This window comes from Haemaphysalis longicornis, unplaced genomic scaffold (genome assembly GCF_048455015.1).
Source record: "Haemaphysalis longicornis isolate Haplotype H1 unplaced genomic scaffold, Haemaphysalis longicornis Haplotype H1 scaffold_2, whole genome shotgun sequence".
In the NCBI taxonomy this organism is placed as follows: domain Eukaryota; kingdom Metazoa; phylum Arthropoda; class Arachnida; order Ixodida; family Ixodidae; genus Haemaphysalis; species Haemaphysalis longicornis.
The window spans coordinates 36,534,294-36,678,472 of NW_027526295.1; the positions used below are offsets into that span (position 1 = coordinate 36,534,294).

The 144,179-nt window shown below is 47.2% G+C and overlaps 1 protein-coding gene, 1 long non-coding RNA gene and 1 pseudogene across 3 annotated transcripts in view; 2 read left to right on the forward strand and 1 right to left on the reverse strand.

Moving 5' to 3' along the window:
- LOC144168832 (cytochrome P450 3A41-like) overlaps nucleotides 1-429 on the forward strand; it is a 63,011-nt gene extending 62,582 nt beyond the window's left edge. The window contains exon 14 of the mRNA XM_077697817.1: nucleotides 128-429. Coding sequence (XP_077553943.1) covers nucleotides 128-205 — 78 coding nt within the window. The 3' untranslated portion in view covers nucleotides 206-429. The remainder of the gene's footprint in view (nucleotides 1-127) is intronic.
- Nucleotides 430-33,594: 33,165 nt separating this feature from the next.
- LOC144168833 (cytochrome P450 3A14-like) lies at nucleotides 33,595-98,731 on the forward strand (annotated as a pseudogene). Its single transcript, XR_013322253.1, has 14 exons — nucleotides 33,595-33,889; nucleotides 42,096-42,192; nucleotides 42,327-42,379; nucleotides 42,978-43,074; nucleotides 46,191-46,316; nucleotides 50,945-51,186; nucleotides 74,641-74,771; nucleotides 78,074-78,161; nucleotides 84,673-84,742; nucleotides 85,141-85,249; nucleotides 86,713-86,801; nucleotides 93,616-93,756; nucleotides 97,151-97,313; nucleotides 98,368-98,731. The product of XR_013322253.1 is annotated as a cytochrome P450 3A14-like (transcript).
- Nucleotides 53,954-59,889, reverse strand: LOC144168834 (uncharacterized). Its single transcript, XR_013322255.1, has 2 exons — nucleotides 59,435-59,889; nucleotides 53,954-54,043 (listed from the first exon to the last, which is right to left on the reverse strand). It is a non-coding gene; the product is annotated as an uncharacterized LOC144168834 (long non-coding RNA).
- Nucleotides 98,732-144,179: the final 45,448 nt, after the last annotated feature.

Genomic DNA, 144,179 nt, shown 5'->3' on the forward strand with positions numbered 1-144,179 from the left:
AGTGCAGCCGTAAATTTATGAGCCTCTTGTTTGTCTCCCATGGAAATTGAAACTGTCTCCCATGGAAATTGAAAGAAGTGATTCATATTGCAAGGTGCGTAACATATTCTCTGCTTTACGTTTCTAGGATACTATGGAAATGGATTCATATGCATTTGTATCTCATCCGCGGAACGGTCCCTGGATTGTCCTTCGCCCTCATTAAAGAAGAAAAAATCAGTTATTGCAAGATTTGTACTTTCAGGAATATTATTCGGCAAAACAAACTTCCGAAATAAATCTGAATGCCCTGCAAAAAGGCATCTCTCTTTCGTGGTTCTCGTGAATATTGAACAAAGTTTTCCCATTCAAGTTTATTCATTTGTTAGAATTGGTGAGGAAACAGTGCATATGCATGAGATCTCACTGTACAGTAAAAAATTTTGTGTAATAAAAGTTTTTATTTGTGTGGTTTTATTCTGAGTTTCCCTATATTAGCGCGTGAAAATGTGATGCCTATGATTTTGGTTGCACGATCGTATTATTTTTATCTCTCAATACACATCACTGGGATCTCGTACCGTTCCGAGACTCAAAGCAGTCAGAGATTAAAGATCCCCAGGTGGTCAAGACTGATCCGGAGCCCTCTACTACGCCACGCCTTTTCGCCGGTGTAGCATCGGCACGTTAAGCAACACAATCAATAAAGAAAACAGATAGGGTGTTGTATCAGATGGAATTGATTCTTGCTGGACCTATGTGGTACAGTACCCGACCGTTCTTTTGGACTCAGAAAATTCGTACTTGCTGGATATTCCGGACATCCCCCAGGAACCACCAGTGGTGCTGTCGGAGCTATGTATATGAACAACAAATATTTCGGATCAAATAAATCCAGAAGTTCAATTTTCTGGAGAAAAATTTTTGCGTTCGAGACATTGTGCGACTTTCGGGACGACGAAATTTGGATTCCTAAACCACCCGGCGAACTTCGGCTTAGATGAGAGTTGGCTTCACTCCCTCCGCGGAAACAAAATTTGATGATGTTGCCGCTGTGCACAGCAACCATGGAGGAAAAAAAAAACTTACGAGAGGTCCCGCTGGCCACCGACGCACTGAGAGAAGTGCTGAAGAAGTGTAGTAATTCCATCGTAGGAACGCTCGCCACCGCGTCCTACCAACGGCGCTGAAGGCCGGATCACCGAGGCGCTACGTCACTGGGCGGCTCAGCCGGTAGCCAATGGTCGGCAAGCGGAGACGAAGCAGACGACAGGGCGGCGAGCGAAAGCGGAGTAAATGAAGTATGCAAGCCAATACAAGCAACACAGGGAACCTACCAAAATGGCGTTTCCGGCATCAGTATAAGTGACGTCAGTGTCTCTCCTAAGCCTGTTTTTCCTCCAAGACAGAAACGTATTCTTGTGAGCGGAGCTAACTGACTATGACATCAGGTGCCAAATGACCGCGCTGCCGCAAAGCGACTTTTACTCCGATGAAGACACTCCTGACCACCCGCAACCATCAATGCAAGATGTTACCAACGCTTTGGCGTTGTTTTCCAATGTTTCCGAAGAAAACATGTCGCTTGCCGGGATGCAAGCAAATGTTCTCATACCAAGGAGTAATTTAGGGCATGGAACCATTCTGACTTATTCAGTCCTACTCAATGAAATAAAGTTCGTTTTCGTGACTCGCGGATTTTTCGGATTACTCTTTTATTCGGACTATTTTTCGTTCCATTTCAGGTACGAAATATCGGTCGGATACTGTGTTTAAACAATACCGGCCACCGTAGCGCTAGACATCAGGCAAAATATCTCGAAACCTGTGGCACAAAACCTTGTTACTAAGAGAGATTCGATTGGGTCTAAAATGGCCGGAAATTTAGATTTATAGACTAAAGGTTCGCCACACAATTCTTTTTATTCGTTGCTAACATCTCCCGTAAAGCTATAAGAAAGAAACCGATGTTCATGCCTTTATCCAAAAGTCTGAACAGCCGTAAAGGAACGTTACTTGAAATTCACGCCTACGTTACGTTTTTCGCACCGAAAGAAGTAAAATACGTTGTGGTAAGTTCACAATACCATGCGTTAGCATGCTAAGCACTATTCTGGATACAGAAGAGCGCTGTGAGGACTAAACAAATTATAGGCGGTCGTTGTGGACTAAGCACGACTAGGGGCGGTGGTATTATTCACCATCTGGTATATCTTGTGTGGCGTCGTCCTCGGCGTCAAGTGTACAGCCATTACTTTGTAGACGCCCTCAACGAATAATGTTTTTATCATTTCCACCAAGCATTAGGCCCCAGGAGCAGTGTCTTTTGTGTTGTCAATACCCAAGGGCGTTTCGTCAACGCTGGCAGCATGACTGCGACGGTAAAACCTGTGCCCTTAAATCTCCGTTCACGGTAACTGCTTTCGCACTATCAGGCGGACTTCCGCAATTACGGTAAATGATAACGTAAGCACAATAATGACATGCGACAACTACCTGTTCTGCGGAAGAATACCGTTGGAACCTGATGAAGTTTAGCACACACATAAAAGTGTCATGGTCGCTTGTTGGCTAGTATAAATAACTTGTAATAAGGAAACGGAAATATGTTTTTGAAAATCTCTCACGTGAAGGAACGAAGTATATTTTTTTTATATTCTCTACTAAGCTCAAAATCTTAACACTCACATTGAAGTTCACTTTTGGCTGCTTGCTAACCTGGTTTGAAAGCTCTCGCTTGTGCGATATTTATGCTGTCAACTTTAGTTGCCATTTCAACATTGTAGCAGCTGGCTCAATGAATTACTTTGAGCGGACTTGGTTTTCGCAGGTAATACCGGAAAGCGTGAAAACCAATGACGGGAAGAAACGGATAAGACACGTCGGGCCCTATGAGCAAATAAAGTTTATTCGAAACAAAGTTCGAATTATATAGACACATGGTCTACAAATAACTAGAAAAAAAAGCACGTAGACCCGAATGGTAAATCTTCCCCATGCACCTCGAAGGCCTATAAAACATCACCAATACCTTTGTCATTTGTAAAAGCAGATGGCTTTTTTAAAAAGAACAAAGAAGTCATAAACGTATCCAAAAACTCTGGCAACAACATCGGTGAGGAGCACGTCAGGCAGAGCACGGACAACATCGGATAAGAATATCCTGCATAAAACGGGTGCGACACGCGACCCTATGCGAATGCCCTGTTTTTTTAGGTAATTTTCTTTCTCGTAGCTAATAAAGGTAGCGTTTAGATAAAATTCCAGCTGGGTTTAGAAGCTACCCACTGTCACTCCTCTGGCATTTTGGAATGCTACTTCACCGTTAAACGCAATACATTTGCGAACTGCTTTTAACAATTGCGCATGAGGGACCGAGTAAAACACACCTTCAACATCGATTGAAAAGGCGCTCCTAATAGAGTCGTCTGCTAGTAAGAATTCTATCTCCACTTCTGATTTTTTTGTGGCAAAAAGGATCGTTTACCTCCAGAGGCCTCAGATGTTTGGGCAGAAACAGACTAAGTTCATTTCTCAGGTTCCCGTTTCACTAACAATCGTTCTGAGTGGCACCTCGGGTTTATGCATTGTTGCTGAGGAAAATATATTCAGCTTGTCTCCACGACACCGTACGCGACACCCATGTTCTAGCCAAAGTTTTTAGATAGGTTGTTGACGTTCGTCGTCTTTTAAGAAAGCGACCTGGTTTTACAAATGACAAATTCATTCCTGATGTTTTAAAGGCCTTTGAGGCGCATAAGGAAGATGTAACATCCACCCATGGACTAGTATCAAAAACCTAAAAGGTGATTTTAAACATCGCGATCACCTTTTTAGATAGTCATGTATGTTAAATCTACCACCTTAAAAAGACCGTGAAAAGAAGACTAAAAATAGCGATAGCCACTTAGTTGATCAGGTCATCACTTATGAAATCCTGCCCTCATTATGCTCATAAACGTTTCGCTGACCAGCTGTCTCGCCTTAAGGCCGTCGGTTTCGCGGAGTCGGTTATAAGAGCTGTAGCGGAGACCCTACGAAAGAAGCTTAATTTCAGTGAAAGAGCGATATGGCAAAGGAGCTGCCGAGAGCCAGCAACCCCAGGACTTTTTTTATGTCCACAGAAACTTTCATAACCATAAAAAGGTCGCCAACAAGTACGCGATTAAAATGGTATTTTCGGCCGAGGTGAAACTTGCAGGCATGCTCTCACGCATCGCAAAAGAAAACAAGCAGCGTAAAGGGTGCGGGAAGAAGTACGCCAACCCCTCGCTGGACTGCACAGTGGGTGTGGTGTATCAAACACTATTGAAGTGTGGAACAGCTTAGGTAGGGCAGAACGGACGCTGCATCAATTACCGTATGCGTGAGCGTGACATCTCTGTCAAAAACAAAACTGATGCCCACTTGCCCGCTCACTGGCTAGCCTGCACGAGTGGCGAGTGTGTACTGCGGTTAAAAAAAGTCAAGGTTCTGCGCAGATGCAGCGACACGAAGGCACAGAAAATTTTAGAGGCCTAGCATATAATAAAGAAGGTAGGAGACTGTGTGAGTGACGCATCGGTGTCCCTTCATAAAAAAGACGTTGTATATCTTGACACGTGTCGGCAGAGAAGTGAATGGAGCTGCTTTTAAATACTTCTATGGTTATAGGGAATGCGCATGAGTGACCTGATAAGAAGTGTACTTATAGTTGCGTAATCCGTCTAATACAATTTAGTTGAGAGCTTGCGCTCGTCCCGTCCTTTCTGATGTGTTTTTTTGCGCGAAGCCCGTTTTTATTCACGAACACGTGACTCCGGCAGTTAGGTTTCGCAATGCATGCTGCTGCTTTTAAGCTATTTATACACGTCTAGCTTTATGTTTAGAGTTGTATTTCCTAAAAAAAACTTGTGTTTTAGACAAAACTATGAACATTAGTCCCATAGCATTCCTCGCACCACCCACCTCACCTTTCCCACGGCTCCTCGTTTCCCTTAAACTAATCCAGTGATTTCTGACGCAACCGTTTCAAGGCATTCGTGAAGAGACGCTCGTATTTTTCACCGCGAATCTTTGTCCTCACTATCGTTGGTGTAGCTCACAGGAAAGTTTTGTTGCTGCTTTCCTCACTGTTCAGATATGTAGAGTTCACATGTCTCGCATGCCACCCTAGTTTACATAAGCGCGTCGGGATCACCTCATTCCCCATTCCACGGTTTGAAGAAATCCGGAACAGCTCAGTGTCCTCTGACGGCACTATACCGACGCAGATTAGTTCCCGTACACGTGGCGAAGTGTAATACCACCAGGCGTGTCGTGAGGACGGCGGAGTATTCAACTTGCAAATATTGTTCCCAAAGCAGGCTCTATATATAAAGTGGGGGCAACTGAAAGAGCAAGATGAATGTTTAAGCTGAGTATTAAACAAGGTTTCATGCGATCGCAAGACAGTGATGACAACTATTTTTCTAGGCTTTCTTCCTAACGTGCTTCACGACTCAACTTTTGGGAAAAAGTTTCAGAAGTTTTCTGCAAGGAGATTAGGCAAATCATTCCGGTATTTCAGGTGCCCAGAACATCATCGCATCTTGTCTTCATGCTCTAGCTCAAATATTTCTGTACTATCGACCTAGGCAATTCTCACGACGACAAGGTTACTAGTGTTACGAATCGGCCAGCGCCGCCGTATTTTCCCGCATCACTCCCCGGCTTTGCGGCGAATCCACTGCGTGCGCTTTTGAAAACAGGCGCCACCATGTCGGTGACAAGTTTCGACAAGCCCGGCTCAGACGCTTCGCTTTCGGCGCATTTCAAATCTTCGGCGGCTGCCGCCGAGGCTCGTCTCCACGCTCTTCAAGGACACACAGGCCCCGCGAACTCAGCGGAGTCCTCCTCTCTCCCCTCTCTCGGACTCAACGTGCGCCGAGGCTACGAACTCTGGAAAGAGCGTTGTGTGTGTCCGTGACGTTCGTGGCGTATTCCAGCTTGTTGGCGTTTGACCGTTACCGCTTTTGGTTATAAATAGACCCCCGCAAGCGCTGTAAATTATTCCTGTTTGAGCAGCGAATCCATGCTGTCGCTCTGATCGAGTCCTGTATTGTAACCTCGCCCGTCAGGGCATTGTTCTTTGGCTTCGGCTCACCTCCCGCTATGAAGTAAACAGTTACGTTGGCCTATCAGCTCTGGACCTCTTCCCGGCTGCACTCGGCCTTCCCGGTCTCAACAACTGGTTGGCAGCGGTTGGATGGCAACTTCGTAACACCTGAAGCCAGCGGTACGAGACCCAACACCGCGGACGTCAAGGCGGCTTCGGACTTCGCAGAATTCACGGCGGTCAAGGGTGAGTGCGGGACTTTTCTTCACTGAGTTTTACCAGGCTTCTGAGGATAGCTGGTAGGACGTGTGTTTTTGTCACATGGGTTATTCGCGCAAAACATTTTGGAGTAGTGGGAAAGCAGTACTCTGACCGGCCATGAATTTCAAGGCTTTGAAAAAGCCGCAGTTGTTGGAGCTTGCAAAAGAGTTGCGCTTGGATGTTACGGATGCGCTGAGAAAGCCAGAGCTGATACAGGCTATACTCGCTGTCTGGGCTGACGATGAGGAGCTGTCGGAATGCATTGAGCTGATCAATGGCATGGAGACCGCGAAACGTCAGGCCGCTGAGGTAGAGGCTAAACGTCTGGCTGAAGAGGAGGAACGCGAGGAAAGAAAACGAGAGCAGGAACACGAGGAAAAGATGCGATGGTACGACATCGAGCTCGAGCGCCTCGATCTGGAAAGAAAGGAGCTCGAGGGAGAGAGACTCCAACGGGAGAACAAGAACCTAGAGCACGAAATTAAACTCGAGCAGGAAGAAGTGAAGCCCGAGGTAGAATTGTTGCTCGAGAAAGACCTCTTTGTCGAGGAAAGCACCGTGCCAGCGCTGCCAGTAGCAGACGCTCGGGAGCGCGAGTCGGAGGCGACGGTAGCGGCCCAGCAGCGCGGCAAGGTTCCTGAGAGAGATAACGACGGCGCATTAGCTCAGACTGTCGGCAGAGGCGGCAGAGGGCAGTGCGTGTCCACTGTGCCGGCGTTTCTTCTGGAGATCTCCGCAGAGTGTTCGGACGGTTCAAATTCGCGGGAGGCCTTGGGAACGGCTACCGATCTGAACATGAACACTTCGCGAGATAGCGAGGTTTCGCTGGAATGCGTAAACCACGAGGCTACCGAAAGGCAACACGAGTCCGCTGAAACGGAGGTTGTTCTTTCGGACGGTAGTGCAGAAAAGAGCGACTTGGTGGGAAAGCCTGCAGTCGAGGCAGCAAACGGTTTGCACGGTTCAGTTGGGAATCATGACGATCTCGCCACTGAGCAAGCCGATTCCGTCCTGCCACCAGCTCTGGTAATTGACCTCGAGCAACGGTCAGCGGAGCTCGCAGAGATTCAGGTATCGAGGGCGGCTGAGCCGTCTTTTGAGACAGGGCAGCTTGGATCTAGTGTAGCCTTGACAGCAGCAAAACAGAACGAAAACACCCTTCGGTGTTCGCTTACTGAGGGTGTTGCCGAAAAAGCGAGGGACGCCGAGATAGGGTCTGTTGGGAACAACAAGGTGTCTAAGGAGCTCGCCGTGCCTGCTTCACTCCCAGCTGATGCTCCCGATGATAGGCCAACATCGGCTGAGCTAGTTGAGGTTCCGGTGTCGCCTGTGGCTGAGCCGAAGTCGGGAACCGACCAGTCTAGAGAAGAGAACGTAAACGCGTTCCGATGTTCGCTTGCCGAACGCTTTCGCGAAAAGGCGAGCAACAAGGAAAGAGAAAAAACTTCCGCGCATAATTGTGGCGCGCGTTTCAGTGCGGGCACGATAAGGGGCAAAGCCATGAGCTCGCATCGCGCCAAGGGAACGCCACCTCCAAGAAGGAGTGCGCGCCTCTCATTTGAACGATGGAAAATCCCTCTCGCTCCTCCGCGCGCTCGACCTTTGTCGGAAAAAACGGCCGGTGTCCTTTCACGCGGTCGCAGCAGTCGCTTTCAGTGAACGGGCGCACCTAAAGTGCGGTACAAATTGGGGAAAGCTCGGAGCAATGTCGAGAGCTTAAATCGCGGCTCTCAGAGCGAGACGTGGCCTGTAGACGCCTGACTTTCTCCATTTTATTGTTTTTCCTGGAGCAGGTTTCGCCCTTTAGGATTACGTTTCTTTTTTGTGTGGGGCATTTCCAATCGCGCAAAATGTCACCTTTCAAGTTTGTGCACTTGTCTGAAGTACTGCTGGGCAAAAATATAACTAGATTATTTAGTTATGCGCGTACTTTTTCGCAACTAAAAGCCTGGTAAAGCTTCAGTGTGGATTTGTCTTCGCACTTGCCGGCGATGCGGTTGTGTCTTCCTGTGTTCTGTTGCTTGCCTGATCAAGCCAGAGGTGTTCTTGGGGAGCCACTATTCGTCCCGTGACCGGCCCGGTGAAGCTCCAGCACGGTGTCGTACAGCCCAGGCCTGGAGTCGAGCGTCTGCCGAGCACTTCACTTCGACAGCATCCCTCCGGACAACGGCTGAAGACACTTATCCATCGGGATTTCGGACCCCCGGCGGTGAAGCTTTTACGAATCAGCCAGCGTCGCCGTACTTTCCCGCATCACTCCCCGACTGTGCGGCGAATCCACTGCGTGCGCGTTTGAAAACAGGCGCCACCATGTCGGCGACAAGTTTCGACAAGCCCGGCTCAGACGCTTCGCTTTCGGCGCATTTCAAAACTTCGGCGGCTGCCGGCGAGGCTCGTCTCCACGCTCTTCAAGGACACAGAGGCTCCGCAAACTCAGCGGTGTCCTCCTCTCTCCCCTCTCTCGGACTCAACGTGCGCCGAGGCTACGAACTCTGGAAAGAGCGTTGTGTGTGTCGGTGACGTTCGTGGCGTGTTCCAGCTTGTTGGCGTTTGACCGTTACCGCTTTTGGGTATAAATAGACCCCCGCAAGCGCTGTAAATCATTCCTGTTTGAGCAGCGAATCCATGCTGTCGCTCTGCTCGAGTCCTGTATTGTAACCTTGCCCGTCGGGTCATTGTTCTTTGGCTTCGGCTCACCTCCCGCTATGAAGTAAACAGTTACGTTAGCCTTCGGCTTCTGGACTTCTTCAAGGCTGTAACAGCGACTGGCCGCTCGCATCATACACGCTACCACTCGTATGTCGGAGGCCACAGAGATCGGATCGGCTGCCCCCGTCCGGTCGCAACACTAGCTTTAACTGGGTTTCTTGTTTCCCTAAGGTCTCGCTTCTAGCTTTCCGCAAAGTACTGTAGTGGAAGCGGCCAAAACTGCGGGATTATTAATATTCTGAAGGGAAGTGGAAATAACAAAGAGCAAATGACACGTTGCGGCTTTATGCAAACGTTTGCATTATAAGCACTGAAAATGTATAAGCATTATAAGCATTATAAGCACTGAATATACCGTATTGAAAATTTAAGGGACACTGAAGTGATTTGTAAACATTGCGGGGTTACTAGCGCAAATTGTAGTCCGGAGTCCATAGGCCAAGTTTAGACCACTCTGAGCGGGTTTACGCGAAGTTATTTAGTAGAAAAATCAATTCGAAAATGCTGTCCTCCTCTCAGCACCCTCGCCCATTTTCTGTTGCGTTTTTGTGTGACTTCAGGAGGAGGTGACTTGGCAATTGGCTGTGGCACGGTTTGCCGACCTTCCAACAGAGTCAGTCGGCCAGTGTTTAGCCTTCCGGCCACCGAGAAATCGTCGCAATTCGTTCGCTCAGTAGAAACTAGGCCACGACACTTTCGTGATTGGAAGAATGTGCGTTTCTTTACTTTTCTAGTTTGTACACTATCAAGCTCCAAGTCCAGGTCGCTCCACACAAGCGCTGCACAAGCGCACATGCGACGTTTCGCTGACTGGTACGCTAGTAGAAAATTCAAGGCCACTTGAAGGCAGGAGAAGAGTCAACGAGGTCAATATAGGTACTAAGGAAATCAAATCCACTGAACCTTTTACCGTACAGCGTAAAAGTAGGGAGCAGGAAGCACTTTTTTCGCCGCGTGAATAAGCACAGCGGTCAGCAGAACGACCACACATCTGCGAACTCTTTTCCGCCTAAGAAATACAATTGCTAGACGTGACATATTGTGGAAATTTGGGGGGCGCTTACTGAACGAGGGAAATACAACAAATAGTCACCCAATCTGATTGAAATGCTAAAAATAAATAAAAGTGTCAACTTGGCATACATTATATACCGTATATTTCCAAAGTCATCAGCTTTATGAAACAATTTTAGCCGTTACTCTGTTAGTCAAGTGCTGGCAAGCGTTTCTAAGAGTGTAGTGTTTTGTTTGTGGTGTGTCAAAGTATGGCAATAAAGAAAAATTAATTCGCCCGTGGCCGAGTGGTCTGGAGCGCCAGGTATGTTATTTTATGTGTTGTGCATGCCACCTGTTCGACTCCCCGAGGCTACAATCTTTGTTATTTTTATAAGTTGTCTTTTTCAATTTCGGCCAATGTTTTCTATACTGAGTTCACCATTTTTGGGCCGTAACGTAAACTGCTCTGTGAACTGGTTCACAGAACGCGCGCAAGCTGACAGTGACACGCTAGCGCGTTCTCATTGGCGTGCTGTTGCCATAAGCACCGACTGCTTGTGGGCAATGGGCACAGGCAAGAATCAACAGACCCTTGGCCTGGTGCGAACACGCTTTTTACGCTACAGGCATGAGTGAGGCAATGTCCAAATATGGGGGAAAAGCGCATGGCATTTCAGCGTCTGCGGGTAAGCGGAGGGCGTTCATCCACTGCACAGGCCTCGGCTAGTGATTGCTACGATTCCAAGCCGTCCTGGGAGGCTTATCGTATGCCTTTTACAGCCGACAACATGGCAGAAGCGTGGTACGACGATTACTGAGATATCGAGAATTCCCATCCAACGGTGCCGTCGGCTGCCAAGCATGTTGTTTTACAGAATCGAAACCAAAAATTGTTTGAATGCTAACCTTGGACATCGTCCAATCACCGTGCGTCTCCTCCCGTCGTCACAGCCTTTAGTAGGTGCGGCCGCCGCAAACCGCGCATGATATTGTTTCTTTTTCGAGCTATGTAAAATAATTACCAACTTATCAACCGGATAAACTATGAAAAGTGTGTTTTTTTGAGCCAGTCTACGCAGTGCAAGCAAAAACGCGAGCTTGACAAATTCACTTCAGTGTCCCTTTAGGTCCTTCCATGCGTATACCCACATTGTACGAGCAGGTTTCCTTGTAATCTCGCCTACCTTTTTACGCGTCACGCTCCTACTGGACTGAGCGGAGGTCTTCACGCATCCTTTCTACCAGATTCTGCAGATCCTTCCAGTTTTGTAATGCCAAACGTAAGAGGTGGAGGATTAGCACAAAACTGGCAGAAATCCTTTTCCAGAAAAGCTAACCTTATAGGCGCAAACTTTTCATAAGCTAGCAACTTTGATGGTGGCGATAATATCAATTATGTGGATACCGGGACGTGTATAGGAAGGTGAGCAATATATTCTTTACCGGTGTATTTTTTTTGTAGCTTTGTGGTCAACGCGGAAACATAACTGCGCTGCGATTTTACTTTATTTCAAATTCAATACCAGTCCAAACCACGCTCCCTCGTCATCCCATACACTGAGGTTGAAGTGAAAAGACCGAGACCTCCCTCCCTCAGCTTTTTGCAGGCTTAGAGTGAGGACGAGGCCAATGCAAGTGTGAGGCCGACCTCATGAGGCCGAAGCCTCATTAGGTTGCCCACCCCTATTTATTAGCATAGTCAAGACGACTCACGAAAATCCGGCAACAATGAACCAATATAATGCATGCTCGGGACGTCTTTGGGGTTCTTTAAACGTTTGCCAGTCAGGGTCCTCCAAAAAATATAAAGGACCCATTTGTTTTTTCTCATAGTGCAATGAAGGTTTCAGCATATTTTCCCCCAGTTTATTTTTCGATTTTTTACTTTTGCGAACCAAGCTTCTCTACATGGTGGGCTACCTAAAGAATGTTACTATTTGGGCATATTTAACATCTGCCGAAGCCGTTACACACGAGCATTTTTGTTTTGTGCCTCAGGTAAATATTCTGCAGGAACTCAGATAGGCTACTTATCCACTAATGCGTTGCACTGTGGCACCAGTTGCTTACATTGTTCCTTTGTCAAGAATTAGCTATTAGCTGGCAAATACGTTCGGTTCGTTACTGTTTAATTGTTTTCTTTAGTTCTCTTCCGCCAGTGACGTTCACTTGCACCATTATGGCGATTAGGGACATTAACTTCGCCAAATATGTATATTTTAGAGCTGCATGATTGCTTTTTGTCAGAATTTTTTTATTTGTGTTTTGGTCGTTTGTTTGAGAAATTTTTTTTCTCTTCGTTTTATGAAGGATATGTTTAAGATAGATATTTTTTATTTCCTAAACACATTCATATCCTCGTTTGCTATTTTGTTTTTTTTTTTAAATTGATTAATCCCATTTTGAGGTTTAAAGCGCTAAGTTGCACCTGGGCTATGAGGAGCGCCGTAGTTGAAGGCTCCAGGTTAATTTGGCTACCTCGTGGTCTTCAACGAGCGTTGAAATTTTGGTTTTTGAAAATTCCAATTGAGCAATCATTTTCGCTTTCGTTATTGATACTTGTCAAACCCGCCAATTGGGTATTTTCTGTGAGTACAGGGCGCTGAACGATGGCTCAGTTTGAGGGAGGTATTTTGCTTCTCTGTCGTTATTTTTGAGCCTTCGCTTTGTGTGGGGAGTGTAGATGACGCCAATGTTTTATTTCCTAAAGTTCATTGTAAAAAACAATAAAGTTCATTGTCTGCCTAAGGTAAATTTAAATTCTTAAATGTTTATGAATTTTTATTTTTGGAAACTTCATTCGACCAGTTTTAGTTTGCGCTATGATAGCGATCACACACGGCCACTCCGCTAATTACACATTTGCTTGCGAAAGCATGGCGCTCGACCATAGGGTCATTTCCATGATTTTTAAGTGCAGAGTACATTAGGCGCTCGCCTTGTCGTCCAGGCTCACTCGGACGACCCAAGTATATAGAGCACCAAGTCGGCGTGCGGGGTAACGCTGTTGTTCGCGGCATATTGTTGCATCAGATCAACCTCCTCAGGCAATAATTACACCAACTAAGCCACATGATCCGGAGAGTTACGACTAGACATCGCGGAATCAGGGAAGCAGACACCCTCCGCCTGGTACAAGCTTTCGCCATTTCCAGAGTAGTCTACGTGACTCCCGACATGAATCTTTTAAAAGCTGAGCAAGCCCACTGGAAGCTATTCTCCGGAAAGTTTCAAAAACAGCCCTGCATCTCGCAGGCGCATCTTCCACACAGGTACTTATGGAGATGGGCGCCCACAACACCGTTGCAGAATTGGTTGAGGCTCACCACGTTAACCGACTACTTAGACTTGGTAAAAAAACAGCAGGAAAGACCGTCCTTACTCAACTGAACCTTAAGCCCATCCACGTTGGTACACGCCGGAAAATACCACATGCCTGCAGGTCCTTTATCGACTACCCCTAATACCAAACAACATGCACCCAACGAAGCACAAGGGCAGGCGAAGAGCACGCGTCAAAGCACTTAGGAAGATGTTTCAGTACATGTCCCCTCACAGGGTAGCCTACACAGACGCAGCCCTGGTCTGTAAAGGTGAAGTGGTAGCCGTGGCGTGTACTGGGGACGACAACTGGAAAGTAGCTTCTCTTCGCACCCCTGTCAGTGAAGAAATTCCGATCGGTGAGCCGGTGGCCATCGCTCTAGCCATAATACAGCATCCCCGCTACATCTACACCGACTCCCAAGACGCCTGCCGTGCCTACCTTCGTGGTCGTACTTGCCCTAATGCTCATCACATCCTCGACACCCACCAACCACCTGAAAGAAAGCGGACCATAAGCATCATCTGGACTCCGTCCCATACTGAGACCGAAGCCTTTCACTTGGCACGCGAAGAAGCTAGCGCTCGTGCCATGATTTCGAGGAACGAAGATCCGGAAGGGCGGCTGGACACACCTACCCCCCTCTGCACCTTTAGGAGCATCACAAAACGCTATCGGGAGCAGCAGCGCACTCTACCAGCACCTCATAATTTGCTTGACAAGGGGGAGCAAGTCAAGTGGCGTCTGCTCCAGAGCAAGGCCTACCCGAAACCATTCAGAATGAACATACTCTACCCCCCCCCCCCTCTTCCCCTTACCCGCATGTCCCGACTGTAAACAGGCCCGCGGCACCATCTACCACATGGTCCATGCCTGCCCCAACCATCCGGCCCCACAAGACACTGCACGATTGCGAGACCACCCCAACCCCTGTGCCTCGGGCGTGGAGGGTGAGCGCCAGCTGATATCCCTAGTGGATGAGGCCTGCAGGACCAATGGGACGTTGGACGCAGGGACCAGCCCAGGTGGATCACCCGAAGTCCTTTATGCCTTTAACAAATTTTGTTCCTCTTCCTACCGCAGAGGTTTCGAAAGCCAAGCGGTTTATGTAGTCATAAGCATTCGAAACTCGTGAAACGCTGTGCTTGTCTTACATCTTCCCGTTGTTTAGTGCAAACAAAACTATTGGTACATTTGAGGAAAAATATACGTAATTAACCAGCAGCGCCAACATTCCTACAGTTAAGGACGCTCGTTAGGTTGGTTTTTACGATAGTAAACGGAAAATATGGCAGCGCAATGACGGCACGTGCGGGGAGGAAAGCACAAAGAGAACCTAACTCCCGCTGGCGCAGTTTCAGGCACTGGGCCCGTGAGAGCTACTAAGGCAGGAAATTTCAATTGCGTAGGGTGGTAGCAGTAAGCGGGTAACGGCGCTGCAGCTCATTATGGCAAATCACTGCTCTGCACTTCCGACAGTTCACATTGAGAGGAACGGTATTAATTTTTTTATTGTTTTTTTTTGTTGGCGGGTGTATACGATTCACATTTTCTAATTTATGTATTTATTTATTTATTTATTTAAATACCTTAAGATCCAAGGAAGCATTACATAAGGGGGATAGATACAGGAGGTTAATACAGCATCAGTAAAATAACACGTCAGGGAGTAATAATAGTAACCAAAGTGGCCAATAGCACCAGCAACATTACAAATCACACAGTAAGTAATTAGCACAGTAAGAAGTGGGCCTCAACAGGAAACATATTTCAAGAAATAGCAATAATCATTCCTTACGCATACGTTACACATTAAATGTCAAAAGTGGTTACAAATTATTTTCGACTCTTAAGTAAGTTAGTAACGAAGAATAGAAAGGGACGGTCTGTAAAAGTGATGATGTTTGAGGGTAGTGCGTTCTACTCGTTTATGGATAACAGAAGAGGGGAAAATCTATATTTTTTTAGTTGCTGAGCGAATGCGATCGACCATCATAGGGTAAGTTTTGAAATTTCTCTCCGTATGGGAACATCTGATCTCTTTAAATTATTGGTCAAATTATCTGCGTTAGCGCTGTTTTAACGAATAGATGTGTTAATTCCCCCAATAATGCATTTTGTTCCAATGAGAGCGTTACATGACTGGCCCGTCTTAGTAATTGTGATTGCTGTTTCTGGTTGGTTTATTACTGCCTTATTATTTTTGTGCTCTTTTTTGGGGAGATGTAAAAATGCGTAATTTTTATGTTGACAGATTCTTTTATTTTTTTTTTCTGATGTTTTTTTGTATTTAAACTTGGTTCTATCAATGTTCTATGTTTACGCTATCATAACAATTAAATTTGCTAACTGCGGCAATTATGTCTTTTTGTGGAAATGCAGGGCTTTGCACGGTTTGTCCATTTTTATGTTTTTATTCGTGTTTCGTAGTTTTATCAGTCTCTTCACTTTTCTTTATGTTTTTTATGGTGAGGTACCAAATGCATGTTGCTTACTTGGTAAGATGACTTTTTGTTTTTCTATTTTTTGTACGTGTTTAACTTTTAATGAGACGAATAATAAACGCAATAAACCTTGGCGAACCACATCGCCTCCGTGTTTCTGTGCAGAGAATACATACTTTATTGCAGATAAGGCATGATCAGAAGGTCCTCCTCTGTTGAGTCGTAAAAAACAGATAAAATGCAGGGATAATCATTCTACAACTAGAACAATAAATTAAATATTTTTCAAATAGTGCGTAGATCAAATAGCGTGGTTTCTAAAATATCAGCTGAACGTAACAATAAGCTGTTCAAGAATTGTTGGAACCGGCCAGATGGTTACAGGCTAAGTGTTCTGTCTGCTACAAAGTGCTAAGCAGGTGTGTGTAGTCTGCTTGGTACTCGCAGACGCGGTGAGCTCACAAGATGAGGACGTTTCAATATAAACGGAATGTAGTTGAAAAGCACATTCAGTTCACGTATGGGGTGCACGGTAGCTGACTCATCCAGACTCTGAAGTTTGATAGGCTCGCCGTACTCACGTTAGCTGAGTGCGGAGTAGCGACCAAATCTGGTTCTTGTGAACCGCTTCTCAATCGTTTCTAGCCGATGAGACGACGAAGGGCGCCGGAAATGCCGCATAGCACCGCGAAGTAGAGCCTAGGTAAACTTAGGGCCTGGTAGAGTGTGCTGACGCATGATTGCTCTCTGAATTTCTATATTAACGCGAGGAATCACAGCAAGCCTGCAAAGACAACTGTTGGCCACGCAGTTCACGAGAGATAAAATGTAGTTTTTCAGTCAGAATTATGCCTAGCTCACGCACTATAACTCGTGGTAGCGCATTCGCAGTGTAGAGAGTGCGGAAAAGAAAGCCGGGGACCACTGCGAGTATATCCTTTAGCGATAGTTTTCGAGAGATTCAGGTGTAAATAGCTGCTAGCGACCAGACTGATTCAAGTTGAGTTAAAGATGATGCACTCGAATAAAATAAAATGCGTTAGGTTCACTAGGAATAGTTACGGCATTTGAATGAATATACTTCAAAGCAACAGCTAGTGATATAGCGTTGCTCATTTTTTGTAGTCATGCTCACAAACTACTACCAGTAAATTTTGTTTTATTGCTTTGCAATGTTCTCAAACCAGACATGTGCTTGTTTTTTTGTTGGTGTTTCTGAATGCATTTGTAGGACAGAGAAACTGTTACTATGTTGGCACTGCTATTGTGAAATAAAAAGATGCGGTTTTGTACTGTCTGCCCGATTTGTATTACCGGATGGCTGCACACCTCTGCTTTACCTTTTCTTTCACCGATCTTGGCTGACATCTCTTGCTCTGTGACCCAATGCGAAGTCCTGGCATCGCTCTTTCCTTGACTTTTTGGCCCTCACTCAGCAGGGGGAGGGACGCTGAAAACGGAATATATGCCCTCTTCCCTTTGTTCACTTTTAGGGCTGCGGATTGTGCTTCTTATAGGTAATATTTTGCTTTATTCAGTGACTGCAAAGTGCAAAGTTTTGAAGGTGGAAACATCCGCCTAGTTCACGTGCGTTTCAAACGAAGGCCTCTTTCTTTGACGTTATTGGTTGCCATGGCATCGCGAAATGTCTGCTGAAACCCTCACTCCAAAGGTATATTTCAATCTTGCCCACCTTCGTGTTTTTTTTTCTATGGTTTATTTTCTCGTTGAACATCTCTATCTAAGAATCATTACTTTAGGCCATGTTAGTATTTTTGTGGAAGAACAAACATCGCACGCTGCATGAAAAAGCAATAAAAAGACGTAAGAACGTCAATTGCAAATGATAGGATAACTGCGTGGCCACTAGCACATTTCTAGGACATTCTTTCTTAAAAACGACGCGAAGCAAGAAGCTTGAAACCCGAACCCGCGAAACTAATCACTTCTGCGGAAACTTCGTTTAAGATCCTGGTTTCTTGTTGTTTGCTTCACTTTTTGTTTGCGCTGCGCAAACCTGAAGGCTTATTGGCATCCTCGGCATTATGACCCACTAAACGTTAATTTCATTGTTTGCGCACATCGCGGAAGGAAATATATTTCTTGTGCACTTTCTGCGAAACAATTATACGCCATTTATTTGTGTTCAATGCCCAGATATCAATTTCAGATTTTGTAATCACGTCAAGCAAGTACATAGCTGTGATGAGGAATCTAGGAATCTCAGGATAAGTTTTTCTTTACGAACTTTTACTCCGCTATTACAGCTTTATGGAAAATGATATGGGCAACTGAAACTTGAACTACTAAAGACAACAGAAAAGTTACTCAGCATTGGACAAGAAACAAACGTTCAAAACTAGGTTTAATTGGCCTTTGGTGAATTTATTCCGAAACTGCACAACGTACGAACGTGCGCGTTAGGTGTTGTTTAGTCCGCCGAAATAGAAGCATAACTCGCATTAATTTGCTGCGATATCGAAGAAGGTGGGTGGTGACTGAAAGCTATAAAAACTGACAACGAATGCACACCAACCACTTCAGCCCGGCATTACGGAGTAAACCATCACCGCCTCAGTGAGCGCTGTTAAAATTGGGATATAGAGAGTTTGCTACGAATCATTCTCTATCAAAACCACTGGTGACTACAAAACTTCCAAAACAAGTCGAGAAAAACTTCGATACTGCAAAGCCGTTGACTTCTACCGAATTACCTATTCAGTGGCTTCTCTAGAACAAAATATTTATGCTGTTCGTGTATAAAAAAAAACAGCTTCAAATTAGACATAAGGCATGGCGCTTTTCCTTATTTCTACCCAATCTGACCTGTTTTTACTATACTAAGCAATCGGAAACACGGTGAACTACCGGGGGAAACGGAAAGGTTTCGTAAAATTGTTTCACGGACCTAACCTGCTTTTTTCTCTGCAGTTATTTCTTCGTAGTGTAATCGTAAGCCTTCCCATTTTTGAGCCCTCTTAGCAATTTTTCACTACATACGCCTACTGTAGCTTACTACAAAATATTTTTAGAAACTATTGAGCAAGATGAATTCAAGGTTTGTTATATTGATTGATTGTGTGGTTTACCGCGCCGACGGTACACAGTCGATGAGACGCGCCGTGCTGGAGATCTCCGCATTAAATTTGACCCCATGGGGATTTTTAACTTGCTCCAAAATTTCCAACACACAGGCGTTTTCACTTTTCGTCTCCATCAGAAAAGCGTCCTCCGCGTCCGCGGGCTCAGAAGCACAGCGCCGCAGCGACAAGATTTGTTATAGGTGCATCAGCAAGCAGTATTGCGTGTTCGATAAGCAAGTTCCGGGATAGCCCAAAACCAGAACGATCCAAATTACTCCATGTTGGTGCCCACAGCACAGATGGTTTATCAAGGACACACTGAGCGCTACATCCGAAGCGCCATCTCCTCGGCTGGCAGAGCAACTCGTATACGCACGTTGGCAAATGAAAATAAGTTGTATAATATGACACAGTGCCACTTCAAACTGATGCTTATTTGAAGCCAGTCACCCTATGTACACACAACCTACTTTTTCACACATTTGTCACATCGTATTGCCACGTGGTATTGCAGCGCGTTAATGCAGTTATACGTGTTCCGCCCGTCCGCTACCCCGTAGCATCTCAGCCCTTTATGCTGTAAGCACTCCAGTGACTGTAGGGGACAGTTACATTACACAAAACGAATGTATGGATGGATGGATGGATGGAGAAATTTTGTTGAGTAATATTTATTGAGTAAGATATTGAGTAAGTTTGGGAGAAAGGGATGCAGGGATGGCTGACCTCATGCTTTGAAGCAGAATTTCAGGGCCCCAGATTCAGCTATCGCTAATGTTGAGAGTACAAGCTACTCAGGGCAGCCTGCCCTGTCCCGATATAAATTGTATATGTAATGTTTGAGTTGTTCACCCCTGAGCATATCCTTAGATATGGCCAGGTTTTGCCGAAGAGGATGGGTGCTTGCTTGTATTAAAAACAATTTTAAGTTAAGTCGGACATTTCGTACCAGATACCTTCGCCCATCTATATTTGTGGATATATGTGTTGGTTTCTATCCTGAGCAGAGTTTGCGATTCCTAAGAGATGAGATCGCCGTGCCACACGGGGATCTCATCTCGTAAGAATGGTTCATCTCTTAAGAAGGAAGGTGTTCCTAGGCGTACGATGAGAAGACACTTCCCATATTTTTGGGAGAGCGGAGTGTGATGGTTCTGTTCAACAAGGAGCACGGTGTGCTAGTTCGATTGAATGTTGGTCTGCTGCGTCGCTCCCTTCCAGACCGTTGTGTCCGTGTGTTAACGTATTCTAGGATCATTCAAGAACCACTTCTCTTCCGCATATATGTCTGCGGTCTTCCAAACGCCTTCTGCCACCCCAAAACCTTTTCTTTTCTGTTACGCAAATTATTCCTTCCGCCGCCTCATAAAACTGCAGTCCTCATTATATGTTTTGACTGAACTCTATAGGCGAAACTGATGGCCGCATTCTCGGTATGTTTTCCATTAGATGTTTTTCCTTGACTCAACTGAGGGGAGGATAGCGCAATTCTTTGAAAAACATTCGAATATCGCCTTAAAGGATCTCCTCCACCGGAGGCTCGAGGGGAGGAGGTATTCAGAATACCGGGTTGAGTATAATGAACGTGCACAACCATAGAAGTGGTGTCGGCTTGACCATGCAGTGCAAGGCGGGAAACACGAAATGCGTAGATAGGGGTCTACTAGTGCGAGAAGTGCTCGACTTTGTGGTGCATGTAGCTGGTGCAGTTGCATGGACAGCTTCATCTTTTGCGGAGGAGTCATTTGAACCTACTTAAGCGGTACTGCGCCTTCATGTGGCGTTTGGAGTCTTTTGAATTATTAATGCAGCACGAACGGTCACGCGTGCTCCCACAATGGCGCTAGGAAGGGGTCACTTCGACGGAACAATGTCGAAATGGAGCAATCGGATGGACGCCGGCTTCACAACGCAAGGCACCCAGGTTCGATTGCGGCTGCGGGAAGAGTTTCTTGCACATCGCTCACCATCATCATCATCATAACCAGAGAAAGTTGGCTTTTCTGCAGCGCGTATTGGCCAACAACGGCATCCTTGAGGACAATAAAGCTTCTCTTTAAAAGACAAATCCCACACGTCGATGGGAAACGACGTAAACAGGAGCTTTATTCATAGCGTACCTCGGTTTAAACGCACTTGCGCGGGCCAGTTCTAGGAGTGTTATTTTGCTCAGAGTAGTTTCTGATTTTTTAATGCGGTGAGCAGTGGCGAGTGCATAGACAGACACTACACGTCCCGAGATACTTAAATGGGCCATCAAGACAAAATACAACATTGTTTAATTTGAAAGATATTGGGTACAGTACCTCAGGCAGCTATGTTCCAGCTAACGAAGCCGTTTTTTACCGGAAAAAACCGCATGAAATGTTGAAAACATCCAAAAGTCATATGGGCGAGTACTAGAATGTAATTTTCAGCCAGTTACGGCACGTTAGATATCAAGTGATGGGATCAAACGTAACTAAAGGCCACCACAATCGCCCAGAGGCCCACTAGAATCGCCCATTACAATCCGCAGCCGTAACCACAAATAAGAATTTGTGACGTCATAAAAAATGGCTTGAATGTGGCTTGGGGTCGCCACTGCTTCACAAGTTTTAATAGCAGAAGTGTTTAGGATGAGCTTCGTCCGTCCATCGCACCAAGAAACCTCGAACCCTCAAGAAAAAAAAATGCGGTTAGGGAAGTTCCGGGAATGGAACCCGGAACATGTACGCCATGAAACCGACAACGTAACCACTGGGCTACCCCAAAGGCCCGAGGGGTATGGAGAACAACAAGACGTAGGGCCAGTTCAGTTGGAAAGGAAGAAATCCCGGGCCATCTCCCCCAACGTGACACCTGGGGAAGGGTGAAGTATGCAGTGTATAGGTGTATTCTTGGCGCCTTGGCGTTTTTGCCAACGGAGATGAAGCCGTTGTGGGGTAGAGGCATACAGCTTTGCTGTAAAAGTCCCTTATCTTTGAAGCACGATGCTCTCTAGCGCGAGGTGCAAACGAGTGCCCCGGTGCTTTTTAGTACGCGTTCCATTCTAGCGCCAAGCGTATACGAGTTTTTCCGTGTTTTAGTACCGTGACGACATGAGACGACGATTACGACGACCACAGGAGACGCCAACAGCCCCAGCCTCTAAGGGCCTTCGGCACTAAAAAACGCTTCCCGTAGTCGACATCGAACGTGGGTCCCTCGCCGTATGAAACCGGCTTCTATCCGATTGAGCTATCATGGCAGTACGGGCGCACGGCATTTCCTCTGCGTTCGTAGCGCAGGCGTTGGTTTTGGATTTGGACGCGGGCTCTAGCGCGAGCTTACGCGGTCCACTTTGGGAGAGATGTGAAAGTCTGCGGACCTAGCCATCCGGGCCTGCCAGTCATGGATAACTTTCGGCAGCTAGTGTTCGCAAATAAATGTGATGTTCAGCACCCCGGTCTCCGGCGAAGGGAGAAGGGTCACCAGCTCTTCTGTTTCTCCAGCAATGCACCACTAGTGCAAGCTGAGCATTTTTTAAATACCTAGATTGCCTGTTTTATTGAGCCCTGTGCAGGCTTTCGTATCAATTTTTTCCGCCCACTTATCTTTCTCTGTTACACACGTTTTTTTCTAGCCCTACTTGTGCACCTCTAACTGTGGGTCATGACCTTGTCGTGAAAGAGCCGCGGTCGACTTGCCCGTTGTGCAGTTGTTCGCATCATTGCGAAGACATCTTCGAAATTATAAAAACTGCCGACAGGACCCACAATGGCCGCCGGTGGCAACTCGGTGTGCGGTACCCACCCAACATCACATGGCTGGTGGTTGTGCGTCTTTGAAACGAAGTCACAAGGAAGTAAAATACAGAAGTCTCGGCACTCTTCGGTCACCCATTTTAGCATTTTTTTTCGCATGCCCTTACTTTATTCCGTGTGCACACGCTATAAGGGCCAGGGATTTTTGCCGCGCCATAGCGCGTCACCGTAAGTGCAATAAATGACGTTAAAATCGCAAGACGTTGAATCAGTACCAAGACGAACTGGAATGGCAGCCGGCCGCCCTCTTTGTGGTTTTGTTTGAAAAGTGAATAACAATGGGTCGGGAAAAATTTCACCCACGGGAACTGGTATTTGCGTCCTGCAAATTGAAAGGTTAGGGTAGCATTAGTGTTTCTGAAAATTTTCCTGCAAGCTTTATGAAAGGTTGCTGTTATTCTGTGTTTATGAAAAGAATTTGTAAGCGGTTCACTTTCTAGGCGCCTATAAGCACAGGAATACTTCAAAAACACGACTTTTGCGTTCTGAATTTCCTGATACAAACCTAGCGCTGATATCTTTTTACCTGAACAGTTATGTCTCTTCTGATGCTACCTGTCACGCGTAGCTTGAAGTAGGCATTCAATCCGTGTTTCCTTGCTTAATAGATTTAACTGGTATGCAAAGGTCAAGCTGTCGTGCGTTGACGACTACCTCGTGCGTCTGCCGCGTCTTGGTCACACGGTGGACCTGCTGATGCCACGGGAACAGCCGTTTTTTTTTTAGTGCGCACCGATGGCGTAAGTCAGCTATTCCGCTCAACGGCCAATTTAAATCTCACGAGTTAATAATTTAACGCAATGATAACACACAACAAAATAGAAAGCAAATGTGGTTTTCAGCATATTTGCAACAGTGGGTAGTGATCCCGAAACGGTTTGGTGCGTAATGCTTTTAATCACAACTTCACTCTTGGCATTGATAATGCCTAAACTTTTTCATATTCCATCATCATAGAATAGCAGTGCGCAGGCAATCGCCTTTCGATCGATTGCCAAATTGATTAATACATGTCCTGGAATATTCACAGCAAGACTGAATGTCTTGCTATAATTAAGTGAGTAGGGGTGCTGGGATCAATAGTATTTGCGATAGTCACATCAACCTGGTTTTCAGGTTTAAAAGCTTTTTTTTATTTAGGCAAGTCATAGACAAAAAATAATTCACCAAACAAAAACGTAACCCAGCATAACGTCAAATGGCAGGCCTGTACGTTTAGTTAATAAAAATAAAGTAAAAGAAACTAACTTCTCTATTACTAGGCAGCCATGACGTTAAAGGTGTCCGTCGCCAATTTGTCAATGGTCGTGTTTACAGCCCTTGTCCTAGTCTTCTTTACCAATAACCTAAGTGAAGTTTTTACAATGAACGTTATGGCGGCCCCGTGTAACGATTGAACGAAGACCATTGACACATCTTCAAATACCTTCACACCAATGCCGTGACGAGCTTACCTGTGCATATACCACAACGTTATATATACTTACGTGATAGGTCTCTAGGTCCCTGCCTTCCAAGTGTATATTCAAGTCACGGGAAGTCTATATAAACGCAGCGAAAGGCTTCATTGTGGAACACTGCTTTAAATTTCAAATTTACCGAACTGCTTTTTAAAGGGCAGCTTTATTGGGCTAGGCGAAAGCAAAATCCGGTGGTCCTGTATACGAAGAAAACTGCTCTGGAGCAACTCAGTGCGCATGCGACTAAAACCTATGTTTTCGATGAGTTTTAGGCAAGGCACAAGGAGCCAAATAATCGGATCCAATCTACGCTGTGAAGGTGGTTGGTCTGTGAAGCTGTAAACGAAACCCGCAACGATTGCTTATGCGGTGCGACTTTAATTCACACACGTGGTTCTACAAAGAGTGAAACCAAGGACTCTGCCAACTGTAACCTGGGATCCGCCGGGGCGGCGTCCCCAACACAGCAGCGTCGGCACAAACAAAACGGAGAGGAGCGTCTTTTCATGCGTAAGGAGGGCGGCACGCACGGCTACGGTGTCATCTGTCTCAGTGCTCCCCCTCACTCCTGTTTCATGTGTCGCCTCCAAAAAGTGCCCTCCCGCTCTCAGACGCTGAATCCAAATCACCGTCTCTCTTCCTGTTTCCACGCGTGGGCGTAGCTCATAGTGGGCAGGACGACGGGCTCTCGCCTCACTTCTCTGCGGACCAGGTTCGATCACTGGTGGTGGAAGTGGTTAGTTTGGGTGGCCTGGGTGTAGCAGTAGCCAGTAGTAGCCTGGGATGTTTCTTCGTGTAGCCTGGGACTTTTCTGCTGACGTGGACATGAAAGTGTCCTTGGCTGGTTAGAGGTGTACTGCCTGGTAATAAAAATTTGATTTCTCACAGCCTAGCGGGTGGGCAGCGAGGTAGCACTTGGAGCACTGCCGAAGCGACAACGACTGGACCACATAGCAGCAGCGCGATGACATGTCTCCGCATACACCTCGGGGCGGAAGGAATTTCAACCCATGGTGGTTTTTCAACGTGAAGAAACAGCACGTGTGGCGCGCCAGTGCCAAAAGTTGCCGGTTTCTGTGATTTGTATTTCCGCACTGCGTACGCGATCGATGTTCATCCCGTTATCATTTTTTGTTACCAAATGTACGCCATTGATTGTATTTGCTCGAATCTGTTCTTGGTGCTTAACACTGGCGTCCCACCCGCTGTTCTGTACCTGCCGTAGCGTGAACAGCTGTTGACGTCTATTCGTTATTTAAGTGCATAGAAGTCGTTACTGCGCGCATTTTTTTAGGATTACCAGTTCGCGTTAGAGCGAGATCAAATTTTTTCCCGCTCACGGTTTGCTTCATTTCCATGCGGGCGTGGTGGGACTTCCATGGGCATAATTGCGCCTCATCGTGAAAGCGGCGGCTACTTCGACCGAAGGCGCAAGTCTTTTTTCTAGCGCTTTGATGGAAGGATTGTGACCATATCGGGTTTATAAAGTGCACAATTCTTATGCAAGTCAAACCAAGTTTTCTTTGTCCCTTATTGGCTTAATTGTTGTGCGCTCCTAAAGCAACAACCGACCGGAGCACAGGCGCGTATTTTCAAAGGTGGCTTTTATTTTGTGTCGTGTTCACTCTTTTGTACACTCTTAATACCGGACACTGCGTCGACTCGTATGTAAAATTTGTTGCAGATGAATGAACCGGTGCTGAAATTCCAACCGTTATTGTCCAGCCGTGATTTTGCTGTGTCGCCCTGGTTTTAGCGTCAAAATTACCTCCCTGATTAGGGTTTTATGTTTCTCCTGTAGTACTAAGCTTGCAATATACATAGCGCTGCGTGTGTTCAGATGAACCCAATAAATCTGAAAAAATTCCCCCGCATTTCCCCGAGGGGGAGAATGTGAAAGTGCGAATGCACGGTTGTCGGCCCGCTTGCGGCGCTTGCGCTCGGCCCCCGCAGCCCACCGCCTCGACGCCTTCTCTTCCATCTCTTCCATCGGGTTTGTAGTATCACGTGTACACCACGCAGTTATCAAGCCGCTATGACGCCGCTGAGTCGCCAACGCACGCCGCTGACGACGTAGTTTGAATGCGTTAAAGATATAAGGCGCGTCTAACACTGATATCACCGTCGCGTCCGTGGCTTGGTCGGTAGAGCGTCGCGCTGCGGCCGCAAAGTCCTCGGATCGAAACCTGGCGCCGGATGCTGTTTCTTTTTCAAATATAGAGGAGCACTGCGGACGCCAACGCCGCCGGCGGTGGATGGTTTGGGGTCGCTTATAAAGTATTCGCACTTAAAAACACTCGCTGGTAAATTCTTCGGCTATTCGGATTTCTTCGACGAACGTGGACGTTAGAGGTCTAGGCAGCGAAAACATGAAGGTCGAAGATCTTCCGATAACATATTGCCACCGCTGAACCACCGACTGGCCCTTCTCAGCGATAAGAGCGGTTCGACAGAGGTCTCAAAGAGCGGCCACTTTTACTTCTTTCAAGAGCAGTAGACACGACAGAAGGACGGTTATCTTATCTTCCAGGTTATCGTACAGGGTTCAAATGTGCGTCTATAAGTGAAGCTTGAGCATGTCGCTGCCTTCATACCCATGTCCCGATGTTCTAGTTACTGTTTTCTGAAAAAAAAAACGACACGGGCCAACTTCTCAGTGGTTTTGCGAACTGCCATAGCTGTAAAACCAGTGATATTTCTAAACCGGTGCCGTTGCGTAGGCTCCCACTGTCCCGTGTATTCTTGCTGCAGGCTGATTGATTGATTGTAGGGTTTAACGGGCCGACGCAACGCAGGCGATGAGGCGCGCCTTAGTAGAGGGCTCTGGATTACTTTTGACCACCGGGGGATCGTCTTGGCCATGCTCTCCCTGTTACTACCCTAAACGTTGGAAGGGCGTGTTCAAGGCTGCGGGTCGTACATCGAAAAGTCTGCAATTTCAAAGTGCCCTTGCAAATAACTATCACCACTACTACAGCAAGTTCTAGGGTTGCCGTGCTCACAAACGTCCATATTTAGCATTGAAGTATTTCTCGTGTGAAAAAAATTACTGACGTTTAATATTCTCCCTAATTCAAAATTTGTGCGCAGCGCGAGCTGCAGTCTTCTAGGTGAGGGCGCATATCAGCTGCGTTTCAGGAAGTGATCGCGCAATCACCGAACGCATGGCGGAGCGCTCTACTCAGCCGTCGTCTACCAGCGCGTAGCCCCCGCCCCGTACTATTGCAAACTCTGTTCGAACTTTCCGCCCAAATGTCACGTGGTTCGGATGAGCCGTGAACGGAGAAGCGTAGGCGAAAGTGTGGGAGAGGGTGGACGCGCTCCTCGGCGGGTACGTATGGCGAAAGTGTGAGGGGGAGGCAGTGAGAGACCTGGTGCCACAGCCGCGCGTTCCGCGCTCCCCTTCACAATTTCTCCAGTAACTCATCTCCGCTTTCTTTCTGCCGTCGCTGCCTCGTTCGTTCACTCGCTTATACGGGAATCAGCGCCGCTACCGCCAAACCAAGGTACCGGGAGCCAGAAGGCTGCGCCCTAAAACTGTTTCTGCATTTAAACCTTCCAGAAAATGAAACGCGATTCGTATGTCCTTATGTGCCATCATCCCATTCGGGTCGCACAGCGTTTCTTTTGGGTCCATTGCGCGGGTGTTGGCGTATGACCTGGGCTGAGTCAAAGTGACTTTGACGTTAGACTTTGGCGTTTTAGGTTTTGGACGAAGAAAATGGTCTCACGACGACGATTCGTGGGATGCGGTCCGCTTTATCGTGTATGCTTCATTGGATTTTGCATGAGTTTGTACCTTGACTCGCAGGCAGTTTTCACTTTGATCGTTGTCGCATAGACTTGGGTTGCAGCGGCTTTGACTTTGGTACTTCACAATTTTATTAGCGCACGCAAGAAAGCTTCGTGTTCAACCATACTCGTAAATAGGCGTAGGTACTTGTGATTTTTTATTCGCTTCATGTGGCAGTGAGCGGCTTCACATGGTTTATTTTCCACTTTTCCGCACTCGATTCAGAGTTTAAAGGAACTGCGATTTCAAAACCACTAGAAGCAGTACTGCAAATCGGGCAGGCAACAAGTGACTCCATATGTTTAAATATGTGATGAGTACGCGTAGCAACCGGCTGCCTTCAGATGCGATAGTTTTGAAGATACTCGTTCATCGGCTACGCAAACCCGAAAATTTTGGTCGGTCTGTTTGTCTGCCTGTCCCTCGATTCATCCACCCTGCAAAAATTATTACAGCATTCCTGAAAGAGGCATTTCTGTAGGCCACACCTTTGCACAACACTAAATCTAGTATACTTCATAGTTGCAACCAGTGTTGAGAAGGAAAATGTTTTACGTATTTGGGCAAAAGCACAACACATCCCCGGTCCTATGCAGCAATCGTTCAATTGACTATAGATGTGTGGTTGCTATTTAAGACATCGAGCAAAATAGTACACGTTGGAACCAATGTTTTCACCGAAAATACAAAAAGAGCTTACGCCCGAGCCTAGACCTCGCAGTGGCATTCCAAGAAGTTCCACAGTAGCGAAAAGTTTTACGAGGTTGCGCGCGAGCAGTGGAACGCTGGAAAATTTATTTCACGAGCAAAACTTCATCTTATAACACGAAAGTGTTTTATGCCAGTTTCGACCAAGATCTGACTGACGTCATATCCGTCACGGAAATGACGCCCCAGAAAAACTTCAATTGACGTGGCTCCGCCGGGATTTGAACCACGAACTGTTTTCGCCGCGACGGTAGGTAAGTACCGTGCTACCGGCTGCTCTACGAACACACTCGCAAACAGGACGGCCAACGCGCCTTATATCCTTTCATTCAGATGGTGCTGCTGTCTAAGAGAAGCGGAGCGAAGTAGTGTATCATGACGCTAATGAGCGCAGACAGTTGGCGCCTCGATGCGAGTGGCTACGTGTACGGGGGACGCGAAGCGTAACCTAGGGCCCTATTCTCGACTGCACAAATTCCCATGGAATTGGGCAATTTGCGGAAATCTTTTCTGATTGGATTTTAGTTTTGGTGACGTGCTTCCGGTTGACAAAGCGGTTGTGTGTGCTGTCATCATTTTGACATTTCATAACGTTTACGGGCACCAGTTTTAAAATTTGCCTTATTTCTCTTTACAGAAAGCGCATAATTCTTGGTCGGCAATGAAAAAAAATTGTGCCAATCCGCCCTGTGAATGTGGTTGGAGAGCAAAGCTGTCAATGGCAGGCACCCATAACGATTACCCATGCGACGACGCTTCAAATAACTGATAATTCAATTAACTGGCACACGCAAGTAGGTTGGTTCTGGAGGTAGCCACGATGATAGCGTACTGCTGCCCTCGATGTTGGGAGCCGTCTGTGTAGATAGCTGCATGATCCCCACCAAGGGTGGAATCGAGCGCTTGAGCCGATGCTTGTCGGCAACCCTCGTCGTGTGAGGGGCTCATATATGTAATCAAAGGGAGCATCTTTAGTTCTTGTCTCCAAGTGTCCGGGAGTACATCAAGCGGACTGACGTTCTGTGCTGCACAGCCAATGTGGTGAAGGATGCAGCGACCCGCCGCAGTTCTGCTCATTCGGAGCTTCTGGTTACAAAGATGGCCCTCTACCAGCTCTTCCACCGTGTCGGGGGCACCGTGCTAAGCAGCCTCTCTGTGGACGCACTCATAGGAAGACCAACGGCCTGCTCAACCGCCTTTCTAATCATTATAGAAGGCATCGTTATGTCCTCCTTGCCGAGAAGACAGGGGGTTGATGTGAGTGATTCTCGAGAGGACAAAAGCTTGAATTAATCAAAAGGTATCGGATTCCTTGAGGCCTCCCTTCTAGGTGACAACTCATCTTATCATGTGTATGATTTGATTGATGCTGTGTTTGAGGCGCTGCAAGGATACGTGACTATTTGTGTTGGCCTGGAGATGTAGGCCCAGGATAATGATGCTGGGGCCTGGAGTGATGGATTCGAATGTGTTTGTTCCTTGATGTGTCGTTTGTCGTGAGTGCGGACGACAAGGAGCTGTGATTTTTTACGTGGACACTGGAGGCCACAGACCTTAGCACATTCGTGTACTGGAAGTGAGATGCCATGTGTTGGTGTGAGCTTCCTTTAATTTTTGTAACTCCCAGCACATGCGCAACGCGCGCACAGGGCCACTAGACGTGCCGTCAGCGGAGCGCACAGTGGTGCGAGAGGTCGTGTGACGCTATCACGTGGCATTCAGCAAGAATGCCGGGGGTAAACCTGTAGATATGCGTGGTGAGTGCACCACCTGTCTTCTCTGTCACCGCGTGGGCTCGCAGCTAGATCGATAAAACAACGTGCTCTTGCTTGGTTACTCTGTTAGTTCCGGGTTTGATTCCTGGCGGTTCCAGTAAATTATTTTATTTGTTCACGGGAGTTTGCTGTTGACATCAACGGTGGCGAAGGAACCCTGGGGGGTTAGAGGTAAAAAGCTTTGCTTTAAATCTAGACTAAGTGCACCGGACATGACAACGAAAGCCTGTCTTTGCTATTCAACAACAATACTGCTTGTAATACACACCCTCTCTGTGATTGGCTGAGAAGGTGTGACGTAATATAAACATTTGGTGCGAACGAACACGTCACGCATTGGCAAATTCAGGGTGAGTAAAACTGACGTAACGTTACGTAACAGCTTGAAAATGGCGCCTGCTTTTGCCTCAGCCGCCGGGAAATGTCCGCGAATTTCAGCAGTCGCAGTCTCGCATGACGCGCGGTTTAAAGCATATTTTCTACCGAAACAAAGTATAGTTTCGACTGTTTCCAAGTCAGAGATCACGGAGCATATAAATAACGTTCAGTATTTTGCTTTTATGTTTGGCAATAATATTAAAAGTATTTGTTTGGCGTAACCGAAACGTAAGAGGGTGGTACGAGCGTCTCCATGACAAGGTGAACCCAATGCATGGTATTTGTCCACGCTCCTCCTAGTAAGCTGCTGGGCTACATGATCAAACTCAAGAGAAAATAAACAAAAAAGTGACTCTTTTGTTCCATAGAGTTTCTTAGTAAGTATACTAGAGAGGAAACTGCGCCTGGTAAGCCATGTCGTCGTGGGGGTGTATGGGAAGACCCCCGCTTTTGGCTAGGGCTTCGCTTGAAAATTGGATTCTTGAGCGGCTTTTGGGATTTGCTTTCTTTACTATGCATTTTCACGTCTACGAGCTACGAGGAAGCCGAAATCCTTCCTGTCCTGTGATAGCCGTCTTCGGTTAAACAACAGGCAGTGCGGGATCGTACCTGACGTTGGTCATGCTGCAGTCGAAGGACTGAGCGGGTAATATGCCGCCGCGAAATTTGTAGCTGACAAAAAAAAGAAACAAAACGTACTTCGACGAAGACAAAGTACGGCAGATACGGGCGCCTGTATCCGTCCTATCTTGTCACGTCCACGACTGTTTAGCCCTACGTTTTCTTTTTTTCTCAAGTGTAAACCATCTCGCTCAGCGGCAGGGTTTGTTAAACTGTAGTTGGCGGTCGGTGTATCGGTTCACCATGAAGGCGACGTTTCCATGGGCACGCTCAAAAAACATTACAAACTCTTCAAACACCTTATTATCTGAAATAATGATAAAATAATAAAATAAGAGTCTCTAATGAGTTTCCCCCCAAATGTTAACATTGTTCGTAACTACCAGGTTGGCCTCAGAATAGAAGGTACAGTAGTTCCGGCAAAGATACGCGTTACTTTCTTCTTCCTTGGATTTAAAACAGCCTGTTTTATTTTATAATTACATAATGTCACACTATTATACGCGTTTTTGTGGCACTTTGTTAAATTTGCGTCCACTAAAATATTTCAGGCCAAGCCAATGATGAAACTAAGGCGAGCGCATGATCTAATGGCGGTCCATGACGACACAGACGGCCTTCATGTGAGCCGCGTAGATGCTAGCGCCACATTCCTATCTACTATATATTGTAAGAAACTCTGTTTTGTTCATTACAGCGCATATTCAAGTCGAGCTTGACGAATAAGTGAATTGGTGACATCGGTGCGCTCCGAGGTTATCAGGCTAGCGCCTCGCTGCTCTTCGCTGCGAGTGCTTCACTGCTCTACAAGCGATGGTCGCGGCCGTCTTTTTCTGTGATCACGCCATAAACTTGTAATTTAGCAGCAGACGATGGCGTGGCGGCGGTGGCGGCCGGGAAGGTGATAACGCAACAACGCTTGCATTGAAGCAGAGAGCCGAACTATGGTACTAAAAGCGATTCAAAGAAATAAATGGATACGGTAAAAAAAATGTGGGGTGTTCTTTAGCTCGACATCCGCCTTTCGCTCGATTTTGGATCAACGTTACTAGATCGCCTTGTGGTGTTGACGTCAATTTTGACCTGCAGGAATGTGTTTCTCTTGCCAGCCTCAGCTACCGTCTTAAGTTTTATATTCCATGGCAAGTGTTTTTGGATCTTTTATGCACAATATTTGATAGCTTAGTTGTGATCTTTATGAGTGAGCGTCAAATTACACTACATGTCGTCAGAGCTATACATGCATCACGTCACTGATTGCTTGCATTGTGCTTACGCAAAAAAATGGCGAATTGCCTGGGAATTTATGCAGCCGAGAATAGGGCCCCTGCGGAGATGCCTCTAAGGCAACGACCACGGAATAAGGTGGACGCCAAGTTGCGAATGCCGCGCTCGTGTCATGATCCGCTGCTCCTTTCGCTGTATCGGACCATGTGTTCAGCAAACGATTCGCTGACAACCCGCTGGGTTTCGTTCGGACGGACGGTTTGCGAGCGCCTGTGGTTTCAGTCGTATTTATGCAATGGTGCGGGGCGTGCAATCCAGTGCCTAACGTTGATGCGTTTAACGGTGCCATACCGACGAAATATAAATAGCGATGTGCAAGTTCATATCGATGCACAATAAACATTAAACTGCTCCGGTGAGGTCACCTTTCAATTTCGTGTTTTACCGGTTCCTATGGGAAAGGGATCAATCAGATTGTTTCTTCCTGGGAGGAGCAAGACGGAAGGGGAAGAGCGCGAGAGGTGGGCGAGGAAAAACGAAAGTCATTTACACGGCAGGGACGGCAGCAGGCGATCGTCTGTTGACGGTATCTGCTGCAGAGTTATCAGATACCCGACCACTTTCCTTTGTCAGACCAGCGTATGCTTCCAGAGGTGTGACTGCAAGTGTCAATCTCCCCAACCCGCGCCGATGGGACATTATCAGGTGGCATGTCACACAACGGTCTTCGGATTGCGCTGTTTCTGCGTCTTACTTTGTGCGCAAACATCGCCTAGAGATATCAAGGCCACGTTGAGACTGTTGCCGCAGCTGTCGTAATAACTTTAAAGAATGACGCCATTTCACGTCTCAGCCTACCAAACTGCGTGACACGCCGGTTTTTTACGTCCATAAACCACGATATGTCTTTTGCGTCGGTACATTGAACATAGCCTAATTTGCACCTCGTTTACAGCATTAAGGATTGTATTTGAACGAAGGTAGTGGCTATCCCATTTTCGTAGCCACTACGTATGGCCTGCTATCACGTATAACACCGCAATATTTTGCGCAGAATGTTGCGCAGAAGATACAGCTCAGACAAAGGGTGATTTCGGCATCGCCTTTTGCCAATCAGCAACTGTTTCCCTCAAGCACTCATATTTTGGCACAGACCTTGATAACCGATAGGGCTCTGGACACCCTTCATACAGTTTTCGCCAGTAGGATCGAAATGTTCGTAGCCGCAGTCTTGGTGTTCTTGTTGGTGGGCCTTCTTACTACGCTGCTCCTGTAAGTAGACAAAATCTGTGCTTTTTCAAAAAGAATCCTGTTACGGTTACAAACCGCTTGGTTTTTTATAACTGTACGGTGAGAATATAGCTCCGGTGATGTGGCGGACCCTGTAATATTGCATTTTTAAAGGCGTGAGTTTGGTTTCAATTCTTGTTTTGTTTCGAGGTACTCATAATCAGAAATATTGGATGAATCTACGATGCAGTACGAAGAAGAATTTCTCCGGTTGATCTGACAGCTTACGGGTATGCGACAATTCATCGACCACCGTTTCTTCGAGGGCATGACCGTTTTATCGAAACCGTTCCATCGAAGTGATGTCGCCCGTTTTATCGAATGCTGTTCTGAAGCTGCAATCGCGATTCATTGTTTCCGTTCCGTTTTTTCGCACTGAAATACGAGAAACATTATAATTACTGGGGCCGCATTTTTTAGGGCTCATTTTCAAGCACAGGTATTCCTCACTGGCCCTTCCGTGGCGATTATCGGCCGCGTGCATTGCGTTGAAGTTCTGGGTGAGGCTGCCTTTGGTGTTGTAATTACAAAAGTATGTTGTTATTTCCTTTTTTCGGTTTTCTGGAATTGTGTTTCGGTAAAGCATTTGATTCCACAAACTGCCAGAAGGAACAAATGTTTAGGATGAACTAAAATCCTATCAACTGACTGGTACAAACCCGAAAAAAAATTTATTTTCCAACTTTAAGGGCTGTATATGTAACTACACTGTAAAATGACATAAAAGTGCACGAAACGCAGTCACTGTCATAATTGATAAGAAATTGCCCTCAAAACGCCTTTGACTGGAAAACTGCAGGAGGTTCTTCTCGCCGACAAATCGGAAAAGTCTGTAAGGACTATGCTGGCTGCGTCAGTTTGCTCGGGAGAAAACTGTGACGCCCGTGCCTTGTTAATGACCTTTCTCAGCGTGTCTCGGCATGGCGGCCTTCATCGCTCAAGAAGCCGGACACTTGCTGTGTCGCAAGAAAAAAAGAATGCACCTAGACGCATAGAACATGAAAGGCCTCCAGAATATTGGCTCTTTCCTGGGCTGTCTTTATAGGAAAGCTAGTACTGCGAGTATCAATCCGTTCTAAAGCCTCATTCGCGCACAAGATTTCTGCCTTCGGGTTTCCTGCGTTCTGCGTACGTGTTGGTCGGCTTGCCTTTGTTCTTGGATGGCGACCACACGTCTCGGCCCTTCCCATACACTCTATATTCGACCTTTTTGTCGAAGATGTATGGGTAACCATCAAGACAGAGCTGTGTATTCCCACGCGCGGCAATTGTCAATTCCACGTTTAATGCCCATGTTTGAATAAAATAAATCATCCGTTTCTTCAGCACTAAAAAAGGCCTATCTGGAATATAAACAAAGAGGATAAAATAACAGTGCTAAAAATAAACTCATTTATTTCTGTCCATGCGCCATGAAGATTGTTATATTGTGTACGACCAATTTCGGTGAAATGTCCTCGATCGAACGTCCTTCTACCAAACGGTGTTCAATGACGCGGCTTCTATGGAGTGGCGTTCAGCGTAATGGCGTGAGATGAATTGTCTGCAACCCAAAGTTTACATCTCCGCCATGTTTACATCTCCGTTCACAGCGCACAGCAGCAAAAGAACTGTTTTCTTAGAACACTTTCTCGCACCCTTTGCGCTGCTGAGCACGAGGTCGCGGGTTCGATTCCCGGCCGCGGCGGCCGCTTTTCTGATGGAGGCGAAAAGCAAAAACGCCCGTGTGTACGAGATTTCGGCGCACGTTAAAGATCCCCAGGTGGTCAAAATTAATCCGGAGCCCTCCACTACGGCGCGCCTCATCGCCTGCGTTGCGTCGGCGCGTTAAACCCCCACAATCAATCAATCAATTTCTCGCACCCTTTTCTGGATATAATTGTCAGTTTATCACTCTATTTGCTCATAATAGAGGTCTATGTGTTCGCAGGTAGATATTACCGCGATTAGCTGTATCAATATTTATTGTCGATGGAAATGTGAAGTAGAGAGCAAACCAGCGCGCAGAGACTCTGATGCGTAAGCTGGCGCAGTAACTTGACAAGTTGAGCGTGAACGTTCTCGCTTTACGCTGTAAGTCGTGCTGTTTTCGTTGTTTTGGGGATTCTGGATTTATCCATATGGCGAAGCAATGCTGCAATAGGGAGCGAGAGAGCAAAAAAATTTTTCTCCAATCCACGCTGCTGAGGTGGTTAGAATTAAAAGCTTTAAACGACACCCCGAACAATTTCCCGTGCAATGTAACTTAGGTTCACACATATGGCTCTACAAAGAATGAAACCTGAGATCCTGCCAGCCGTTACCTGAAATTCACGAGGGCGGCGTCCCGAACGCAGCAGCAGTGGCTGACGCCACCGCTATAGCCCGGCCGTGAGTCGGGAGTAAGAAAACGGAGAGGAGGGTCTTTCGAAGGGATTGACACCGGAACCTAGTCATCGTGATGTGTTAGCTTGGGGCTACACCAGCGCGCGACAAAAGCGCAAAACACCGAAACAATCCGACCCGTTCGCTTCGTGATTCCCATTTATGCAGATTTAAACCAAAGAGTTTAGTAAGTTTGAGAATTGCGAGAAAGCTGAAGGAAATTTTATCATCGCTATTTATCAGAACCAGTTCCTCCTTTCGCTTTTTGTATTACCTCTTGAAAAAACACGGCCGAAATGGTATTCACCAATATAGAAAACGGAGTCCCATTCGTGGCAAGCAGTGCGCGGAAGGTAGCGTTTATCTAGCGGTGAGATGTCTGTATGGGGTCTCGACATTTCGTTTTCCCACCCTGCAAACCAATCCTTAGCGTACCTTTACCGTACGACCACATAATTCCGTCGGGTTCGGGTTACCCAGCAAGTGCTTTTGAAAAAGTCAATCAAGCCGTGGTAATTAAGCGCGCAGTGGACGCGAAGCTGCGCCAAAACATGCCCAAAACAACCGTCGCTGAAACAGACGGCAAAGCCGACGGAAGGTTCCCGCCGACGCGGCCGCCGGGGTGAGCACAGTGAACGCTGCGTAATAGCGCCCTTTTCGTCGCGCCAACTATACTGTGATCCGTGAGTAAACAGCACCCCCCCCCCCCCCCTTTCTGCAGCCGCGTTTGGATTTTATTGTCGCGCACGCCACGACGGAACCGTTGGCTGGTAGAGGTAGCAAGCTGTGCTTTAAAACTCGGATTTTTCTTTTAGGAGGACGTGAAATGTTGCTAATTCCCTGTCGGCGCCGCAGAACTCGTACAGACGCATTTTTATGAAAGCGCGAGGGCACAAATGCCGTGGCACCAACGGAGCACATGGGACGGAGATGCGTCTCGAACGCGTGAATTCAGCCGCCTGTAACTTCGCTACGAACAAAATAATTAAACACGTTTGAAGCAGCTTTGTTGGCCCTCTTGAGGAGTCTCGTTCTCTTAATTTTGACAAATATCGACAGCGGGACTATTTTTATTTTCACAAATTCGCCTTTTTCGCAAAAAGGCGTGTTTAGTAAAATTAGCTTTTTCAGCAAAATTAACGCAATCAAATTTATTTTAGCATATTTTTGTTTTGTCTAACGAATCCATGTTTTGCATATCAGTTTAGAAGTATCTGACCGACGCTACCTATCAATTCCAATCTGGTCACTATTGCAGATACGGAGATAGCGCCGCATCAACTTGAGCGACAATCTAGCGTCTGGCCGGAATCAACGATTTTGTTATCATTGTTTTCTTCCAAGGCAAACGTAAAGTTTCCTTTGAACTGTTTGCCATTGTGATGTAGTTTTTGTTCTTACACATATTTTAGTCAGTGTGACAAGTGTGTGGCGCCCCCCATCCCTGATATTCGTTGGCCGCTAAGTTCAGTGGCCCACCAGGCTCGGTGGGCAACCTTGTGTGTGGCCGGGCAATAAACACCTCCGAGCACGGCTGCTCGGGGGTCAGTCACCGTCACCACCAGCACGCTGCATGTCGTCTCTCGGCTGGAGGGTACCCCTACCCTCCCAGGTTCACGAACGCGGGACTAGATCGTGACACTGGCGACGAGGATGGGATCCGTCGCCACTGACGCCACTCGTCGCCATTGACACTGGCGACGAGGGAAGAGGCCCGCGGAGCGGCCGAAGCCACCGTGAACGCCGCCACCGAGAACGCCGAGACACCGCCCCCTCGAGCCAGCCGCCATTACGCCATGCCGCTGTACGGGAGGCTCGAGCCGTTCGAGGGTGAAGGGTCCGCCTGGCCGGTCTACGAGGAGCAAGTCGGCGTGTTTTTCCGAGCGAACGACACACCCGAGGCAAAACAGCGCGACATCTTCCTGGCCAGCTGCGGGACCCGCGTCTTCGCTCTCCTGCTCGACCTGCTCAAGCCGGCCACGCCGCACGAGAAGTCGCTGGGTGAGCTGCTCGCGACGCCACGCTCGCACTACAGCCCGGCTCCGTCGACGCTAATGGAGCGTTTTCGCTTCAATAACCGGAGCCGCCGAGACGGAGAGACGCTCGGGCAGTTCGTCGCAGCGCTGCGAGGGTTGGCGAGCGGCTGCGCCTTCGGGGAGCAGCTCGACTCGCTGCTCCGGGACCGTTTCGTCTGCGGCATCAACGACCCCGCCATGCAGACGCGACTCCTGGAGCTTCCCGACCCCTCGTTGGACGACGCCGTGAAGGCAGCGCTGGCGATGGAGGCTGCGGCCAAGGACGCGGGCGAGCTAGCGCGTGCGGCCGGCGCACCGTCGGCGGAGGCGGCGGTGAACAAGATGGCGGCACGGCATGGCAGGTGCGTTCGCTGCGGTGGTGACCACCCCCCCTCCCAGTGCCAGTTCGCGCAAGCGGAGTGCTTTGCGTGCGGAAGAACTGGGCACATTGCTCGGGCGTGCCGAGGGGGGACGACGGCGGACGGACGGAAGCAGCAGCCGGCGCCGAGCACAGGTTCCGCGCCAGCCCACGGCCGAGGGAGTCGGCGCAAGGGTAGGCGGCGGGGGCGTGCGGCAGCAGCTTCGGGTGCAGCGGCTAGGCTTCACGTCGTGGCCGAAGACCCGCAGATGTTCGACATGTGGCACGCGGCCACAGTGCAGCCGCCGGTGCCACCATACTGGCTGACCGTCGAAGTCTGCGGGCGCCCCATCTCCATGGAGCTGGACACAGGGGCCAGTGTGTCGGTCATGGCCGGGAAAGCCTTCAAGCGCACCTTCCCTGGCGTGGCCGTCGAGGCGTCGGGCGTCATGCTGCGCAGCTACTCCGGACAGCTCGCCCAAGTCGAGGGTCAAGCCCAGGTCAGCGTCCGCCTTGGCGACAGGGAGGCCACCCTTTCCCTGTACCTGACCAAGGGGCCGTCACCGACGCTGCTGGGCCGCAACTGGATCCAGGCGTTGGGCGTGAGGCTGCCGGAGTACCAGGAAGCAGTGCATGCAGTGGCAGACGTCCCCGGCCTCCTGACCAAGTTCGAGGCCCTGTTCCAGCCCGAGGTGGGGACATTCACCGGCACGGCGGCAAGCATTCAGGTGCCAGAGGGAGCACTGCCCCGTCCAGCCCGACTGCATGGACGGTGTCATCGAGCAGCTGCTGCACCGGCGAGAGGCCGGCACCAACGGCGGCGGGGTGCTGGGCACCAACGGCCGCCTGCTGCACCTGGTGGTGCTGAGTGCCAGGGCCAGCGCCCAGCAGGTGGCGCATGCTATGCGGCAGGTGCTCCCGCAGGACTTCCGGCTCGACGACAAGGCCCAGTACGCGCTGGTCGTCAGGATCATCGACGGCGACGTGGGCCTGCCGCACAACTTGTTCCGCACGGAGCCCCACGGCTGCCTGTGCGTGTACACCAGCCAGCCGGAGCTGAAGTACATCCGCGAGAGCCTCGAGAAGACCCTGCTAGCCAACCTGGAGCAGGAGAACCGGCTGCCCTTCCACGGCCTGCCCCTGGTCATGGTGTTTGCGGGCCAGGGGGACTTCCTGCGCGAGGAGGTCGTCAACCGGGCCAAGAGCCTGCAGTGCCCCTTCGTGGACGACGGCGGCGGCCTGGACCCCGTGCGCCTGGAGCAGGCGCTGTGCGCGCTGGTGGAGAGCATCGAGCGGCTGCACATCTACCAGGCGCTGCCCGCGGTCGCGGGGCCCCGGCTGGACATGCGGCTGATGCTGTGCATGCTGTGTGGGGACCCGTACGCGCCCGAGTAGGTGCTGGCGCCCCTGCTGGCGCAGCCGGGCTGCCTGGCCACGGGCCCGCTGCACTGCCTCAGCCTGGACTCCTTCAAGGGGAGCCAGCTTCACCGACCGCTGCCAGCACAGCACCAGGGGCTGGTGCTACTCGCGCCACTGCGGCACCACGCGCAAGTCCTTCGACACCGGGAAGGCTGACAGCTGGTGCGAGCGTGACACAGGCAGCACCTAATGCTGCCACAACGGCCTCGACACCTGTGCTCCGGCGGAGTGAGAGACTGCGGAGACCTCCGGACCGGTACTCGCCGGGGGGACAGGTGTTTTGTGTTGTGTAGGACAAACAAACTTGGGGGTGAGGGGTGTGACAAGTGTGTGGCGCCCCCCATCCCTGATATTCGTTGGCCGCTAAGTTCAGTGGCCCCACCAGGCTCGGTGGGCAACCTTGTGTGTGGCCGGGCAATAAACACCTCCGAGCACGGCTGCTCGGGGGTCAGTCACCGTCACCACCAGCACGCTGCATGTCGTCTCTCGGCTGGAGGGTACCCCTACCCTCCCAGGTTCACGAACGCGGGACTAAATCGTGACAGTCAGAACGCTTACACCTTGCCATCCCCCAAAGCCCCAAAGGTGGAAAAAACTTCAGCCTCAGTAAACTTGGCGTAACGTGCTCCACTTTTACCCTTTTTTTTCTATGGAAGTACGCGCACTACAAGAAACCTGTTCGCACTTTTGGGCAATCCGCTTGCCACAATAGTTTCTCATACTTTTATGAGTTATCGGCAAGCCCTGGCTGGCACATAGCTAATAAAAATGTGAGAAAAAACAAAAAAAAATGCTTCAGTTCACCCATGTTTGATCTCTCGTAAAATAGGCCAGGAAGATGGTACTTCGCTGTCATTTGTTTGTAGAAATTTAGTTGTCGCCCAAGCGCATGACAAGATGGGGCATGTTTGGTTTTTTCTAAGTTGATACCCATCTGCTAGTTGTCACACTGTTCCTTGGATTGGACTGCCGAGCAGATACATCAGTGGTCGTTGGTTATTTGTCTGTAAATGACGCAGTCGCCTGTGAAGAGGCGTACAGGAGGTCTTGTAGCAATATAATTTGTTCAAAGTAAAAACAAGAGTCCCAAGAACAGAGCCCTGTGGGACACGTGATGCAAGGGGAAGAGAACCGGGAACGGTAGTCATTCTGTTAAGCGACTGCGTGAATTTGTCAAGCTACGTCACCACTGCATAAAATTCATAAACCTGGGTTTGGCATAAAAGGTTTCGCCGGAAGCCATGTTGGTTATGAAGCAGGATGTTATGTTGGCATAGGTAGGCCATTGCATGGCTATACACCATGTGCTCGAATAAGTTGCTGCAAATTGATGTCAAGGACACAGGTAGAGAATTTGCATGGGGCATCTGAACCCCAAATTTCAAGAAAGGTTTGAACTGCGTGTATAGTAGGCTGACCAGGGGCAAGTCCTTTTAATAATCTTAGTATTCCAAAATGAATTTAACCTTAAAGAAAATATTGGCGCATAAAATACGAATTTTTCTCTCCTCATAAAATTATTTTGAGCGGTCTCAAATAAAAAATGCAAGGAACGCGCAAAATCTGGTTTTCGTCAAACGTGCACCCACGGAAGCTGGGATCAAACTTCCTGTTGTCAGTGCGACAACAACGATGAGAAGAATAAAGCGACAGTTTTCATGTCGAACCGTTTATTGATTGCCCAGTGGTTTTGCTATCACACAGGCATATTTAGCACGACACCTGCAAAAGATAACGAATCACCAGTGGTGGCACTGTACAAGAACAGTTCTATTTTTTGCATACTCTTCTATTCTTCCTCTATTCGGTTTAGGAGCCGCTTGGCCTCATATACGATTGTGTTAGATGTAAATGTGGCGTGTGCTAGCCAAATTCCGCCATCAACATTCTGGCTACCAGCTTGAAGCAATAGAAGGGCTGCCGTCTAATATGTCCTCCAAAATCAACCACGCAAAGCATCGTGTTTTGTTGAATGTTCAGAATGAAATCAGCGTAGCGCGCAAGGGACTTTTCTTGGTTTTTGTCGTTATAGATGGAGACAAAGACATTTCTCGTACTTCAAGAAGCTGGGAATACCGCGTCCAGAACCAAACTTGATATGGGGCAACCTTCTGGAGTACCATGCGTCGGTGAGATAACGCAGAACGTTTCTTTTGCTTTCAAATTCACTATTCACTAAACCGGTTTCCGTCGCTGCCGTAACAGTTTCATTTATACGAGTTTTAGAGTAATTGTGCTCCTTCTTTACATTTTCTTGGTGCAGGAACACTACAAAGTTCTGGGGAGGTGGATGGAAAAATATGGAAGTGTTGTTGGGTGAGTGTTTCATTGTGCGTAATAATTTTTAGTATTTATTCCGTTTAAGGTAGGCAGGAGGCTCCAAATTACCCTTTCAAAGCTACGTGCGTCACGTAGGACGGAATTTGGGACGGAATTTGGGATTGGTGTTTTCTCGGTACGTTCACAAGCATTATTCTGCGCGGTCCTGTGGAAAGATACGCTAATATTTTCCGGCCTACTCTAAAATAAACATCAAAGGAGTAGTGTTCGTCTTGTCGTTTCCTGCTTTTCTTCCTTACGCACTTGTTTCTGAGTCCTTTTTGCTGCCCCAGGAAGATTTTCTTATCAGATAAAGAATGGATTATTTGAGACTTGTCCTGTGGAGACTTGTAGTAGGTGGTGGTGGTTAAAGACTGGCAGCATCCCGCTGAAGATGTTATGCAGAACCACGTTTGTGTGCTGCCCTTGTGTATTCCTCGGGTTGCGCTGCTTTTCAGTTGACCCAAAGAACTCGCTTAATTGGGCTGCTGCTACCCTTACAAATCATAATGCGCGCTTTGTGCTAACATTGTACCGATCGCACGTGATGCCAGCTTTTAAAAACAATAGTGTTTTATTCCGTATTTCATTCTAGGTTCTTCAATGGAGACGTGCCTTTCGTATTACTACATGACCTAGACTTCATAGAACATGTGTATGTGCGCAATTTCACAAATTTCACGGACCGCGGGGTAAGTGAAACATTACATATTTGATTGAATTAAGTGACACATAAGTGAAACATTACACACATAACGTGAGAATAAATGTGAAAATTGCGTTTATTCTTTCATTGGCCCGCCCAATATCTGACCAGTGTCATAAGGAATTTGTGAAACACTTCCAATGCGGAACATGGAAAAAATTGCAGTGCCAGAGGTAAATATAAAACTTTTTTAAGCTATACAGAAACTGATTTGAAACTGTGCCTACTGCAGATTGCGCACGGACAAGGTTGAAGCCTCTGACGTTTTTGATGTGGGTAAAGTAGCTTTTGCTAGGAATACTTTGAGATTTGTCTCGGAGCAACCACTTTAAAGTGCCAGTTTTTATTTTGCAAGACGTATTCCCGGCGGCACAAGAAAAGGTGCAAAGCTATGCCTTAAAAAAAAGAATGAGCAATAAGGACTTTGGCAGCTATTTATGCTTAACCGCATACCTTCACGATCGCCTCCGTCCCATCCTCAAACAACCTCTCCGAATGGTGGTCGCGAAAAAGACAACTGACTGGAAATACTTCTGGACCGAGGAGGCAAAATTGATTTTAAAAATAACATGGCTCTGATGCTCTAATCATACGTAAGGAACCCTGCCCTGAAAGAATGCAATAAGAACCCCGGAGGACATTGACACCACACCACAATTATATACTGCAACGTAGGAAAACCCGTACATGACCTTGTTTAACACAACGCAAGTTTTTTTTTTAATTTCTTCGCGGAGCTTTTCTTCCAGTATTTGCCCCTTTGTCTATGGGGAAGTTTTGCCTCGTAATTTAAATTTATTGTTCTCTATCACCGATAGTGGTTGACGTAATACGAGCCTTTTTGTTGCCTTTGCATTGAAAAGTTGTGCAACTGTTGCGGCTTAAGCTGTCCAGTTTGCGGCATTTGTAAGGGTGATATAGGGCCTGCTGCCGCTGTAAATAACGAGCGTTATGCTTTAGGTTGTGCATTCTATGATCGTGCTTTTTATTTGTTTTCCTTTCTGGTGCCCCAGGTTACCACTTCATCTCAAAAAATATAGTTTGAGTCATTTATAAATAAATAAAATACCATTGAAGGCCGTTTTAATAAGTTCACACTCTCTTTGACGCTGAAATCCTCACTGAAACATGGTTTGAATCTGCTTGTAATGTTTTCACGATTTCACAATAACCATCGTACTTCTAACGAGTAAAGTGCAAAAAATTACATGAAGGACAAAGCAGGACAACCGAGACAAGCGCTGGTCTCTGCTGCCCTGCTTCGTCCTTTGTGCAATTTTTTGCGCTTCACTAGTCAGTCATGCAATACCAAGTTGTCTAGAAGCCCTCAATAATCATACATCATCAACTGCATTAGAAAATGAGGTGGTAGTGCAAATATCCAGCTATCAAGTAGAGTGCTGCGTGAATTGTCATCACAATTTTCTTTAGTTACACCTGACTCCAAAGTACTCACTGTAAACTCTGGTTCGCATATTATTTCTACCTATTATCGCGCACCGGGTGGCGATTGTTCCAAATTTTCTTTTTTTTTAAATTCTTTTCTCGAATTTGTAAGCAGTCACTACAGAGTTATATTAGGTGACCATTTTACCATTAACATGCTGGTGGAGTGCAATTTACGGATTCAGCTTGTAACTCTGTTATATCTTCACTTCTGTCATAGCGCAATAGCTTCACAACTGGAATAACTGAAAACTGCTAGGCTGTTTTACATCTCTTCAGTACAACTTTCGACAACTGTAGCGTTATAAGTGGCGTTGTTGCTTACGCGGTTTATGATAATTTGCCCATCTTTTGTTAACTGAACTCACTAGAAAAATAACTAAAAAATTTGACCAGTCAACCTATAGTCACGTAGCCAAAGATGACGCAGTTGTTTTGAAGGGAACACAAGTGTATTGGAGCAAACTTGTGCTCCACTAACAACTCAAAGAATACATAGGCGGCGAAGCAGCAGTCAACAAAGTAACGTGCGCAGGTGAGTGTCGGCTAATCGTATGTCGCGGCGTCTGCTCTGCGGGAATTTATCTTTTGGCGCGCGTGTTTCTCGAACCGTCGAATTACATCAAGAACACTGTAGATAAAAGACGACTATACTAGGCTACTGGCGTTAGGGCGAAACATTCTTTTTATCAAATGAGATGGGATGTGTGGCATAAAAACGAAAGAATGCAACATGCGCTTCACTCTGGAAACAGATAACACAGTCCGGCGCAGCCAAGCGGTAAAAGCAAAAACATAAATAAACAAATCCAAAGCATGGTTCGCGGCAATATACGGGAATATACCATGAAACTTTATCTTTTTTTCGACAACGTCTGGCCGATGTACCTTGCGATGGCATCATTCACAAAAATAAAACCTGGAAAAATTTCGCTTCTCATACCGTAAATAGGCTGGTGATGATGATGAGTACATGCTTTGTTGTGAATATCATCATCGTCATCATCATCATCACCAGCCTATCTACGCCCACTGCAGGTCAAAGGCATCTCCCATTATTCTCCAATTACCCCGACTCAGCGCTAGCTGCGGCCAATTTATCGCCGCAATCTTCTTGATCTCATCTGCCGATCTAACTTTCTGTCGCCCCCTGCCACGCTTACCTTCTCTAGGGATCCACTCTGTTACCCTTAATGACCAACGGTTACCCTGCCTTCGCAGTAAATGCCCTGCCTACGTCCATTTCTTCTTAACTTCTACTAATATGTCCTTAACACGCGTTTGTTCTGACCCACGCCGCTCTCTTCTTGTTCCTTAATGTTACACCTATCATCTTCCGTTACATTGCGCACGGAGTCGTCCTCTGCTCTGCCCTGTAAACCTCCGTTGTATGCCATGTAGGTGGGCGGGCCTCTGTCAAACCTTTGTATGGCCTTATGTGCGTTCTTCAAAGCCTCTTTGGTGTTAAAATAAATCAAAAGTGTATTATTCAAAAAAAAGTATTTTTCAGCAACTTCTGTATTTTATTCCGCTTTGCGGTTCCGATCGTGCTTCGCTGTCAAAAAATAGAAAAAAGTGGCCAGAATCAAAATGTTGTTCATCCCTCAAAAATAAATAAAATCCCAAAAAGAAAAACAGTTTCCCAACTCATTGCAGCTCACGATGATGACCCACCAAATGCATCCTACTTTGGGGAAGTCCGTGATCCACGCTCGAGGAGCAAAGTGGAGGAACATCCGGCGCGGCATCAGCTACGCCTTCAGCTCTGCCAAATTGAAGAAGGTAAGGCAGATTACAGGCTTTTAATCATTTGTGCGCGAATAAAGACCCCGATGTTAAACGCTTTTCATCATTACGAGGAGAAGCAGTCAAGGCTGTAGCAGCATCGTGGTAGTTACCATTATGATCATCACCACCATTATCGGCTACTATAAAGGATACCACGGTGCTCTCGTTAATAAAACTCTTATCTCTCCCTCCCTAGAAATACGAATGACCCTAAATTTGCGGATAATCGCCGCGTGATCACCCTAGAGGTAAAGCCAGCTTGCAGAAGCATACGTGGATGTCCTACTCCACCGAAATATTTTCTATGCGTAGAATACTTCGCGCAGTACCCACAGTTTTTACCATGTTACGCCATGCTTCTACACACAAATTCCAAATTGGCGGCGTTAACGCCGGTAATCGTTTTAATAGCGGCAATGGAAACAATTGCTGAACAAAATTTTGTAAAACCAAAACCACAAGAAATAAAAATAAAAATTTACAAAAACGAACCAGCAATGTTAAAAATACATCTTCAACATGTCTAAAAACAGAGGCTAAATTAAAAATTTACGAATACTAACATTGGAAACACGTAAAAAGTAGTGTAATCGGGCCAACCATGTTTTAATACCCTGCATTTTCACAAATGTGAATAATTGACAAAAGTAAGACATTAAATCGCAATCAAAGCTTAAAAGCTATAATTGCTAGAACGGAGCATTGAAAAAACACAAATACAATAAAGTATAAATGAAATGGTCACATCAAAAAGATGCATTTTGTAAATGGAGTGTCCGCTGTACGCATCGTACTTGTTGCTCCAAAACTGTAGTACGGTTACGCGTAAACAAAACGCGGAATTATGGCCACGTGGTGTTCATATCCTTTTATGTGATCAACTGACAAATTCTTCATTGCTTCCTTTCCTTTTTTGTTGTTGTTGTCCTGGTTTGTGGAAAAAGCACTGGCCAAAGCACTAACAATGAGTGGTTAGTAGGCGCCATGTTTGAGCCCTCTTGCCTGGAGTTCGCGCCCTTAGTAGGCAACAAAATTGCTAAAACTGACGAAAGCCCATCTACGCCTTGCATCTGCAAAATATGTATGTGGCGAAGCAAATGCACGTAATCCCTATAATGGTGTAAATTTACAGCACTTGCAAATAAAACGAAAGAAAACATAGAAACAATAAAATGGCTCAACATATTTCGCTACTCGTAGCCAAATCTGGATGTAAAGAACTCGCAATTCAGACAAGCGGCGTAAAGTCCTCCGCATTAGTAGACAATCTTCAGAATTTCGGCATATTTTGTGTCCGTGTAAGCGGGAATCATGTTATTCGGCACGTTCAAACATGCCTGTGGTTACTGTGGTTTAGTGAACGGGGACTAGCACAAAAGTTATTTCTCTGCATAGCATCGATTACAGTTATACTTGTGTAAGGGCACAGGGTAAGCCCTATACTTTCCATGCATTTTTTGCAATTTTGAGGTACATTTTTCTCGGCATCTAATAAAGGTATCTGCTTAACGTATATATCATTTTCTTTCAAATTTTGTGCTCTTTTAACTGTACTAGAATTATGAACATTATTAAAAAATTCAGTTTTTTATAATTTTTTGTCCGTTAGTACCTAAATTTTGGCATTATTTTAGTATTAAAAGTTGTGTACCAAAAAAACTCTTACGTGCATATTTTCAATTCTAGTACAGCAGGTGTGACAAGTTATGTAGATAACAGGGGGAAAAAATCAGCTCGTTGTCTTGGAAGATATAGGAAATAATGGTACCTATGTAAGAAAAAAGATTGTTTTGAGATAATTGAGTTTAAAGTAAAAAAAAGAGGTGAAAAACAATACTTTTTTGCCAAAAACACCAATGGAGCCATTTATTTAAAAAGCACCAGCTTCATAATCACTGTCAAAGTCAGTTTTTTGCTTTTCACCCAGTCATTTGTCCTTCCTTGACTATTTTGTGCACCCTCGTACAGATCTGTTCACACAGTGTTTTGCTTGTGGTCAACCTCTTTAAGCCACTTGATGGTGGTGTTGCGCCCAGGGTTTGGTCTGAATGATTTCAAAATGCTGGCTCATGCGTTGCTTCATCATTTAATGAAAGAACAGCATCCAATGTTGCAATCATTAGAGTGTGAAGCCCAAAAAATATGTTTTTTATGCGCAGCTTCGAAGGGCAAATGTGGAAAAAACGTGCAACAGGGTCTTTGGATTGCCCTCGCAGAAAAATCAGCTATGCAATGGTTGCTAAGCAATTTCTTAATACAGCTGGTTCCAGAAAAGCATTTTGATCTGAAACTGGAAGTTTTTTGATGGAAAAAAATGACAATACACCCTGAGAACATTCTTAAGAGGATGTGGGCACTTACTACTTGCTAACGGGAAAACTGCTTTTTAGCGAGAAATAAGACTTTTTATGGCAAGTGTGAATATGGAAAATGTGCACAAGGAATTGAACTTCCTTAATTGCGAAGAAAAACAAAAAGTCATTTTTTCAAAATTTCACCTTACCCTGTGCCCTTAAAGTTCTCTGAAAGCAGACGCGGTTGTTTTAATATAAGGGTTAGGGACTAGCATTTTGAAACAAGTTGCGTGATTACTTTATGCACATCCTTTACTCACAGAGAAAGTGAACCAAACATTCAGCAATTGATCAATGAGATATTCACTGAACCTGTCGCCAGAGGCATTCAATGATCACAAGTCAACAATAGAATATTTCGAAAATATATAGCTTGCGCACCCCAAAAAAGTATTTTAAATTTATAACGACGAAACAAAATAAAAAAGGATGCATTTCAAGTAAACGCTGGGCTCGAAGCGCGAACGCTGCAATAATTACCCGCAGTCTAGTGCAAAAACCTTAAACATGATTTGTTCAACAAGATACGTACATAGCAGTACGGCACTGGTGGCAGCCACAGTCAGTGCTCCCATGTTGTGCTTAAGGCACTGCTTTGGGGTGGGTCTGTCTTGCAGCAGATCCCTCCTTCGCCAAAGTTGCAGTCCAGGGGCGTTTGTATCGAGCCATTCTCTAAACTTGTTAGAACCAAATTCACCAGTGGTTCTAACCACACATCTTCCTGTCCAAGTCCCTTGCACATGAGCTTGTCATTGACATTTGCTCGACCAGCGCTACAAAGGTGTTTTCATTATGAGACGCAGCACGGTATTACGGATGAGTTTGTAGCAAGGGAACAAGCATGAAGGTTTCGTCATATGGTAGCTTCATAGGAAGATAAAAACTGCGCCGCAGCCGCAGCTGAGCGCAAGAGCATGGAGGTTGGACCGCACACTGGTGTATAGTGGTCGGGGATATTTGATGTTTGTGTCCTCAACAACGACAACGTCACTAATGTCAAAGCGTTGCTGCTTGACATGCGCATGATTACGATACACGCGATTTTTTCTTTATAACTGCTAAGAGGTTGTTGAGTGTTTTAAACATGTGAATAGCACAGTGATAAATGGAAGAGTAACCTCGCTTCCTGTTAGAGTATTAGTTAGAGAGACCTTAAGAGGTGAAGCAGATACGTATATTTTTATTGATATGATGTTTTTACCATTAAATTCGAAAAGTTTGAAAGGTCTTTGAAGATTCATTTTCAAGTTTTAATTAGACATAAAGTTTCCTGGATTTCAACACTTCTGCCTAACTAAAGTCTACTACTTGTTTATTTATAGGGTGGCCCAAGAACGATAATAATGGCCGGTTGAGTAGCCAAAGTTCCGTGCATTCAGAATTTTACAGCCCTGGCGTATAGCTGAGGCGTATATGGTGAATGGAGAAGATCGGGGGAGGTAACCAAGTCAGAAAACAACCTGACTATTACTGCGACAGCATCCTCTAAGAGCCTGACAAAGCCAGTGATTGTTTTACCAAACGCACTGTAGCAGCACTTCGTTGTAGTATGTATATCTTCGCCGCTTTTCTTCGTGTGGCCCATTATCTGACTTGTTTTGCGGATGTCGAAGTCACGGCGACCAGAAACATCATTCATGAATATGGAGGCATTGAGGAGGACGGACGTTTCACGTGAACGCTGTTTTGGTCAGTAGGCTTGCTCAAGAGTCGGGAGGTTGTTGCACTTGCATCACAGCGTACGGCTTAGTGGCCCCTTACATAGGCCGAAAGAAGCGCTGAACACGACCTTTGTTTTGGTATTACCCTTCTACGAAATGTTTCTTTTTTCTCTTTTCATTCATATTTTTCGGATGTTGTGGCTTTTGCTTTCAGTATCCCTTCATTCCCATTTTGTCGACTTTTCTATTGTCATCCACTTGAACTCCCTGTCCTCTCAGACTCATCCTCTCACTTTTACACTGGCCTTACCAATGAGATGCAGTAAGCCTCTCGCAGCTAACACGGAGCTGACCTTCAGAGATTTCTTATGGATCACTCATGCACTCATCGTCCCTCTCTCTCCCCCCTGTACAAAAGTATGGTGATGACTCATGAAAATCTGCAGTAAATGCTCACACAAAAACCTCAAGAAAGGGTTTATTTTCTAAACCTTCGTGCTTCTTTTGGTCCATGCGGTTCGCAAGTGCGTCTGTCATTTTACAACTTATGTTTAGTACGTTCTGTAAAAATATCTTTGCTTAACTTTTAAAATGTCGTCCTGCGCAGATGCTAGCTGGATTTGAGGAAGATATGGACATATTTCTGAAGTCTTTGGAAACAAACGCCGAGACGTACGGGTGAAGAGGTCGACATGATGCTGAAGTGTGAACAACTGAGCATGGACTATGTCGTACGAGGATCGTTCGGTATAGAGGAGCGCTTTCAGGGAAAGCCCCACCACCCCTTCCTGAGCGCGACAAAAGAAGTGATTCATGGCGTTATGAAGGGTCCCTTTCATTGGATTGCACGTAAGTTTACGTTTTTTTATAGCGGAAGCTTCAGTAGAACACCTATCAAAAAAGAAACAGGGTTGCATTGTGTTGAATGCGTTAAAAACCGTAATACCTGACTTACTGCTTTTATGCTTCCTTAACGTTTTGTTGGCTGTGACGTTGAGGAAGATATCTGCACTATAAAAACACTGGCAAATAATATTTCCAGCAGTGGCTATCTTTCTCACGGAGGCACAAAGCAAAAACAATGTCCCGTGCGCAGAGATTCCGGGGTGGTGGACAAATAATGTGAAGCCCCCCGCTAGGACGCGCCCCTTATAGCTGTGTGTAGATTTGGCGCGTTAAACCGCACAATTGTTCAATCAATTATTCGCCTCAAATTTATTTTAAACATTCTCGCAAAAATGAACCGCCTCGAATGCGTCGAAACATATTTTCCACAACCAAAACTTCCGATCCCACAGGATAAAAATAGCCATGTTGTGAATGCTTTTTGTAGCGCAAAGTACACTACGCTACTTCGGGCAGTCTTCGTGGGGTGACGAGTCTTGAACCTTAAGCGCTAGAAGTCCAACACCACCCCCTTGAGTAAGCGACCGGAACTGAGCAGCGGCCCGATAACGGGTAGAGATAGGTGGAAGGGGGGACATAGGCGAGGAGGGAAAGAAAACATGGGAGGGACTCGTACGCGGGCTATGGCGGATGATGGTGAGAAGGCCGCCGCCGCAGCGATAAGCGTGCATCACAAAGGAAGGCCCCGAGGCCACGTGAGGCGCAGAACCGCGTGCGATAGAGGACGATGAACAACGGCGGGGCTTAAACAATGGCGGGAGGCGAAAAAGTGCCAAAACGGTATGGTTGCATCCAGCTTCGCAACCTTCAAGTCTTACGCATTATTGTGAGCTTCCCTCATTTTTTCAACGGTTTTCTTCATGTATTTCTGGAAAATCATTTCATTATCAATATTGAGCGGTATGTAAGTCTCTTTACTCACAATTTCTGAGCGTCGCCAAAAATAGTATTTCTAAAAAATGAGTTGCTCTGAACGCGAACGGCAAATAATCAGCTTATCTAGCAGAACGAAAAAAACACAAAAACATAATGGAAACTGAAAGCGCAAAATAGACACGGACAAAGAAAGGGGACAACAGGACGAGCGCTTTCAGTTCAGTTTTGCGCTTTCAGTTTCCATTATGCATCACCAACAGGCCCAAACCATGACCCTTTTGGACAAAAACATAGAGGAGCTCCAAGCCTGGGACGCGATAACCTTATCTGGCCCCGGTTGCACCACATTAAAAGTTTCCGTGCGGTGAAAAATTTTCGTTTCTGCTCGCATGCCATATTTTGGGGTGGCGTTTTACTATCCCAAATGTCCGAATTCGCAAGCTCCTCAGGGAAACCGCGTTGCGGATACAGAACAAACGCCCCGGTGCTCGCCCCGCTCTCCCCCCCCCCCCAGGTGGTCAAAATTAATTCGGAGCCCTCCACTACGGCGCGCCTCATCGCCTGCGTTGCGTCGGCGCGTTAAACCCCACAATCAATCAATCGCTTCTCCTATACGAAACGTTCACCAAAGACGACGCCCACCATGAGAGCTGTGACGTAGACGTAGACATGCTACAGGAAGGTGAAAAATCAGAAAAAAAATTGTTCCGGCATTTACGTCTGCTCATTTGGTTCGAAGGCGATTATCAAAGCGATTATCAAACAATTCTTAATAACTACACAGTGTCTCCGACTCTCTAATCGCTTTCGTTTCTTTGTCGTCTGGCTTACATTACTGCGGAAGTTCGAAAGGCACGCCCCAATTTCACGCCCCATCTTCACCGCAACCAGAGCTCTCCGTTGCTGGTCTGCACCTGTTCTAATCACATGCTGTCACATTCCCTTCTCACGTGGGGTGCACCAGGTTAGCTTTAGTTCCCCTCATGAAAAGTATTGATTGGGCGCAGTTGTAAGGCGCTCTCCTCCCAGAGACCCACGTTCAAATCTTACGCGAACCCATATGTGTTTCTGTTCCTGTATTTTCTACGACAAAGAAATGCTATTCTTGTTTGACGAGATTATGCGGCTTTCGCCTTAAAGGAGGGCAAAGAGGCTTATTGCGTGCCATGCAGCCCGGGAACCTGTTCTTGAACGCCGTGTGTTGGCGCAGCGCCTTATGATCCCGGGCGTTTCAATTGGGGCCGCAAGGTGAAGCTACAGGTTATTACGCCCACAGTCCACGATGACGGCCCTTACAAAAATGGTTATTGAGATTGAATTGAAAGTCAATTGACTTTACTCAGCACATTGTGTTGACAGTCAATTGACTTTGAATAGAAATTTTGTATTGAGTTCTCGTTGAAAATTGGCCGCCGCGTTTCAATTGAAACTCAACGCTGAGTTTCAATTGAAAGTCTATTGACTATAGTCAACATGTCTGTTGATTTTCAATTGACTTTCTGTTGAGTCTCAATACACTTTCCCTGTTGAGTTCCTGTTGTGACGTGTCAATTGAAAGTCTATTGAGAAAAGTCTGTTGAGTTCCAGTTGAGTCTGTGTTGACTCTATTCATTCTCCTGTTGAGTTCTGTTGAGAAATGTCAAATGAAAACCTACTGAGCATATTCAAGACAGCCCGTTTGATTTCCTGTTAGTTTTTTGTCAAGTTATTTCAACAATTGCATAGTAAAGTTCAGTTAACTGTACTAAATATATACTAAGTCTGCTTCAATATTGCAAAAACATTCTAAAAACTGTCGTCAAGGTGTCCAATGAGCAGGCGAAATAGTGAGGTGTTGCATGGCAAAGCTTGCTTTATTGCTCACGAAAGCATCACGGGAGGGCTGGAGCCTCGCAGGGTCCACTTGCCTACTTGACTGTGTAGCCTGCAAAATACAAGAAACAGACTTGTTTGTTTGCACCAGTCAAGTACGAAATGATGATTGCATCCCTTCTCATTAAGCATGCTGGTTTAAGTACCTGGCTATTTTAAAAGTTACCTGGCTTGTATGTTTGGAAAGCAGGGAGATAGCAGTTCAACAAATGTATAAGCTTTCCTCAGATTTTAATGCCGTAAGCCAAGCTAGCCGCATCAATTAATTCTACAATTGGTAGGGAGTGGAATGCCTTTAGTTGAATGCCTTCCGCATTAAGGCGCCTGAAATCTACAGGAACGACTATGTTTCAAGGCAGCAGGGAGCCAAAAAATCACCCGCATGGGTCCGTAATCGTGTCTTCCACATCTTTCAGGCCCAAAAGAAATCCAAATAGGCCTATAAAGACTGGTAGAGCCACTACCTGACAGGAGAAACCCCAAACCTGTGCAAAAGCATACCTGTCAACCTGTGAATTTTGTTTTTTGAAATTTTAATGCTTGAAATCTCGTAAAACAAAATTAGAAAATTGTCAACTTGCATGAACTTGTTTACAAAACAAGCCTTGATTAAAAAAAACTAGGATCAGATGGTACTGTAATCTAAAGTTACTACATCAGGCAATCATCGCAAATGGCTTTATGAATGGATGAGCACATAATACTTTGTGCTTACCGACTAGTGGAAAAAAATACATGAACCGTGATGGAAAAAAAACGTGGCAAAAAGAACGTGACAGGAAAAATACATAACTTGAATTTCGCGTCTTTTACACTCTTGTAACGCTGAAGTATGGTGTGTGCCTTGCAGTACGTTTACCAAACAAGTAGCACTAAGCAGCAGCTTAAAGGGATCATATGAGACATGGGTATATCCACATTTTTGCCTTCATCATAACAATGCCAGAGGGGTATACCAGTATAACAAGGCCGTCTAATGCCAGTTTACACACAAGGAGAACACGAAACAGTTTTGTTTGGTGAGGGGAAAAACATCAGTTTCTGTAAATGAGAAATAATTTAAAAGCTTGTATCCCTTTGCTTGGCGAGATTTTCTATACACTAGCAGCACTAAAACAGTATAGTGATACCATGCCGACCAATCATTTGGGTAATTCCTAGAGGCAGAACATCTCTCAAAACAGATTGACTAAGCCCTCGCGCAATGCCGGTGTAGCACCAGTCAGTGGCACGTCTGATGCCACATTCAGCCAAAATGTTATTCAGTGATTTTGCTATTACTCACACCACATTCAGCCCAACTTATTCAAAACTGCTCCGAGAAAGGCAGTGAGCAGGTTGTGATTAGAAGCAATGGCAAATTTCAATTTACGCTAGCAAGTCGAGCAAGTGCTTAAGTCAAAACTGGTATTCATCAGTTTGAAAGTTTGACGCCTGTGCATGTTCTAGCGCAAGCTGCCTAGCACCTGTGACAAAAATTGGCAAATGAGAAATTCACGGAAAGATACATGGAGAGAATTGGCACTTAGTGGTAAAAGACTAATATATGACAACAGTGTGCAGTCTGTTTCCAACTACTACTAACGCAGCAGGTTTTTTTCTGCATTGGTTTTAAAGCCAAAGTGTCTGCTTGCCTTTAGGGTGCCGAGGTAACACATCAGACTTGTGTAAAGATGTTTTGGGTTTAAACCCTACCTTCTGCGGATACATAGCCTCTATTTTCTAAAAGCAATCAATGAATTTGTTATATTCTTGGGCATTATTTTTTTAGCTGGGATGAAGTACGGTTTAGGCCACATTTGTCACTGCTCTGCACTCAGGGAACGCTCTTTCTCCAAGCAATCGTTCAAATTAATACGCAAATATATTGCTGGCTGCCAGCCCTTTAGCTTGCAAGTATATTTTACCGCCATGTCTCCTAACTGGTTGAACACACTATCCTGTTTGTGACTGGTAGATCTGCCTCTCAGCCTAGCGCTGTCAGGTGTGCTTGCATGGCACAGTATTCGTGCGTTTGTTATTGATCCGACAGGCACTTGTTCGATTCAACCTCTTTCATTTTTTTTTTCATTTTCGTTAACTTCGTTCGTCAAACATTTTATTTATCTTCATCATGGTGTTCTTTCTTTTTTTATGACACTTCGTACTAGGTAATTCATGCCTGCTGCTCCGTTCTGTAGCGGCACTGCATCTGGGATTTTATTAATTCGTCAATTGCCTTCAAAGGTTTTGTTAGATTTTTAGCTTAAGATACATACAAATATAGAACACGCGAAAGCAATACAGCAGCGCGGAAGACAATAAAACACTGATTGATGTCAAAATGTTGTGTGCCGGTACAATAGCCTCCCCCTTCAATTTGTTACACTTACGTACAGTATTTTTGCAAGGCTGAAGTGAAATCATACCCTTTAGGTCGATCTGGAGACGGCGGGAATAAAAACACTGTTCATATACCGACAAATAACCAAGTCGTGAGTATCGCCATTCAGGAAGGTCTGCACAACATTTGTCATGATGAAATGTACAGTATGCGTCAGGCTTGTCTAGGGCAAGCGAGCGCACGGCTCCGGAGCGTGCTGGCGACATCTGCTGATAACTGCTGGGTTAGAGATAGCTTGCCATTGCGCGTGCGCGGATCTCGGACAGGGTCGGGCCGGTCGTCATTTCGCAGGGCCACCAAGGTATATATATATATATATATGGTAGCGAAGCTTCCGTAGAAGCCCATACGTTCAGAAAATGGCGGCCCTTAAGCTGCTCATGGGGCTTAGCGCCATCTGTGTGAGGAGGGAACACTTCCGGCGGAACAAAAAAATAAACAGGATGTGACGCAAGATCCGGTCAGAAAGTGACGTCATTTTGGTGGCATTAGCGGGAAAATTTGACTTAAAATAGCCTGAGCAGGCCTGTGATCGCTGAGGGCTCATGTAATTGCCATGTGATGCAAGTTGGCGAGCCCTTGGCGTGTGTGCTTCAAGTCAACTCCAGCTGAACTAGTACAGACTCGTGACTAGAGAAACGTACTTTAGCATACTGTCGTATGATTCGCCTCGGTGTTTATAAAAAGCATCTTGCATTTTCTCTGAACCTTTATTCTGTATTCATGCCTTCCACTGCTGTATAAAAGCAATCAGTTGTTTATTTTTATTGCAGCGGGTGGCAAACCGAGAACTAGGCACGTACACCCCCCCCCCCCCGACCGGAATTTTTTTTTCTGCCTTGGGATACAGAGCACAAAATGACACTTGACCACTGTCCCAGGCCCCCATTCATATAAAAAACGTGCCCACTCCTTACCCCAATACAAATTTCTACCAACGCCACTGCTGGGTTTAATTGCGTCGCACATACGCAGGTTGCGTGCGTGCCTTAAGTATACATCAAGGTTATATAATGCTTGCTCAGTTTGTGTACTTCTGTTCTAAGAGAAGAAATAACGCATAGTCATGCTATAATCAAGTCATTTGAATTTTATTCCAGGATAAACATAAAACAACTTTACCACACTGGACAAAATCAGCGCGTATACAATAAATACAAAATGTTCGTGGGCACTACATGCATTATGATTTTCCTTACGCGCCGAAAAATTACTTTACCCGTAACACACAGCATTATGAGCAATGAAAGCGTCAACACAAGAACTACTTCGAAACAAGACAAAAGAGCTAGGCAATTCATCTTGACGCAGAAAACCGGGCCGCACGAATGCCGATTCACGAAAGTGCAGCGAGCACACCGCAGCTGTCCTGGCGTCTTATCAAGTAGACATGGGTTTCTACAGAAGTTCACTCAGCATTCACGCCTGCAATTTCCTGGTTGCATTGTTAGGCAAGTGTCGAAACAGATAAGTAAAAAGAGGAAAAATGGATCAATGCAAACGAAAGCGACGGCAGTGCGCAAAGCACATAGCAGGAAAGATCTGGCAGCAGCGCAGCACGGAGCAGCACAACACAGTACTGCGATGGGAATTATGCTAGCGCATAAAAGTGCGGGAAGGAACGAGCACTACAAGCGTTGTAATGCAAAAGAGAAGACACTGACATAGACAATTAAAGCGACTCGTTTAAATTCAAGTCGTACTACGCTGAGACGTCCTAGAGTAATTGACACCACTTGCTCCGAGACAGCCTGAGGTGAAATCAAGAGATAACTGTGCCATAACAAAGGTTTAGACCCATTTTTTTTTCGAAGCACCACCACGTTCCCTTACACAACCCCCGTGCAATTATAACAGTACTATAGTTTCGCGTTACCTGTGGAAATGAGAGGAAAATGGTGCAGTTAAACGCCAGGCGTACGGGAGTTGCTGTTGAAACCTTGTACAGCACATCGTTTCCGTAGGTACCGAGGAAACCGCTCCGCTCAACCGTTCGCAGCATCGTAACGTAGTTCACCGTGCCCGACAGGCACGGTACTAAACGTGTTCACCGACGATACCACGCACCTCGCCACTCCACGCACAGCAAAAATTAAGTGCACACCAAATTAACAAGGAAAAACGAATGCAAATGCGCACCACCAAAACACGCGAGGGGCGTTTCCTAGCAGACGAACTTTAGGAGCGCCTTTCCGAACACTACAAGGCCTGAATCAGAGAGCAATGACATGTGCCATTCTTCAGAGGGCGCTACAAAAAAGGTTTTTGCAAATGAACAACATTTTTGTAAACTATGTACACACTGTGCCTAAATAAATCTGATTCAGAAATAAATATGGTTCGTAAAATATAAATGTTGTTTTATTGTTGAGCAAAACTTGGTTTTTTGTTAATAGTGTTTGTTCCCTCCTCACATAGTCGCGCTTTATTCGCCCCTCCCATAAGCCCCCATGCTGATGTCGCTGGCAATAGGTTCTGAACCGCTTTTCGCGCGAAGCTTCGCTACCATTTATATTTACCTTGGGGCCACTGTTATTTGCAGACGCCACCACCCACGAGGGGCACTGGTCTTCCCCAGTGCCAGCCATGAGCGGTGACAGGCCAGATAGACGCGCCGTTTGACGCGTTTATCGCAGGCAGTTACGTAATCGCATACAGCAACGAGCGCCAATCTTCTGCATCTCAAGCGCACCAAACGGAAAGCACGCAACAAGAATTCACTGCAGGGATTTCGGTCGAACCTGTTGTGCGATTACGTAAGTCCCTGGGGTGATAATGCACCGCGTCAAATTACGCACTGATCTCCGGCGTCACCGCTCACGGCTGGCACGAAGAAAAGAAGCACCCGTTGCGGGTGGTGGTGTCTCCAAATTTTAGAGGCCAAAGCTGAACGACGACCGGCCAGGGCCTGTCCGAGATCCACGCACGCGCAAAGGCAAGCTATCTCTAACCCAGCAGCTATCAGCAGATGTCGCCAGCATGCTCCGAAGCCGCGTGCTCGCTTGCCCTTGACAAGCCTGACGCGCACTGCACAGGAGCGCTCGGAAAGAATGAACTTACCTTATAACAACGTCGCTCCCAGCGGGGCTCCCAGCGTGGTGAAATTGACGGATTCCAAAGCGTGGCTAACAGGGATGGTAACACCTCACTTCGCAAGCTTCTTCACCGTACGATCACAGCGCACAAACACAACACGACACACAAAGGATGTTCACCGGCGGTAGAAGAGCGCATACGATGGCTTTTCCTTCCATAAATTCGATGTATCGCCAGCTGCACTGCAATGTCTGACCTTCGATGCTGGTTGAAAAGATTCGCACACGGCACATAAATCGCCAACAACACGAGGAAAGCTATAAATTTGCACAGAACAGCGAGAACGACCGCACGACCGCACCACGCCGGACCCCGCACATCCGGGATTGCGACCAAGCGACATTGGCTTGGTTTCAAGTCGGTTTGCGATGGCTATGCCACAGCTACGCATTCTTGTGAAAACTGAGCGTGAAAACATTGACACGAGATATCAAAAAAAACTACGGCGGCTTGTGAGTCCTATGTTAATATTTACAATAATTTTTTATAGAATTATTACCAACCCCTCTAGCAGCAGTAATAATATTATATTGCAGATAACCGAACTCGGCCGAGGTCGCAATGTTGGCTGTCAGCGCCACTGGCGGCAGTGGCAACGCCGCGTACTAGACATTCGTGACAGCGCGGTCACTTCAGCTTAGCGTGGGAGGGTGCCAGAGGAACCAAAAGAACTTGTTATCGCCGGATGTGGAGGTGGATGGCACGTCTTTTGTGTCCGGGCGCCCGCTTCGGCGAACTGCAGCAGGAGAGAGGACGGAAGAATTCTGGAAAGTCCAATCTTTGAAAACAGCTTCAAAGTTCTTGATCTGCTTGCGGGCGCAAGATATTTGCTAGGCGCTTGTGTTTGAGAAACGTAGTCCGCGGACGTGTTGACATCGTTAGCGAGAGAGCGGTTCGGAGTGTAACAAGCGGCACGCCAGCCCACTAATTTGTTCGGTTTCTCTTTTTTTTTTTTTTTGTAGTGGCGTGAAGCAGTGTCAGGCTCGTTCTTTCTTTTTGTGACCCTGTGCAGTAAATATGAGTTGTTAATCAGCGCTTCAGTTTGTCTTTCTTCATTGTTTTCTTCGTTTGTTCGTTCGTTAGTTCGTGTGAGCGGCGGCGCCTTGGACTGGCGTACGGAGTTCTTTTGCAGCATGGAGGAAAGAAAAGCTTAGGAGAGGCCCTGACGTCACACCCAGCGCAGCCGGAAACGCCATTTCTGTAAGTCGAATGGCGGACCATTGGCCCTCCATGCCATTGGCGGACTCTTTCTGCCTCTCTCTCTCGGTGCACCTTCTCCGCCTCCTCCGTCCTGTATCGCCTCTCTTGTCGTCTGCATCTGCCAGCGCCGAGCCGGCGGAAATCAGCTGATAGGCAGGTAGAAGGCCGTTTTTCAGCGCGTGACCGTGAACCTAAACGCGCGGTTACACTGTTACACGTCTTCAGTGTGGCCGCAGCAGGTTTGCGAAGCGGCTCGCTCTAACAATGCCGCAATGCTCGGTGCCAGACTGCAAGTCGCGATCGGTACCCAAGGAATTGGGCGTCACTTTCCACCGGTTAGTGCATCATTCCGCTGACAAGTATTGCTGCACATTGGTGTGCATTCATCCTTTGTTTGCAATCGCCGCCGTTTATAGGTTCCCAAGCGATGGAGAACGCCGCAAACAGTGGGCGAACGCCGTGCGGCTACCGGACTGGAAAGTGCCCAAGTTTGCGTTGCAGTTTCACTGGCAATCCCAGAGATGACTAGTCAATTGAACGGCCGTTCTATATATTGCCGCGAACCATACATTGGGTTTGTTTATTTGTGTTTTGCTTTTGCCGCCCGGCTGCGCCGGTCTGCGTTATCTCTGCGCCAAGGGAGGCGCGTGTTCCATTCTTTCTTTCTGTGCCGCATGTGTTATCTGTTGTGGTAGGGAGAGCGTTCCGATTTAACGTGAACAGCCCAGAATAATCTTCTTGGATCTACTATGTTCTCGATGCGAATCGACGTTTCGAGAACCACGCGCGGCGAAAGATAAACAGCCTGCAGTGCGGACGCCGGGGCATTCGATTCGACGACACTCGCCTGTGCAAGTCACTTTGTTGACCGCTGCTTCGCCGCCTCTGTATTCTTTTGAGTTGTTAGGGGAGCACAAGTTCGCTCCAATAAACGTGTTTCTCATTCAACACCACTGCATCGTCCTTGTCTTCGTGACATCTGGTGGAGGTGCTGGGTACTAAGCCTTTATGCCCTCTACGACATCTCGAAGCCGCCAAGCCAGTCCAACCAGAGAAAGCCCCCGACTCCAAGGATTGCTACCCGAGTTCGGTCTTCTGCCAGAAGGGCCCAAGAAAAGGAACGCTGCAACCAACACCATGGTGCAAGAAACAACGTCGCCAATCGTCCTGCAGCAGCCCCGGGAACCGCCATCGTTCCGAGGAGCCCCCGCAGAAGACCCAGAAGAATGGTTGGAGAAACTGGAGCGCGTCCGGAAATTCAACAGGTGGGACGACGCAGAAACGTTCCGGCACGTTTTCTTTTACTTGGAAGATTCGGCTCGCACTTGGTTCGAGAACCACGAGAGCTCCTTGACAAACTGGGCTCAGTTCAAAAGCGAGTTTACTAAGACCTTCACTACCGTCGTGCGGAAAGAAAGAATGGAACACGCGCCTCCCTTGGCGCAGAGATAACGCAGACCGGCGCAGCCGGGCGGCAAAAGCAAAACACAAATAAACAAACCCAATGTATGGTTCGCGGCGTTCCTCGAAGAAACGCAAGAAGCAAGTGATGTGATCGCAGTCGCCGACTTTGAACGCACACCCGTAGAAACATTCAAGCTCCCGCAGCCATTCGACGTGAATCCGGCGCTACCGCAAGAACAACGGAAAAAATTATTGGCTTTGCTGCGTCGCTATAGCGAATGTTTTTCGTCGAGCGCAAAACTACGTCAGACCCCTCTAGCGAAGCACCGAATAATAACCGAAGATGGAGCCCGACCTACCCGACAGTCACCGTACCGCGTCTCTTCACACGAACGGGAAGCCATCCGGACTCAAGTCGACGACATGCTGAGCGATGACATTATACAGCCATCGAAAAGCCCCTGGGCTGCGCCCGTCGTACTCGTAAAGAAAAAAGACGGCACATTAAGGTTTTGCGTTGACTACCGGCGACTGAACAAAATCACGAAAAAGGACGTGTACCCCCTCCCCCGAATCGACGACGCCCTCGACCACCTCTGCCACGCGAAGTACTTCTCATCGATGGACCTGAAGACCGGCTACTGGCAAATTGAAGTGGACGAGAGAGACCGAGAGAAGACTGCATTTATAACCCCAGACGGCCTATACGAGTTCAAGGTGATGCCGTTTGGGCTGTGCACAGCACCAGCGACGTTTCAAAGAGTCATGGACACTGTGCTAGCTGGCCTTAAGTGGCACACCTGCCTCGTATACCTCGACGACGTAGTGGTATTCGCCCGGACTTTCGATGAACACCTTGCAAGGTTGGAGTCTGTACTCGAGGCCATTCGTACGTCGGGGTTGACGCTGAAGCCTGAAAAGTGCCGTTTCGCATACGGGGAACTCAAGTTCTTGGGCCACGTCGTCAACGCCGCGGGAGTCCTACCTGACCCGGCAAAAACTTCAGCCATTGCGAACTTCCCAAGGCCGAAAGACAAGAAGGGCGTGCGGAGATTTCTCGGGCTGTGCGCATACTACCGGCGCTTCGTCGCAAACTTCGCACGCATTGCAGAGCCACTCACGCGCTTGACGAAAGATAGCCCCCCTTTCAGCTGGGAAAACGACCAAGAAAAAGCATTCGGCGAGCTGCAAAAACGCCTGCAAAGCCCGCCCGTGCTCGCTCATTTCGACGGAAATGCCGAAACGGAAATGCATACGGACGCCAGTGATATAGGCTTGGGTGCCGTCCTTGTCCAAAAGCAAAGCGGCTGCGAAAGGGTAATCGCCTATGCTAGCCGTGGTCTGTCGAAGGAGGAGAAAAACTATTCTGCCTCTGAGAAAGAGTGCCTGGCTATTATATGGGCGATTTCAAAATTTCGCCCATACGTGTATGGAAGGCCATTCAAGGTTGTAACAGACCACCATGCGCTGTGTTGGCTCGCCAATTTGAAGGACCCCTCTGGCCGTCTTGGGCGGTGGAGCTTGCGCCTGCAGGAGTTCGACGTTACAGTCGTTTATAAATCCGGCAGGAAACACTCCGACGCCGACTGCCTGTCCCGCGCCCCCGTCGACCCACCACCACAAGACTCTGATGAAGACAGCGCGTTCTTCGGGATCGTGACGGAGAGCGACCTAGCCGCCCAGCAGCGTGCCGACCCCGACTTACGCGTCATAATCGAGTACCTCGAGGGATGCAACGTTGCCGTTCCTAGGACCTTCAAACGCAGCTTGCCAGCATTCAGCCTGAGAAACTCCGTCCTTGTGAAGAAGAATTTCAGCCCCGGAACAAGAGCGAATTACCTTCTCGTCATCCCCGCGGACCTTCGTGACGAAATTTTGGAAGCGTGCCACGACGACCCGTCTTCCGGACATCTGGGCACAGCCCGCACTATTGGAAAAATCAAGGCGAGGTACTACTGGCCCGGCCTTACCTCTGACGTCACCCACTACGTCCGGAGCTGCCGTGACTGCCAGCGACGAAAAACGCCGCCGACAAGACCCGCCGGACTTCTACAACCGATCGCCGTCCCATCGAGACCATTTCAACAGATTGGAATGGACCTTTTAGGCCCGTTCCCTACGTCACGATCACAGAACAAGTGGATTGTCGTAGCGACAGACTACATGACGCGCTACGCAGAGACCGCCGCTCTTCCGAAGGGGACTGCACAAGAAGTGGCAAAGTTCTTTATAAGCCAAGTTGTGCTGCGACATGGAGCCCCGGAAGTCCTAATCACAGACCGCGGAACGGCATTTACTGCGGAGCTGATGCAAGGAGTATTACGCTACAGCAACACGGATCACCGAAGAACGACGGCGTACCACCCCCAAACGAACGGACTAACAGAACGTCTGAACAAGACAATCGCAGATATGCTGTCAATGTACGTTGACGTTGAACACAAGACTTGGGACGAAGTGCTCCCGTATGTCACGTTTGCGTACAACACGGCTATCCAGGAGACGACGCAGCTGACGCCGTTCGAGCTTGTCTACGGTAGAAGGCCGACTACGATGCTCGACGCCATGCTTCCGCACGTAGAAGACGATGACCTCAACGCCGACGTCCACGGATATCTTCAACGTGCGGAGGAGGCCCGCCAGCTCGCTCGAGTTCGTATAACGGACCAGCAGCTGGTGGATGCGGGCCGCTACAACCTCCGACGCCGAGACGCCGAGTACCAACCAGGGGATCGTGTGTGGGTTTGGACTCCCATCCGACGACGCGGACTCAGTGAGAAGCTCCTGCGACGCTATTTCGGACCCTACCAGATTCTACGACGTGTTGGCCAACTTACCTACGAAGTGATCCCTGATGGTGACTCCGGCACATCACGACAACGCAGGCGGCCTGAAGTCGTCCACGTGGTTCGCCTAAAACCTTTCTACGGACGATGACGAACTTTTATTTTCATTTGTTCGGACTGTCGCTTATGTTAGCATCGGGTCGATGCACTCTTAGAGGGGGGTAATGCCGCGAACCATACATTGGGTTTGTTTATTTGTGTTTTGCTTTTGCCGCCCGGCTGCGCCGGTCTGCGTTATCTCTGCGCCAAGGGAGGCGCGTGTTCCATTCTTTCTTTCTGTGCCGCATGTGTTATCTGTTGTGGTAGGGAGAGCGTTCCGATTTAACGTGAACAGCCCAGAATAATCTTCTTGGATCTACTATGTTCTCGATGCGAATCGACGTTTCGAGAACCACGCGCGGCGAAAGATAAACAGCCTGCAGTGCGGACGCCGGGGCATTCGATTCGACGACACTCGCCTGTGCAAGTCACTTTGTTGACCGCTGCTTCGCCGCCTCTGTATTCTTTTGAGTTGTTAGGGGAGCACAAGTTCGCTCCAATAAACGTGTTTCTCATTCAACACCACTGCATCGTCCTTGTCTTCGTGACAATATATAGGTAAGCAGTACTTCGTGAAGATTTCACGCTAAAAAATTGTGGAATGTTTTTACCGTTGTTCGCGTGCCTTCGATAGAATTTTTTGCGAAGGAGGAGGAGGAGGAGCAGGAGGAGGAGGCAAAACGTTTTATTGAGTAAAAAAAATGAGAGGGTGGGTGGCGTCAATAAACGTTTTGTCGCCAAGTTTCAACTTGTCTCAGTGTCAATAAATTCAAGGTGATATTAGTTGAAAACGTTCATACACTAACCTCGCAGTATGAAGCGTTGAAAAGCGAAATCCAGAGCGAGACCACAAAAAGATCCAGATTCCAGATCCAGCACTCTTCCAGTCAACAGACGGACGCCTACTAAGGTAATAGGACGATGGAATTATATCAACTGGGAATCTACCTTGTAACAGTTGCAAAAGCACTGCCGCGCATTGCCGGCCTAGCAAACTATATATTGCGGCGGCGATAACCAAAAAATTGAGTTGCGAATCGTTCGGTTGCAAGTCGCCTACGTACTGCACACCGTGTATCACTTCCCAAAAATCTACCAGACGGGTGTCCGCGCGTACGACGGGACGGCGCGTTCACGATATCTGCACTTCAATAGGCGCGTCGTGATCGCGACCGGAGCAATAGCTTGACGCGGTACAAGGTGCACTTGCAAGTAGAAATTAAACGACATATTCACATCGGCTCAGCTGTCGCAACTCGCAGCATCCTTTTCGAGTTCCGCAAGACCACAGCGCAGCAAAGCGAAGCAGCAATCTTCGCAATCGGACGACAAGGCAGGCGCTGCCTTTCCTCCATGACTGGCGAACGGCGGGTGGGCTGTTGCTAGGACGCCGTTGCTACGCGACTTCCAATGGCCGCCGAAAACACGTGACTTCCTCCACACTTTTGCCAATGCGCGGGGATAGCTGGGGGCCTCTCCTAAGCTTTTTTTTCCTCCATGTTTTGCAGTGAAAGAACTGTTTTCACCTGTTTTAATAGAGCGTAGATGCGCGTTTGCTCCTTGTGGAATTCTCTGCATTCCACATTGCTGTTCTACTGTTGTTATCATAGACAGTTCACGGTATCCTCAAGGAAAGTCGTGGGGAATAGAATAGAATGACGGGGAATAGAACTCGCGTCCTTGGGCTCAGACCACGGCGGGGTGCGCGAGTGATAACTGGAGTAATGAAGTTCACGAGTGAACGACGATGAGGCCAAGCCTGCGTTCGCTTGTTTTAAAAGTTCGCTTTGTACAAAAATTTAATTGTTCTTTTTTCGAAGTTTAGGGATTTACACCAAAGTTTTGCTGTTTTTTTTCTGGGTATTTATAGGCACAATTTCGTCACTGGAATATTCTTGTGCGTTTGGGTTTGTGAGATAAGTATTCATTTCTGCAAAACAGCGCTGTTAGTATCGTGCCTCCACAGAAAAACACTGAATCATCGCACTAGGATGCGATGTCACATATGCCTTTTGTAGATGTAGCAGATTGAATCGCGTTTTAAATGTACCTCCTCCCCACCTACCTTCCTGGAACACAAGGTATCACAACATTGTATGTGTGAAAAGAGGTAGGGGGAGTGACGACTTTGTTTTGTCCCCAGAACTGGGACCCGAGATGTGTAGCCTCCCCCCCCCCCTCCCCCCCCCCCGCCTTTCCGTTTTTTCCCGGCGAGATATGCATGCTTCATGATTCCGCTCCAACTTTCCCTGAAGACTGACTTCGAATATGTCCACTGCCCCTAAGCGGAAGCTTAGCAGCAGTAGTGGAGATTGCTCACTTATTATGTCAATGCGTGCTAAGGTATAAAGAAGAAAATGCGCTGCTATAGCAAGGAAACGATTCCGCGGGAGTCACGTGCCAGAAGAGATGAGTCACTAGAGTTTTGTCAATGTTTATTTCCATTGTTTTGTGCAAAGCATGTTGCGGCAGTATTTGAGGAAATGCAGTCAAAAATTGTCCAATATAATTGATTTCCCCACTTAGCAGGTATAATTATTATTTGGGCGAAGATGCTGCCAGGCGTTGCGCTGCTGAGCACGAGGTCGCGGGTTCTATTCCCGGCCGCGGCGGCCGCTTTTCTGATGGAGGCGAAAAGCAAAAACGCCCGTGTGTGCGAGATTTCGGCGCACGTTAAAGATCCCCAGGTGGTCAAAATTAATCCGGAGCCCTCCACTACGGCGCGCCTCATCGTCTGCGTTGCGTCGGCGCGTTAAACCCTACAATCAATCAATCAATCGAAGATGCTGCTGGTAAAGGCTACTGGCCTAAGGAGTTTTATCAGCTTTGAAAATTAAGCTCGAACCATAAAACATGGACAAAAAAGAAGGACACTGGTATATATTTAAACAACGTAGCACCAACTAGCTCGACTCTCAATTTTACTTGATTTTTGTCAGTAGAAACTCTATTGAGTTTCAATTAAACGAAGTCATTTGATATTCTGTTGAGTTTTGTCCATTGAAACCTTGTTGACTTTTTATTGACTGCACTCAATAGAAATGTCAATGTATAATAAAAAAACATAAAAGTAACCTAGTAGTCTTAATTCAGCAGACACAGTGGGCAGCGCTGAAAAAAATAGCCCTTCAAAGTGTATGTTTCAGCCTGATGAGTTTTGTCAATTGGTTCTCCAAAGAGTTTCAATAGACTGGTGTCAATTGCTTTTGTATTGCGTTTTCTCAATACAAATCCTTTTGAGTTTCTACTGACACATCTCAATAGCCAATTGAGTTTGAATTAAGTTTCTGTTGATTCAATTAAAACTCAACAGGAAAAGAATTGAAACTCAAAATCCATTTTTGTAAGGGGGCGACACCAGTTTTTCTGCAATACCGGACCTTTAGCGCGACGCTATAATATGCAGGGTGATTAAAGTTAAGTTGACGGATTTTTTTTTACATTAGGCGCTTAATTTACGTGAAGACCACCTCTACAGTGAAGTTATGCGCAAGGAGGGAAATAGAATTAGGTGGTAATTATTGATGTCGGTTGCAAATTCACTAAAATTGAATATTTAACTTTTTAGTGGCCCAGAAAGCAGGCAAGTTTGTATTGAAATTAACAGGCAATCGTGTTTTGACGCAGTTTCACTTCGTAAAATTCTTCTAGCGCAACCGTACTCAGAGATATCGAACTGCGAAGTACTCAGTGTTGTGCGGAACGGCGTTCCTGTAGTTACAGGTTTTCCCGCTCAATTTGGTCCAATCGCCATACAATTTAATCCAAGCGCCAGCCAATTTATTCCAAGTGCCATCTGATTTAATTCCAACGCCATCTACAATCCAGGTGCCAGCGAATTTAATCCCATGGCCAACCAATTTAATCCAGCTGCCGGAAGGTTGTTGAGAGGTGTTTTGTGAGGAATTAGGCGCAGCTTTGCGTGCTTTGACGTGCGTGTTGTGGTAAAAACGTGGTGTTTCTTGATCCATTGTGTGCGAACAGCCTAATACACTTCTACTAACACGCGCAGACCGTTGCTGTTATCTGACCGTCTACTAAGAGCGCCGCCGATAATTTATTTGAAGTATCTTCTGCTCTTTGCGTAACAATGCATTCAGAAACTCCTCTGATAAAAACGAATTACTACAATGCCCACTGCATTCTGATTTTTAATTAATGGATGCTTTTCCGCAGCGTTAAGCATTATTTCCGAATTATAATATCGTCTGCGATATCGTCAGAAATATCGCCTCCTGGCGACAGAAGTGTCGTCTGCTCGCGTAAAAATACACTGGGAGCTCTGCTGGGGTAACAATACGCGAGCAGAAGATACTTCTGATGATCTCGCAGACGATCACCACACGCCACCAACGGATCAAACGAGACCGCCATCCTGTTTTGCGGGTGTTAGTAAATGTCCATTAAGCTGCGTGCATATATTTTGCATGTAAGGCAGCAAAGAACACCACGTTTTCATCTCACCACGCGCATCAAAGCCCGCAGAGCTGCGCCTAATTTCGCACAAAACACCCCCAAACAACCTTCAGACAGCTGAATTGAATTGGTTGGCATTTCTATTAAATTGGTTGCCACTTGGATTAAATTGGTTTGCACTGGGAATAGCTTCGATGGCGTTTGGATTAAATTAGATGACACTTAGAATAAATTGGATAGCGCTTGGATTAAATGGTATGGCGATAGGATAAATGGAGCGGGAAAACCTGCAGTTCCTTTTGGGAGGAACGGAGGAACGCTACCGTTCCATTAAGAGTGGGCGGAACTGTAACGGCAACTCGTTACGTTTACGGAGTTACGGCAGAGGGGACGGCGTTGCTTCTGGAAATGTTCCATCGCTAGGATTTGGCTGTTTTTTATGTCAAGGCTCTAGGGCACTGATTCTAGCATAAAAGCCACAGGGCGACCGCTACTGTGTTTATCTCTTTTTGCGCTACCCAATTTGCCCATCCTTCCGTAGAACGTGCTTCCCCGAACTCAAAGACCTACGAATAATAACGCAGTGGGGCCGCAGCCCGTCGGGAAGGCTGCACGGGGTGCGCATGTCATTGTCGCCACGTCGGCTGCAGATATGAATGAGACAGGTGCTTCGTCTGCCCTTTGATTCGTCCTCTGCCTCGACCTCTTCTTTTGTGCATAACGGTGGAACGCGAAAGCCTAGAATGAGAAGACGGCCCTGTAGCATGTTTATTGCCTACGTGTTATCTACAGTACAGGCAGCCGTGCCAGCCGAAGGGGCCGTATGATACTTCTCTGCTGTCTGTCAATGGACATCGGGGCCGCCGGTGTTGCGTTCACCGCGTGTAAAAACAAGGCGTCAAGTTCTTATCTTCAGATTCTTGAAATATTGCCGCTGCCACCCAAAGCGAACCGAGAGCTATCTGATCTGATGCGGAGCAACAACCACCCATGGGAGCTGCAAACCGAATCTCACCTCGGACGTTCAACCGCCCTACGGCACGGCCATGGCGCTCGAACACGCCGCCGTAAACTTTCTCACAGACCAAGCGGACCATCAGTTCCGTGATGTGTCCACTGCCACGTTTGTTTGACGATTGGTTTTCAATTTTTGCTGGGAATTATTGCGCCACCTTTTCTTGCACTCATCATAGCAGTGCGACGACTGTGGTGTATTGTTACGGACCGGTTCCGACCAGTGACTCAGCCGGGCACCGATGAAGAGCCGAGTTGTGTATTCTTACGTAGGCTTACCAACTATCCCGGATTTTGCGGAACTGTGCCGATTTTTATACAACCTTCTGATTGCCGCCCCATCCCTTTAAGGACAGCTATAAATCCCGGATTTGTTTCGGACCGCCCGGTTAGGAACTGCTTTTTGATTCAAAGCACGCTCAACAAGCCGCGTCACGCTCCGGAACAAAGTTAGCGGTAACTTGATCAGACAGAGCTTCAGGTAAGGCTGTACTTCCACGTGAAGTGCGACAACATTTACGAGTACATTCTCCAGCGAGAGCAGTTGTTGCGAACAGCATGTAGCCAATGAAGTACCACTTGAAGAGGCCGCAACCATAACGAAACAATAAATTTCTCTGGAAGATACCACCATAAAGAAAACTGATGTCGTTGCCTCCCTATGTTAGCGTAAGCTACCTCTCCCATCTCCCCCTTCACGACTTGCTTTATTGAAGAGTTGGTAACCGTAAGCTGGTGGCTGCTGCCGTGCGCAGAGTTCCTCCGTTCCGACAACGACAAGCCGGAGGCCACACTTAAAAATGTAGCATAAAGTTACAGCAGACAAGGCTGCGGAAAAAAGGCCACCATAAACTCTCAATCCCGCAGAGTAACACTCTGAAGCTCTGTTATTGACCCTCTGCTTCAGATGCTCGTGCGGGCCATTATTTAAGAAGAAATACAGTACGTTCAAAGCTATGCGCACGACCACACATAGTGTTTCAGCGGGCGTCAAAATAATATACACAACACAACCACTGTCCATGGCAAGCGCGCTAAGCCTGACTGAACGAGCCAACTTATCCTCCAGTATAACACGGTAGTGCTCTCAAGAGCTTTGGTGGTACGGCTCTTCAATATTGAGGTGTTGACGAAAAAACTAATTGGTCTGTTCGACACCGGCGGCTGTAGGACATTTCGTCGAAAGGCAATTCGTAGCAGGTCAACTCGTAGTAGGGCGATTTGTCGCATAGGGCAATTCGTAATAGGGCAATTCGTCAAGATGACAATTCGTCACCCTATTAGAAGTTTCTTGTGTGTTTGGGAGTGCTGTAGTGATTCATTCTGTGACTACGCGAAACAACAAAGACCTAGGCATGCACAAAATAGGACACAGTGCAGGCTAACAAGGGATTTTTATTTAGTAAAAACAATTTAATAAAATCAAATTCTTCGCGCGTGCACAAAATGACCGCGTCGTACATTAAAACATGAACAATTATTCAAACTATATACATCACGCTGCGACGCAAATACATCACGAGGTACCCTTATTCCTATATCCCGAATCAAGAAGAGATATCTAGCTGTTATCGAGAAGATTGTCACACAGTGATGGGCGATACAACATTTTGGTAGAAATAACGTTTATTGGCGGGAACTTGTACCCCGCAATAAACTGGTGTCAGATCACGAAGAGTTCTATTTGCGTCCGCAACTCTGTATATAACTTTCCGCTTACAACGTAATGCTGTAAGCGGAAACCGATGTTGTCTGTTCCATCGAAGCGTTGAAGAATTCTTTGAAGGCGCTTGTTGTAGGTTTGCTGCTTCCGCGACACCCTTGTAGCAGTGATCCCGCTTGCCGTGTGCTCCTGAAAACGAGCGCTTAGACCAGTTATTTTATAGTATTTCGCTGGTGAACTTTATCGCGTAAGTCTTGATAGTTCGTTCTGGAAGCTTCATTCAACTTTCGGCCTTGAATGATAATATTGGTCCGGCGAACGAGCAGCCTCCGGTGCACTGCCAGCTTCAGGGTGAATTGGACTTTTCTGGGAAGGCTTCTGAGCTTTATCTTTTCTGCAAGCACGTACCATGCCCCTCTCTCCCGAATTCCGTTAGGCTGTAAGCCTGGAAATGTAACAAAAAAGTTTTTTTCTGAGCGACTAGATGCCCAAGCGACGAGTAGCCCTATGACGAACTGCCCTACGCGACCGATTGCCCTGCTACAAATTGCCCTATTACGAATTGTCTTTCGACGAATCGTCCGTATACCGACACCAACATCGAGATGCAACGCGGGCTTAGTACAGACAAAGTGCTCTACTAAGTTGTGAATATGTATTCTGAAGATTCTTTTTTCACTCATACTGTAATATTGAATCAGCATTCATTAAACGTTTATGTATTGTTCCTTTCGATGCGGTTTCTTGTGCAAGACATTTATGTTTGTGCAGGTGGTGAGTAACTTTTTTTTTGCACATCTGAAGTGCAGTATCCTGACTGCGCATTTGAAGACCCAAGCGGAAAGCACATGTGTTGCACTTGTAATAGACGAGCATCACATTTGCAGTTAAACATGTCCGGATTATGTCCACTGCTCCCTTAAAAAATTTGTCTAGGAGCGTTTCTATGAATTCATCTTATCTGTAGGTAATCTGCTGCCTGCGTACAATATACGCAGTTCGGTGTGACTGTTGAATTGCTCACTTCATTCCGCCCTAGGATTACCCGACACCAGATTGTAATTTTAAAAGTCAAATTTAAAGTTAATGTAACCACACGTTACAATGTCCGAAGTGCAACTGGAACGCGTTCTTTTCTCAATATAGGAACTTGTAGCAGGAACTCGTTTCAAAAATGTTAAGGAAGGAGGAACGAGCTTTCGTTCCGATTTTAGGGGACCGTGTACCACACTGGTGCAATTGCCGTTCGCATGATTACGCATGCAAGACAGTGAGGACCGATACAATGCTCGTTCCGTTTGTGACGTGTCTGCTTTGCACGGTGTTTAGTTTGACAACGGGGTTGAGGCGTTTGAAAAACTTAAAACTTGCCCCCTTTCAGTCTCGGCTGGCATTATCGCAATCTGCAGTACTCCGAAACGCTTCCAAAACACAACAAAAGACACGAGCTTTGCGCCGGTCTTCAGTGTCCAGCGTGCGTAATCATGCGAACGGCAATTAAAATTTGCAGTTCTCGTAGTACGGATGCGCTAGAACTGTTCTGCATAGTGAAGCCGCGTCGAAACACGATTGCGCCGAACTTTTTTATACAAACATGACTGCTTACTGAAGCCGCTAAAAAAGTTAATTCTTCAATTTTAGATAATTAAGCCACCGACATCAATAATTATCACCTTATTCTCTGTCCATCTGGGCGCAAAACGTCACTGTAGAGGCGGTATTCTCGTAAATCTAAGCGCTGGATTAAAAAAAAAAATTTGTCGACTTAATTTTGATTACCCTCGATTACATTTATGTAAAAGCCTTCTTATGCATATGAACCAATGAAACCTGAACATGTTCGGAAACTTTCTTGCATATATTCGCTTCTTGAAGTTGTTAAGGTGCCAGCAGCGTTGCCCATCTACGAGGAAAAACTGCACCCTGTTCGGCACCAGCAAAAATGTTTTCTCAAACTGTGAAGTTCCTGAGATATAGAGAGCTGCGTAGGTTTTGTTCGCGTCGACTTCACTGCATGTCAAATGGATGAAAAATCTCTTCGCAGTACTGTGACAGAAGTAGAGGAAAGGGTGCTACAGGTGAGTGGAAATGAAGGAAGAAGGGTAAGAGAAATTACATTTACTGAACAAATAAGTCCCACAACTTTACATTTCAGCAGACCAGCCTTCATAAATCTCCATTTCGACTTGTATATTTTAGTAAATCTTTCTACGCAAGAGCACTACATATGACATCTGGGAAAATTCTTTCAGGATAATAATTATAGTGATTGGTAAGAAAGCAACCGAAAAGCCATAGATCTGTCTAGTTTAATTTTTACTGTTTACACTAGAACAAACAGAGGATCTCCAAAAAATTTGCAGTTACTAACGCAAGCGTAGCGTTAACGGAATATTTGGCCCCTGTTGTGTGCCTGTCTTGCTTTTTTTTTATGATCCCAGCACGGACGAGATAATTAGACAAAAGTGCCGTATTTTATCCGATCGCTGAAACAATTTTTGCCAATTTAGTGCCAACTTCTTTACATTTTTTTCTGTTATGTGGGCGCCAGCAACTGCACAACGTGCGCCCGATTAATTTTTTTACAGAAAGCACGACGACACTGCGACATTTGATGCGGCCTTTTTACTGGTTATGTTTTGCATTCGGAGAGTTCACATTCGCCAACATGACTCTGCACACGGAAAAAATTGTCCTCATGAGGAAGAAGGACCCTTCAGTATGTATCCTCTTTGAAACCACTCTCATTGCAATGGCTAGGGTTACGAGAAACCGGATGTTAAAGAATAGTTGACCAATTACTGTGCCAAGCAGTTTCCGTTTCATCGGAGTGCACACAACCAGGAAACGAAACTCTGCTTCCTGGGCCGGAGTGCAAAGGAGTACACAATACTGCTGCGCAAGTCCGTCCAGCAACGTCCTCTTTAATGTCGCCTTCTACGCCACCCTTTCTACCCCTCCGTTGCGTTACTGCTCCGCGAGCGCTGCGCCCTCTCCTCCTCTTATTTTCTGTAATGCAGCGTGGAGCGCCGCCGCCACACCCTTGGGACCCTCCCCCGCACCTCGACAGCTCTCGTGCCTCAGTTTCTCTATGTAATCGGATTTCTGCTAGCGCACGTCTTCTGTCTCGGACATTTGCCGGCTCGGGTAGCCCTTTTGTAAAGTAAGATGGCAAGTTGGGCTAGTTGGTGTAGATTAATATTCATGTTGAAAACAGCGCAAGAAACACAGGGACAAAAAGAAGAGTGGACGACGCACAGCGCTGACTCGCAATTGATCTTTAAACAGTGGGGCGAAGTTGGGCATCCAAGAAATTACACAATCTGCTAGCGGATAAGAGATTGAAATTCTTTGTCAAGTAATGACACAGAGGGAGCACTAACGCACTTTCCCTCGTTACTTCTAATATGGAAGGCCTACATTACATCTCGGACATGCTGGTTTTTATTTTTGGCTACTACGTTTGTGTTCTTAAAAACAGGGAAACAACCTCTACATTTGCAGTGTTGTGAATCGTCATCACCCTTCAAAGGACGTCCATGCTCCATTAGTCGAAACTTAAGGCATCGGCCCGTTTGGCCGATATAAGCTTGACCGCAGATAAAAGGAATCACGTACACCACACCAACACTACAAGGCACAAAACTCGACACATGTTTTACTCCACAGCTTCCACGTGTAGCTATACCTGCCAACCTCCTATCTACCGCACTACATATCTTTCCAATTTTTTCGGGCGCCGAGAAAAGGACGTTTACAGCATAACGGCCTGCTACATTTTTGAAGCCATCGGACAACACGTGCACATGTGGCATGACCGGGAAGTCTATTTTCTTTGACTCTGTATCTCTACCCGCTACGGAACCAGATTTCACCCATATTTTTACTGTGTAAAAACCAAGACGCATCACATCCTTGCTGTACCCGACCGACGTAAGCCTGGCTACTTGTTCAGAAAGCTGTTGGCATACCGATTGACTCATGATTTGGCGAAAACGCAGCGTAAGGAAGACAGAGCTACGCCAGTTTTAACAATCTTGGAATGCCCTGAATTGAAATTGAGCACCGGCTTTCTGGACCTAGGGCTATACTCCGAACAAATATGTCTTCTTTCAATACACATCTTCAGATCCAAGAACTAAATCTGCTCTTCTTTTGGGAGCTCGAACATAAATTTGATGCTTAAGCCGCACTCCTTAAAGATTTTCATTACGTCAGGTACCCTGCAGACGAGATGCCAAGGTTCCGCAAAATCCAGAAAATCATCAACATACCTAAACACTCTTGTGCACATCCCGCTTAGGTTTCTGTCTTGTGCTTAAGTTTTCTTGTGGACATTCTTGTGTGTGTGTGTACATTCGTAAAGATGATTGTGTTCGGGTAAAGGAGGCTTCGTGAATGACGGAAACACTGCTTTCTTTCATAGGCCGCCAGCAAGTAGCTGGAGGATGGTGTTATCGCAAAAAAAGGTTGCAGGGTAGCGAAACGAGCAACAATGGAGTGAGCGATGTGACCCCAGCTGTGAACCTCTGAATTTTTTTTTTTCATATAATGCAAATTTCAAAGCGAGGAAAAGTGAAATATTCAAACAGTTTGCCTTAAAATGGAAAGACCGCCCTACCAACACAACAAAAATGAAAAAAGAAGATATTAGTGTAGAAGCAGGACACTTTATGACGTCGTTTTGCTACACTTCTACACAGGTCAAGCAGACTTCATAACTACCTTTCATCCCCTTGCGTATAAACGTCATTGGAGCTTGGTGGCGAAGCGGGTCGTGTTTCCAAAGCACGTGTGCGCAGGGTATACTTCTCGCTTGTTGTGCCGCAGAGGAGCAGACATGGTCAATCTTTCGTTGGACTGGCCCGCTACTTTAAACCGCGCAACTGTTGTACAACCGGTAAGTTCGCTCTTGCAGGATAAAATACCAAGAAAATGCGAACCGCTTGTGAGCCCGTGCGTCGCGGCGACCGCCGAGCGTTCCCGGCACACGCAGTGGCTTTGGCAAAATAATTTCCAGAAACCACGAGGAGCGAGGAAATGCCGAGCGCTCGTGAGCGCGTACCTCGCGACGACCGCCGAATCCCCGGCTCGCGCAGTAGGTTTAGTAAAAAAATTCCAGCGCTGTCCTCAAGCGCTACCGCGCATGTAATACTTGGCAAGAGGAACTTGACGATATTGATGCATATCACGATGACTAGTACTAGCACAGTAGAAAGCAACGACCGAACATGTATATAAACAATTTCAAAGCTGTAAAAATGCGCGTTGATGTTTCCTTTAGTACTAACATATCAAGAAATCCTGCAGCTTCGCTATCGTTCAAGCCTTGCGCGACTTACTGCAAGCTTTCCTAGTTTAGCTGGTGGAAGTCTACGATGCTGAGTATAACTCTGCATCCACCACTCGCCGCGAAGAAGACAACGACCTGCTCGGCGCATATGACGACGCCTACTACCACCGCAAATGCGGAATGAAACAATGACAGTGACACTTTACTATGTGACCAACAATGCTCAGCTAGAACACCTTCGCCACTCAAATGCCGAATTGTCTCGGTGTCCGCGCTTGTGTCGTGCGCTGATGTAGCCTCGAGCTAGCACGTCAGGATGGCTAGGTTCCGATGTCTCACCTTTCGAATGACGCTCCTCGTCGTTTTCTATCTTCCGACGCACGTCCGGGCTACAGCGGCGGCATCTGCCGCTCCAGCCCGGCCGGGGCCCACGATTCTGCATTCGGGACGCCGCCCTCGCGAATTGTACGTATTGGGTGGCAGAATCCCTGGTTTCGCTCTTTGTAGAGCCACGTGTGTGAATTTAAGTGACGTCACATTGGCAATTGCTGTGGGTGTCGTTTAAATCTTTGCATTCCAACCACCTTCACAGCGTGAATTAGAGCCAATTTTTCCTTTGTTCAACACTCGTTACCGTAGTGGGAACCGCACCTTCACCGAGCTTACATGTCACGATGGGCCATTGTTGCGCGTGGACATTTTATGCGAATAATCATTTTTTGCTACAGCTTAGGAGGCCGGACATATTGCAAAACCTTATCGATGCTGAATACGTTGACGGCTCATCAGTGGAAGAGGACACACAACGGCCAATCGGTAAGTCACAACACGGCTTTTTGTTGCAACGACGCGCGCACCGGCAGCTTTTAGTATGTAAAGTGCTGTGGCATTCTTTATCCGTGTACCCCCTCCTGCATGTGAGTTCTGCTTCAGGACCAAAAGTAAAATTGTTTTATGAGCGTCATAAACCTAATACCCGGGTTAGCTGTCGTGAAACATTATCCAGGCAACATTGAAATACGGCTTCAGTAGCGGGGGAAGTGCACTGGAATGGCAACAACTGAAATTAGGCGAATGAAAACGTAGACCTGATATTGTGGTAGTGATACTAAGAAGCGAAAACGAAGACAGGCTGTGATTAAACGTGGCTTTCGTGAAGTGCCAAACAAGGTCAGCGCGCCTTATTGATAGTATGCATATAGCGTATTAGTGCACTATGCCATCTCAAGCCCTGCACGCCTTGTTACACCTGTTAGGTAAATGCGTTAATTAGACCCTTGGATAGTGTAGCTTCACAGCGGACGTTTTGTTCAACCGTCGATGATGCGGGGAAGAGTATACATATGGGCACTCCGTCCACCCAAATTGTACCTGTCATTCTTTGTCATCCCTTTGATACTCAAACCTTCTATTTAGCAGAGGCATCCTTGATGGAAAATTGTAATGAAATACGAGCTCGTAAGTACAGCAACATGTGGCGCTCACGGTTGGGGGCTGGAAAACGTGATGTTTTATCCGAACGGAATAGACGCACTGTATTTTGAGTTCCTTAAAAAATTCTCGGCAGCTGGGAAATAAGTAGAGCTCGAATGATTGGCGTATTTTTCCTGACAAATATGCAAAAAGAAACTTAGCGCAAGGATAGGGTTTGCAAGGCCAAATCCTTGCAAACTCAATTCGCTTTATTTAACTTTATCAATTTATTTACCTTTATCAATTCGCTTCTTTTCGTCACGGCTACGTCATACAAGTATCTCGGAGTGCACATGTACCCATCTCTTTCATTTGCGCCGCGCACGTGCAATCCATCTGCTCAGACGCTCTCCGCACACTTGGATACCTGCGCCGTAATCTAAAATCTGCATCTCCTAAATTAAAAAAAACTAGCATACCTAACATATGTACGCCCAAAGCTCGAATACGCATGGTCCATTTGGAATCCATCCCAGGCATATCTTGCTAACGAACTACAATCAGTCCAAAACCTCACAGCTCGCTTTATAACCACACAGTTATCTAGAGAAATCAACATCACGGCCCTAAAACAATAAAAAATAACCAATCGAACTGCCATATCTCGCGTCACGCCGCCTCAGCTAACGCCTAACACGGCGAGCGCATGCGTCACGCTAATCAGGCGCAGAGCATAAAGCTCCAAATCCCTTTAAAGAAACCACAAAACAATCATCGAAACCGCATTGTGGATGCTAAGGCAGCTGAGAAAAATGGGACCCCCATCATGTGTTCCCGGTAAAGATGATGCTTGCAGATTATCTTTGAAGGCTAGGCAGTACTAGTGTCACTAAATCGAGCCGTTCTAGCCCAAGACGCTGAGTGCGTGCGTCTGGCTAGGCAGCATCCAGAATTTGCCGCCAGAGAAGCCGAGCGTAGTGTCAACTGATAAGGTATTAGAGTACTGCCACTTAGGCATGAAAGTCAGCAACGGCGGCCATTTTGTCTTTCATTAGTGTTGCGATATTGCCGCAGCTACGGCTTCGCCGGTAACTTACACCGGATCTTTTGTTAAAACTACCGAACGCTGTTCTGCTGCAAAAATTCTGTTACACGCCTCATCTTTCATTCGAAACTACGTCAGTCACGCGTAACGGCAGAGCAGGGAAGACAAGCTAAGCCTACCAGAGTGTACTGACTAAAACCCATAAATAACAAAATGCGGCGCCCATGAGCCTGCGCAGTGTAAATAAATGTCACGTAATGCGAACTGACTGATGATCATGTCGACGGCACGGGACAATAGTAGAGATGAGTTCCGATACTCTGTACCCTGATTTAGGGACGCTATCTGAGCACAAGCGACAAGCCCGCCGACACAACGACGAACATTTCATACCCTCCCCCATCACCATTTGTAGTTTTTTACAGAAGTTTTGTTGGATATACACCTTCGCAAGGCGGGATGGCGACCAATTTTTTTCACTTACTCAGGTGCCCCTATAAGCCTTCAGTAGGAGGAAATTATATAAGGGGAGCATGCGCTCCCATTAAACAACGAAAACATGAATGGGTGCTAACAAAATCCGAAATTACAAATGTAGAAACAAAAGCAATAAGAGCTGTTCGTAAAAGGCAAACATGTACGCAGAAAAACACAACTCATTTTAGTAATTAACCGGCATTGAAACATTGTTCTGTTAACTTCTGCGGCAATGTGCTGTGGTAGATCATTCCATTCCATTATTGTCCGTTGCAAGAATGATCGCCCCGTGGAAATGGAACAGTGGGGGATTGAAAAAAAATTTTCGCGTAGGCTCTCATGGTGAAACAATTTACGAAAAAGTTCCAGGCAAGCATGTTGGCGCCGATGTAATAACGAAACCATTTCGGCATGATTTTTTTATTTTATGTCTGTGGCGCTTGCGTACAGTGAATAGTCAGAAAAAATAAAACAACAGCAGTGTTTTTGCAGGGACTCAATATCGCGTAAATGTATTGTTGACTTGAATCCCTGAAGGCAGATGTATATTCAATTTTAGGCCGGATAAAAGTGATGTATGCAAGTTTTCTAATCTTTGAAAGTGCCTATTTAGGTTAGGTTGCCTCGTGTAAGATTTTCAAATGCAAGCCTCTGAATACTTTGATTATGCCATGTTAAATTCGATTGAAAATACACTCCAAGGTACTTGTAAGTAGGAACTAGTTCCGCTTTAGCGCTGTTAAGAAAATACGTGTTGAAATTCTAGATGAGGAACGGGTTCAGGACATGCACTTTGTTTGAGGAAGTTGAAGAGTGATTAAAAAGTCAGAACACCGTGTTTTTTGTCAAGATCAATCTGAAGAGCTTGTAGGCCAGTGACAATTGAAATGTTACGATACATTACGCAATCATCGGCACAGAGCCTTAGTCAAGATGTTAGTCTGTTCAGGAAGTTATTCATATAAACTCTAAAGAGCACCGCGCCAAGCACACTGCCCTGGGGCACCCCTGACGTACTTCGTTGCTGGGGTTTTTTGGCGCAAGGGCATCTAAGGCCAAGAGCACCATCCCCCTGACGCAACCTGCACAAAAGACAAATTTGAGCTGTTAACATATAAACTGAATTGGTGGGGATGGAAAACCTGTTATACATGCAAGAAAGTTAGTTGTGAGGACGTCTTAGCTTGCGTATAAGCCGGCGGTGAGAAGCACGGTCGAAAGATTTCAATAAATCTGAGAAAATGGCGTCAACCTGATTACCAGCGTCAAGAGGTTAAAGTAAGTCATGAGTAAAACCAGCAAGCTGTGTGTCACATGGGTAAACCCTGCGAAAACTGCGCTGATATTTGTAAACAATGTTGTGTTCCTCAAGGTATTGGAGGATTTGATAGTGCATGATGTGTTCTGATTGTGTACTGATCAAATTATTTAATGAAGTGGGCCGGTCGTTTAACGGTAATGTGGGATTTTCTGATTTGAAAAATGGGACACTGCAGCAATACGCCAGGCACCAGAAATTGAATCACATGATAATGACTGCCAAAACAGCGAGGTTACCATTAGTCACAGTGCAAGATGTATTAAAAGAAGTTTTTGTTGAATCCCAAGTTATCGAATGCCGAGGACACCTTTCATTTGTTTATTACGAGTGAGTACCATTTTGTTATGCTTTTCAGCTTGTCTTCAAAAAATTTGCTTCAGATTATGCGAATTTTCGTAAGTAGAGGCGCTTTTTAGCAGGTTATAGCCGCCACATTGCGCGCAATGTCGCCCGAGTCCCAAATATGAGCAAGGCCAGAAGAAACTCGCCACGGGCACATTAACTCGCACTGTCTGTGGTCAACGAAGTGACAGCACTGGCATTCCTACCACAGCTGGCGACGAACCGTTTCTCCGAATTAAGTAATCGTTAAAGGGAGCCTACCACACTTACCATCGACTACTCAGAATGTATTTTCAGGTAATGTCTATTGTCCCAGCAATCTCCTCCCGCAAGAATTATGAAAATCCGTTCACTATCATTTTTCCCTCTCAACTCGACCACGGACAACGCGACGAAAACTGCGCGCTCTCTCCCAGAGAGGGAGGGGAGGGGGGGGGGCGCTCGCGGCGTCTCTACCGGCGGCCTTCGATATATGACAGACCGGGGAATTTTCCCCTTTTCTCTGAAACGTGTGGGGCCTATTTCTGGTTTGGTGCCACAAAATAGCAGGCACGCCTGCCTGCTCGCAAGCGCGAGCTCAGGTTGGTAGGGCGTTTTATAAGCAATAAACGTTTAATGTCATGTGATCTGGCTGAAAGGGGAGTATCAAGTTCGTTACTCAAACTCCACGCGCACTCAAAACAAACAAAAAAAGTCAAAACTGGGCGTACAGGCTCAGGCATAGAAGAGGTGGGTACACAGCGCCCACACTGGCGGATCGCCACAGGAAATGCGAGAAATATTCTTAGAACTGGCAGCAAGTGGGCTGAATGGTGCATGTTTAAAAAGTATGCCTAAAAAAGTTTAAAAGAGTTTAAAAAGCGTAAAAAAAATTTCAAGCGAGAAATAAGCAGCGAAGCTCACCAGCGAGAGCCAATAGGCAGCCATGGCCTCAATGACGTCGCTTAGGCCATGCCAGCGGCGCATAATGCGGAAAATTGAAGGGAGCGTGGTTGGTTTTTCCGCGTCTTTCACAGCGATTTGCGCGCTCACCGCTTCACGTGCACGTGTAATATTTGGCTCAGGTATTCCTGGCAGTGTAGTCTAAACGGCGCGCAGGTTTACTTTCACTGCTCAAAGAGTGTTGCAGGGTCCCTTTAAGCAACTGCAACCTTTTCTTCCTAATAATTAGTCCTGCACTAGTAATACGAAAACTACATAGGAATTTGCTTCGTTCTCCCGTGGACATGACGAGACGACTGTCACAACACTGGAGGGCGCAGATATCTATTCCAGCTACCTCAGTAAAGATAAAAGAACATGGAATGACTGCACAACCTGCTTTCGCTGTTACGGTATTAACCCCAGAATATTTACTGTGCTCTTAGGAACGTCGCGTTATTGTAGCAGTATCAAACTATAGCTGCTGCAATGTTCATTCCTCGCAGTTTGTTTGAATACCGCTCTCTTCCCGAACAGCCACTTGTCGCTTCTGCATAAGCGGTACCCTGGTGATCGCCGTCACTGCTTCGACATCATTCCGGTCAATGAAACCTCACCACGCTTAGTCTGCTTACACGCGTCTAAGCATGCTGAATAGCTCCACTCATCCAGTTAGTGTGCCTGGTGTCGAGATCGGATGAACCGAAATACTGTTCTTCGTAAATGCAAAAGTTGAGGCATTAAATTCGCCGTGAAATATTTTAGTTGGCGGCGTATGCATAGCAATGCAATGTGATTGTTTAAATCTTAATTTCCTGGGTATTGCAGTTCAGTTCCTTTTTTTAGTCCTGTTTACCAGGAACACGAAAAGCGCCATACGAAAGGTAACGTGGAAACAACGATGCGCGATATAAGTGAACTCGGCGGCACGTGGGGCAGGAAGGTTGACAGGGGAAGGAGGAGCATTTCCCTATTTATCCGAATGCTTTTTTTCCGTTTGTTACAGTTACAAGTTTTTGGCAACAGTGAAAGTTTATGAAGCCAACTGTAATTTTAATAGCCCTCCACGCACCACGCATTGATACTGAGACAGTGGACTCCCGATACGGCGCAAGACAGGCAAACTCGCCAGCGGACTGGTGCATTAAGAGGATGACGGGTGTGGAAAAGGCTTGCATGCAATCGGCTCGGCCTACACGGAGGCGCTCTCGCTTTCACCATTACCACGTTGGAAGCCTTCTGTAGCCCCTTAAAAGCTCGCTCGTTCTGTGAAACCCTCACGGTGGCTTCTGTACAGCTCTCTCCTATTCTGAATAAACTTCGTCCAGTTTCTTACTTTCACAAAAACCAAAATCTATTTTCCAGCGCAAAGTGGTTACTACGTGCAGTGGCTAACGTACGCAGTATTATGGGCACTAATATTGGAATAGGCATAAGACATATGACTATAATAACGTTATGTGCCGAAAATTCCAAGCACATCGACTTTTACTGGCCGAACATGGCATTCGTTGCTAATGATCACTGGCAGTAACGTCGGATTCAATGAAGATGGTGTGCGAATGATGACTTGCAAGACGATCTCGGCACCAAAAGTTTACACCGAGAAAATTCTCGCCACCGCAAGCAAAAGAAACCGAGTCATGATTGCGTCTTCTACCTTTTGTTACTTCGTAATAGTCTTATAAACTGTCGCATGTGCACATATATGCCCATGCATCTGAATTTTCGTAAAGGTACTCCACATAATGTCTATGGTTTATTTTATCACGTGCTGGAAGTGTGCAACATTGCCTTTTCTCACGTAGGATTTTGCAAGTCTAGGGCACTCACAATCGAGGAAGTAACAACTACGGCAACTGTCGTGGTTCTTGGCGGGTAAGATAAAAAACTTTTGAATAACAAAGGGACAATAACTGTTTGGTATTTTTTCGCGGGAAAAACGTAACTTGCATACAGTTTATAGGGTGAATAAACAGATTATTCTCGGGGCCTAACATTAACCTACGTAAGACTGGGTCTACTGAAAGTCTCTTAACAAGTAGCCTCAGAAATATTATCATCAAAACAGAACACAGGCATGGTTTTTTCATTCTGATTAATTCGGAGTTGTTTTCGGCATTTGTCAGAATTGTTGTTAAGCCGGATGGCCAGGTTGGTGGAATTTATTTACGTAATATTTATAATTGTAGACCATTTTACTGGCATCATTGACACTATTTCTGTATTTCTCAAATATTCTATTTTTCAACGCTTCAAACCAACACTTCTCGCAGGCTTGATTCGGTGGCCACAGCGTTAGGCTATATTATTTACGCCCTCGCAAAGCATCACGATGTTCAAGAGAAGGTTCGCCAAGAGGTTATGCAGACTGTATCGCACTCGGTGAGTAACCTCTACAGTGTCGGACGACTCCCGCGGTCCTACATTATGGCTGCAATACATTGCTTTGAACAGGGTGTACGGCGGATATTCATTGTTGGTTCAGAAAAACTTCGTGATAAACTATGTGTGGGAAAAGGGGATGCACACATGATCTTTATCAATATATATAAAAAGGAGGACCTTAGGCTTCAACATTAAAAAGCAGGAGCACTCACAACAGGATCACACACTTTCCACAATATTTCACGTCATTGATTCCTCAGTAATTATCTATAAGGAATGGTGTAAATAAGTGCACTGAGGACGATAAGCCGAGGCTGCTGTGTTTCGCTGGTAATGTTTGTGCATTTTAAGAAAATATCCCTTCCAGCTCTTGCCGGCATAACAGATTTGATCATTTTTGATCATTTCTACTAGAATCGTCCAGATGTATGGCAAAGGTTTTTATCAATTTTAAAACCCCTGATGCACACTGTGCTGGGCAGCGGTTAGCAGCGTACTGAACAATCTTTGCTAGGTTTTTAACAACTGGACCTATTTCTTACGCTAGTTACTTAAGGCCATAAATGCATGCTAGTAGTAGCAACTTGTTGCTGGCTAGACTGTTTACGCTTCATCCCTTAAGGACATCTTAAAGCTGAGTTCACGTGTACGTGGTGTGCTTGGGAATTGCGTTTCCAGTGACCGACGTATGTCGTAACGCAAAATAGCAACTGAACTATTAACCGTGAGGCGACTTTCATAGATGGCTTTAGTATAATTTTTAAAGGAGCCATGAAGAGAAAATACAACTTCGTTTAATTCGAAAAAACTAGGATTCAGTATCTCACTCAGCTTCATTACAGCCACAAAAGATGTTTTCTTAAGGAAAAAAGCCAGGAGTATTTAAAACTTTCAAATTTTGCGCCACAGTGACGTGTTATGAGCAAGAATGACGTCATACGGGCCAACAATCAAACATAGTTTTCAGTGCGTAACTGCACGTTAGCATTCAAGTGATGCGGTCAAATGGACCTAGAGGCCCCATTACAGACGTCCAGTCATGTGTCGTCGCGACAGGTCAGTTAGGCGGCCAGCAATCGCACAAACAAGGTTCCGTGACGTCATAGAAAAGTTGCGGGAAATTGGCTAGGGGGTCGCGACTGCTTCACACGTTTTCTTTAATATCTCCGTTATTTGTTCGAAGATTGCGATGATATTGGTATCATTGTTATCGGACTAAGCAGTCTTTCTTATAAACCCAACTTGTAATTTGTCTTCATGGCTCCTTTAAAGGAGGGCAGTAGAAATCTAAAGGACAATATAGATCAAGAGGAAGAAAAACACGTGATGATTTTGGTCAAGACGGAACAAGGTGAAAATGACGTTAATTATTCCGCATCTACCGGTAGGGGCTTTTGTGTGAGCCTATATGCATTTGTCTACAAGTTTTATTTCAAACATTTTGTTCTGTTTATTTCAAGGGTGTTCTAGATTACAACACAGTTAAAAAGTTGAACTACGTTGAACAAATGGTGAATGAGACGTTCCGAGTTTATCCCCCAGGACTCCTGTGAGTACTTTTCAAATATCTGCTTCACTACAACACAGTGATGAGCAGTTCAATCTCTCTGAGCGCTGTGGAAACAATGTGAAGACATAGCTTTATTCAATCGTGCAGATACACGCCGGCAGTGGCCTTTAAGCTCATTTAAGAGGAAAAGTGTATGCTACAACAGTAGGAGGTTATGTCCGCTATTTTTAACTTTTATTGATGCTTCTTTAGATAAGTTAATAACGGGGCTCTGGAGCAGAAAAAAACAATACACCCACATTTATTACAACTTGCGTTTTATTCAACAAACACCCTCGTGCTGAGATATAGCTAGTTTTGCTTCATGTGAGCGCAAAGTTACATTTGAACTGAGCATTGATTGTAGGGTTTAACACGCCGACGCAACGCAGGCGTTGAGGCGCGCCGTAGTGGAGGGCTCCGGATTAATTTTTACCACCTGGGAATCTTTAACGTGTGCCGAAATTTCGTATACACGGGCGTTTTTGCTTTTTGCCTCCATCAGAAAAGCGGCCGCCACGGCCGGCAATCGAACCCGCGACCTCGTGCTCAGCAGCACAACGCCTTAGCCACTGTTGCGACCGGGCGGGGGCACCCGATCCGAACTCCGTGGCCTCCCACATACGAGTGGTAGCGTGTATGATGCGAGCGGCCAGCCGCTGTTGCAGCCGTGAAGAAGTCCAGAAGCCGTAGGCTAACGTAACTGTTTACTTCATAGCGAGAGGTGAGCCGAAGCCAAAGAACAATGCCCCGACGGGCGAGGTTACAATACAGGACTCGAGCAGAGCGACAACATCGATTCGCTGCTCTAACAGGAATGAATAATAGCGCTTGGGCTGCTTCTATTTATACCCAAAAGCAGCAACGGTCAAACGCAACACGTGGGAACCCGCACAACACTCTTTCCAGAGTTCGTAAGCTGTTCATAGCTTCGGGCACGTTGAGTCCGAGAGAGGGGAGAGAGGAGGACTCCGTTGCGATCACCGGGTCCTCTGTGTCCTTGAAGAGCGTGGAGACGAGCCGTGCAGGCAGCCGCCGAAGTTCAGCCGCCGCAGGCAGCCGCCGAATGCGCAGAGAGCGAAGCGTCTGACGAGGCTTCGTCGCAACTTGTTGCCGACATGATTGCGCCTGTTTTCGAAGGCGCACGAGTGGCTTCGCCGCACAGCCGAGGAGTGATGCGGGGAAGTACTGCGGCGCTAGCCCATTCGTAACACCACTGAGCCACCTTGGCGGGTTCATTTGAGCTAAGCAATGTTTACATGCAGAAGAATGGCACCAGTAATGTTCTTGGGAAAATTCTCTGCGTATGTATATGTTGAGTGTTCACGATTAGTGCTATGGGAAAACTGCCCTAATCATGTACCTAGCACCCCTCATGAGTTAAAATAGGCTTTGAAAAACAAAGCCAAAAAGTAGAGCCAGAAATCGTCTAGAGTTTGACCAGATGTGTTTACCACGGATCATTTTCCGCGACCTCAATTATTTCCAACAGCCGTGAGGCTGTCTGAAATCAAGACTGTTTCTTCAAAGTAAGTGCTCCATCAAGCAGCCTCCCTCAAAGAAAGCCTCGTAGACTTCGAGTTATGTTTAAATCTGAAATGTTTTCAGAACATGGTCAATACTCCAATTCAGTACAAAGAATACGGGGTCACAGAGTACCGCATCAAAAATTAACGCTTTATACCCTCCAGTTCGGTTAAAAACTTGATCAATAAAATTTTGTTTTCTCATCTTCTAGCTATCAGGGCCCTCGGATGATGTCAGTAGAACAAAGTGACAGCTATTGGCGCGTTTTGTTTTAGTTTCAGAAAAAAGAGGCACTTGATAGCCACTTAAAAAAAAAGTCACCGCAAAAGCAAAGCAGAAAAGCTAAGGCGTATGTTCTGGAAAGCAGATCGCGAAGTTTCGTGAAGTGTTGGCGGTAACTGTAGCTCTTGATTAACTCTAGGAACGAAAGAAAGAGTGAAAGCGTTCAGCGGAATTGTTGTAGCCTTATTTAATAAGAATAGAAGGTAACAAAGCTCTAAAAAGGTGCATCTCAGCGCCACATCCCTTCCCGCGAGTCAGAATGTGACGGCACATATTGTTTATAATACGAATAAGAATTGGTGTATTTGTTTCATGTTGTCTCTGAAAGGGGCAGCGATATGATGACTTGTAAAGGCACCATCAGCGTATGTAATCAATTTCGCTATAAAGATATATTTAAACATACGAAAAGATAAGGTTTTTAATATTTCCAAACCGACCACATGGATGCCACAAGCGGAAGCTTTCTTTAAATTTTCTTTTCTATCAATAGTTATGACTTTGCTTCAGCATAAACGTAGTTTAGAGGCGAATACATGTCAAAGCTAGGCTGCCCTCTTAAAATGGGCAGCGGGTTCCTAAGACACAATTTTCCCAGTCTAATTTACATTGTATGGTGTGTGACGATCCATGACTTTACCTGCGTTCCTGATTGATGCAGCAAGCTCAAGAGCGTTATGATCGTCCGCGTACCTGGAACTTAGCCCGTAGGCTGTAGAGAAAGTGCGTTTTGTTGTTGAAACAGCGTCCTGTAAACAGTTGCCACGGATACACATTCATAAACTTGCCTTGGATAACCGAGGCATAACTCATTCTTTCGGGCAATGGTTATCTGCGCATGCAGCTGTTATTATGTTAGAGGTGGTGAATATGTAATCGCCTCCGTTACCCATACTTCAACATGAAAGATAGCGTCCACTCTAACTGTAGTGGTTAAGTAGAAGTAACCAAGAACTCTCCCCGCACTACTTTTATTGCTTCTGTATTTTAGGCACGTTATCAAGGTTAGCGGGATCAGTATGACCAGAGTCCTTCAATGGTTTTCTGGTCACAAAACGTCCGCGTAACGCCACTGGAAAGCTTCATATGTTGACCAAACTACCATGCGGCGGTGCGGTGAGTCCGGTGTAGGCGGCTTGGAAGGCTGCGGCAGCATTGATAGCGCATTGGATCGTGATCTTGCTGTGGTGTTTGTTGTGCGACATACCTTTTTCCACTTATCGCGAAGGTATAACTATACAAACTACGATGTCTCAAATGCACTGCCTGTCTAGCTGCCACTCTGGCTATTGCAGTACATAAGTAAAATATTTGCTATACTGCTTCTCTAGCGACAGCGAACAGCGCGACAGATGGATGAGAGCCATTCCCTACACCAGACGGACTCTTTGAGTTTAGGGTAGAATGAAGCGCGTGCGCGTGTGCGGGGATCATTTCGACTCCACGGATGTTATTCCAGTCCATAGGTTCGTTATAAGCGGCCAAACTGTGTCTCTTCACCGCGAGAAGCCCAAATTTTGCGTCGGTGCCTTCCCCGGATATTCGAAATCCTGCCGGCGCATGTGGCTAAGCGGAAGACACGGTCGCGGTCACAAAGAGCAAACACACCTGCACAGCGACGTCGGTTGTAATTGCCTAACAAGGATGAAACTAAAGCTCCTCTATTTATGAAGTCTTCCGCAGCCGGAGCGTCATGTTCTGCGATAATCGCGCTTTCATCTAGCCTGTTATGGACGTTGTTGTAATCTCGTGGCTGCTTGTTTATTTCAATAATAAAAACCACTATATCAATATTTCTAATACAAAGAACACTTTCAATCTTGCCTAGGCCTCACATAGGACAGCGAGGTAATACACCATTAATAATGTGCACAATAATGAGTCATGGCAGCAGTTCATTTCTCGTGAAGCAAACGCACGCACATCGAATTTTGCGACCGGGCTAGAAGTGGTTGAATGAGTGACAGACAGATCGAAAGACAGACACACAGACCAAACATTTCGCTATGGTGTGCACTGCGCGGCATTAAGCAGCACCTTGTGTGCGTTAGAGAAGTGCTGAAACTAGCCGCGCCGCGGTTCATTCAAGAGATGTGCTTTCACGTCATGGCAACACCAAAATATTCACCATCACCCTCCTTAAGGGTAGTTTGTTTTCTCTACGGTAATAAAGTTCCCTGCTACACCGTTCTTCCAATAGCTACTTCTTCAATCTTCCACAAATACGGCTGTCTAAGTTCACCATGAGTGTTTCGCTTTCGGTTTCTTTTGAGGCTTTCAATGTGTTGAGCCATGCAGTTCTTACGATTTAGAGCCTTGCGCAAACTCACCTCCTTGATTGGGACAGGCTAATGTCTTCATCTGTGAACTGCCTACTTATAAACTTTGCCATTTTTGTAGCGTATGTGACTAACCGAGAGATTATTTGTATATTTCCTTCAATCTACTGTAATGAAAGCTGTAACTGCAAGTCCAGCTGCCCCAAACGTCTAGGTTATTCAAACAGCCTACAGAATGGGTATCGCCCATGTAGTTTCTAGAGCATCGCGCAAGGGCCCCACGGCGCAAAAAAACGGTGTCGGCGGCCTTGGGCTGAACGAGAAATTTGCGTAAGCGAAAGCCGCCGTAATGGCACCTTGCCGCTCCCATAGAAACCCCAGGGAACGTAGAACGTTGGCGAAACAGGAGTGGACAGGAGTGAGAGCAGGAGTGGACAGATTTACTCGTTCAGAAAGTATTCAGGCGACACAAAAAAGGATGGAAACGCTATTTTGTAATCAACCTAAATAGACTGCAACACTTCCGATACCCGCTTTCATCTGGAAGCATTGGCAAAGCCCTAGCTATCCTGAGCGCACAGCGGCACTGCGTGGTCTGCTGGTTGCAGCAAAACAGTGCGCCTTACCTTCTTGCTTTGCTTTGTGGCTGAAACAGAAAGGAATCGGCCAATAGTCGCTACATTGCTGTAATGACGTAATTCAAGCGCTCAAAGAACGCCCAGGCTCGATAGAGAGAGATAAATCTTTTGACGGGGGTGACAGGTTATCTCGTGGGCTTGGAGCAGTAATTTCTGGATGAAGTACATTGTGACTCCCTATTATAAGTACTCGATGTGTTTGCTTCCTACGTTCTGAAGGCATTTAAGATTAAGAAGAGAGTTGAAAAAAGTATTGCAGGTCCCGAATCTGTAGCTTCCTTTCTATCTTTCGTTCGTTTTGTATATTTACCGGTCGTCGGCGTGCGGTTTTCAATAATGACCATTTTCAATAGTGGGCCGGTGAAGGTTTTCAATAGTGTGCCCCAGCTATCTGAAAGTGCTTATTTTGGTTCCGTTCGCCTTGTGTTATTTCCAGTTATAGCGATTACATAAGGTCACGCTCAGCCATATGATACGCTGCGTTTGCTGTTCTAAAAATGGTATACTGTCAATACCGGCACGTTTCTGAAACCTCCCTGGCATTTATGAGTCCCAGCCACGTAATAAAACCGTCAAATGTGAAACATTTATATTTTATTACAACAGAGCACAATTTTGTGTCTTCGGTTTGATAGTTTTAACATTTATTTCCTCTTTGATACGATATCTGACGTATTCTTTTATATGGACGTTTGCTTTTAAAGCGGATAAGCTGTGCAACCGCCCACCGTTAATGTAAAACTCGATGTAATCCACATGTCATCGCAGGTTTCACAAAACCCTTATTGCGGCTTTTTCCAAGTAATCGTAACATCATGTTATAGTGACTACATCACATCTATCTGTACATTTGTTTGGCAAACATAAGCTGCAAGAGACGAGATTAGTCTGTAACAAGTGTTTCTGGCGTGAATTCGGAGCGAAACTCTTCTATTGTGCATCACGAGTGTTGTGGGGAGCCTAACACATTGCTACCTAAACAACTTCTAAGCTTTCCGTACTCGGAGTTTTCACAGTTCTTACGTAAGTTCGGCATGGTAATTGCCAAGTATGAGCGCTGAAATATGGGATGAGATGTCGTGAGCAATATATAGCACTGGCCTCTTAGGATGTTGAAATGTGTATGATGCTTTGCTACGCAAAATTATCCAGGAGATATTTTCTAATAAAATAAACTACGATGTTCATTTTTACAGTGACACATGGCCCGGAATTTGGACTCCAGTAAAAGTCATTAGGCTGCAACTGCGCTTATAGGAGTACTGACAACAAATTTTTCTGTTCCAACTTCATTGCTTTTATCGATGCTTAATAGCCTGCCAAACACTAAACAGCACTTTAAATAACTGAACGCATGATAATTATCTGCATATTACCGTCTGAAAATTGTCCGTTTTGGTTTCCTTCGCTTGCACCCCGGAGGGCGGCTGTGACAGAACCACGCCTTCACCTTGCCGTTTTTTTTGCGGACGTCGAAACACTCCGGAGATTGGTAGAGGAGTCGTTTCGACCGCTCCGCCGCCGGGGCTGTGCGGCTAACTGTCTGGTGACGTAAAGGCCACGCATAGCAAAATACTTCATTCAATAAAGTCCTTATGGCGACTTCTGTTGCGATTCACGGCTTTATTACCGACTCCTTTCCCGCATGTAAAACTTGCGTTTTTGGCAAAAGTGGCTTTCTGTAGAGAGGGTATGCCAGTAACTATGGTACGTTCACCAGTTCGTGAACACGCCAGCGCCTAGTCGCCGCTTGCCTGGCCGAGCATGCAACGTGACGTTAAAGTTTCTGCGAAACGTCATGGATACTTGGCTAGGTAGCAATGCTTTTGCAATCCGGCTTTGATGTCACCCTGGCGTCCAATCTCTGTGCTCTGCTCCGCCTGCTGTTCGTCTGCTCGAAAAGTGAGATCGAACGAGTGTATGTTCCACGCCTTGTAAGCCGTTAATATTTTCCCGTGTTACTGCTTTGGTAAAGGAAGCTAACTATGAATAATAACCCCAAATGTTGGTGTCAGTACCCCTTCAATCATAGCCCTCATTCGATCTATCGGTTATTTTGCAAATATAAGTAATCAACGTTCACCCCAGGTTTGTAACCAGGCAGGCCAAAGAAGACTTCGAGTTCAACGGAACCAATTTTAAAGCCGGCACCTGCTTCATTGTGTCGCAGTATCACCTCAACAGGGATCCGCGGTTTTGGCGCAACCCCGACGTGTTTGATCCCTGCCGGTAAGTCTTGGTACCGGTATGCTTTTACTGTTGCCAACGCCCCAAAATCACTTTCGAAAACCGCGCCCATAACTGCGTGTGCTCAGGTGCCACTGAGAGCGCGTTCTGTTCCTCAATGGTTTGCGCAGCACTATTGGTTTGTAGGCGGATGACGGGATCAGGTGGAGAAGTCTACGTTTATTGAGGTTGCCACGGCTGTACCAATGCAAGGACGAGGAGCGGGGAACAGGGTGCTGCTCCAGACCTGGTGCCAAGCATGTTCTGTGCGCGTGCTGGCTGAAACTGCTGATAATGATGGCGCTAAAGGACACCATGATGATGGATTAGATACCATATAAAGGCAGGGAGCTTTGCGTTTTATGCCAATTAAGTGTATGGCTGCGTTTTTCTAAATATTTTTTGATTGCCGCACTTGGAAATTTCCACCACACTCCATGTGGAGGCAAGACATTCCAGCAAGCCATGTACCTAATCCTGAAGTCAAAGGAGGAAAGGTACGGAACCACTGAAAAATACATAACGCCGCTCTCTGTGAGGGAGCTCAACAAACCAGTACAGCATATTCCTGCCTGTGGTGGAGAATGTGGCAAAGTAAAGCAGGTGCCACATCAGTAAATTGGACGAGCACAATTTTAAGACCGCAGAATTTCAGGGACTTTCTGGACAGACTTTCAGATTAAGTTGTGAAGTGTGCGAAAGATTCTGGTTCGAGAACGTTCCGATAATGATTGGTAAAGTTCGAGATGTCGCTTCGTGATATCTCGAACGTTACCTTTAGACACGTTTCTGCATACATTTCTTGAAAAGAATGGTGTGGAAGCGTTCAAAGCATGCGGGACATGCAAGGATCTCCCCTACTTTTTAACATAGCCCTTATAGGCCTACCTACCATCCTGGGGCCATCCCGGATCTGCACCACGGCTTATTTGCCGATGATTTTACAGTGTGGACAGGCAAGGGTTCGGTAGGCGAGATGCAGGACCGTCTCCAGCTGGCCGCTGATGCTGTGAGTGACTACGCAAGGACGTGCGGCCTTTCCTGCTCACCACACAAGTCGGAACTTCTTATGGTCGTAAAGAGAAGAAAAAAAGACCAAGATACGAGCATCCAGATCACCCTGGACGGCCATACCATCCTACCGTCACCTCATATCAAAGTCCTCCGTAAGACGTTTCAAGAGGACTGTTCAAACACCATTCTTCTTAACCGGCTCAGTCACACAACGGGACAAATTACCCACATGCTCCGAAGAATAACCACCAAAGCAAGGGGATTGAAGGAGGCGGACACCCTTCGTCTGGTAGAGGCCTTCGTCACCTCACGCTTTAGCTACGCCATTCCCTATGCTATAATAAGCAAGGGCGATTTGGCCAAGATTGACACCATGATCCGGAAAGCCTATAAGCATGCACTGAGGCTCCCTACTGGTACGTCCACCGACAGGCTTCTGAAAACGTAATTTTATCTTCTCTCCAAAATCAAACCGTCTTGTTCTCTAACGACTTTTGGTATCACTGCTTCGCGGTAGACACCTTACCATGCATACGCGCCGGCAGCTTCACTCCTGATAACCTTGAATATAGTTACCTGAAGCAAGGCACCCGCGCTCCGTTAATTAAATTTCACTGACGGACACGGCAGTGACGTGTGCGCTTTTTTGTACTTGAAAATAACGCCCCGTACTACCGTGGTTTGGTATAAAGTACTGCCTTCTGCTTGGCTGTTCTGAGCACCGAAGGCACTCCTGATATGTGAGGCTCATTTTACTGGAGGGCTCTGGGTTAATTTAGGAACCTGGCGTTGTCGATGCGACCAGGACACCACCTCATCTTCGCGCTCTGTGAAACAGCGTAGCAGAGTCTGGGTCGTCTCGAGCGACATTAGTGTGGAATGCCAATGTGTACGCCAGGGAAAGTTGGAATTTCCCAGCGGAAAATATTATGACAAGCGAAAAGGCAGGGCAACGAAGCTCACTGCCAATAATTTTATTACTGTGATTCCTGTCTAATGAATACTTCAGATGCAATAAAAACAAACATTGAATCAAGCAATGAATCTTGCTGTGAGAATACAGCCACCATACGTCAATCCAGATGGATAGTTTTGTTTCTGCTGAAAGCGGGACAGAACTGCAGCATAAATCTTTTTAGTTTTTTCCACTTCATGAGCATTAATATTCCGCACATTTGCTTATTCTCACTTTTATTCATTATTGGGGCACAATTGCAGATAGATTTCCACTCCAAGTGTTTGCAGAAGACTACATGCATCGCCAAATGTTAACGAAAGGGCTTTTAAGCTAACAGGGTGCGGGTTAGCTTACCGCGCTGGGCTTCTGATGGCCGGTAAGGCGGTACACGAGAAATAGTAAGTAAAAAACGAATAGTGAGAAACAGACTTCAATACAGCGATAACCAAGCCAATTTCTAGTAATACTGTAGACGAGATGCCACTCTTAAATTTTGCTCTCGTTATGGGTTCGATAATGATATTGCTAATATCGTAGCCTTTCCCCCGATAGTCTCAATTCGGTTATGAAGAGATACACCCTGTTTCTGTCGGGTGAAGCAGTGTTTTGTTACTTCGTGCCAAAAAGAAAGCCAGTGCTGCTGATATGTAAGGAAGTGTAGTTGTTTGTAGGAATGACGAACGTTTTATCATTCTATCGTTCCGCGCACTTTTCAAGTTGGCTATAATTTCGGACGATGTGTAGAGTAAACACCAGCAACATGAGCAGCCAACGTAGTACCTTGACTTCCTGCAACTCTACCTCACCCTTCCCCGAATGACGTCAATCTCAGGGCTCTACATTCGTCAGAGTTCCGCTCACTTTATGACGTCGTGCTGAAGCAAAACCTGCCGCTGCAATGTTTGTTTTGACTGAGTGCACAGCAACAATGAAACTCGCCTTCCCTACGGCCGTCTCATAGTGACCTCTTTGTGGTTAAACACGACCACCGGAAAGTCATCAAGGTAACTAAAATTATGCTATATAGCCTGGTACGTTATAGTTCGGGGCGTTGCGTTTACCACTGAAATGCACATTCCTGCAGCGAAGTGCGTTTCCGTGGTCGCTGGGAAGGACTGGCCTCCTACAGTTAGCGTATTTTGAGGTTGCGGCCCAACTGCGAAAAATATACCGCTAATTTAGCGCAGGAATGGCGGTCATGAATGTGACGAAGACAACGCTACCTGCTTGACGTGTACCTGACCAAAATATTTCCTTCACGAGGTGTAGCAAATTATTTATTCACGAAGTAAGCATCGTGTCTCTAGAAAAGTGTGGAGTGATTGATATACGGCTTCTTCTTTTATCTTTTGCGCATAACAGTCTTGTGCTAGATAAAAAAACGTTCGCTTTTCAGTGAAAGATTGTTATGTTTGTTCATTGCAGGTTTTCGCCAGAAAACGAATGTTCCCTGAAGAAGTTAGCCTTTGCGCCGTTTGGAATTGGGCCTCGAAATTGCGTTGGCATGAGGTTTGCTATGCTGGAGTTGAAATACACTGTCGCTAGATTGGTGCAGAAGTACCGCCTCGAGCTGGGCCCATCGCAAATGGTAAGTCCGTACCAAACGCTGTAAATGAAGGCAACCTCGGCTTCTCCCAATTTTTTTCTGTTTAGGCGTGTCAGGCGTTACCGACATTCAACATGTTTACAACAAGAATTTTAGCAAGGTTATTACAGGCTGGGCAAGGACTGCTGAAGGTTTTGTGCTCTTTCGGCATTTTAAATGTGAAGTACTGCGCGTGAAATTATTCAGTAACAGACAACTTTATATAAGTGTTGATTGACTTGTATTACAATTTTTATAGTGCAAGACGAGATATTCACGAATGGGTGCTTTTTCTGTGCTGCCCAGAGGATAAAGGTCGCTTTAAAGGAGGCTTCTCATACGGACAGGAACAACGTAAAGGCAGTACCCTGAAGTGCCTGTTTAAGTTTTTTTAAACAACTGCTTTGGGAGAAACTAATTTCGTCGACGAAATTAGTTGCGATCCACACACTATCCTGCTGTTGCGCCTAATATACGGCCGCTATCTGCACGAGATGACACTAGAGTGTACAGTTTCACATCGACCCCGGAGCAGCAGCTTTTTCTATTGGATGAAGTCTCAAAGGTTGGTACGTAAACATTCGCTGATATGGTATAGAAGATTCGTCAGAGCTCAGAACACTTATAATTACCTGTTACAGTTTATTTCTTGAACACAAAAACACACAGGGAGGGATTTGGAGAACACGCTAGACGCTTTCCTCGGAATACCCAGCAATTCTTACTACGGAAAGAATGGAAAGTTCATTTCACCGTAGCACACAACGCAACATTTTCGGTTCAAGTCGCATAAACTGTACCGGGATTCCCTTCTAGACGCTGCTGTTTTGCGGCGCTGGGGCGAAATAAAGATTTTTTATTAACGCAAGTAATATGCACCATAAGTGTGGTCTATGGCGGCTAATACTCTAGCGTGCACCGGTAGGCACCTCTCCGAAATTCAATTGTGAGAAAGGGCAGCTCTGAATGCTTAAGCCTATTGTTTGCCTCGCATGGAAATTGAGACAAGCGAATATCTTGCAAGTTGTATAACATATTCTCTCCCTTCGATTTTCAGAATACGATGGAAATGGATTCATATGCTTTTGTTTCTCACCCGAGGAACGGCCCATGGATTGTACTTCACCGGCATTGAAGGCGAAAACAAGACGCGCACCTCACTGTGCATTTTTTCTCCAGTAAAAGAGCTCAGGGACCACAAAAGCGTATTGCTGCTATTGAGATTGAAATCTAAGATCTTAGTAATGGGTTTCTCTGTATTCGGGGTTCCAGTTTACTAATGGAAGCAACTTTTTTTTGATTAACGTTCTTTTTTCTTCGTAAGAATTTGTAAGAGAACTGCATATTTCTTACACTCTAATCAAGACCGCAGAGTGCATTGAAATCTGCCTGTAATGAACTGTCAAGTTGCTTTTGATTTATTAAATCGAAGCTTTCTACGGCTCATTTCCACCGTAGACCGTAACACGAACACGCGTCCTCAGGAAAGCCAACTTTAGAGACTAGGTTTTCGAAAATGGCACGTGATGACACAGATGATGATTACAATTATGAAAGGTGAAGCTCCTCAAAAAGAAAAGCTTGGCGTGGTAGTAAATGACCCTCCGTCCCAAGCGTTATGAAGCGGACGTCCATTCGATTGCGCGGTTTGGACACGGTGGAAGCAATTTGTATTTTAGACTTTAACTCAGATTTCGATTTTCTGAAGTTTCGATTACATACTCGGGGACACGTTAAGAACAGCACTATAGATCATGCACGCTATCACTCCGCCTAAGCGACGGACCCAGTGCGCGCGTTTTGAAAGGAGATTGCAATGAATACGTGATGTCGTCTGTATTTTCAAATGTAGTTTGTTTGTCGTCAATGCAACAGTTTATAAGCATAGCAAGTCCACAAAATCACGTTAATGGTTCCTGTAATGTTCAAAATATATTTAGTAGCGCCCTACTTGCGGCGAGTGGAGGAACATCCGGCTGCGGTTATGAAGCGCAGAGGCAACTTCCATTGCGGTTTTTAAGTTGTTCCCGAGTACAGCTATCTTTCCCCGAGGAAAAGAGCTGTGATTTTTTCTTGGTCTTCGTCATTTTGACATGCCAAAATGTGATGCGCACAAGTTCGGTTCTATGTGCGTATGATTTCCCTTTTTTTTCATTTTGCAGCAGGCGTGTCTGTTCTCATTCTGCGCCGCAAAGCACTCAGGGATGTGTGGGCTACAGATGTATACGTCATGTATACTATAACCCCTCTTTGTCACGTAACGATATTGTTACATGCAGTTAATGCAGACAGTAGTCTCTGCAGGGCTACATAAACGAACAGTTTGGTTTTTCTCTCTTCAGACAAAGGGAAAGAATGTTTGTACGTTTCCACATTTAAGACAGATGATTCCAAGCGGAGGAAAAACATGACATGACCCATAAATATCTATATAATTATTCGCAATAAAAACTTGTGACACATTTAGGTAAAAGTGCAGTGCATAAACGAAAGTATCCGCTCTCTTTTAAGAATATGCACGCGTCCGATCATTGTGTACAATATCAAATTAAAAAGAATACTGCGGGATAAAATATGGCGTTGAAAAGGAAGAATTTAGCTTGTGCTTCTGCGTGAACAGAATGCAAATCAAAGAAAAATACCCCCGCTGTTCCAACCAATCAAGCGTGAGCAGTGCCAATCTGCCTCTGCACCACCGCGCGGGGTCGAGCGCACAGCTCCACCGAGCACTCCAGCGTCGAGGCCTTCCAAGCGCCGGCATGGAGCACCTTCTGTTCCCGAAGAGGCCGCGGCAACCCAACGGGAAGTCTTCGCCCACCTGCTCCATTACCTGGAGACGACCGGCCTCACGCAGCTGCTGTTGCCCGGTCTGCAGTGTCTGAGTGGTGTGCCCAGACTGACAGACCTATCTTTTATTCGTTGTCGTCTCTTTATACCCTTCTCTCTCTCTCTCTCTCTCTCTCTCTCTCTCTCTCTCTGTCTACTTTATCATTTCACTCCCCCTGTACTTCCCTTCCCTTACACTGGGTTGTATGCAGGTGAGCTCCCTTACGAGCTCAAAATATCCCCAGTGCTTTTCCTTTCCTTGTCCTCTCCCGCAAACCACAACCACCACCAGCAGTGCAAATGAAGGAAAATAAATTGCGCTGAGCAATTGCATCGATCATGCCAGGAGAAAGAAGCGGAAGAGCAGAAGCGGTGGAAGGGGAAAGGATTAGGACAGGAAAGTACGAGGCAGGGGCGGGAAAAGAACTACCGCCTTCCAGGGACACTTGCAGTGAAGCAGCCGGATACACAGCCATTTGTTGCACATATATGGTCTTTTGCCTTTCACTTTAATTGATTGATTTTGGGGGTTTAACGCGCCGACGCAACGCAGGCGATGAGGCGCGCCGTAGTGGAGGGCTCCGGATTAATTTTGACCACCTGGGTATCTTTAACGTGCGCCGAAATCTCGTACACACGGGCGTTTTTGTGCCTTTCACTTTAAACTTACGTCAGGGTGGAGCAAACGCAGCTCGTTTTATAATGTACTTAATTGATTCTCACTGAAACAAAGTGGTACCAACAAATTAATTTTTACGTTACTTCGTGTGACAGCGTTAAATAAAAAATTAAACCGGGAGTAGTGTGAAATACAAACGTAAAGTGCCTGTTATCTTTTATACAAAAAATGCATGCACCACTTGCTCTTCGCTACTACATTCATTTTCTATGTACATTAGACGAGCCTATAAACAACCACTGTGACGACCCATTTGTACAGCGAGGGCTTTGCACTTGCCTTTTTGTAGCCAGAGGACTGCTCCCGATGCGGTGTCGACCCTTTAGTCACGGCCGCACGTGGTAAAAGGCGGCGTTCAGTTGAACTATGGGAGAGGCACCGTGTACCATCTATCAACGCAAGATACTTACACACAATTACCCAACAAAACATCGCAATTTACAGAGCACCGGACGTGTTATCCGAAGGTTGTGGGTTCGGATTCCCCTCGAAAAGCATGTCTGTCTGCACTTCGTTTTTTAAATGCGGAGCATTTCTTAAGCTCGCCTTGTCCTGCGTCGTTGATGGCGGCGCCGTCCACACGCTCACTGCGCATGCACAACTCTCCTCCTTACACCCACAGTTCCGCGATACTACACTATAAAAAAAAATACTTAGCGGCGCCCGGTTTCGATCCCACGACTCTCTCGCCGCAACGGGAGGTACGCGGTGCTCTTCCCACTACGCTACAAATCCGGGACAGGAGCAAGTGCTACGAACGCGCCTTATGTCCTTGACTCATTCAAACTACGTCAAGAAGCTACTGATACAACGAAGGCACGCGAAGCTGAACGTCAACGGAAACGACGAACTGAAAACTTTAGAGGGGGATGCTGAATTTCCCGTGGGAAAGCTGTGGCGGGACGCGCCACGCGCCTTGCAGCTCAACCAGCCCCGTCCGCAGCGCCTCTGATGCTGATTGTGGCAGGATGCCCCTAGGGAGTGGCCAACCAAAGAATCCATCACGAGATAGGTTAGCGTTCAACCACTGTGGTCATCTTCCCGTAGGGGAACCGCCGAAGAAGAAGAAGAACGGGAAGATAAAGCTGCGAAGACGAGGGCGTGTATATTGCTCTCAGCCGGTGCACCAATGTCAACAACCTTTACCTCACCAAAGCTGACGGAGACTACCGATTCTACCACAGAGACAACATCGACAAGAACATGATGGAGAGAGAGAGAGAGAGAAAACGTTTATTGTGAGAGCATTTACGGTGTTCTTGTAGGAGTGGCTCCCTCTTCACAGGAATCCATGAGCTGTCTTAGCAGCGGCTGCCCTCTCGATGAGCAGGAGCTGGTCCGAGAGGCAGGGGCTGGACAGCAGTGTCTCCCACTGCTCTGGGGGATTTGAAATACGGGGAAGGGGTGGTGGGTGCATGTTTTTTCGACACTCTAGGATGATATGTCGTAGTGTACCAGGTTCTTGGCATGATGGACGAGTTTCGGCGCACCGAGAACCATCGCCTACTCACCGTAACACAACAGCACTTGCGTGCCTTTGCCACCGGTGTGGACCCGGACGCGGAATTCCCTCTGGCGCTAGTAAAAACCAGATCACTCAACATAACGGCAACACAATGGAACCACACGGAACCGCCAAGATGCTTCGCATCCTCATCAGGGTTCCCCACGGGAAGATGGTGTAATTTTTTTTTCGTTTACGCGGTCTCTAAGTTCAAACTTTCAAACAGAAATGAGGCGCGTGACTTCGCGATTGCTTTTCTTTGTGTTCTTCCCGGGCTGGCTTTTGTTAGTGTATGTACTTACACACTTGATCGTAGCCGTGGAGGGCACGTGTGGAAGAAGGAGACAACAATAAAATGCTGCTTCACTCTACTGCCAACTTTACTCTCACACTTGCAGGCTGCTAAACAATAAGCAAGTTTCCCTGAACAAATTTTGTTTCCAAAGAGTTGCCTCCTTCGCCGTAAAAAGTTTCCTCGAAGACGATAATTTTTGGCCGATTTTGTCAAACTAGCAAAAAGAAAACATTCGTAGGTTGCACGAAAGTAGCGCGATGTCGTTAGTTTAGCCAAAATAGCGCAGAAAATACGTCCTCCGTGTAAAGTTTCAACGACACCGATCTAGCCTTTTCCTTGACGTGCCCTTTTCAAAACGCTAATTTGAAGTTGAAAATTCGTTTGTTGAAACTGCGTGGGCAGGGAATGTAATGCGAAGGAAATATACTGTTGGTCATTAAGGGTAACAGAGTGGATCCCTACAGAAGGCAAGCGTGGTAGAGGGCGGTCGAGAGTAAATGGGCAGATGAGATAAAGAAGTTTTCGGGGATAAATTGGTAGCACTTAGCACAGGAACGGGATAATTGGAGATCTACGGGAGAGGCCTTTTTGTTGTTGTTGTTGTTGTTCCTTGATATTGGCGCATACCCAATCAGGAGATCTGCCAAACATCAGTCGTTAATTCGAATGAGATTACTGCCTAGGTGGATGATTCAAAGAAAATTAGAAAAATTTGGAAGCTTTTTTTTTACTTGTGTTGGAGTAATTGAGTTTGGAATTTGGTCAATATTGAAACAAAAAAGGAAATAACTAAATAAATAAATAAAGAGAAATAAGAAGAACAAGGAGAAGAATAATAAGAAGAAAGGGAGAGGAGGAGGAGAATAATAATAAATAAATAAATAAAAAATCAGCCTTTTCCCCGAAGTGGGCGTAGATATGTTGATGATGATAATGATGATGATGATTCTCAATTAAAAATCTAACAGTTTGAAGAGAGCAGTACATTTCTATGCAGGAAAACGACGCACTACCAAGACTATGTATGTGAGATCTAAAAGATGACTTTTTTAGGGGGAATCGTTACTGTCTTATTCAAGTAATAGGTTAAAGTACAATGGTACCATTTGGACTAGACGCTTGGCCGTGGTTACTGTGACTGTGGAGTGAACGCGTTGTACACAATCTTCGCAGTTTCCGTGTTCCGGCATAGCTTCCACCATATTGTTAGGAATGGTATCGGACAAATTATAATCGAAGCAACTGGATTGAAACTTCGTCACAGGTACTCTGTTTTGTTAAATCAGTATTTGTTTTTCATTTTTTAGACTAAAAGCTCGCAGTAAAATTTTTTGAAATTATTGCAGGCATATCCCGTCGAGCTTTAAAAAGAAAACATAAATATGATGTCATCGTTATTCGGTTCATTGGCATCAAGTAAGGCTAGTTATAATTCAAGCCTGGGCTATATATTACGGCTAAAAACAGGGTAAAGGATGTTCTATAATATCTGAACAGTATCCGTTACCGTGTTTATCAGGACTTTTTCACTGATACTTTTTTCTTAAATTTCGTTGTATGAATCGTCATTTACGCAGATATCAACATTAAAAACGGTAAATCCTCTAAATACGTCATTTTTTGCAAATAGCCAGCGTAAACGCTTGGTCCGTTCTAATTTTTTTTTCATTCTATTTTCCGTCGTTATTTCCTATGCATTTGTATTTTTATCGTTATTTTGCCGTGAAGATGAGCAAAATGCATTCTGTAATTGCTAACTTCACTGATATGACCCCCTGTTCTGTGATATAATTACTTTTGGGATTTTTAAATTCTATGTAGTCATGTAGTCTGTCATTACGACAATCCACTTGTTCTCGGATCGTGACGTAGGGAACGGGCCTAGAAGGTTCATTCCAATCTGCTGGAAAGGCCTCGATGGGACGGCGATTGGCTAAAGATGTCCGGCCGGTCTCGAGGGCGGCGTTTTTTGTCGCTGGCAGTCACGGCAGCTGCGGACGTAGTGGCTGACGTCGGATGTAAGGCGGGGCCAGTAGTACTTCGCCTTGATTTCTCCAACTGTGCGGTCTGTGCCGAGGTGTCCGGAAGACCGGTCGTCGTGGCACGCTTCCAAAATTTTGCACTAAGGTCTGCGGGGATGACAAGAAGATAATTCGTTCTCGTTCCGGGGCTGAAATTCTTCTTCACGAGAACGGAGTTTTTCAGTATGAATGCTGGTAGGCTGCGTTTGAAGGGCCTAAGAACGGCAACGTTGCATCCTTCGAGGTAGTCGATTATCACGCGTAAGTCGGGGTCGGCATGCTGCTTGGCGGGTAGGTCGCTCTCCGTCACGACTCCAAGGAACGCGCTGTCTTCATTAGAGTCATGTGGTGGTTGGTCGACGGGAGCGCGGGACAGGCAGTGGGCGTCGGAGTGCTTCCTGCCGGATTTATAGGCGATTTTAACGTCGAACTCTTGCCAAGCTCCACCCAGCAAGATGGCCTAAGGGGTCCTTCAAATTGGCGAGCCAACACCGCGCATGGTGGCCTGTCACAATCTTGAATGGTCTACCATACCCATTAGGGCGAAATTTAGAAATCTCCCCTATAATAGCGAGACACCCTTTTTCAGGCGCTGAATAGTTTTTATCCTCCTTCGACATACCACGGCTGCCTAAGGCGTTGCTTTTACGCAACCGGTTTGTTTTTGGACGAGTACAGCACCCAAGCCTGTATCACTGGCATCCGTGTGCATTCCTGTTCCAGCGCCTTCGTTGAAATGAGCAAGCATGGGCGGGCTTTGCAGGCATTTTTGCAAACCGGAGAATGCTTTTTCTTGGTCGTTTTCCTAGCTAAATGTGTGCTATCTTTTGTCAAGGGTGTGAGTGGCTCGGCAATGCGTGCAATGTTTGCGACGAAGTGCGGGTAGTATGCGTAGAGTCCGAGAAATCTTCGCACTCCCGTCTTGATTTTCGGCCTTGGGAAGTTCGCAATGGCTGATGTTTTTGCCGGGTCAGGTAGGACTCCCACGGCGTTGACGACGTGGCTCAAAAATTTGAGCTCCTCGTACGCCAAACATCACTTTTTAGGCTTCAGCGTTAACACCGACGTGCGAATAGTCTCGAGTACAGACTCCAACCTTGCAAGGTGTTCGTCGAAAGTCAGGGCGAATACTACACCGTCGTCGAGGTATACGAGGCAGGTGTGCCAGTTTAGGCCATCTTAACAACACAGCGGAAGAGAAACAAAGACTTTAACTGAGGCACAAAGGACTAGCGCTGACTTCCAACTGAACTTTTATATAGAAACAAGGCTTATTTATACACACGCATGGACACACCTACGATGAAACATTGGACACGATAGGTAATCTATATCAAATGTACCGGAAACTTGACATTCAAAACAGACGCCAATATGTATACATTGCGATGGTAAGCTAGGTTGCTCCGTTTCGCATGTGTAGATGCTTAAGTTCCTTTGTGGACAGGGATATGGAAGGAGCGCTGTCACAATCTTCGCCTAGCCTACTGATTTCCACAGCCTCCACAATTTCACTTGTCAACTGGTTACAATGTTACTGAATGACCTGGCATTCGTCAAATTTTGGAGTAAATTTCTCTGTGGTGCCCTTGCAGTCTCGGCAGTGTATGCCTAGGTGCCCTCTCACACTTTTGTGGACGTTGTTACTGTGTTCTCTGAGCATCGTGTTGAGACACCTGCTAGTCTGGCCCACGTACTTTTTGCTGCATGACAACGGAATCTCATAGACTACCGACGTTGTGTATGCTACAAACTTCGTGAAGTGCTCGATGAACACTTGCGGGGTTCCTGTTTCGGGAGGTAGGTCTATTTGTAAAGGGCCGCCAGTTTGCGAGGGGCTGAAAAAACTACTTGCACATTACCGGCATTCCTTATTTTCTTTAACCTATGGGCTACATCATGTATGTAGGGAACCGCCGCGACCTTTCTCTTTGTTTTTTCCGACATGGCCGTGGCCTCACCCTCACTCTGGCGGCGGTTTTGTTTGAACACCCTTAAAATTTGCTCAGCCACAGACGTCACCACTTAAACTGGGTAGCCAGAGCTGTGCAGGCGAGCTCCCTGTAATTGGATGCTATCTCGCATCCTGTGGGGGCATGATCGTTTTAGGGCATTGAGCAAGCACATTTTTACAATACCCCTTTTCCCCAGCTTATAGGGACCAGATGAAAATAGAAGTGGCGTATTACTGCGTGGCTCATACTGCCAACAAACGTGGTCCTCTGAAAAGTGAAGCCTCAGGTCCAAAAACCTCAAAGTGTTTTCCTCCGGCAATTTGTGCGTCAACTTCAACGGGTGAAAACACCTCTCGAATACTGCTAATACTTCTGCAACGCTCTTGCCACCGGAAACTCCCCCGCCGTCCATGAACACTAAAAAATCGTCGACGTAACGGAGAACCTTCAGTACACTCAAGTGCCCCAATTCATCGGCTACCTTGTGCGCTAAGCTGGTCAAATACAAATCACTGAGAACAGGTGCTATAAGAGAACCTAAGCACACACCGTTCGTTTGTAGGTACAATTTTCCTTCCCATTTCGCGAATGTAGAAACCAAGTACACAGAAAGAAGGTTGAGAAACCCTCTTGCTGCTACTCCTACTTCACTTTGGAACGGAACCACCCTATAGCTGTCAATTTCTGCTGAAACACAAGTCATCAATCCTGCACGCGGTAGATAGTAATATAAGTCCTTTATATCCATTGAGAAGGCCGTGACTCCCTGTTTACTGTTAGTAGACAAGAAAGCAATTGCATCTTTCCAATTCCTGATCTAAAACGGACCATCTAACCTTAACAGTGCTAACCGTTTTTTAAGAAAAATGGCTAAACACTTCTGCCACGTGCCATGTTCAGAAATTGTTACCCTCAGTGGGCAGCCGAGTTTGTGCGTTTTAGCCGCAAAGAACAACTGTAGCGAGCTTGAGTTACTCTTTTCTATGTTCTGGGCTAGAACTGTTAGGTTCAAATCATTGCACAGTTTTTTTGCTGCAGATTTTATCTTGCTCAATGATACGTTATCGTGACGCGTGAAAGCCCCGTTGACTGCCTAGAGGACCTTCTTCCCGAAGCTGCCTGCCGAGAACACCAGGAACCCTCCTTCCTTATCGGCAGGTAGCAAACACAGCTTCTCTTCCTTAAAGAATTGTTCCACACGCCTCAGTAGTAGAACACTTGCCCTATAACACATCAACAACCGCCGAAACACATCGTTCCGATTCGGTGTCCGCACAATGCTTGGAAACGTCTCACCAAGGACATAAGTTCTGTCGGCGACAACCTCAGTTCGACGGCGAACTTGGGTTCCAAGTTGATGGTTTGGCGCACCACCGTAGGCAGTTGAAGGCCATCTTCCGTGCGGACGAAGTTCCCTGGCTCCTGCCTACGGTGTCGCCGATTTGCCTTCAGCTGAGAGAGAGCTGGCCTCCAAAGGGATTCCACGCTGAAATCTCTTAGGTCGCATAGTTCTCGCCAATTTTCTTCCGCGTGTGTGGTTTGCTGGCCTGGGTGTGAACTTGAGCGTGGAGAGCATCCTTGTAAAATTTAGCCTGTGTATTCCACTCTGCTGCCATAATTTTGCAGAGGCTGACCCCGTGACCTCGTAAAGGAGCGAAGCCACCAAACAGTTCTTAGACTTCTGTAGGCAAGATCTGCATCCTAAGGCAGTACGACACAACACGTGCCCTGAAGAGTGCGACGGCGATGATGGTTACTAACATAGTTGGATGTAAGGTTACACACTGAAAAGAGCCCGATGTACTAGAAACGCAGTTAAGCAGACTGTATTGGGCTAGTTGGTGATTCATCTTAACAATACAGCGCAACAGAAAAATACTCATCTTAAGTCTTGGCTGCTGATCACGAGGTCGCGGATTCGATTCTTGGCCGCAGCGGCCGCTTTTCTAATGGAGGTGAAAAGTAAAAACGCCCGTGTGTGCGATATTTCGGAGCACGTTAAACATCCCGGGTCGTCAAAATTAATCCGGAGACCTCCACTACGCCGCGCCTAATCGCCTGCGTTGCGTCGGTGCGCTAAATCCTGCAATCAATCAGTGTAAATATCTGCTGTCGCGTTAGGCCAATTCAAGTGAAGGTTTCAGTCAGGGCGGTGTGCTCCAGTAAAAGAAAGTGCATTTTCTTGATTAGCAATAATTACGGCAATTGATTGACTCCTTGTTGAAGAACAGCTAGTAACATGATGTTCCACAATTATTTGTAGTTGCGTAGGCAGTCGTTTTTGTTCTGATCCTTATGCTTACATTTCAAAAATATACATGTGCGCTTTTATTGTTGCTGTTTACTGAAGCACTCATAAAGCAGAAAAACTACTTATGTAATGGCACTTTCATTAGCTATAGAGTCGATCTCCTTTTTTTAGTTCCCGACCAATTTTTGTAACCTGATTCCCGCACCAACTTTTCTCCTGCGAGCGAATTTGCCTGATATCTCTTGCGGTGTTACCCAATACGGATTCCTGGCATGGCTTTTCGCTAGGCTTCTTGCGCTTCACTCGGCAGTTGGAGAGACGTTGAAAACCGAATCGCTGCCCTTTTCCTTTTGTTTACCTGCGCGTTAAGGGCTGCCTTCAATGCGCCGTACGTGTGTTTTTTTTTTGTTATAGTTGTTCCATTGACTGAGTGCAAAGTGCAAAGTTTTGAAGAAGGTAGCAACCGTGCAGTTCACGCCCGTTTTGAATGAAGGCCTTTTTTATTTACGTTAATGGTTGCCATGGCACCGGGAAATGGCAGGAATGAAAGTGCAACGTTATAGGCACATGTTCCCGCCTACGTTTCCACGCTCCTCTACTTCATTCATGCCCAGCCGTAGATTTTTTTTATTGTATGGTTTTATCTTTCCCTATTGAGTATTTGTTTACTCTTTTATTCTATGTCACGTAGGGGTTTCATTTTGGGACGGAAATAAGATCACACTAGCCGCATAACAACAATAAAAAGCCCGTAAGAACGTCCAACGCAAACGATCGGACAAGGGTCGCTGCGAGCCGTTTTTTTTTACAGTTTCTTCCTGAAAAAAAGCTCAAAACTCATAGGATAAAATCAGAAGCCACAGAACAAACCACTTTGCGTGTTTTTTTTTTATTTTCTCTTTGCTGCTATCCTGTTTTTATGTTTTGATTTGTTTTGGAGGCGTAAACCTAAACCCTCTTGACATCTTTGTTGTGTGTCCCACGCAACGTCAATTTCTGTTGCTTCCGCACATTTCGCTAGAACGTGTTTCTTCTCTGTGCTCTCTGCCATACCAGTAGCACATCTTTGGAATTTCTGTAGAATACCATGGTATCAATTTCAAGTATTGCCGGCTCTGCTTCACCACTCCACCAAAGAAAATTCCCGTGATGGGCAATCTCATACAAACAAGAACTTTTTTCCAAACTGTACCGATTATGTGAAGGAATTACGCAACTGAAACTTGAAAGTTCATTTTTTAGCGCTTTCCGGCATTTTAATCACCGATGGCTTTTCAAAACTACTTTCGGATTGTTTGTTGGGTGAATTGATCTGAAAACGTCCCAAAATAGACGGCGGGGGTGGGTTCGGTGTTATTGCGTTGGTAATTCGATTCAGTGGTGGCGTTTTATTGTTCTCAGAAGAAACAGCTATACAGTGTGTATATAAAGTAGGAGGTCCCGGAAACAGAGACGCAGGGGGACCTCGCTTATTATATAGTACCATTAATGATTTTAATTTTCTGAGATCTAAGCGAATGGCGGGTGATAAAATGGGCCACAAAACTTACAAGATCCGGGCTTTTCAGCATGTTTTTTCGGTGACCCTTGTTCAGCGTCCCAGTAAGCAACGTAACGAGACTGTTTTATAAGGCTTTCTCACGAATTATTTCTGAGAAATGCGGAGTTTCCTGCAAAATTCAAAGAAACAAAGACTAAAAAAGCTTAAATCCTGCATGGTCTGTAACTGTGGGGGATCTACCATTTCGTCGACTTCTAAGCTGGAGATTGCAAGCTGTTTTTATGTAAAAGAACAGCTTCTTAGAAAACTTATGTAATGGCGTTTGTTCTGATCCCAACCCACTTTGTTAGGTTTTGTCTTCAACAGTTCATTATTGCGCTGATATGAATCAGGAAGAGGAAGAAATGGTGGCGTAAAGCTAAAAACCACTTTGTTCCAACTGTTTTTTTATTTAAAAAGGCTAATTAATTGTTATATTCCTGGTTTGACGGGTACGAGAACTGCACGGAAAGCAAATATTTTTAGCTTGAGCCGGAGCCGAGCCTGGTGAGTGTTTTCTCGCTGCCAGCCAGTCTCTAATCTCAGTGTCCTGAGTTTGGAGACAAGCTGGTAGCATGCACCGTTGGCTGCACGCCTGTTGTGCCTCCTGAAAGTTAGTTCGCCCTGTTTTTGGAAGAATTTCTTTTCCAGTTCCGTCGCCTCAACTGTTTTTTTTTAATTACACACCCGCAATAACACTTCCCAAGAAGATACTATAAAAAATATAAACTATGACTGATTCCCCAGTTGTTAAAAGTGCACCGAAGCACAGAATAATAACCTCCTCTATTAACAGGTGGGGTAGCCCAAAACCGGAGCGATTCGCTACTCCACACGGCCACAGAGCAAATCTTGCTTCTAACTCCGTGACTACAACAGTGCACACGGTCAGAGAGGGTAGATCGCGGGCAATGTGAGCGCTAGAACTTGAATGTCATTTATTCAGCTATCAGCGCAATTCGAAAACACCTTGGCAAATGACATTAATTACAATTTGACACACTGCTACTCCAGTTGATATAAATTGCAATCTAAGGACGATGTGTAAACAAAACCCATAGAATTGCCACGTTCGCAAAACCGCACTGATCGGCCGCATATATATGGCCGCGTGTGTAAACGTAAGGCCCCTAACAACACGGGTACAGAACCTGTTATGCGGGTTCGGACCCTCCTGTACGGCAAAACATGTAGGCATTGCGTAGGAATTCCAGTGCATGTGCGTGACAATTCAAGCGAAACAAATATAACGCTACCATAACTCCCGCTTCTGGATGGCCAGGCTACCTCTTTGGCGGTAGGCCAAATTTCTACATGCACAATATATTTGTGCGCTCCTTTACCATTGCTGGATGTTATTCGCGCGAGTTGAGAAAAAACCAGTAGTTGTCAGGAACAACATACAGACATCCCCGCTTCGAAATGTGTGGTACTGCAAGCGCCAAGGCGAATGGCTCTCCTGGTGAAAGTTACGATTGATCTTCGGAGTGCACTGTGGCGATTTATGGATCCGCAGGATGCGTTTAAGGGCAGCTTGAAATAGATTCGCCACACTTTGCTCAGCTTTACTAAGGACATCCGGTGCGCGCTAGTGCCGTTTATCAAGGACGTTATCAATGTCGACACTCCAGGCGCCCGAGGCGGCATTATCCCTTTGTGCATAGCACTTTCGCTCCAATGGCCCCACTACACCACCGCTTCTCTAGTGCCTCGCTTCAAAGGCTTCCCCTACAACCAGTTCGAGGAAGGGATTCGGCGGGTTCGGGCCTCTTATTCGGGCGCTTCAAAAAGTCGGGGTTCTGTTCCAGCGTTCGGGTTCGCTACGTTAGCGAACCCGTACGCTGGAACACTCAACTCGGAGCGGCAAATTCGGCATTCTGAAGCAGATGAACTAAAATAACAGTCGAAGTGCGAGCGCGCAACTTGGAGTCCGGAAAGACGTTCTCATACACTCGAGTAGCTCACCAACCGAAAATCGTAAGTCGCTTGTGAAGCAGTGAGGGTCTAGTAAAAGAAAAGCAATCCTTGAGCCTGGTAGGCCGTATGCCTAAAGAAGAACAGGGAATTGATCGGGGAAAAAATGCCGCGACCAGCAAAAACAGCGCCTAAAGTTTTAAATCCAATGATCGACGACCCAGCACGCTCTAGAACCGTCATTTGTCGAAGACAAAAACAATTAAATTCAGAAAACTCGGGTACAAATCTTCTGATGAATTGGGCCGTGAGCGCGTAAAAGTCAGTTATACCAGCCAGTAGTTGGCGCGAGGGGTCAAAAATGCATTTAAAATGAAGACGACAGACCATTTTGTTTCTTATAAATTTTATTTCTAATAAACTACTAAAATTTATATCTGTAAGAAGCATGGTGGTTACGGAACGTTTTTGCGAGCTGTTTATGCAGGGTGGAAAATCGAGCCTCCGGCGAAAGAAATTTCTGCCCATTCCTTCCAGGCATGTTTTGCCGCGTTAAGGCGTATTTGTCTAAGTGTCGATGTGGGTGAGCCACATTTAACTTCGAAAGGTGTGTGCGCTCCGTAACTACTACGCTACTACACGCATCTGGTTTTGTCGGTTCTGAACGCCAACGTAGGTAACTACTCAGGGGACATGTTTTCTTTACAAAACGAGGACGCGGGTTCGGCACGTTGTGCAATTCGGAAATAGGTATCAGCAAAAGGTGACCACAGCCGGCTGCAAACAACGCTATTGGTCAAGTTCACGTAAAACTTCGAAAAAGTTAGAAATGCTTTTTATTCTTGAAAAAAATGCACGCTCTTTAAAACCCCGCGTTATTGGTGCTTAGGTAAATATGGTCGTGGAAGCTGTAGAAGTCGTTCGATGCGCTCAATTAAGCTACAACGTATCACGCCGTTGTGCGACAAAGAGGTGGTGATGCGTGCAAACGTGGCAAATTAACAGCATTCGGTTGACCTTGGCTTAAGTCAGTAATCAATTTACCGTCTGTGATCTACGCGCTTGTAAATTTGCATACCCACTTGCAGGCATCGACGCCAAAATATGTTACTGAAGGAGCGTGTTATATCGTAGGAAATTTTGTTCGGAACAGAAAAGCTTTGCTCGGCGAAGAATGAATACGCTATGATTATTTTTATTTATTGGGTTCTTGCTCAGTAGTATGGTAGAGAATGTGTATCCTACGCGTACCCTGCGGCCATAAAACAAGCGTATGCTAACTACAAAAAAAGCACAGGTGTCTCTGACGGCACTCAGAATACTACAGGGCGGAATACGCCGCATACCCGAGCAGGAAGTCGAACTCATATGGACACCGGCTCACTCAGGGCTGGAGGGCAACGAGCTCGCCCACCAGCTTGCCCGAGATCTTGAACACCGGGCTGACCAGCACGAGCCGAAGGCCATAACGACTTACAAGAACATCTCGAGCCACAACAGGGAAGGCAGATGGAGGTACCCTTATCCGCACAAATCGCCCAGCAGAGCGCAGCCAACTATCTATAGGTAAATACAAGCAGGATCCTTCCCGCACCCATATCTCCAAAGCAGAATATACCCCGAGAGATATGAGAAAGAGTGTAACTACTGCGGGCAATTCGGCACGCTCCGGCACGTCATCGGAGAGTGCGATTTCACCGAGACCATCTTCCCACCCCTTACTCAACCCTCCACCACCCTTCCCACACCCCTTAACGAGCGATGGGAGACCTTGCTAACCAGCCCCGCCTTGGAATACCAGCTCGTGCTGATCTCCAGGAGCCAGGCAGCCGAGGAATCATATGGGTCCCGTGAAAAGGGAACTACCCACTCCGGCACGTAGTCGCCGCAGTTTTGTTTGGCTAAATAAAGGTTTTCTCTCTTTGTCTCTCTCTCCCCCTCTCTATATCTATCTATCTCTATCAAACGAGTATTCTTTTGCGTCTCCTTCGACATGTTTTAAATTAATCACGTGTATTTCCTGGGGGAAGGAAACACTGATTGATTGATTGTGGGGTTTAACGCTCCGACGCAACGCAGCCGATGAGGCTCGCCGCAGTGGAGGGCTCCGGATGAATTTTGACCACCTGGGGATCTTTAACGTGGGCCGAAATCTCGTACACACGGGCGTTTTTGCTTTTCGCCTCCATCAGAAAAGCGGCCGCCGCGGCCGGGAATCCAACCCGCGACCGGGGGAAGGAAACACGCACAGATATTCGTTTAGATTTTTTTCAATGGTTCAAAGGGATCGCTCATATTTATTTTATTTCCATTCCAGTTTTCTACAGTGCTGCCGCAGCAGGATTTCAGCAAAACAAACTGTGCACCCTTGCGTCTAACGACGACGATGGTTGAACGTGAAGCTTTCTCGTGATAGATTCTCTGGTTGGCCAATCCTACATTGCGAGTATGCGCTACTGCGGAGGTACGCACCGCTTTTCTAGAATACCGACAGTCACTCTCGGGTGTGCACTCCGTAGTCCTCACGTTTGGATTTGGAGTGTGCGGCGCGAATCGGTACCTGCTGCTTGGCGTTCGATTCGACCATGTTGAAATGGAGCAATCGGATAGACACCGGCTTCATAATGCCAGAGACCCAGCCTCGATTCCGGCCACGGGAAGGCGTTTAAAGCAAAGGTTTAGTAATCTCGTCCAGCGGCTTCACAGTAGTGGAGTCATCATCATCATCATCATCATCATCATAACTGCAGAGTAAAGGCCTCTCCCATTAACCTCCAATTATCCCGGTCCTGTGCTAACTGCGACCAATATATCCCCGCAAACTTCTTGATCTCACTGCCCATCTAACTTTCTGCCCTCCGCCCCCCCACCTGCAACGCTTGCCTTCTCTACGGATCCACTCTGTTACCCTTAATGAGCAACGGTTACCTTGCCTGGCGACGTCCAGGTCTGCTTCCTAATTTATACTATTAAATTCCTACACGCGTTTGTCCCCTTAGCCACTCCGCTCTTTTCTTGTCCCTTAATGTTACACCTATCATCTTTCGTTCCATTGCGCGCTGAGTCGTCCGCAATTTAAGTTGAACCCTCTTAGTGATCCTCCAAGTTTCTGCCCCGTAGGTGAGTACCGCTAAGATGCAATGAGTCGCGGCGCATTTTGCCTTTATTTGACCGCAGCTGCGCCGCTCGTGTCTCGCCGGGCAGAGGTACGCCGTCATTGCGCTTGCTACCCGCCGGGCGCCGGTGCTAATGAAGGCATGGCGCATGCGCTCTCCGCAGCTGGTGCGCTGCCTGGCCACGTCACTCGCCGCTCACATGCAGGCTTGGCCATGCGTGAGAGCGATGCCGGGATGTCTCTTCTCTGAGAACTGCGGGGGAGCTCAATGCTTTGAGCCTTCGGCGGAAAGCATCATCTGACCATCCCTCGGATACTGCCGGGCGAGCTTCTTCCCTGGAGGGATGCCAAACGCGCGAAGTTAGCGTCGGAGACTAAGGAGGAGACAGCCGTCCGGCTTGGAAAACACCGGAAGCGGGACCACGTCCCTAGACAAAAGCAGGCTTTGGGAAAATATTCGAATAATTACAGCTAAATCGTAGGTTAAACAAGAAGTGAAAATGAGGCTGAAAATACGCCAAGTTTTAGCTTTGCATATCCATAGTTAGCTGAGCTAAGGCGGAGCGGTTTTCGCCTTTCACATCACCCACGATCATTCATCATCATCGTCCGATTGATTGATTGTAGGGTTTAACGCGCCGACGCAACGCAGGCGATGAGGCGCGCCGTAGTGGAGGGCTCCGAATTAATTTTGACCACCTGGGAATCTTTATCGTGCGCCGAAATCTCGTACACACGGGCGTTTTTGCTTTTCGCCTCCATCGGAAAAGCGGCCGCCGCGGCCGGGAATCGAACCCGCGACCTCGTGCTCAGCAGCGCAACGCCTTAGCCACTGAGCCACCGCGGCGGGTATCATCGTCCGAGAAAGCTGGCCTTCGAATTCGGAGGGTTCTGGTGTACAACGGCATGAGTGGGGACACTGCAGCTTCGATAAATTAATGTACGGACAGGAATAAACGATTTGATACCAAAACCACAAGATGGTTATTGCAGTGCAGCTATTGATCACCCTTTCCTGTGGTTTCGCGTCGTCGTCGCCGCCGCCGTCGGCCCCGTAGTAACCAAACGAAAGAGCAGGACACCAAAGATGACCGAAATAGAGCAGAGTAGTACGCGCCGTCGTGCGTTCGCTAACGACGCGATCACTTCCTGAGACGCAGCAGCTATGCGCTCTCATTGAGAAAACTGCAGTTTGCGCGGTGCTCAATTTTAACATTAGGGAGTATCGTAACCGTCAGCGACTTTTTTGTTGCGAACAAATATCGACTGAAGCGAGGTACAACCTGAAGAACGGGCTGGTTTTTCATGATTTTTAAGCATTCCCTTTAGTGTCAAATCACCCTTTATTTGGTGCAAATCTGCTGAAATGGTGACTCTCATGTAGCTTATCTTCATAAAGAAAATAATAATGTAAATGAAGACGTTATTTATTCATTCATTTCCGATATCACAAGCCCAACCACTGACGCCTATAAATGTCTAAGTAAGCATTTTCAGTGCCTGTTATACGTGTTTAAAGCCTTTATTTTTTGTGTATTAATTTCCGGTCCCTACTCATAGGTAATGTGTATGTGTGGTTGAAATTTATGTTTGTAGATTTATTAGGCCTTTTTTACAGACTGCTGACCTTGGCGCAAGGACGTTATTTTTCTTCGTATAACAAACTCACTTCCCCTCTTCAAAATCAATTCAATGTGGTAGCAGTGGCTTTGTTTTCCCATTTTGGCTGATGCGTGGTCGAATGTTTGTTTCTTTCTTTATTTTCACATGCAGCAGCCGTACCACAAGTGGACGCACTTGTTGTTATTTTTGTTTGTAAATATTTGCCTTCTCTTTGTAACAAGTGTCACAGTTAGTGTGTTTATAGATTTGTACTATTTGTGCTTTCGGTAATCCATAGCGCCATGTGTTCCATCGTTTTGTTTTCTTCTTACTGCGTTAGGCAGCTCCCTTGGTTTAAAATCGCGCGTAAATGTTGAGAGATGCACAGAAAATAATCGGTAATTATAAATGGGATTCAACCCAGGGCCTCCAAAACGAGTAGGGAGCTCGCACTCCCAACACCCACACATCGAGGTAAATTTAGCTGTGTAAACAGGAACCTCGGGAATGCATACCCGCCTTCGACCTCGAAAAGTATGGTGGACACACGTGCATAGGCCAACATCAGTTTTTTCAGCATTAGGTGGCAATCGCGGGAATAGCAAAGTACTTTTTCACTAAATTCCCTCCTTGCTTGGTGATGCCAACGCGGGTACGGGCTGAGATGAGTCGTAGTGCGGAGGGAAGAACGCTTACGACAACGATAGCGGTGGTAACACTGTGGCGAGGCTAAACACTAAGTGGACGTGTGTCCGAGCCGAGGCGCCAAAGTATATAAACAGTGCGGTTAAAACAACCCAGGGAAGGGAAACAACATGCAAATGCAAGCCCTGAACGCACTCCGAACAGAAGTTCGATGAAAGCTACCGAATCGCATCCCGCCAGTAAAGCTAAAGCTAGCGGCAGCGATCACTGGACAGCGTATAGAGAAATTAACATGGGAACGACAGAAACAGGAACTATAGGACCAGTTCAACAATACAGTAGGATGCCCCGAATTCAGGTATAGCCAATGGAGAAGGAAGACCTCATGACTTTCCAATCAGCAACCGGGTACAGAAAACCAAAGGCAGATCCAGTTCACATCCGGTATCAGGGCACCCCGGGCGAGGAACCAATCTAGGGAGGACGTGTTTCCTCCGCTCCCGGAATTGGAGTCAACGGAGCAGCAAAAGACGACGGCGGAGAAAATGAGCTGGCTCCCACGCTTGCAATCTCCCGCTCAATAGTCAGACGTTGAGGAACTAACGGTTGCAAACGACAAACTGATGCAACTTGTTCCGGAAATAAAATGAGCAATTATAAACTTACAGAAGAAGAATGAAAAAATTGCGGACAAAGTAGAGGGAAGAACCAGATGAAGAAAAAAAAGAGACATAAAAAAGCAAGGAAACCGGACCTACAAGTGGGACGGAGCTTCCTGAATAGATTCCAACACAAATATAAAAAAGAAATGCATCATCAGCTATACCTACAGCTACAGTAAATGCGGGAACCCATGAAATATGGCAGCAACCATTTTAAAAAACAATGCAGCACCAGAAAAGCGTGCAAATGCAAGCCCTGAACGCACTCCGAACAGAAGTTCGATGAAAGCTACCGAATCGCATCCCGACAGTAAAGCTAAAGCTAGCGGCAGCGATCACTGGACCGCGTATAGAGAAATTACCATGGGAACGACAGAAACAGGAATTTCTCAATTATTATAAAAAACATAAGGGAGGTACCGACCAAACTTAATACATCAAAATGAACTGCGGCGGCTTCAAGACAAACAACCAATGATAGAGTAGAGTAGAAAAGACCTTTATTCGGCCGAACCTACAGGCTGAGCATGTCGACCGCCTGGGCGACCAGTCTGCGCTGTTCTTCTCCAACCTCTTCCTTTTCCCACAGGGCACAAAATAAAGTTGTTCTCTCTCTCTCTCTCTCTCTCTCTCAATCCTTCAGAGCCAAGCCAGTCGCTCCAGGTGGTGATGGGGAGGGATACGAGTCGGGTAGCTGAACCACAGGGCAGTAAAATAGGCAATGAAGTAAATCAGCGTAAGCAGTGGGGCAGTTGGGACAATAGGGGTCAGATATACAGCGATAGAGGAGTAGGCGGGAGGGAGTGATCATGACATTCATTTGGATGTGCCGGAACAGTCGCGCCTCCGTTACGGTTAGTGTTGGGTGAGAAGGCGGGTAGAGGCGTTTGTCTAGACTGAGCTGAAGGTAGACCTCCTTTATGGTACGGCGCAGGGAGAGCCTCCCACCGTACTCCGAGGGCCCGGGCCAGGGGTCAAAAGACACGGCCACTAAGCTTCCGGGGTATTAGGTACACCACAAAGGGAGCTGGGCATGCATAATCATTCCCTGTAAATACGCTTCGTTGCAGCAAACTTTTTAAGAAGACCGCACGTATTTTTTATTTGTGGAAGTCATACAGGGTTAAAACAAAAACAGCAGAAGCACATGGGTTCGTAACATATGTAGTAGACCGAGGAATCAAACATGCGAAATCTGACATTTGCAGGAATGCACAAAACAAGACGAGGATGGCTTCACTGCTCGTTGTAGATTTCAATAGGGCAAGCTTGAGGAACGTGTGGGTACAACTATGGAACACAAAATAGAGAGAGAGAGAGAGAGAGAAGTAAACTTTATTATAATGTCCGGCAGAGGTAGCGGGGAGGACCACGCAGGGTCGCCCGCCACCCGACGTAGTTAAGGCGTCTTCGGGGTGTTGCCTCCCAGACTCCCGCTAGGCCGGCCCGCTGTCGACCTGTGGGGTTTATACCCCCGGTCTCCAGCCGGCTCAGCCCCACATGTTTGTCTGGCAAGAGCCACCTCGAGCCGCTGGACGGCCTGCAATTGTTCTGTCAAGTCCTGCGATAACACTGCACGAGCTATGTCTTCCGGCAGTCGCCCGGGAGAGGCAACCGCTTCTTCCGGATGTACGTCACAGTCCCAGATGATGTGGGTCAAAGTTGCTTTAGCCCTTTTGCACACACTGCACACTTCACTTTCGAACACCTACGGGCACACGTAACGAGCAAGCGCCGGCGTGAGCACGGATCTAGTTTGAATTTGTCTGTATAACACCGCCTGTTCGCGTGTCAGTCCCGGGTGGGGCGGGGGCATGGTTCGGCGACCGTACCGGTACCAGCCCAGCACCTCCGCATACCCGAGTAGTGGGTCCGTTTCATCGTCGTCATCACTGCACATATCACAGTCTTCACAGTCCGCTCCTTCCGCCGAGGCGAGGGCGGTGGGGGCGGCCGCGCGGTTGGTAAGTACTCGCGCGGCGGCGTCCGCCGCCTCGTTGCGGTTGGGATGGCTGCTGCTGCCGCTGCCTGTAGTAATTGTATGCGCCGGGAACCACCTCAGATGGGTGGCCGGCACCGAGTCGTTCACTGCACTGCAATGTGCCACGCGCACTGCACTGGCACATACTGAGTTGCGGGCGTAGTTCTTGATTGCCGAGCGGGGGTCGCTCAGTATCGTCGAGCACCGACGGTCCGTGATGGCAAGCGCAATGGCCACTGCCTCTGCTTGGCATGCCGACGGTGCCCGGATGCTGCAGGCACTGTACACTTCACCGGTCGTGGCTTTGACCACCACTGCCACGTAAGTGTCTTTTCTGTCTGCGTACTTGGCCGCGTCCACGAAGAGGGCGCCGGTGTCGTTCGCGTACGTGTCTGTAAGGGCCTTGGCTCTTGCGGCACGTCTCCCCGGGTTGTTCTCGGGATTGACATTCCGTGGGAGCGGTGTTATCTTGAGCCTTTGTAGGGTTTCCGCCGGTAAGACTCCGGCTTCTTGCTGCTGGGATGGTGTTGTTGCCCCTGCGAAGCCCAGCCGGGTGAGGATGCTCCTGCCCGTTCTGGTCGTCGAGAGGCGTTCTAGTTGCGCGGTTCGTTGAGCTTCTGCAATCTCTTCGAGGGTGTTGTTGACCCCCAGCTCGAGAAGCCTGGCCGTGCTGGTGCAGTTCAGAAGCCCCAGTGCGGCCTTGTGGGTTTTGCGAATTGCTGCATTGATTTTGTTTCGTTCTTGCACTTTCCAGTAGTGGAACGCACCGATGTACGCCACGTGACTGGTGGCGAAGGACTGGACCAGTCGGAGGAGACTTGCTTCCTTCATTCCGTGGTGTCTCGTGGCTACCCTCTTTTTGAGACGGGTGGCCGTCCCAAGTTTGGTGATGAGTCGGTCTACTGTGGTGCCGTTGCTTCTGTTGGCCTCCAGGAACATGCCGAGGACCCGGAGCGTCTTGACTTTGGGGATGACGGTGCCGTCTTTCGTGTGAAGAGTGATCTTCGCAGAGTCTGTCGTTGCCTGTTTGCGGTACCTTCCCGATGGAGGGATGATCAGCAGTTCGGATTTTTTCGGCGAACACTTGAGGCCCGTACCATCCAGGTGGACTTCGATGGCGTTCACTGCTGACTGCAGCGTCTCCTCGATGTGGCCGTCACTGCCCCCGGGGACCCACAGCGTGATGTCGTCCGCGTAGATGGTATAGCGGACTTGTGGGACCTCCGAGAGCAGTCGGTTGGCCACGCCGATCATGACGAGGTTGAACAGGAGTGTTGATATGACGGAGCCCTGGGGAGTACCGACGCTCCCCAGTGCCCTTTCTGACAGTTGTAAATTTCCCGCTTGGATCTTCACGGTTCGTTCAAACAGGAAGTCCCGGATGTAGTTGTACGAACGTCGTCCGATGCCCAGCCTGGAGACCTGCGCCAAGATGGCCGAGTGGCGCACCTTGTCGAAGGCACTCTGGAGGTCGAGGCCCAGCACCGCCCTGTTGTCGCGGGTGGGGACGGACGAGTCGAGGATCTCGTGTTGGAGCAACAGCATTGCATCTTGGGTGCTGAGCTTCTCCCTGAACCCTAGCATGGTGTCGGGGTAGAGGCCTTCGGTTTCTAGGTAGCGTTGCCATCTGTTCCTGAGAACGTGCTCAAGGACCTTTCCCACGCACGATGTAAGAGAGATCGGGCGCAGGTTCTCAATGCTGGGTGGTTTGCCGGGCTTGGGTATCAGGACCGTCCGGGCCGTCTTCCATTGTGGGGGTAGTTTTCCCGCTTGCCAGCATCGGTTGAAGGACTTTGTGAGGGCGGTGACCGCCCCGTCGTTGAGGTTTCGCAGGGCCTTGTTGGGGACCTGGTGCGGGCCGGCAGCAGATTTGCAGTTGAGTTCCTACAGCACTGCGCGTACCTCCCATTCTTGGATGTCTTGATCGAGGGTCGGGTTGGCCGCGCCTTGGTATTCTTCGTGTTGTTCGGCTGCTGTGCTGGGCAGGTACTTAGCGTTTATCCGCTTGCCCGTTTCTTCCTCTCCCAGCTCTCTGATTGCAGTGAGCAATGTCTGGGACAGTCTGTGCTGTTGGTAGACCCAAGAAAGCCTACGTGGTTAGGAAACGGCGTGCCCGGACTGCGTACTGTCATTGTATTCTAGGGCGGCTGATTGTGTGGACAGCGGTAAATATCTAGGCAGTGAAGCTTAGAATATTCCAGACAAAATGCAGCAAACGCAAACGCCAGATTTTTTGGATTTTGTTTGCAGCAAAAGCGAACAAAATCCAGCAAAGTATAGGCCAGAGAGGATGCCGGTACAAATGAATGACTACGAAGCTTGACCAAAAAACTATTTGGCGATGTCAGGAAGCATACAAATAGCACGAAGGCAACTGAAGAAACCAGCGCAATCGACCCGCTCTTGCTAGACATTTTGGAGGGCCGAAGAAGCCTTACGAGAAGGTGGAAGAAGCAGCCGCTCAACGAGAATCTTAAAACACGAATAGCAAATGCCCCCCTATCCAGCAAAAACCCATCCACGATGATTGGAAAAGGCCAACTGGAATCGACTACGAGACTGATTGCAAGACAGAATAAAGGTGACAAAAACGTGAGGCCTCCCAACATTCCTGATCCACCCTGAAAAATCAAAGGGGTGTGCAGAGGGTGAGCTTGGCTAGACCTCTACATGGCTACAGGGGCACCGAGAAGGAACTAATAAAGGAACTAACTATCGCGCGAGTAGAATGAAATTGGAGAGATGACCACGGCGCTGCTAGAGTACGGAGTAGAACGTATCCCGGAATTTGACCGAGAAATGAAAATTACGTAGAAAAAGTAGCCATGATAACAATAATAGAATGCCAGCAGTAGCGGAGGTGGAGCCACAGTCAAGAGGCCCAACAACTTTGATAAAACCTCACTTCTGAGCCCAGTGGAAAAACATGAATGCTAGGTTGGAAGAAAAATAACGCAAGCCGGGAACACAGCAGACATCTCTATCATTCCAAAGCTAGGCAAATAAATCGAATTCGTGTACGTAGGAATGATTTAAAAGCGATGCTTTATTCTTCTCATTAATGGCGGGTGTGACACGAAAACCCCGAAGTGAAAGACAAAAACGCTTCAAGTGGCCCGAATACAATCGGGTCCCTTGTGTTATGAAGCCGGCGTCTATCCGATTGCTCCACTACGACATGGTCAAAGAGGCTTGGAAAACTTAAACGACAACCAAAGAATCCTCCACGAGAAAGCTTCTGGTTCAACCATCGTCATCGTTTGACAGAAGGGCGCTTGATATTTTCTTACATCGGTCGCGGGCTCTACAAATACCGAAAGCGAAGGCACAACGTAAGCACCCAGGTTCGTTTCAGAACACACCTATCAAGCCATGATAATTAACACGCGGAGAAAAATTCAGACCAAAGCAATAATGGCACGAAGAAGACCATTTAAAGTGTGCCGTATATGAATAAAGACTTTGCTTCGGCGCATCTCGACGCAGCTCATCTCGACGCAGCAAGACCAAAGCAGACCCGATAAACACGAGCAACATAGGGCGCCCACAGGGTGCTATTTATATATCCATATTGGGGCTTCGAAAGGAACGTACGGCTATGGAGCGCGTCAAGAACGTCCTGTACGCCTATGATATGGCAATACAAACGAAGAGCGGGAAAAACTAGGTTCAGCAATGGCTTCACGAAGCCACGGCCAAGTAGTATGTGGGGAATTCTGGCTAACATGCACACCCAACAAACCGGAGGCCATTATACATAAACTTAACGAGGCCCCCGTCCCGAAGTTCGGCTTTAGAACAAAAAAATTGCTCCAATTTACACTGTGAAGGTGGTTGGAAAGCAAAGCTTCAAACGACACCCACAACAGTTGCCCATGCGATGTCACTTGATTTCACACACGTGGCTCTACAAAGAATCAAACCAGACATCCTGCCAGCCGTTACCTGTAATTCGCGGGGCGGCGTCCTGAACGCAGCAGCAGCGTCGGCTACGGCCGGGCTAGAGCGGCGGACGCTGACGCTGTAGCCCGGCCGTGAGTGGGGAGAAAAAAAAAGGAGAGGAGCGTCCTTCGAATGGTGAGACAGCGGAACCTAGCTATCCTGATCTGCTAGCTCGGGGCTACACCAACGAGCGACACAAGCTCACACCGAGACCATTGGGCATGTGAGATAAGTGATTCCCATTTATGTCGATTAGAGCTGCTTACTTTAGTATGTTTGAGAAAGGCGAGAAATCTGAGGAAAATTTTATAATCGCTGTTTATCGGAACCAGTTGCACCTTTCGCCTTTTGTATGTAATACTTGTTAAAACACAAACGAATCGTTATTCACCAATTTAGAAAACTGGGCCCCATTCCTGGCAAGCAGTGTGTTTCTCTAGCGTTCCTCCAGCGGCGAGATGTATGTGGCCTCCATATTTTGTTTTCCCGCCCTTCGAATCAATCCTTAACGTATCCTTTCCGAACGGTCCATATAATTCCCTCGGGACCGGGTTACACAGGAGGTGCTGTCGAACAAGCCGTGCGAAGGAAGTGCGTGGACGTGAAGGAGCTCCAAAACAGGCCCAAAACAACCGTTCGTAAAGCAGACGACAGAGCCGACAGAATGGTCGCGCCGGCGCGACCGCCGAGGTGAGCGTGACCGGCGCGCGGGGAACGCTTGGTAAATTCATCGCGCCATCTACAGTGTGCTCCGCAAGTGAAACCCAAACCCACCGCGCCCCATTCTTCACCCCCGCCGCCCCCCCCCCCCTTCCCCCCGCCTCCGCCACCTCTACCGCGTTGGGAGTTTGTTGTCTCACGATAGAACCGTTGGCTGGTAGAGGTAAAAAGCTTTGCTGTAAAAAGACTAACACGCAACCTACCAAAGTGGCAATTCGGCTGCAAGCGCAACAGCGCACAAAAAAAATTCCCCCACATTTCCCCGAAGGGGAGCATGAGGAAGTGCGAATGCACGGGTGATGCTATGAGGGGGAGTTTGTTGAAATTTGGTGGCATTTGCCTGTTACATTAACACCCCCGCGTGATCCCGTTCGGGCCGCGACAGCCTCGCCTTTAAACCCTCGCGCAGCGCGACGGCAGGCGAACGAAGCGGGAGAGAAGGCGAGAGCGCGCAATGGCAGGCGAGTGAAAGGGGAGAGGAGGCGAGAACGCGCAACGGCAGGCGAGCGAAGGGGTAGAGGGAGGCGAGAACGCGCAAACGGCAGGTGAGCGAAGGGGAGACGGAGGCGAGAGCGCGCAAACGGCAGGCGAGCGAAGGGGAGAGGAGGCGAGAGCGCGTGACGTCACGGCGAGCGGAAGGGGAGAGGAGGCGAGAGCGCGCGACGTCACGTGGCGTACTACGTCATGGCGCCGTTGCTACGCACGCTCTCCCCTCCGCTCCGCGCCGTTGCTAAGGGCGAGGAGGCGCGCGCGCGATAACACCTGCGGCTGAAGACGGACGGCGGCAGAAGCGTGACTCAGGGTAGCGTAAGAAGTGCATTCGCACTTAATATTTCTCTGAGGCGACACTTTTTCAGCTCCAACGGTAGACTCGAGGTAGTGGTGTCTGCTACTTTGATAGGCCGATTATTGCGCCCCTTATACATAAAAATGACATTCCCCTCTGTTTTAGTAGAGTGCGCTTTAGCTTACATGGTGCGAAATTTTAAGACCCACGAAGTGGAGAGTGCGAGCGCAACTATAAATTGATTTATTACAAGCACAATATTTCCCTGGAGGCTGAACACACCACAAGTATTACAAGATGCAAATAGAAGGGGGAGGGGGGTGGCAAGTGTCAGAAAACGTTTCACTATAAGTAACAGGTAGCAAAGCATCACAAGCTGGTAAAAGGTACTTTTCCTTTGTTTAATTTTTGAGCAGCCGTGCATCCTCTGCACGACGCTTTTGATTTTTATGGGGTTTAACACGCCGAAACTACAGAGGTTAAGAGGCGCGCCGTAGTGGAGGGCTAAGGATTAAATTTGGCCATTTGGGGATATTTAACGTTCGCCTAAATTGCAAAAAAACAGGCGTTTTTGCTTTTATCCTCCATCAGAAAAGCCGCCATTCCGGCTGGGAATCGAACCCGCGGAATTCGCGCTTTTTGGTTCCTTGTGCCGACTCTCTATAAGCTGAATTTATTAAAGCTATTTTAGGCGTAGTCAACATGATTGAGCATGAACTGACGCTTGCGCTCTGCTCGCTTGATATTTGAAATACTTCCGAAATTTCGCTTGTGGTTTTTACTGATATTTTGCTCAAACTGAAGTATTTTTAAACACTGGACTGCACTCACAATGATGCAATGCAGCGACAGATTGCCTGAGCGGGACGTTTGCTCGAATTTGTAGGTGTATTCCTGAAGCTTCTCATTGAGGCATCGTGTTGTCCCTAGTGATGTCCATGCAAATAATGGTACTTGTAATAAATAACCTGATAGCTGCGTTTGTGCTCTCCCCTTGGTTCCTGTGTTCTCTCTAACTTTGTGTAACGTGGCCGGACCACGAATATATTCTTGCTTCGTGGTACCGTCTAGCCCAAAACGCCGCCTACAATAGTTGCGAACCCAACTATTATTCTCCATGCTGCAACAACGCAGGGGCATTGCACAGAAGCAAGGCTAGATCGCGATAGTGGGGCTGAGAGAGAAAGGGTAAACGGGACTTCACCCCCTGCTTTTTATGAGAATTCTGTTTACCGTTCTCGCCCCGCCCCCCTCTCCCACCCACACTCCGCGTGATAGACTTCGCGGGCAGTGCAACGACGAAGGCAGGGACAATAAAAATGCGCAAGTTTCCGGGAGAGCCGCAGAGCAGGGAATGGGAAAGTGGGAAATGCTTGTCTTGTATCGTTCCAACATTTTACCCTGAATGTCTGTGAGCGTGTAGTGTGTTTGCGCGGATCGATCGCCCTTCCGCACACAGCGCACGCCGCAAAGCGGCCACCAGACATGACATCTGAGCGGTGTAGCGGATAGAAGTGTGGCAGAATGAGCGTCCTTATTTTATTCCAATTCCATTCCGGGGAATGAGAACTTGCCTGAATTCCATCTCTTCGATTTCTCGGAATACTACAACTTCACTCATTTCCACTCCGGGAGTGGCCAGGAAGTTCAAATTATTTCCTGCAATTCCTCGAGGTAGGAAAGGCGCCTTGATAGTTTAATCAAATACCGATCGGATTGGGTAAACTTCATCGGGGCATGAGAATGAAGTCTTATTGCTAGGTCTTCATGACTTGGCCGGAGTCGTCACCGCAGAAGTAGCCAACCCGGCTAGGGGCCCTCCGCTCCCTGCCACAGGGTAGCCGGGGTTGCCCTACCTGGCCAGTGCCAGGTAGGGCAACCCCGGTAACATTCATGCGAACTCGCTGGACAGCCTGGAGTTTGATCTTGAGTACGCACCCCCTCCTCGAAGGCAGGCGGCCTCCTTCTTGCGTTTGTTTCGTCCGCGTATGCTAAGCAAACCCAGACGATGTGCTCGAGCCTTGCTGGGGTTTGCGACACACCGTACGGGTAAAATCAGGGTCTCCGGGAATATCTTGTGCTTGAGGTAGGGGCTCGGTTCCGTCTTTGTTTGGAGTTGCCTGTAGATGACCGCTTGCTCCCTGCTCAAACCTTTGCAGGCCGCTGGAATCGTCCGTCTCGCAAGTCGATAGGCCCGAGTACTTTCTTTGTAGGCAGTAATGCGGTCTCATGCGCTGTGCCAGATATGCTCTCCGACAGTTTTCTCGGCGTGGTATGAGCGTGTGCGGTTTCATTGTGGCTCTCACCACGTGTCGACACCGTCCCTGCATGTACCGCAAACCATGGGATTCTTGTCTTCCCCATGAGGCGTGGTTGTCGTCCCAGTAGTTTCTCTCTTAACGGGTAAACCCTGCCTCTGGAGGAGTTTTTGACAGCTTGCCTGGAATCACCCAGGACCGTTTTGTAGCCGGGATCTTCAAAGGCCAACGCGATCACCACCTCCTCTGCTTTCTCGGGTCTGCCGCTGGCAACGCTGGCCGTGGCTCGGATGTTGCCCTCGGCATCCACCACTGTCACCACGAAGCCCCGTTCGTTGTGGTATTCTGCTGCATCGACGTAGCGGTCTCCAGCGCCCCCGGCGTGTAGCTCCACCAGCGCTTTAGCCCGTGCTCGCCGCCTGGCATCATTGTACTCAGGCTGCATGTTGCGCGGGACTGCATCCACCTGGATTTTGTCCCTGGAGTCGTCACGTGAACACACCATAATGCCGATGTTATCAGACGCGTTAAGAACTGCAAAAAATCGGGGAAGCTTGCACTCACGCTCAAGTCTTCAGTGACGAAGCTTTTCTATGTGATCATTGACAGACATAAAGTTGAGTTTAGTATTGTTGTGGTGCCGTGGTTGACGTCAGCAGCATGGCATTTCAATTACCTTATGTTGAGCAAGGCAAGATTGAGCTTGTCGTTTTGTTCGACGCTTTCGTGCGCCACTATGCAAGCGCGACTTACCGTTTCTAGCGTATGCTTTGCACGGTGAGCTTCTCGAAGCACCGCCTATTCCTCAGCCATGCGAACTATCCACGGCCGGGCCATGTGGAGTCAACGATCACCTACAGCATCTTCTACATTGAAGTCGCGGCTCTTCGACGGAACAGATCGCATGCGCACGACGACACGAAGACGAACCAACAAGGGGCATACGCTATGGGGTAGCTTTCTTGTTCCGAGCGTGTTGCCACAATACGGCGAACGCTGTTTATTTGTTGAATGGACAATCTCCCTAACTGGGTATGCTTGGCCTGATCGGGACGCTGGATTGACGGACGTACCTTCGAAGCCCGCAGCGAACATGGGAGTGTGTTTGTTTTTTTCTTAATATGGGCCAACTCTGTAGGTGGGTATGCTTAGCTTAACGAACGTGTGCTCGCTGCATGCGTGCAAGAGCTTTCATCATTTTTTTGTTATTTTAAAACTGCGGACACCATGCACAAACGATTTGCTCAACAGCTTCACGGTCACAGTACGCAGAACTCGTCACCAAGGTCGAGGGATTGTACTTGGTAACACCTCTCGTGCGGTGCGACCACACTACTAATTCCAATAGGGGCGGTACTCCCGCTAGTTATTATACTATTTGCATGGTCAGCCTGTTTTAGCGACCTGCAATGTTCTATTACTGTTTAAGCGTAAATGTGTTAATTGTAAAGCGACGACGTCGACCATATTTTGTTCCGGCAAAAGTAATTTACAGAGAGAGAGAGAGAGAGAGAGAGAGAGAGAGAATAAATGTTTCTTTTTTATCGAGCAGAGGCTCATAAATCGGCCTCGCCCCGTGGAATGCATCCATATTCCGGGATGCCTTGACTTCGGATGGCTGTCCTTGCTCGGGTCATCAGTTTGAGCTCGGTATCCGCGTCTGGACTGGCCAGTGAAGCCCTCTACTGCTCGTAGGTGGGGTTGGGAAGTGGGGGCAGGTCCAGAGTACATTAGCACTCCCATACTATATGGTATATACTGCCACCCTGGGGACAGACAGACAGACGAAATAAATGGCTATAAAATAAAATAAAAAAACCAACCCGTACCACATACGTAATACCAGTGACGCCAACTAAAAATAAACATACTAGACCGAAGTCGAAAAGAGTTTTTACGTGACAGGAAAAGAAGAAATAAAGAAGAAAGAAGACTGGTCTATCACGCGAAACCGGTGAGCGCAGAGGGGAGGTTGTTGGGTGGGGAAGATGCGGTGGAGGCGGGTGGGATGTTGACAGGTATTTGTCTGGAGCCGCTGCCAAGTTGTAGCTTCCTCTCTGGAGAGAAAGAGAGAGAAGGCTCTTAAATGTGAACTGGTGAGGTCAGCCCTTCAAGGGACAAGGCTTGCTACACCAGATGGTGGGTGACTACGTTGATGAGTGGAGAATATTAGACATTAGGGTTACAGCAGGAAGAAGACAAACAAGAAACTTTGAAAAAAAGGAAAATAAAAACAAGAGAATGCTGCCACCAGATTCCGGACATAAAAGTACAATTGAAAAGATAATCGTTAATGTAAACACTGAAACAAAATGAAAAGTAAACGACGCGAAAAAAATGAGTGACAAGACCAACCTAAGAAAAGTAAATAGATGAACGCCAGTGACACCAACACAAGCAAAGTAAATAGATGAACGCCACAGTGCGAAACAGTAGATATCGCGACACACTTGCTCTGTCTGGAATCTAGAGAAATTTGTCTAGTTCAATGTCTCGTAGAAACTGGAGTAGAACTTTTGTACCTAAGGTACTGTCCGCAGTATTGGCCCAGGGCCCAAGAAAATGACGAAGTTCCAGACTGCCTCCATGGCGTACGCGAGGGAGGGAGGTCGCTGCAGTGTTCCGCGCAGCAGCAAATCTAGGACAGATGCACAGCAAGTGATCTACAGTCTCACGCAGAGCGCAAGTTCGGCAGAGAGGGGAATCGTCCCAACCTATCTTGAACCTAAAACTCCGAGTAAAGGCTACATTCAGGCGTAGTCGGTGCAACACTCCTTCACACCGCTTGTTGATGCCGCGTTGAAAGCGGAAGTTGCAGTGCGGGTCAATAGTCTGCAGTGGTAGATACCTGCGGTGAGGGTCCTGCCACTCCGACATTTGTGCAGTCATCCATTTGCGAGGATAAGGACGTTGCTGTCCTCTCGGGAGAAAGGAAGCTGGGTCGTACTGCTCATAAAGTGGCCTGCGCTGGCGGCTGCATCAGATCTAATTTCGCCTTGCATGCCCGAGTGACCAGGCCGCCACTGAGGATAGATGTCATGACCTTCGAGCACTGCCATTGTGTGAATTTTGCCAATTTCACAAACAAGCTGACTGTGGTTGTTATGAAGATTTCGGAGGGCTTGTAAGGTGCTGCGAGAGTCGAGGAATATTACCAATTCCTGGGCATGATGTCCGTTGAGAGGCGCCAGCGTGGTGGTGGGAGGCGACGGCAGGTTAGCCTGTAACCGGCGAGAATCTCCGTGTAGCCACTCAGTGGGTGGGGTTGATCTTGAGGAGGTGAACATTGGCCACCGTCGGCAATGGCACGGTGTATCCGATCGCGAACTTGGCGTGAGCCGCTTCATTGCATGGGATGGCGGTGTGTCCAGGAGTCGAGACGAAGCGGATGTCAGGGGTAGTAGAAGAGCTTTTGAGGATGAGTAGGGCTGATAAAGAAATTCAGCCAACCTCGTAGTTTCGGCAGGCTGTCTGCGAATCGGCGAGGATTGTGACTGGTTCAGGACGGGAAGTGGCAGAGGGCAATGACAATTTCTTCAGCGATATCGGTTGAGCTTGTGGTACTATTGGCGGCATTGACGCATTGACCGGTATGAGTAACTGCACTGGCTGCGTGGCCAGTGTGCTCAGGGTAGGAGATATCATCTGTATACAGGGCGTTGGGGTCGTTTCCGTATCGCGCAGTCAGGGCTCGAGTACGGGCAATTGCAGACGCCGTAGTTGAGCTAAATGATGGGCTCCTTGCACCTCTTCCCACGTGTTGTGAACTCCCAAAGCGAGTAGTTTGTGGGCGGCAGTAGCAGTGGGGAGGCAAAGCACAGTTTTGTACGCTTGGCGAATCATGGTGTTGAGCAGGGCCTTTTCTGTTGTTTTGAGAGCGAGGTACGGGATTCCGTACGTAAGGCGGCTAATCAGCAAAGCTTGCAGTATTCTTAGGGTATCTTGTTCTTTAAGGCCCCGACAGCAGTGGGAGATGCGTTCAAGAAGGGGCATCAATTGTGACGGGGTTTTATGTCGCGGGGAAATGGTGTGCAGTCCAGAGCCGTCTGTGGGTATTGGGAGACCCAACGCTCGCAGGTGGGGGACGCGGGGGATGCACTGATTTTGTTATGAGCGGCCTTCACCATTTTCGCTGTCTGGAGTACAAATATTTAGGACATAAAATACGTACTGATTTGAGCTACAATCGACCTTTCTTATGAATGGGGTCTCACTTTTTCCTAACAACGTAATCGGTTAACATAAGCACATGTCTTAATATGTCACTTTCAACGCGGTAATCTTCGCTGGACTCTTGTACGAAATGAAGGAATTCCCGCAAATTTGCCTGAAGCCTTTCCATACGTTTTTATAATTGTGTATGATATTCGCGCAAATTCTACAAAACAAACGGAGCACTAAACATTTTGACAAGGGAGGGGGTCAAGCATAAAAGAAATATTTCAGTTCGGAAGAAAAGCTCAGAAGAGCTGCTCCCATCTGTCAAAATACTGGCTAGCGTGCGAAAATAATCTTATCGTGAAGACCCCTATCCGTCCACTAAATTTCCGCAGTCAATCCGGGTCAGACAGCCCTCCAAATAGTTTATTTCATGAGTAATCCCAGCCGAAAAGGGAACCCAGGGGGTATTTCCAGCAAAACGCCACCAAGAAAGCATAAAAAACGGCAAGCAAGCTGGAGGAATGATACTGGAGGGTTTGACCTTGAGCGCTTGGCAAAGTAAAGGCGAGGGAGAGGGGTGGCACCGTACGGTCGCGCCAGACGGCGCCGCCTGACTTTAGCGACGTTGTTCTCATGGAGACGAGATAGCTGGCACCCGCCCCCTTCTACGTCCCCCCGTCCCCCTCCATGCCCCGCCTGCGGCAGACCAAAGCGCCACCTTGATCCTAAACTACACCGTCATGCGCCCGCACTGGGCCCTGAGATGTCGAAAGTTGATGGGAAATAACGGGGAGAATGGAAGTCATCAGACACACACACACACGCACATGCACTCACGCGCACGCACACAAACATGCACGCTCGCACACGAAAACACGCAGGCACACAAACGCACGTGCACGCACGCGCTCATTCACTCGCTCACTCACCCACTCATTCACAAATTACGCTATCCGATTGCCGAGAAAGCATACTATTCGTAACGCCCCAGAGTGGTCCCACTATCTCTCCGCTAGTCTGTACAGCATCGGTATGCGCACGACGACCTACATACGGCGCACAAAATATGAGGAACACTAGACTGCAGATCACTTTTCAGCTAATTAGCGCAGGAAGCATGACGGGGACTAAATCACGACGCGAAATGCGAAAATAAAGCAGCAGAAGCAATTTCGCCTTAATAATTATTGTTGAAGACCGTGCACGGACAGAACGAAAAAGCATAATGAGGGAGCCCACCTCCCAATTTCCAGTTGGCCCGGCAAATTGACAAGTACAAAGGTACATTACAATCGATGACAACATAGCAGCGCAAACAGCGCGTATTTTACCTTTCGCGATCTGAGGACATGCAATATATATTTTTCAGAAACTGCACGCTATAGTATCGATTCGAACTCTGCGATTCGATAAGGCGAATGAGGAGCCAGGCATGAAGTACGATTCTTGTGAATCTGCGCGAACGCATACGGAAACTTGAGCGGGAGACAGGAAACTAAATGATGGTGCAGTCGGCGAGTCATAATGACAAATACCATGTCAGGTCCCGGTGAAGGCGAGCTACTTCATCTGCTGCACGTTTCGAACGGTACGCTTATCGGCGTAAATGAATCAATGCAACATTCATGCAGCATAACGCAACGTAAAAATTTTGCTGAACTTTGCAATAAAACAGCAGCGGCGTTTTGAGGTGTGCAAACAGGCACGCACCAAATCACATGCCTCAAGGCAACACCATAACTGCCGTAGAAGGATGTGGGACGATAGTTCAGCGTGAAAGCGAAGTATAACAGAGTGCTGCTTAACAAGTAATGACAAATACCGATACGTTTAATACGCCAAGGCCTCAACAATGGGCTACGTCTTTCACAACACGTAATTAGCCCCTCCGAACCGTTTTGCCATCCTGATACGCGAATCCGTGAAAATCAGCGACGCGTTTTCAAACCAGTACAAGCACTCACATTTTGTGCTTCATAACAGCCTGTACATTGACAGCAGTAGCAAGCCCGCCAATTGTGTACAGGACGAAATACGACACTATACCACAGTGCTTCATAATGCTTCCATCGCAGCGGTAAGCGGTAGTAAAGTGCATTCGCTTTGTTGCGACGACGTTACCGACACCACTTTCAGCGCAAAACGCTGCGGGCCAGAACATCATACGGCGAGAGTGCGCGCAACAGCCCCTCAGTGAGTCATGAGAGTGAAGAGTATCAGTGCACTATGGCGTCAGACGTCAATTCAAATCGTGTTTCTAAATCAACACGTCACCGGAGAGTTGACTCCACGGTGCCCCATAGCAGGAGGGCAGTAGCCAGATATTCCTGAAGCTAAAGGCAGTCGTTCCTTTAACTGGTGCCTGTGCGACGAGTGGACATCGCCAGCAGCGATTACCACATCGAGTGGCTCCTGCGACGAATGACAACAGCGAGTGATGCTCACCGCGGTAAGCCAGTGGCACTGCACTCGTCTCTCATGAGTGCTGAGCAGGGCTCCCCACGAGTGAGTGGTTCTCTCCGCGAGTGCTGCTCGCACTCACAGTGCTAAGAAGAGCTCACGACGAGTAGAACTGGCACTCGCGAATGGTGAGTGGGGCTCACTGCAAGTGGCCCTCGTACTCGCGTGTGCTGAGCGGCGCTCGCCGCGAGTGGCGCTAGCAAGTGAATGCTGAGCGTGGCTCGCCACGAGCGGAACTCGCAATCGCGAGCGGTGAGTGGGGCTCAGCGCGAGTGGCGCTCGCACAAACTCGCCCTCGCACTCGCCAGGCCGAAACGATGGTGAGGCTCACTCACCGCTCACTCGTGAGTGGTACGGAAGGCGGTGTGTGAGTGCACTCATGAGTGAGCCTCCAGAACTATTCACCAAATACACAGATGTTTGCCCCAACATTGAGAAGCGGCAACAGTGGCCACCCAACGGACCCTATATGAAAAATGTTAGGTCGAAAATAAGGAGTTTTTACCAAATTATGTTCGTTGCAAATGCGTTGTAGCCTTGTACGCTGAAGCGCATGTTCGGGTCATGTACTTGGGCCGGAATGACTACTACGAAGCCGCTATTTATATAAGAAGAAATTTCGAATGGATGGAATTACGTTTCCGCGGATCCTGTGTTGCTTGGCAACGCGAGAGCTGGTATGCTAAAAGTCAGATTGACTGACTGAAGAAAACGACGCAAACCAAAAGCATAATGATATCTGTCAGGAAACACGCTCGACAATGGTGCATTGATTCCTTCGCAATCACTAAACCATAACGAGTGCATAGGTGTCTTCGCAATTTCTTCTTCCTCATCACAGATGGCGCAGGCTATCCAAAGGTTGTAGTGTGCAAAGTGACACCTGCATTTTCTCGCAGAAACGCGAGCAACAACACCTCCTTTTTTGTGTGCCATACGCAATACTTACAAGAAGACAGAATCTCGATTGATTGATTGTGGGGTTTAACGCGCCGACGCAACGCAGGCGATGAGGCGCGCCGTAGTGGAGGACTCAGGATTAATTTTGACCACCTGGGGATCTTTATCGTGCGCCGAAATCTCGTACACACGGGCGTTTTTGCTTTTCGCCTCCATCAGAAAAGCGGCCGCCGCGGCCGGGAATCGAACCCGCGACCTCGTGCTCAGCAGCGCAACGCCTTAGCCACTGAGCCACCGCAGAAGACAGAATCTCTCAGACCACCCATGAGTATTGGTATCAAATGTACTCTATCACGAAGGTTGCGAAAAAGTGCTAAAATGGTGGTTAGCAATCTTCGTGATATACGACCGTCAGTACGAGCCAACACGTTTATTACCGGAATCCGAAAAAAATCCCGGTCTGTCATAAGCATCAAACAGTCCAGTTAAATCCAAAGTGGATCGGTCGGCCGATGACCGAAGCAATGATCCGTTGAAACGCCGACTCACTGGCTCGTTGGCCGGCGGCACGTAGCCGATTACGGTCTACTCCAAGCAGAAGCAAGATGTACAATATGTACACGTTATTTACACTACGTATTTACAACTCTCAAGGCTCATGATCACATACAAGAGTTCAGGCAAGGCCGACGTCGAGCGGGGCTCGCCGCTCTCCACCTCGCCTGCCTGTGTCCCCCAAAACACCAAAACCACTCGGTTTTGCCACACAAACCCCGCCGCAAAAGGGATGTCATAATTTGAGAGTAATGATGGCTCATTTATTAGCCCACACTAGGCCACTGATTGGCCACCGTGACAAACAAAGCTAGGTGGGTTCAAATTAGTGACGTGACCCACGCCTCTCCCTCATACAGAAACCTGGAGGTGTTCAGTAAAACACAAACATAGCACAAATAACAACCAACCAACTAAAAGCGCCGGCCTTCGGTTGTCGGGCAGCTAGTCTTAAAGTATTGTCGATACCATGAACGCCTACGATTGTGCCCCACGCCGCCAAAATTTATTTCCTTTGGAAACACGTGGAGTGCCTAACAAAGCCTGCTCCCCTACCCATTGACGCATCCCAGCCGCCGAGTCGCCAGGGTCAGACGTGTAACGAACGGCAACTTCGCCCAGAAGCTTTGAGCTGTGTACCCCTGGTAGACAGAACGTCTAGTGACCCCTCATACTTTTGACCCCTTGACTGGCTTTCAGCGCTCGTCCGCGTCGTGCTTTCTCATGGCCGTAATCGCGGACGTTAAAATGTGAACGGTCGCCCTCCGCCGGTTTCCCAAACGAACGAGAGGAAAGCCTCCTTCAAGAGTTTACATCGCTTTTACTACTAGGGGGGTGACCGACACATTTGTATAAGTCCTCAACGAGACCACTTGTCGGGTGAACACAAAAGCGCGGCGAATAGCACAGAAGCCTCCGCGGTCACTCCCCTCGCCCCGCGTCTTTAAGTCAGCTCCGCCGGCGGGAAAACAAATAATACAGGTTAACACGCTATGCCCAACCAACGATACCTAGTTGCCAGATAGTATTAATTAATTGAGTCAGGTGCGCAAACTTAACAAGTGCAATACATTTCGCCTGTAGTTGAACGCAGAAGATACAAAGAACTGCCATTAAACTGTGGTGGAAAAACGTTAGACGTGCCAGCGAGTATATTTTGCGTTGAAGCCCACCATAAACATCTTTCTGCGACGACACCCGCCCTACCCCCACCGCCTTCGCCCCTCCCCCTATTCCTGTAAAGTATTCCTGTAAAGTAGCTCGTGTTCTCGGAGGTTTCCCTGGATGTGGAGCAGGATCAGGTACAGGCGGAGGTCACCGATCTGTGCTCCAGGTAGCAGCTGCAACGTCGCTTTTGCTCCGAACTAAGGAGGGTCTCCTAATAGCTTTTTAACGCGTTGTACTGGTTAGTGGCAGAGGCGGCGGCGGCTTCGGCGGTGGGTTGGAAATCCAGAGGGGAAAACGTCACTGCCGGAACATGAAAGCACGGAACTTTTACGGGGCTACTAAAGCGCCAAGTTGGGCGAGTTGGTTATTTACTAAGGAATTTGTCGGACTAGCGAACATTAATACAGTCACAAAGCTAGCGAGGAGTCAAAACGCACGCAAGAACTTCAACTCAGTTCATGGCACACGAACAGGGAAACACGAAAGTGCACACGAAATTTGAAGGGGTTAGCTTAAAAATGCAGCGAAAACAAACAAAACAGTATCGTTCATATCACAGGCCATATCACAGCGGTGGCCCATGTCCCATGGCATAAAATTAAACCCACACCTGTGTACAGCATTCACCTATGCACAACCACCTTCCCCTCTGCAAAAAAGTGAATTCCTTTGAGAACAGCGCCAAGGCCGGTGCGCTGACGCACCTTTCCCGTTCTATGTCATCAGGAAAGTCTCAACAATTTCTCCGTCTGTTTGTGCGGGAGACCTGTACACGATGTGTGTCTGGCAGAAATCAGGGTTTCTAACTCGTTGAAGCTTTCTTGGTAGACAGAGAAGGGGAAAGGTGCGTCAGAGCACCATCCTTGGCGCTGTCCTTAAAGGAATTAAATTTTTGGCAGAGGGAAAAGTGGTTGCGCATAGGCGATGGATGAATCCTGTACACAGGTGTGTGTTTAATTTTAAGCCATGCGATATGGAGCAGTGGTGTAATATGGCTTGTGATATGACCAATACTGTATTGTTTGTTTTTGTGGCGTTTTTATGCTAACATTATCAAATATGAACATTTTGGCGTTTCCCTGCTTCTGTGGCATGAATGAGCTGAAGCTCTAGTGTGCGTTCCGTCTCCTCTTTAGCTCTGTCCCTGTCTTAATGTTGCCTAGTACGATGAATTCCTTAATTTTAATGCGCCCGAGAAGTCTTTTTGGCGTTGTGACATCGTCCAGGCGGAAGCGTCGCTTGGTGTGGAGGAACAAAATACCTGGTGGGTGGCGTCTACAAGGATTGAATATAAGCGGCGCTTGCGTAACCGACTGGCCGCTGCAAAGGAGAGCCCCATATGTGCGGGCCGCGGTGCGTGGCAGGCGTGTCCATTCCGCCCAGCATAATCCATTGCCACACCCGGGTCACCACGGCAGCGGGGATGTGTTAGGGCAAGGCCAGTATCAGAATGATTTATTGCCTCTCGGCGTTATGCGCTGCCTGCGCTCCGTTGTCGGAGCCGCCGTGACTCAGACGCGAGCTCTAGATGACCCCGTGGCCTCTCAGCTCTTAACAAGGAACGGGTGGCATTCTGATGCCGCCACACATGCGTTAATTAAAATCTGCGTCGTGTTTGTTACCCCAGGATATCGCTGATGGGAAAAAAGGCAATAATTTTATTTCTTGTGTTGCTTCCTCGCTTCGTTCCGCTAAGCGGTATTCTAACTTTTCTGCTGTAGCAATTACCACACTTAACATACAATTTAACTACGGAAAATAGTGTTATAAAGCAGGCAAGTCACAGCGCAAGATGCGGTGCTTCTGCTTTGCTACTTCCCTAGCAACACAAAGTTTTCCGCGTTTTTTACAATTCTTAAAACTGTGATGGACACAGCTATGCGTCCATCTCAACGACCGCGATCCTTTTACCTTTCAGCTAAATGTTTCCGACACATACCTTGAACATCAGAGTTGCCGACTAAACAAAATATGATGATCACGCCAAATTTCAATTCACAGAATTCGCTATTTGCTGCTCTTTCGAAAAGAAAACTGGCATCGTATTGGGTTTTAATTGCAGAGCATTTCAGTAACTCACGATGTCACCCGCGTTGACGTCCGTAGTCCGCACCGTCGTTGTCCCTACTATATAAAAAAAATACTATCTGGCGCCCGGTTTCGAACCCTCGACCCTGCGGGCGGAACGCAATGTACATGGTGCTCTACCCACTGCCCCACAAAGCCGACACAGAATGCGACGCTACGAACGCGCCTTATATCGTTGACTCATTCAAATTACTGCTGACGAGCGCTCTCTCGTCAGCAGTTGCCACAAGTGCAACAACATTAACGTAACGCAAACTACTTAACGCCGTGCGCCCACGGAAATGCTCTGCATTTGATCGTGCCCCTCGTGAGGGGGATGTTTCACTGCGTCTTCTCTCGGTCGCGGGACCCGTGGCGCCATCTGGCGGAGGCGCGGCACAACTCATAGCACTTTGAAAAGATGCGGCGCCAGCCAGCTGTGTGTGTGCGTGCCGCACTTGTACAAATTTTTTTCTCTGATCACGCCATACACTTGTAACATGGCAGCAGACAATGGCGCGGCGGCGGTGGAGGCCGGCAAGGTGAAAACGCAACAAAGCTTGCATTGAAGCACAGAGCCCAGCTATGTTACTAAAAGCGATTGAAATAAATAAATACATAGGGTAAAAAATTGTGTGGTGTTCTTTAGCCGGACATCCGCCTTTCGCTCGCTTTTGGATCAACGTTACTCGATCGCCTTGTGGTGTGGACGCCAATTTTGACCAGCAGAAATGTGTTTCTCTTGTCAGCCTCAGCTACCGTCTTAATTTTTAGAGTACATGTCATGTGTTTTTTAAACATAAAAGTTCTAAATAATAAAGACGCAGGTATAACCCCCCAAAAGTGGTGTTCAGCCCAAGATTTTGGTATAAACACAAAAACATTTGGTCCGTCTGTCCGTCCGTCCGTCCGTCCGTCGGTCTGTCTGTCTGTCTGTCTGTCTGTCTGTCTGTTTGTCTGTCTGTCTGTCTGTCTGTCCGTCCGTCCGTCCATCCGTCCGTCTGTCTGTCTGTCGGTCTGTCTGTCTGTCTGTCTGTCTGTCGGTCTGTCGGTCTGTCTGTCTGTCTGTCTGTCTGTGTCTCTGTCTGTCTGTCTGTCTGTCTGTCTGTCTGTCTGGCTGTCTGTCGAGTTGAGATAAAATGAAACACTTAAAGGAAAAAAAATGTCTCTTCCTGCTTTTGCAGGCCTAAAAAATGCAAATAAAACAACTGGCGAAGTAGCGCACGTCGCGCACTAAGTCACGCAAGGCTTGAACCATAGCGAAGCTGCAGGATTTCTTTCTACGTGAGCACTGAAGAACACCACTCCACGCATTTGCACAAGATTAAAATTGTTTAGTTACTTGTTCCGCCATGCTTTGCTCTGTGCTAGTAGTATTATAATCATATAAGGTGTTTTTTTTTAATGAGTGAGATTCTGAAACGGAAACTGGGTCAGATAAAACTGCAGGGACAAGAAAAGCTCCGCAACTTGCCCCTAAAAAAGGAGTGGAAAGAAAATAGATGAGATAACGCCCTGCAAACGCATGCGCGCATCATAGTTCGTATCGCAAATTAGCCAGATCCTGCTCTTTCACGGATCAAATGAGCCAAATCCATTTGCCCATGGGACTTTACTTATGGCTTGTCTGCGCAGACTGTTTTTTGGGTGTTTTCTGAAGTTTTTTTTTTGCTTTTCGGAGATGGCCTATCATAAATTGAGGAGGCGATTAGGAGATCGGGGAAATATCTGTCCCCAGACGTCGACCACGAAGTGAATGAAATGAAACTGAGATGTGACAGGATGATTTTGCCTCGTCTCCCCCATTCCAACGGATCAACTCTGGTTATATTTATTTTTTTGCTCTGGTATTTACCATTCTATTACTTACCTTAATAGCCGCCGCTTACAAGCCCTGGCAAATCCCGCACCCCACCCCCTCTGAGGGTAGAAACCCCTTTATTATCGTGAAGAATTAATGAGCAGCCTTCCTGTTAAACGTTTTGGAAATTCATGGCAGGGCAATGAAGGGCTTCCTTCGTGAGTGCCTTCGGGTGTGGCTAGAAACATTATCATAGGGCCAAGAGTGCTGGTAATGGTGCCAAGAGGGCTCACATGCTCTCAATGTATAGTTCGACTGTTCTTGAAAGTCTATTTCGTGTGTTTAATGCCTTTTTCGCCAAAACGGAATCGCACCATTCTTAAAAGCCAATTTAAATAAAGTTTTCATAAGAATTCACAATCAACTTGAGTGTTTCAATTCAATGTGAGCCATATCGAAACTTATAATGCCAATAATGTCAGATTCACAACATAAGTTTTAACTAATTGTGGCCATAAGCATCCCCTGGCTAACATATAAAGAATACAAGATATTAGCTTTGGTCCTAATATTGTCAACTTCACACCACTAATTGTGGCCATAAGCATCCCCTGGCTGACATTTAAAACATATCATAAATTTGCTTTCCTAGCGTTGCATAAGGGTCTGGTAATAAACTTCCGCTTTTTCCTCCAATTCCCTTTAGGTGGAACCGGCTCATTTCGAAAAAAAGGCCTCACGTGCATCGATATTATCGTGTTCCTCATGCCAAGCATAACATGCGCGGTAGCGCTCGACGACAGCTGTGGCGTAACGGCAGCGCATACATGCACGACGCATGCGCGGCGTTCCTGGGGTCGCCTCGAGCTTCCGTATAGCAGGTGTTGCGCCAGCTTTGGAGTTGTTGGTTGCTAGGCAACGCGAAGCGTTCCTCGGGGTTTTCGCCAGTTTCCGCTGGGAGATCGAAGGGAGCTCACGTGCACGCTCGACAGTTTTTAGCTCGTCGGGGTTTCCTCTAGTTCTTTGTTTGTTTTTCCTTGAAACCACTGCGCGTGCCGGGGACGGTCGGCGGTGCCCGCGAGACTTGCGCTCACTAGCGCTCGGCATTTTCTCGGTATTTTTAACGCGTTACGCGTTACGTGCCAGACACTACAACCCGATGCAGCAGCTCCGCCGCTAAAACAAACGTTTTTCCGAACAGATTACGCGACAGCAGCGGCAACGCGAGAAAATTGAATTCAAATGAACGAACCTTCGTTCCATTAATCACGAGTAAAGCGAGAGAGAAGAGCTAAGTGTGGGACGTGGGAGGTGGAAGAAAAGGTTGACTTACGTGGCAGCGGCAGCAAAACGGTGTTGTCTTTCGAAGACATTTGTAGCCAAGCAGAAGATATGATGCAGCTTTTATTTGCAATATAGGGAGCAGCCCTTTTCTTTTTCCCCTTTGTCAATTCGTAGGCAAAAGGGTTTGACCCAAAAAGAAACTTCTACCACGAAGAATTTTCGCACGCCGACATGTGTGTCTACAACCACATACTTCGTATGGAATGGCAAAATGAAGATTAAGTACTAGGGTATGTCTTCATATATTAAACTGAAAAAAGCAAACTATTGCCTAAGTTGTGTAGGGACGTTCATTCCATATCAGTGAACCATGTGAAGACGACAGCATGGATGGAATGTTGACTTGAACTCAAGCCATTCAAAAAGAGTGGCCCCAAAGGAAAGAATGTATGAGGGCTGGATCTATTTCGGAAATTCAACATTATAGAACGCAACCATTGTGTTATTAAAAAAGTTTGGAAGTCCCTGGCAAGCGGAAGGCGAACAATTATTTTGAAGGTGGCGCTCGTCCCTTGTAACTGTCTCTTCTGCTGTATCTTTCTAGCGCGGTCTTTACCATGTCGAAGTCGTATCACACACACCCACACACGCACGCACGCACTAACGCGGGCCAACGCACACACGCGTTCCCGCACACGGACGCATGCACACGGACAAACACACACACACAAGCATACACACACACATCAATGGTAATCTTTCATAAAGTTTGGAGGACAGCTTTACATAACAAATATTCAGACTTTTCATGGTTAAAATACCAGTTGCATTCTCCAGCATTCACGCCATCTTAACGGTTTTTTTTTTGTTTTCAAAAACAGGGCTGCCTGCGCCCGTCCTAGTGGGCTGAGGGGCTCATATACGTCTTTCGATCGTAAAGGGAATTATTGCACTAATGGTGAGGCGTTCCAGTACCACAAAAATGCATGGCCTTCATTTAATGAAGTTATAGAGGGCAAGCAAGGCAATGTGGAAAAATAAATGCTAAAATGAGCGACGCATGAGCCCAAGCCTCATGGCTTTTATTTCCGCGTGACTTTGTTTAAAAGGTGCGCAGTCTTTAGCCGCGTCGTTTTATGTTGATACGGTACCCAACGATGCGGGTGGGTTGTCGCATGGCGGACGTCGGCACTTTTTTAAATTACGAGATGTTCGTCGCCCTGAAGCAAAAAACTGCACAACACGCAAAAGCTCACCGCTAACAACGATTCGCTCGGCCGAACCCGGCTCTTTCCTGACGACACAGGAGCCTCAGCTAGCGGAGCGTCAGTGGTCGCATAAAAAATGACGAAAAGAGGATAATTTATGTCGACGGGAAGAATGGATACAAAAACATGAATATGGTTCTACAAAAAAAGCATTCTAGGAATAAAAAAAAACTGCTTCGACAACGCAAATAGTCGTTTGTGCGTGTTTTTTGCCTAGAGGGAGCCTGGAGGGGAACGCCTACGCGAGAAAATGCTTGCGACAGGCCGAAGCATGAAGATGCTTCGGAAAAAGTCCCTAAGCAATAAAACACGCCGTTATTGAATACGAAAGCATCTATCTAGCCTAGAAGGAAGAGAACATCAACACGCACGAATCTGTGTGCTTTTAGTAACCGAAACATTAGGCAATGTTGCAGAATGAGAGTAGCTATTAAGTCGTTGGAGTGAAAAGCATGATAGAGGCTGTAACAGGACCGTCAGAGACATAGTGTCAGAGAAAATTAAAAGAT